At 41.3% G+C, this 144,179-nt stretch overlaps 2 protein-coding genes and 4 long non-coding RNA genes across 19 annotated transcripts; 3 read left to right on the forward strand and 3 right to left on the reverse strand.

Annotated features, from left to right (window-relative positions):
- Positions 1 to 2,711: 2,711 nt before the first annotated feature.
- Positions 2,712 to 82,874, reverse strand: PLCXD3 (phosphatidylinositol specific phospholipase C X domain containing 3). 2 transcript variants are annotated; one of them, XM_064403313.1, is made up of 4 exons: positions 82,678 to 82,874; positions 34,760 to 35,468; positions 9,959 to 10,095; positions 2,712 to 4,542 (listed from the first exon to the last, which is right to left on the reverse strand). In XM_064403313.1, exons 1-4 carry the CDS (start codon positions 82,778 to 82,780, stop codon positions 4,520 to 4,522), a joined length of 972 nt encoding a protein of 323 aa, XP_064259383.1. In that variant the 5' UTR covers positions 82,781 to 82,874; the 3' UTR covers positions 2,712 to 4,519. The 2 variants fall into 2 exon arrangements, with proteins under 2 accessions (XP_064259383.1, XP_064259384.1); XM_064403314.1 differs by having other exon boundaries at positions 2,712 to 10,095.
- Positions 46,555 to 63,880, forward strand: LOC135289594 (uncharacterized). Of its 4 annotated transcripts, none has more exons than XR_010352352.1 (4): positions 46,555 to 46,940; positions 52,095 to 52,266; positions 53,915 to 54,030; positions 55,150 to 55,736. It is a non-coding gene; the product is annotated as an uncharacterized LOC135289594 (long non-coding RNA). The 4 variants fall into 4 exon arrangements; XR_010352354.1 differs by lacking the exon at positions 55,150 to 55,736 and adding an exon at positions 62,485 to 63,880 and having other exon boundaries at positions 46,556 to 46,940; positions 52,099 to 52,266; XR_010352353.1 differs by lacking the exon at positions 55,150 to 55,736 and adding an exon at positions 61,304 to 61,428 and having other exon boundaries at positions 46,556 to 46,940; positions 52,099 to 52,266.
- A 5,120-nt stretch (positions 82,875 to 87,994) lies between the features above and the next one.
- LOC135290271 (uncharacterized) lies at positions 87,995 to 109,968 on the reverse strand. Its single transcript, XR_010353014.1, has 3 exons — positions 109,860 to 109,968; positions 91,392 to 91,550; positions 87,995 to 89,236 (listed from the first exon to the last, which is right to left on the reverse strand). It is a non-coding gene; the product is annotated as an uncharacterized LOC135290271 (long non-coding RNA).
- On the forward strand, positions 93,765 to 108,735 carry LOC135290270 (uncharacterized). Its single transcript, XR_010353013.1, has 3 exons — positions 93,765 to 94,630; positions 103,931 to 104,126; positions 107,353 to 108,735. It is a non-coding gene; the product is annotated as an uncharacterized LOC135290270 (long non-coding RNA).
- On the reverse strand, positions 96,556 to 99,736 carry LOC135290267 (uncharacterized). 8 transcript variants are annotated; one of them, XR_010353007.1, is made up of 4 exons: positions 99,512 to 99,736; positions 97,649 to 99,325; positions 97,352 to 97,420; positions 96,556 to 97,128 (listed from the first exon to the last, which is right to left on the reverse strand). XR_010353007.1 is itself a non-coding variant. In XM_064404169.1 (3 exons), the coding sequence occupies exons 2-3, from the start codon at positions 97,412 to 97,414 to the stop codon at positions 96,664 to 96,666; spliced, it is 528 nt and encodes a 175-aa protein (XP_064260239.1). In that variant the 5' UTR covers positions 97,415 to 97,420; positions 97,649 to 97,922; the 3' UTR covers positions 96,556 to 96,663. The 8 variants fall into 8 exon arrangements, 2 of the variants coding, with proteins under 2 accessions (XP_064260239.1, XP_064260238.1); XR_010353005.1 differs by having other exon boundaries at positions 97,352 to 97,456; XR_010353009.1 differs by having other exon boundaries at positions 96,556 to 97,456; positions 97,649 to 99,230.
- Positions 97,991 to 100,828, forward strand: LOC135290269 (uncharacterized). 3 transcript variants are annotated; one of them, XR_010353011.1, is made up of 4 exons: positions 97,991 to 98,020; positions 98,406 to 98,541; positions 98,693 to 99,902; positions 99,983 to 100,828. It is a non-coding gene; the product is annotated as an uncharacterized LOC135290269 (long non-coding RNA). The 3 variants fall into 3 exon arrangements; XR_010353012.1 differs by lacking the exon at positions 97,991 to 98,020 and adding an exon at positions 98,027 to 98,295; XR_010353010.1 differs by lacking the exon at positions 97,991 to 98,020 and having other exon boundaries at positions 98,027 to 98,541.
- Positions 109,969 to 144,179: the final 34,211 nt, after the last annotated feature.

The following is a 144,179-nucleotide window of genomic DNA, read 5'->3' on the forward strand; positions in this document are numbered from 1 at the left end:
ATAACCTGATATCAGTATAACCTAAATCATGACTTTTTATATCTCTATATAACCTGATACTTATATAACCTTAATCACAGCTTTTTATACCTATATAACTTGAATCATAACTTTTATACTTATCTAACCTGATATAAATAACTTTTTATACAATGTAATGGCTAGTATAAAGTTTACTAGTTGCTTAATGCTGAATAGGCAAAAAATAATAAAAAACTCACCAGGTGAATAGCTTTAGAGATAGATAAGTGTGGTATTCACATGCCTTCTGAACAGAGAGAAGTTGTGAGAGAAGCAGAGAAGAAGGAAAACATATCTCTCTTGCTGTGCCAGAGTGGAATGTGGAGATTATTTACCTGAAGTGAGGATGTTTTGTTCACTTGGCCTATCAGAGCCAAGAAGTGTGTGTGTGTTGGACTGTCATGAGACAGTCACGGAGAATCAGAGATGAGTGCAGTTCTGTGCAGTTGTGAACAAGGGTGAGTGCAAGGCAGATTCATTTTAGACTCAATGTGTATAGTATAGAATAATGAAGTAATTTTTTAGCCTTCTGATAAGACAGAGTCCTCCTCATCATCATTTTCTCTCTCCCTCACACATGCCGAGGAGTCACCTTTGATTTACAATAGATAGGTATAGTACTAATGAGAAATTGGCAAGTGCAAAGCTAATTAGCCACAAAACAATGAATTTGGTTAGGACCAGACAGACCAAGGAACACCATAACTGCACATGCTCTGAAGGCAAAGTTGAAAAGTTCAGATACGAAGATGACCTTGGAAGCCTTCATCAAAGACCCCCGACACCCCCTGAAGTGGGGAGGTGCAAGTGCAGTGCAAAAGACCTATTTATAACCATGAGATTATACTATGTAAATTAGTTCTGGCATGTATGTGATGATGTTGTAGTGACATAGTGACACTTAGCAGTACTTAATGTATACATAAACTACAGCGCTTGACAAAGGTGGGTGAGTTAGGAGGAGAAATCCCCCTCACCACCAGCGCTGCAATAAACAAATACCTGCTCTACAGACATCGGTCTGTGGGGATTTATTTCCATCCTTTCGGGCATCAAGAGTATGAAATGTTGCTGGAGACTGGAACAACTGGGTCTTCCAAGATTGCAGACAGGTTTTGTGGGCATTTCCTCTGCCAACCCCACCCCCACATCCCCCTGCCCCTTGCCAGCACAGGTGCCCGTAGAGTTCGTCCCGACTGAACGCTTGCTATTGGATGTGTGAGTGAAAGCATAAGAGCCATCACGCTAAACTCAACCCCGTGTTTGATGTCCCTTCCAGCTCCCCTTGCAATTTGTGCCACGCCCCACATGCTCTAGTCCAGTAGCACTACACTGCCAAGAGCTGCAGATTTTTATTCCTCTGTCTGCACTTTGGCTAGCTTTTAGTAACCATATGAAAATTTGGTATAATTTCCAACATTTTTAAGATGAGATAGAAGCTTTGTTGATTGATACTGATCCAAAGTAAAGGCTACATTTACTGTTTAGTAATCACTTTAGCAATGGTGAAAATTTATACTGTGTCCTGACCAATTAACATGCTCCTGTTGGTAAGACAGTACCTGTGGGGTAGGAAGAAGTAGGAAGACATTTAAAGCAGCAGGCAAATTGAATTCATGGGTTTCTGCAGGGAGACACTGAGAGACTTGCTCATCTTTCATGGCCTCTTCTACTGCAAACCTGCAGTCTTCACCTGGGCCAAGTAAGAGGTCACAAAGAGTAGGAGGGCACTGTACTTGGGCTGGGTTTGCCTGTGACACAGTAGGAGAACTGAGCAACAGAAGTCTGTCCTGGAAAACAAAATTTCTGTACTTGTTAGGAAGAAAAAGTAACCCAAACCTTAAATTTCAAGCTTTGCCATGCAGAAAGTCTTTAAGCTTTTAACATGCCACATCCAACTTTGGCTGGAAGCTGAGTTGCTGATCCTGCTCCTGTGTACAGAGCACTCTTGCTGGAAAGTTGCCTGTGCCCAGTTCTGAGGGGTGTCCCTGCACTCCACAGGAAACACCAGGGAGAAGTTGGAGGGACTCCCCTCCTCACTGGTGTATCCTGGAGCCAGACTTGGGGCAGCAGCCAGTCTGCTCCATTGCACCTGCAGGCAAGCGGGGTTTGGTTTTCCTCCATGTGGGCTGTGCTGAGCGCAGGCAGCACTGTGGGATGGCCCAGGGAACAACGAGACAGCCTGGCACTTCACAAGGCCAGTCCCCTGAGTTCCACACACCACCAGCAGCATGAGCCAGCAGGCTGCACTGCCACCTGGAGAGCCCCACTGGGGAAAAGAGGTAACCAAGAGCCTGCTGTGTCCCTGGCAGCATGGACACTGACAGCATGGACAGCTTGGACACACCATGGACAGCAGGGACACATCACAGCATGGACATTCACAGCATGGACACACCATGGACAGCTTGGACACACCATGGATAGCATGGATACTCACAGCATGGACACTCACAGCATGGACACACCATGGACACTCACAGCATCCTGTGGTATTGAAGGGTACCTGTAACAGCCAAGTAAAAAGGACACTCCCAGTGCAATGCCCTCATGGGGCAGTCCATGTACACCCCTGACATAACAGCAAGCCTGTGTCTAATATATGGCTCCACCGCATAACCCCAGACTGTGCTTAAAAAACCTCCCACATGAAAAGCCTTAAATGAAGCAATGAAGCCATAAAACAAGAATACAGGTATCAGAGCTTTATTAGATGTTTCACTGGATACAAAGAAACTGGATTTTATATTACTTTTTTTTTACTCTAAATACACATTCTTGTCATAAAAATTCACATTTGCTATACAGAACTGTAGGCATTTTTAACACAACATTTATTAAAGTACCATTAAACAGATCCTAAAACGAGAAGGTGCAGCTCTGTGAACCTTTGTGGGCACAACACACAGGGAGCTCTATGTTCTCAGTGTTACACAATCTTCCTTCCCACCAAAACAGAGACAAGTCATTCAAATGCATTAATGCTCACTGGGAATAATAAGGCTTCTGTACAGAGACCCTGAACAGTGTCAGGAGGCAGTGTGGCAATAACATGCTAAAAATCATCACCTAGATGATACTAAACTACTGATGACTGAGGCAGTCAAAAACTTAACTGTCCTGGCAAGCCCATATAATTTTTCTTTTTAAAATTGTGGTTTGAACCACGTATTTTTATTTTCAGTAATTACAAATTAGTAATTAATAGTAATTACAAATAACTCCAGGATTCTGCTTTAAGGATCCCCGCTTCACAGCAAAAGTAATTGCAGCTACTTGAGGAATTTTTTCCAATCAAACTGACTTTTGTAGGACCAAAGGCTGCAGGAAGAGGTTAGTACATGCACTCTTACTGCACCAACAAAAACCCCTAAGTACACCTCCCTTTGAGGAGATACTCATTGGCCATGGTGATGCCTCTTCAAGAGGATGTGTGTGTATAACTTGGAGTGTGTAGATAAACCATACTGGGACATCAGATGAGGCCTACTTCCAGCTTTTAGCCCCACACACGTAACATCTTATACAACCATGTGGACTTCTGTGGTGTACTGAGGCTGACAAATATATAATATTCACAGCTGGCAGGCAAAGGGATGTGTATGCACAAGTCCAGAAAAGCAGCACTGAGCAGAGGCAAAGGAAAGAAGTGGGAAGATGCTGCATTTTAACTGGACAACTGACTCCGATTTTCAGAGGCTCTGAAATCACACTTGTGCCTTCCCTCAGTCACTGTTCAGGTGAATCTGACTGAAGATGACCTCATGCCAAATGTGCTGCTGGAGAGCAGGCACCCTACTCCGACCAGCCAGGCACAAGGTGAATACTCCCTGTGTTTAGTTAATACCTCTATCCTAATTACTCTTGGCATCAGGCATTTTAAATATAAACCATGAAGGGAGGGCTAGACCTGGCTCTGGGAATAGTGCATGAGTTGTACCTGTAGGCAATGTAGAGATTCCTAAGTAGGTCCTGCAGGAACAGGGAATTATTATAGTTTTTTTATTTAAAGCTGCCACAATTCCTGAAAGCAGAATGCTGTACATGGGCAGGCCAGGCCATGCTGATCAGCCTATGGCATTCACAATTTTTACATAAGGATTTTTTCTTTTATAGGTCCAACCTACACTGGAGCAAAGTTCACAGCTCTTCCTGCAAATATAAAGCTATGTTCCAACACAGGACATGAGCAGTATTGCATAGCATCCAGGCACTTCCTTAAAGCCAGGATATCCCCATCCTCCTATCATGACTATGTTCCAGAAGATGAATTTGAGGCCACTCAATTGCATGATCACAATTCCTGCTGCCATCAGCAGGAGCTGTGTGTGCGCAGAAGTGATTTGATCTGTAACACACTGGAAACCACATCTTTGCCACCTTGTACAGTCAAGGCAGTTATCAGGCAAACATCCTATTCTGTATTTACAAATCTGTAAGTGAGCTCCAAGTAACTTCAAGTTTAACTCCTTCGTGCCAGAAAGTGAGGGAGTCAGCTCTACAGACAACCCCTGGTAACATCTGAAACAGAACCGATAATTATGAGATTTAACAATATTATCCTAATGCATTAAGGCAGGTCACATAACTGCCCTTTTCCTTTAGGATTAATTATTATTTCGTTGTACACTGTAGACAATCCATAATCCCATTTACACACATATCTATAAAACAGCAGCACAGTAAAAACTAAATAGACCACTGAACTCCAAATACTTGTAATCAATACGTTACACATACTATACAGCATATTTTAACCTCATCATTGGGTAAACATATACAGAACAACATTGACTGTATGTAACACAGAAGCTACCATTGAGATATGGCAAATACATCATACACTATTAGCTTTTACTTCACCAAAAAGGAATTTAGAACTTTGAAACAGTGTTACCTGAACTCTTGAAATCACCAAATGGCCTAATCAGTTGCTAATAACTAGTGCTTCATATACTAAATTGAGGATAAACAGCACTGGAACTGTGTTTTCAGGGCACTCTGCTTTCTTTTTTATTTTGTGGAATTAAGCTCCACAATTTTAAATTTCATTTGCAACACAGCCTATAATTACTACACAGTGACTCTCTGCTCACTCTCATCTCAGGGTAAAGGCTTGGTAACTACTTTGAAGTTAGTAGAAACTGTCTAGATTTGTATCAGTATGACAGAAAGATTGAGCCCAGCATACAGGATCATACATTCCCTCTCAGCCATGCATGCATATATATTTATATACACATACATGGCACATTTAAAATAATGTTTTGAAATAGCAGGACCTACAAAACCAGTAATGTTTTTGTCCAACAGCAAAAGAATGAAAATAACCCACTAATTCTAAAACCACACTCCTGTGGTCTGATTCCGATTCACCCCTCACCATACAAGGCAGGAATTGCACTCCAAGAACCACCTCCTGTTTGGACTGGATTTCTGCAGGTTAGATCAGTATGGAACGAAGATATCTCAGCATGTGTAAACTGAAAAATGGAGCTAGGTGGGTTTGCACTGCTGAGACATTCCGTTTGCGCAGCACAGTTGCCAATTTTCAAGTGTGGGTAAAAAGAAAAGATCAAGTAATCACATGAAACTGCCAGAAAACAGCAGAACTCAGTGTATACACAATAAACATAGTGAGGGGGAAAATAAGCAGAAGAAGGAAAAAAATGTTTTGGCAGTGAATGACATGACATTTTGAGTAAGTAGATGCTTATACAGATCAGTAGTGTAGACAGGTATTTTTCCTTGATGGGCTGATTACAGTCAACTAATTTCCCATGCAAGATTCCTCACAATGCATGTGAGGAAACCTTCCAAGTTCATGGGATCAGAAAAACACATCTGACCCAACCCTGCAAGCGCATTTCTGGTTGAAATCAAAGACAATTTTTAGCTGCATATGGGTGGCAAAACTGGGCTGTTGAATGGTCCAGTTGTGCTGCATAGTACTTTCTGGCTTGTTCTTTTTTGGCAAGATCCCCAAACAACATCAACAGGGAGTGCATCTCTATCAGGACTTACAGTTTTAGGCCCTCACAGATGAAATCTTTAGAAGAGCATGGATAGTATATCCCCACATGCACTTTTTTCTTTTAGTAATTAAGGCAAGTTTGTTTACCTGTTCCTACCATAAAGTGCTGTGCTTCTCCAATAGAAAGATTGACAGCTAAATGAAAACATATTTTTTTCTGACCAAAATTTAAGATTTTGCTAGTATTTGTCCCCATTAATGGACAAATGTTACAATTTGTCTATTATTGTTTCTTGTCAGAGGATTTTTTTTGCTTTGCTTTTACTTTCTGTTTATTTCCAAATGAGAATTAGAATAAAACTGACACTAAGCAAACATTTCATAACAATACTAACAAACTCTAGATAGCTCTATACTTATTCATATATACAGGCACACACATACACTTTTTAAAATACAGCAAAGCATTTGCCTTGAGTATACCTCTGAGCAAGCAAAAAGCCTGGTGTGTCTGGTGTGTGTTTGAGCAGGGGTACCAGCAGAAACCTGGTGTTGATGCTCTCAGATGCAACAGAATTTCAGCCAGAATCCAAAAAAACCCCAAAACCAAAACCTAATTTTCACTCCACCCAAGGATTCAGATCACTTTACTGTAAAAGAATGATAGATTAATTCTTTTGGCTATATTTGAGCAGCTGAAGAATCACTCCAGGAGGAGTCTGGAAACAACCAACTCCAGCTAAATGGAAAAAAGAGTATTTTACACCTCACTGCCAATAAATAAGCAAACATTTTCACATTTTTATGTAGGACACCCATATAGGTGTGGGTTCTAAATTTATTTTCATGTTTCATTTTATACGTCTGTTACATAAATTTTACTTGGAGAGCCTGTGGAAACCAGAAACAAAGTCTATCATGACACTCTATAACTTGCTTAGTTGTGAGTGAAAGCATTAAAATCATACCCTTTGTTCAACAAAACCATGACTTGTGACTCTAGGTAAATTTTTGACATGGTCTGGATGAAGTTTAAATGTCATTAAAAACCTAACTAGCTTAGATCACAGATTTCATTGGGGATGACTTGTACAGTCATAACCCATACAGAAGAGAATGCTACTGAAAGAGCCATCATGACTTCATAACAGCTGCATGGTGTTTTTTAAAAATTTATAGTAGTCCTGTCCAGAACCCCAAAGATCATTATGCAAGTGTACAAGGATGTGTGTGTTATACACAAACATTTAAGTGTGTCATTATACTACACATACACTTAAATTATTCTTTATTCTACACTCACATATGCATACACTTTTTCCAAGGCACCCTCTCAGTACAAAACAGCAGGAAGTGTTCTTTTTATTTCACTCTCTAAACTAAAACAAAAAACCCCCCTATAATGCTTGTTACCCATCTGTTCAATATGGCCATCTCTGAGTTTCTAAACTCTGATGGGAGATGGTAGTCATTATCATCTGACAGAAAAGAGTAATGGACTGTATGATGCAATTCTCTCTTCTCACTCAACCAAAAGTTCTAGTAATATCAACAGAAATTTGACCTTAATTCTATCCCATAAATCCTTACAATATTTCAAAGAACATTTCTTTGTAAAACATTATAGCATCTATTGTTTTGTACAGATGAGATGTTTTATTTTCCAAAGTTGTGTACGTGTGTATTGATGTGTCCAAGAGATAAAACTGCCTGTATTTTATCCAGTTAGGTGTCATATAGTTTCAATGCTCTCATTTTATAAATTACTAAGTTTTCCTTTTACTTTTTATATATGTTTCTTTAAAGCTAGGATGATCAGTGATTTTGTTGCTGGAACAGTGCTATTCAGTAGATGTTCAATCTTGTGTTATGCAGTATTATATCCCACAGACAATTTAAGGACTACAGAGTACTGCTATTAGCTAGAATTGAACTACTACATTCTTTAGTACAGGAACTTTTCACTGATGAAATTGGCACTGATTTTTTGTAATCAGTGGAAAAGTGTTCTGCTCATAACTGCCTTAAAGAGAGGCTTAGACTGCACCTAGACTGCACCTATTTTTAAGTGCAATTTCAGTCTTGCAGAAATCAGGTTTCCACCATGGGACAAAATACTGCACATGTTAAGGTACGCACAACTCACCTTATGCTCAATCTATGCTAAACACAGTTATTTTCATATTCAGGATATGGGATGAGGCTCTTACATAAGATTAATCCTGGGAAGAAGTGAGGCTCAAAGCTGGCCTAACTGTGTTCCTGATAGAACCAGGGAAAATGTGGACCAGCAGCTGTCCCTTAAAGGTTCATATTGTGACCAGAATTTAATAACTTCATTAATGAAGCAGATGAAAGAATCAAGCGCACCCTCAGCAAATTTGCAGGTAACACCAAGCTTATTGGTGCTGTTGACACACCTGAAGGATGGGATACCATCTAGAGGGACCTGGACAAGCTTGAGAAGTGTGTCCATGGGAATCTCATATGGTTTAACAAAACTAAGTGCACAGGCAGCCCCTGGTACCAGGCTGGGCATGAACAGCTCCAGAGCAGCCCGGCCCAGAAGGGCTTGGGGGTGCTGTGGGTGAGAGGCTGCACATGCCCCGGCCATGGCACTGCCAGCCCAGAGAGCCAAACGTGTCCTGGGCTGCATCCAGAGCCCCATGGGCAGCAGGGCAGGGAGGGGATTCTGCCCCTCTGCTCTGCTCTGCTGAGACCCACCTGGAGCACTGCATCCAGAGCTGGGCTCCCAGCATGAAAAGGACATGGACCTTTTGGAGCAAGTCCAGAGGAGGCTGTGAAGTTGATTAGAGGGATGGAACACCTCTCCTATGAGGAAAGGCTAAGAGAATTGGGATTGTTCCATCTGGAAAAGAGAAGGCTTTGGGGTGACCTAATTCTGGCCATCCAGTACCTGATGGGAGTCTACATGAAAGGTGGAGAGAGACTTTTTACATGGGCATGTAGTGACAGACGACGGGGAATGGCTACTGAGAGTAGGTTTAGATTAGATATTAGGAAAAAATTCTTTGTTATGAGGGTTATGAGGCACTAGAACATGTTGCTGAGAGAAACTGTGGATGCCCCACGCCTGAAAGTGTGTAAAGCCAGGCTTTGGATGGGGCTTGGAGCAACCTGGTCTAGTGAAAAGTGTCCTGCCAATTGCCAGAGTGTTGGAACTAAATGATCTTTAAGCTTCCAGCCCAGGTCATTCTGTGATTACAGAGTTAGGCCAGTATCACATACCTGCTGGCTTGACCTGAGGCAGAGACATTGGAAAACCCCATTTTGAGAATGAAAAGCAAGCAAGATTTCATCTGTGCTTTGTGCAAGCTACACAGTACATGATGTTTACCACTGATTATGGTACATAACATGTCATGTTTACTGTCCACTGATTATGCATGTGTTAGAAGCATGACTTTGGATTTACATCACAAAGGCATTTAAAACTGCAGCTCATTAATAAATATGATCAGTTAAACCACCTAACAGATGAAATGTAGCAGCTTGAAATTTTTGTGCCAGATATACTGTCCTCAGTCTCCTGGTGCAATGCTCACACCATTGGGAATCCTGCTGTGAGCAGGAAGAGGACAATATATACATCCCCTTGCTCTGAAAACAACAAATTTCTTGGCACTGTTCATAACCACAGAAGACACGTGAATCACATTTGGTACCTCATGGAGAACCTGTAAATGGCCTTCTTTTATCAAACACTGTAAACATGTTTAGTTTTGCTCTTCACACTAAACACAAATATGAATAATGATCATAAATGATGAAAACATTTCCCTGATGCCCACCCACTAAAGCCCTAAACACCTCAGTGTGTTGCAAGAAGATGAGTGTTTTACAATATAATCCTTTTAGAATACAATCTTTCTTTTTTTTTTTAAATTCTGAATAATGCAACAACACACATATCACAGTACTATCAAGTAGTGTCATCTTCACCTTCATCCAGAGAATAGTTGAGCTTTATGACTGTGCTGATAAAGTCACCAAGTTCTACAAAATCTGCAGTGATAATATTCACACCACTCTCTCCTGCTTTTTGAGTTCGGACCCACTCCATCATTGCAGGAAGAGCCCTAAGGAGAAAAGAAGAACAATAGTTACTCATAAATCAGTGAGACAAATGCATCAAGGCAGGATTTACTGACAGTGTCTCCCATTGATCTTACTTGGTTCCTAAGGGAAAGAAACCATGTGAGACAGGACACAGGTTACTGCTCAAGCTTTTCAAAAACTCTTTTTAATTTTCATTATCTGGGAAAATAATATGTTGATACTATTATATATTGATATATATGTCAATAATATGTTGATTGCACTTCAGCTTCTCAGTGGAAAAGAATGGAAGGAAGATAAGCAGGCTTAGAGTAATTATTGATTTTGCCTAGGCACAAGGCAAAATTGGACCATGGGCCAGATACTTTTTGATATCATCTGGCCATACAACTCCAAGGGAATTGTTTATGGAAAAACCAGTAACAGAGAATTCAAGCCATTTGCAAAGCATGTATGATACACTCAAGGAAATGCCGAAAATTGTATTTTGAGGAACACAGAAACAACCGTGATTCCTACAGTATAAGTACAGCATATACCAAAATCCCTTTCTTCACCAGTACTGTTACCCAAGCCATTAATTAATTAGACTTAATCATAAACCAGTGGTTGGTAACTGAAATAGAAAACACCATAGTCATATCAACTCTTTTCTAAGATTCTAGATTTTAATTATGTCAGATCCTTAGCACAGGAATACTGGGGTCTAAAGGATATCTGCCTAAATGTGCTTCTGAATATAAAGAAATTTTTTTCTGACATTTTTTTGTGGAAATACAAACTAACAATCACAAGAAACATCTGTGAGAAAAATAAAAGGCTCCTTAGTCCTGCTGAGGCTGTAAAGCAGCAAAATCCAGTTTTTAGAAGAAAGAAGTTAACAGAGTTCCAAAAAAATAAGGTACACATTTTTCAGAGAAAGGGTATTTTTCAGAGAAAGGACATTTTTCAGAGAAAGGGTAATTGACCATTGGTACAAAATCCCAATGAATGTGACAAACTCTGCAGCAGTCTTTAAATCAAGCCTGGCTATCATTCCAAAATTATACTTCTGGTCAACCTCAAGCTGCTGAGTTAAATAAAAGAGCCTAAAGTCTGGGCAGGGCTGCAGTCAGTTTAGATGAACATTGTGTTCTCCCTTTGCTCTAAGATCTATAAATCTGTGATTTCCCCTAAAACAGCATATTGTGCAGTCTTTTTCACAGACACAAGTTACATGGAAAATTTTGGTCTGACAGTAATTTAAATGAAGGTGAACATGTTGAACCTATATATTTTCTCAAAAGCTTTGGGAAAGCAGATCTAAAGAAAGGAGAACTATTAGCAGACAGAGATTGTACATGTCAGTGGCTACTAGAATCTGTCAGTTTAAAAAATAATTTAATACAGAATAAAACCCAAACAGCTAAAATTATTCCTCTCTGTGATTTCACAGGAGAATACCAAGGTTTTATTTCACCAGAATATACTTGAATCTACTGTAAGATCCACATATCAGCAATACATTTTATTTCAGGCATTGATTCAGTATGACTGACGCACTTGTATGTATGCACACCAGCTCATAGAACCATTCTGCTGTTTATGAACCCAGCCAGCACCTTTAGATGTAAGTTTATGTAATCCTGGAAAGCTGCCCTCTGCAGAACTGCAACAGGGCACAGGTCAGGCGTTAAATACCTGGCAATGCCTGGACTGCTTGAAAAGATCTGCAAGCAATCAGAACCAGGACAGATCTCAGAAGAACAGCATAGACCACCAAGGTAACAAAAGGCAGCTCAGAACAGCTTTAAACTCCACTGCATCTTCACATGTGAAAGGTACTGCTGAACTCTGCACAAAGATACAAGGTTGAACCTGCAAGATGGCAGTATGTATTTAATACCATCCTATTTAAGCCAAAGAGATAGAAGTGTAAAGGTCAACTGATTCATTGTAGGCAGGCACAAATCCTTCCTTCCTTCCTTCCTCCCTCCCTCCCTTCCTTCCTCCCTCCCTTCCTTCCTTCCTTCCTTCCTTCCTTCCTTCCTTCCTTCCTTCCTTCCTTCCTTCCTTCCTTCCTTCCTTCCTTCCTTCCTTCCTTCCTTCCTCCCTCCCTCCCTCCCTCCCTCCCTCCCTCCCTCCCTCCCTCCCTCCCTCCCTCCCTCCCTCCCTCCCTCCCTCCCTCCCTCCCTTCCTTCCTTCCTTCCTTCCTTCCTTCCTTCCTTCCTTCCTTCCTTCCTTCCTTCCTTCCTTCCTTCCTTCCTTCCTTCCTTCCTTCCTTCCTTCCTTCCTTCCTTCCTTCCTTCCTTCCTTCCTCCCTCCCTCCCTCCCTCCCTCCCTCCCTCCCTCCCTCCCTCCCTCCCTCCCTCCCTCCCTCCCTCCCTCCCCCCCCCCCCCCTCCCTCCCTCCCTCCCTCCCTCCCTCCCTCCCTCCCTCCCTCCCCTCCCTCCCTCCCTCCCTCCTCTCCTTCCTTCCTTCCTTCCTTCCTTCCTTCCTTCCTTCCTTCCTTCCTTCCTTCCTTCCTTCCTTCCTTCCTTCCTTCCTTCCTTCCTTCCTTCCTTCCTTCCTTCCTTCCTTCCTTCCTTCCTTCCTTCCTTCCTTCCTTCCTTCCTTCCTTCCTTCCTTCCTTCCTTCCTTCCTTCCTTCCTTCCTTCCTTCCTTCCTTCCTTCCTTCCTTCCTTCCTTCCTTCCTTCCTTCCTTCCTTCCTTCCTTCCTTCCTTCCTTCCTTCCTTCCTTCCTTCCTTCCTTCCTTCCTTCCTTCCTTCCTTCCTTCCTTCCTTCCTTCCTTCCTTCCTTCCTTCCTTCCTTCCTTCCTCCCTCCCTCCCTCCCTCCCTCCCTCCCTCCCTCCCTCCCTCCCTCCCTCCCTCCCTCCCTCCCTCCCTCCCTCCCTCCCTCCCTCCCTCCCTCCCTCCCTCCCTCCCTCCCTCATAACCTTAATATTTTACTCCCCCTTGAGGCATAATTAACTCCTTTTGGTGTCTTTTACTTGTTCTGAAGCTTGTTCTGATGTCATACAGTTTGCTGTCCATACACTTCTCCATATTGACCAAAATACTATTTTCATTTTCCTAATGTGTTCCTAGTAAGTCAGACTCCACCAAAAAGTCACGCCTCCTTTTGATTAATGCTTTATCCTAAAGTCAGCCTGCCTTGCCATTTCATCCACAGTTGGCTTGGTTATTTGAATGGGTTATTTTTATTTTACTGATATTTCACACAGGACACAGTTGCATGACCCTCTGCTCATATGTAAATTGCTAGATAAAGTCACGGAAATCTTTTGTTCATAAGACTAGAAAGCATTTAAAGATAAGTCAGAAATGAATCACATTATCAAACAAAAAGCTTATTTGCATAGCAAAGCCAAATAACAGAATCATATAAAAAGAAAAAAAAAAAAGATAGTTGAAGAAAACATTCCACTGACCTTAAAGATTTGATGTAGGCTCAATAGCTCTCTTTATGACAAAAGTTAATACAAAAACCACACAGATGATCTCTTCCCCATGTGCCATCTTGAGAGTGGATTAAACCAATGACTCTAAAAACCACACGTTGCTCAGTTTCAGTGTTTATCTCAAATGCTCACAATAATTATTAGAATAAGCCTGCTTTAATATTCCTCAGGGTGCCTTTGTGGTAGCAGTACAAATCTTGTTCACCCTGCCTTGTAATTTCCAAATTGTGCCTCAAACTAGTGATTGTTCTCACCAAGGGTTTTACTCAGGCGAACAAACCACCTACATGACTGAGCTCACAAAAGACCAGTACGTACCACAGTCTTCGCAGATATTCTTATGTGGTTCTCTGTCAGACATGGGGGAAGCTTCTAGAAGCTTCTCACAGAAGCCACCCCTGTAGCACCCCCCTCTACTAAAACTATGCTACTCAAACCCAACCCATCTTGCTGGGTAGGTAAGAAATTATTTTATGCACGAGCATATAGGCAGGAGCATCTCACCCTGCAAACCCTTGGAGCATCACTGCCTCTGTGTTAAGCAGGTCCTGGCTCTCCTATGGAGGATATCTTTAGGGTGCCTCCCACAGCTGGTACAGTCCAGCCCATATGGCCACAATCCCAGCTCTCACAAGGAATCATTTCTAACCCCTACGAGTTCCAAAGCCACCACATTACCCAGAGCCACATGCACAGAGGGTGCTGCTTGTCTTTGCACAGAGCCAGGGAGCAGAGTAGGTGTGCTCCTCCACAAGAGCTGTGCCAGGAGAAAGAGAGGAGTCCTCTCCTCTTACCTCACTTCCTGGGGCACTGTTTTCTTTCTGCTGCAGTTCCTCTGACCTGGCTGGAGTTGGCCAGATCTGATCCTGCCAGGCCCGTGCACCACTGCCCCACAAACCAGCATCTGAAGTCAATTAGTTTTTCCACATCCCTGGTGGAAGCAGAAGGATTAATGGAAGCAGTAGTTTGGGAGGGCAAAGATACAAGACTGGGGAGCTTGAGTGCTGGCAGAGAAGGAGGTGAATGACACGCTACCTCAATTTGACCATGGATGAGATCAGTAATCTTGGTGATAAATTTTCTGACCTGAAGGAATGTGTAGAGTATCTCATTTCTTTTCACAAACTGGAAATGAGGAGGTGCCAGACAACTGCCCCTCACTGCCAGGATGGTGGGAGTAAAGCCATGTGTCTGACTGATGTGGAAGGACCTCATGGGAAGGGCTGTGGTCCAGCCCCAGACTCCACCACTGCACCTCTCCACAAGCAGACAGATCCTCCACCCATGACACCCAGCAGCCTTCTGGAGCAGCATTTCCACCTGTCAAAGACTGCATGAGAAGGCAGAGAGTAGAGGAGATCTGGGTGGTAGGGACCTACCTGTGCTGGACAATGTGAAGTCACACAGAGATACTTGATGTGCCTGTATTTCTTCTGAGATCTCAGTTTTCATCTCAGGTGGCACCTCACTAGGTTAGTCAGAGGTACTCACAACCTGGGCATAACCTGGGTATCAGGATGGTTTACACCATGACTGCAAGCATGCCTTACATCACCATTCTCGCCTTCTTTTTTTTTTTTTTTTTTTTTTTTTTTTTTTTTTTTTTTTTTTTTTGAGGAGCCATGCACTTTTTCATACAGCATTGCTACAGCAATTTTCACTTACAACACAGTAAAATCTAGGCTCAGCTTTGACACTTATTTTATTACCTCTATTTTCCCTGTTCTGCTTGCTTGCTTATATAAGCAGAAATGTGCACATATTTATTTTTAAGTTTTTCTCCTCTTTCAGGAACCATTTTCTGATGTATTAGAGATCTGCTGAGAAATACTGACCTCAACTGCAAAACAGTCGTAGCCCTTTTAAAAGTTACTGAATATTCAAGACCTTTTTCGTCTTTTTTTTAATCTATCAAAGCTCTCAAGTGACTTCAAAGGCATTAAATTTTATTAAAAATAATAATTAAGCATTCAATTTGCTTCAGTTCAAGCAGTAAAATCATGAGTCCTATTAAAAGCTTTCAGAAAGAAAATATGACCTAATTATTTGTATTAAGATTTGCTTTTTAAAAAACTGTTCCTAGGCTATTTTAGTTCAGAAAGAGGGTTGATTATTTGGTTTTTTTAATGCCTGAGTCATGAAAGCCCGACAGTGTGACAGAAGACTAATGACAGCAGTGCTGTAAGACAGGACCTCCCATGGTGGAACAGCCGCTCCTCTCTGCAGAGCTTTCACAGGAAAGGAGGAAAAGTAACTTTCACAAACACAAAACAGAATGGCTATTCACTACTTAATGAGAGTTTGATCACTAAAGGCAGAGAACACATTTTCTTCTGGAGTGCAGGGAACCAGTACAACCTAATCCACAGTGAGAAATTGGTCCCATTCTCAGGGTGTGATGCTGCCAAGCATTAAGTGCCCGTTCCCAGTAACACCAGTGATAACTGCAGCAGGTCTGCATGCTCAGGGCAAGGTGACATGCGGCATTTCTTCCCTCTCCAGTGAAGCACACATGCTGCTCCCTGCAGCCTTTTGCAAACAGGTCTTACGGCTGAACAAAACCAGTACCCCTTTGCATGAGACTGTGCTTACACAACTCTGATTCAGAGTCCCTATATTCCTTAATTTCCCAGCTCTCCATACAATTTCACCACTGCCTGCAAAACCACTAAATTTTAGAGCCATAATTCAGCATATGCTCACCTTGGCTTTTCAAGGATGCTCAGAATTCATCACTCCAATGGGAGCAGTGGATTTCCTACGTGTCACTGAAACATGAAAATCACGACTGGAAAGAACTTTGAAAAGTCATCCAAGTTCATCCAGCCCACCTTGAACAGGATCGACTGCACTAAGATCAGTGATACAAACCACTTCTGGTTCAGTTCAATCTATTTACAAGCCCCCAGTGAGGGAACTGTCACAACTTTTCTGTGTATTCAGAGTACCACTATACAGATACCCTTACACATCCTCATTTGCTTCACCTGGAGTACCCAGAAATAATAGCATTGTGGCATGCTGATCAAGAGTGCTCTCCATGCCCTCACTCTGCATCTATAAATAAGTTTCCCTGCAAAGGATGTGGCTGAGATACACCATTCTACCACAATTTTTTCCGTGGCAAAATGACTTTAAAAGGTCTGCCTCATTTATATGCTAGCCATTTGTTTCCACTCCCTGATCAAAATTTACAATTCTCTCAGTTGTGCTAATAGACCTGTAGAGACACAATTAACACAGTACATGGAAAAGGCTGAATTAACAGAAACAGAACAAGTGGTTTTACTCTCCCTCTGCCCCGGATTCATTGACAAGTTTTGGTTTGTAACAGGTCCTCACTAACTGTTGAAATGTGACAAACAAGGAGAAAACAAACTGGAGCACAGAGATTTACACGAGCTCAGCATAAAAGGGTTGGAACAGAACTCCTCATATGCACTTCCACAACTCTTAGATCCTCTTTAGGCAGCAGTAGCATTGTCTTAAAATTGGCACCACCAAGTCAGATTGACTCAAACCAGAAAATTTGGGCAACATTGAGTGGGAATTACTTTTCCTGGATCTTGAGTGGGTTATTGTACGTGAACTGCCATGTTGCAAGAACGACCTACATTCATATCTAACATTCTACAATCAATATCTAACAACAATATCAATCTACATTAATATCTATCTCGAATTTATTCTTCTGAAAAACTTATCTGTAATTTAGTCATCCTCAATTGCTTTATACAATTTGGAAATGCATCTATTCAAATGACACAGACAAGCATGCTGAGGTCAGATGCATCTTTTAACGTAATTATTTTAACAGCAGTATTTTAGCACACTCCTTACAATCGCCAAGGGCCAGATGTCTTCCTTCTCAGATTGAACCAGTGTTGGCTTTCTGGGTTTCATTTACAAAGGGAGGCAGAAATTAGCTCAAAAGGAATATTCCTACCCTCCCTTCAAAAAGTATTTCAGCTGAATTTCTTAAACCTACATCTTGTACGAAAATGTAATGGAATATTTAATAGCAGCAAATTATGTTTTCTGGAGGTAATTAATGTTCAACATCCCATTTTTTCCTTTTTCCCTGTTTTTAGCCATTGCACCTAGAGCATTAACTAATAGCATTAGGAATGCAGGCAGGAGGAAAAGGACTCAGTGGACACTGTAGTATAAGAGCTCTCTTTAAGGAGACAACTCTAGTATTTTGGCTACTCTCTTGTTTAATGCAGTAGGGAGCTGAAGTGGCAAAGACAGAGCTAAAAGTTTGAGCTGCTGCCATACAAACTATGGTGTTTAGCTTTCACATTATGACTGGAAAGGGCTTGTATAACATGTAGTTACCCTTGTATGGAAAATACACACTAGCCAAAGGATTTAAAGGAAAAGTACTACTTGCTATGCGGATGTCTCTGTTCAAAGGCTGGTTTTCCTCAGTGATTCAGCAGATCAAGCTAGACAATTTCATCAACTGCTTCTCTAACCTGGAGCTGTGCAAAGCATTTGACATGGTCATCATATCCTTGTCTCTAAATTGAAGAGGCATAGATTTGGTGGATGGATCATTTGGTAGATAAGGAATTGGCTGGATAGTCACACTTAAAGAGCTGTGATCAGTGGCTTAATGTCCAGGTGGAAAGCTGTGTCAAGTGGTGCTCCCCAAGGGTTGGTATTAGGACTGTTTCTGTTTAATATCTTTGCTGGTCACCTGGACAGTGGGATTGAGGATTCCCTCAGCAAGTTTGCTGATGACACTGAGCTGTGTGGGGCAATCAACACGCGGGAGGGAAGGGATGGCATCCAGGAGGACCTTGACAGGTCTGAGAGTCAGGTCTGTGCAAACCTCATAAAGTTCAAGGTCAAATGCAAGGTTCTGCACATGGGTCAGAGCAACCCCCAGGCTGGGGGCTGATGGGATTGAGAGAAGTCCTGTAGGGATGCACTTTGAGTTGTTGATGGATTAGAAGCTCAACATGACTCAGCAATGTGCACTTGCAACCCAGAAAGCCAACCTGGGCTGCACCCAGAGCAGTGTGGCCAGGAGGCTGGAGTAGGGGATTCTGCCCCTCAGCCCCACTGGGGTGAAACCCCACCTGGGCTGCTGCATCCAGGTCTGGAGCCCCCAAAGAAAGAAGGAAATGGACCTTGCAGTAAGTCCAGAGGAGGCCATGAAGATGATGGGCTGAAGCAGAAGGCTGGAGTACCTCTCCTGTGAACACAGTCTGAGAGAATTGGGATTGTTCAGCATGAAGAGAAGGCTTCAGGGAGACCATAGAGCACATTCCAGTACCTAAATGAGGCCTATAGGAGAGCTGAAAAGGGATTCTTCACAAGGGCATGGAGTGATGAGACAAGAGGAATGGCTTCAAACTGAAAAAGAGCGGGTTTAGATTAGGTGTTAGAAAGCAATTTTTTGCCATGACGGTGGTGAGGCAGAGAAGTCACAGGTGCCCCATACCTGGAAGCATTCAAGTCCAGCTTGGACAAGGCTTTGAGCAACCAAATCTAGTGGAAGGTGTCTTTGCCCATGGCAGGGGCTGGCATAGGATGACCTTTAAAAGGTCTCTTACAACACAAACCATTCTATGATTCTATATTAATCAGTTGTCTCTTGGAGATCACAGAGTGGTGATCAGGGAGGTCAGAGCAATGTTCAGTCATTAGCCCTTTTAACCTCCTGTAGCACAAAAACAAAGCTTGAACACTCATTAACACAGGTAGAGGATGAGGCATTTTTTATCTATATGAGACAGCTGGTCCTGCTCCCAGTTCCACATAGAAATCTGAGTGTTCAAAAAACATTAAAAAAATTCTCATAAATGACAATATGCCTGGAATATGGAAACTGGAAGTGGAACTTATTCCACTGTTTGTGAAACAGAAAACCTCTGCTTTACAGAAGAAAATATCTGTCACCAATCAAAGGAACAGCTACAGGTGTGGGGTTTTTTTCCTCCACCATCTTCTTGATCTTTAAAAAAAGAGTTATGATTTATTCATACACCCATTACACTTGAATCCCTGTATTAAAGCATCCAAATCAGGTGTTAGAATCTGACAGGAGACCTGGAATTCCTTTGACACAGATGTATGTTGTAGCCAGTACCAGACCATTCACAGCCAAGGTTTCCTCCACCAGACTCAGCCAAGGGCTTTGTTTTCTGCAGGAGCTGCCACCATGTCTTATCTGCGATCTTTCAAAGAGCTGTCCTGCTGAGGAACTTATTTGGGTAGTCGAAGTATAAAACTGTTCAGCTCCCCCCTGTTTTGGAGTTTCATTTGCTGCTGCTGGCTCATCTCCTTGTTACAAAACTCACATTCTTGAAAATGTAAAATTTGAATGATTCAAGAAAGAAGTCAGAGATTTAGAGGGGGAAAAAAGTAGAAGGTAGTGCATGGAGGAAATACTCTGAAATTTAATATGGAGAGCAATGAAAGAGAATCTACCACATCAAAGTAGAAGAGATGATTTTTACAAGCATTCAGCCCTGCCCAGAACCTTGATACACAGATGAATTAGCAGAGTGATTATGAGAATCCCGCTTCTGAGTATCAGGAAAAGTTAGTAAAAAGCTAGGTAATATTAGCAGAGAAAGCAGAGCAGTTAGGTGGAGGGCAAGGTTTATTTAAGAAACTTCTGACTGCCAGCACAATTTCTATGCTGTATGACTTGTAACAGAATTTCATACATCATTGCAGTTTCCACTGACATCGTTGCTACAATAAATCTAAATTACTTAAGTAAATAGAGAAAACAAGGATTTTTTTCAGACTGATAGTGTAGCCTGAAAAAAAGTTTCTTCCTGCAGATACCTTAAATGAAAATGAATCTCAGCAATATTTTAATTCTTTGCTATTGAATACAGAGACAACGTAAAAGTAAAAATCTGCAGGTGACTGTTTGCTACAGTACCTTATTCAGTATATTCCACAATATGTTATTCAGAAGGACATATGCAGAATAATTAATATGTAAGGCAAAGTTGAAAAATGCAAGGAAAATAACCATATTCAAATAAGAGATGGTTACAGTAAAGAGATGCATCTTGTGGTGTTCCCAGAAATTTAATACTTCCTTACAGTTTAGAATAAAGGTGAAAATGTGCTTTGTTCATGAAACATTCGGCAAACAGATTATGATGAAGCAATCCACCTAATAAAGTTGAAACGGAAAATTATAAGAGAAATAATTACCTCCAAAGAAGGGAAATAGTTTTTCATACCTACTGCTATTTGGACAGCAAGAAGCAAAGAATATAGTACGGGTTTCAGGCAGCACATCCAAGTAACAGAAATTGGGCATAATTACAGCTCTGATTTGAATGATGTTGTGATTAAAACAAGTCAGAAAATTAGATGGTGGAAACAAAATGACATAGGAACACACAGTTTTTCAGTTAATTAAAAATATATTAAATGTGTAGCTCATGTTCAGCGTAGCCAATTAAACATTATTTTCTCACTCTTTGGTTCTCTTAAAACTGTCAAAACACTTCAATATTTCTAAAACACTTAGGCTGAAAATATCACATGTAAATGTTTTCTTACATATTTTTCTTATATACAACTAGTGTTCAAGTTTGTCCCCATTTCACAAATAGAATCAATAACATTCACAATTCTGCTTTCCCAGTACATTTCATTTAGCCCACAAACTCTTCTCTGCTGTACCTCTCTACACCTGAGGCATCACTTCTGCTTCCTGACGTCTCTTTATTTTTCTTCACCAAGCCTTCATCTGCAAGGTTGGCTTTATCATTTCCATTGCAAGGCATGCACCAAATGGATTCACAGCACATATAATAAGGATGCTTATTTCACTGCTGTCATGACCACCTCTAGTGCTGCGGTGCCCCAAAACCCCAGCCTGGTGCCTGGACTACAGGCACACACCTATTACCTCCTCCACAAAAACTGCTTCACCTCATCACAGAGAAGGATCAAGCTGCTTATTATAATTTATACATCTTCTGGCTTCTAGCTCTGGACTCCTACAGCTAAACCATCTTTGTTAATCAGCTGGATCCCAGAGGCACTATCCTCCTAAATAGCGTCCTGGGCATTGCTGTGAATCATTTACAGGAGCAGCCTTCCCAGAGCTATTCCTCATTCCTTCTACTTAACTTTCTTCACAACCTAGAATTAACAAGCCCAAACCATTCATATGATGGTTTTACTATGCCAATTATAATTATCCAAAATATAGTACCCAGGAGATATTACGAAATAGTCACTGCTCTTTTACAGTGAGAAATGTTTGTCCGGGATACAGCTGGTGGAGACAGGCTCACCAGGTTATCTTTCTGCCGACGTGGGAACTGTGCCCCATACTGACTTCTCAATAATCAGTGGGATCATGAATGAATACTGCAAGAGTACCTGTCTCCCCACCTCCATGCGGGAGCTCCCATCCCATGTCTCAGTCAGGACCAGAGTTCTCCCAGGGCTCCCACAAGCAGATCAGGGGAGAGCACAGCACAGTGAGGTCCTGTCCTCCCATCTTCAGTGACAAAGCAAGTGCCATGGTAAGGTGCTTTGGTAAGACAGGTTAGCAGCCATGACATTCTCTTGTAGAATGGAGTCTGGGAGGAACTTGTGATCCTGCTCTTCTTTCAAAAGTTGGTGAAGCTCATCTTAAAAGCAGTCAGTTTTCTCACTCTCACTTTTCCAGCTGGAAAACTTCACTGTAGGGAGCCCTTTTCTCACTTCCAGATTAAATTTATTTAGTCAGTGTTGCTCTTCTAAGAATGCTGGCCCTTAGCCTAAACTGTTTTCCCTCACTGGTATTTATTCCCATGATATTTACAGTGAGTAGGTAATCACAGAATCTCTCAGGATTCACTGCGCCAGGATAAACAAAACAAGTTTTCTCAGTGTCTTCAGCAATCCACTCCCTGTTTATCCTAGTTAGTAGTCCCTCTCTGCAGCTATGCCAGTATTATCTACTCAGAACATGGATGACCAAAATTGCATTGAAAATCCAAAAAGATATCCTAGTCTTTCTGTGCAGGCTGTAAATGTTTAGGTGCATAACACAAGGATATCACCCTTTCTTCTACACAGTTTCCACCAAGGGGTAACATTTAGCCAACCACGGGAGACACTATAGCAGCTACCTTGCCTGGCAATTCCAGCTGATGAGATCCTGCCTTATGAGAGCATGCTCCCATCATCATGACCTTACATTTTATACCACCGAATTTCATCTCACTTCTTCTGCAGATATCCAAGTCTTGCTATATGTTACCCCTCAGCTTTCCTCAGTTACAATGACAGACTCTTTGTGTTAGCAGCAAACTCCCGTATTTACAGCAGAATTCAAGGTCATGATCAAAGTTAAAATGGATATTGAGAATGAGACATAAAGATTGTCACTTGATCAACTGTGATACCAAGGACCAGGTGAAGGCTGGATGCTTCAGTGCTAGACATCCACTCTGGTACTAAATAGTTGTGAAACCAAGATTCTGAAACCAAGAACTGCTGTTCCGTGAAACTCCAGCACTTCAAAATGTGATTTTGTTTCATATCAGAAAGCAAACAAAAAATTTTGGCCTTTCCACAAAATAAAATCCAAGACCTATTTCTGAATAAAAAATGAAAAGCTGTGAATATAGAAACAGCATTAAATATTTCAATTAAGAGTGTAACATAAATCTAAAGACAAGACAGAATTAATAGGAGTGAAAATCAAAATATTTTGACGTAAAGTATTTTGCTAAAATAGATTTTCCCTGGGGAAAAACATGGAAAGGAACATTCTTGGGGGGGCGGGGGGGGAAGAGTAGACTTTAAAATACCGACAGTTGTCAATAAAAAAATAGTGTTAATGGGAAAAAGAAAAAATGGCTTTGTAATTTCTGGGTTGAAAAAAGTCACAGAAACATGCACTTGATGTCACATCTAAAAAACTAACAACTGTAGACCAAACTCTTAACAAAGGAAATAAAATATTAAACAATGTACCACTGATGTGATCTCAAATTAGCTTTAAAAACAAAAAAACTATTTGGTGACTTGGAGCACTCTTACTGGTTCTGATCAGCACTAAAAATAGGCAGACATTGTGAGAAGTCTTATGTTTCCAGTAATACTGATAACTTTTGAATTGATCTCATATTTTATTTAACAAGAACTCCACAGCAATGAACCATGGTTACCAACCACAGGGAAAGGTAGACTAAAAAATACATTATATATCTTGTAAAAATTTACCGAGGGACTAAAGAGGATGCATCAGCAATAAAGTAAAATCCCCATGGAGAGAAGAAAAGAGAGGCACTTGGCTGAGAAACACTTTAGCAAAGAGGTCATGAAATAACTGAACAGTTTGTTTTAAAATGGATGTTTAAAAGTCATCTGAGGGACACAACTTGTCACTGATGTCCATCAGGAGGACTCTGAGCTGTTAACAGTTATACTCTGGATATCTACCCAAGCCATTCCTCATTTACCAGTCTACTTATCAAATCCATCTCTGATTTAGAGAGAAAGATGTCGTGGGGGACCATGTCAAAGGTTTTACACAGCTCAAACAGCCAATTCCCACAGGACTTTAGGATGCATCTCATCAGGTACCATACACTTACATACTACCAAGTTCCTAAAAAGAATACAAATCTGATCTCCTCTTATAGTGGTTTTCCTCCCTGCTTTAATGCCAACTCACTTGAGATATCTGGGAAGAAAGGCTGCCAAGAGAAGTCATTCACTTCTCCATCATCCTGTGACTTGGAAGGAAGCCACAAGGATCATTGAAATCCAACTCCTGGCCTGCACAAGACAACCCCAATAGTCACACCATGTGCCTGAGAGCACTGTCCAAACTTTTGTTGAATTCCATTGCATTTGGTGCTGTGACCACTGCCCTGGGGAGCTGTTCCAGTGCCTGACCACCCTCCAGGTAAAGAACCTTGTCCTGATATCTAATCTAAACCTCCCCTGACACAGCTTCATGCCATTCCCATGGTCCTGTTACTGGTGAACAGAGAGATCAGTGTCTGCATCTCCATTTCCCCTTGTGATGAAGCTCCAGTCTGCTATGAAATCTCCTCTGAGACTCCTCCAGGCTGAACAAGCCAAGTGAACTCAGCGACTCTTCATACAGCATCTCCTCTAGATTCTGCAGCATCTTTGTAGCTCTCTTTTGGATACTTATACTTCCAGTTACCAAAGAAAAAAACAATGTCCTTCCAGAGCTGAGAAGTATTTTTCAAACAGTCCACTTGTATTTCTTATGAGAAATAGCTTGGAAGGAAAAAAAAAAAAAAACAAACAAAAAACCAAACAAACCAGGTGTTCATCATATGGATTAATACTTCCACAAATGTTCCTCAGACTGCTGAGCTCAAATGAGGGTGCTTTCCACCAAAATAAAACCATTCATCTGGATTTATGTTGCTCCTGCTCCAGCACAGCCAGACACTAACAGCAGTGAAACGCTGTCTGATGGAGAGAGGAAGCCAGCAGCAAATGCCACTAGGCAAGACAGATCATTATCAGCCAAATGTTCTGAGTTGCAATTAGCAACAGGCTCAGAAGAACTCGTTGTGCCTGGTGTGAAAACAGGGCAAAAGGCAAGGCACTACTCTTGTTTGCAGATCCACTGCAGGGACCTTGCTCACCTCTTTCAGCTGAGTCCTGTCTTTTACCCTTAGCAGAAGGATGCTTACCACACTGGGCACAGGCACCCCCCATGCCATGTGCTCCTACTCTTCATGGAAATGGCACCAGTCTTGGACAGCACACAAGTACCTTGATGACATTACAGCAATGAGCTTCAAGACCACGCGCCTGGCACCTGACAACAGCCTGAAACAGCATCCCTGGGTACAAAACATCCTTTCCTGAATCTTTACCATCTTTAAAGGCTAGTAACATTCTGGCTTCAGGTTTATATTTTCACCCTAATTACACTAACCAGCACCTCACTTGGGGCTGAAGTAGAAATGAAGTTTGCTGGGGTGACTACTTGCAATAGGTTAGAGGAGAAAAGCAAATCTAAGTAAAAAGAGTATGTGGGAGGAGAGAGGTGAAGAAAGGGGCTAAGAAAGGATGCAACAACAGTGCTCCTTTAGCAGAGGCAGATTCTCCTCCTGACATAGGGAGGTCATCTGAGAGACTATGAAAAGTTATGAGGAGCCAAGTCCTCACTCTTTCAGTGTTTTCCTCAGCCAAAAGCAGGGAACAGAGAAGTGGCCCTGTAGTTGCTCTTCTCTGGTAAGACATGCAAATCCAAGACAAATCATAATGAACATAGCTCTGAGAAAAAAAGTCTGCTCACAAGGAGGCAAGTTTCTTTTCAATATCCACTCAAACCTTGAGAAAAAGCAGTGAACACTAGACAAAATGATCACTTTCCCATTATTCAAGCAACACAGTGTGCTAGGATATCTGCAGGAATCATTTGGGATTATAGCCTTGCCTCAGAGCTGTAATTTGAACAGGTCTCACTGGAAAAGCAAAGCCAGTTTCAGACATCAGAGTATGTATATAAGCTGGGCTGGAGTGTTGATCTGCTGGAGGGCAGGAAGGCTCTGCAGAGGATCTGGACAGGCTGCATCGATGGGCTGAGGCCAGTGGGGTGAGGTTCAAGGCCCAGTGCTGGGTCCTGCCCTTGGGTCACAACAGCCTCAGGCAGTGTCACAGGCTGGGACAGAGAGGCTGGAAAGGACCTGGGGGTGCTGCTGACAGCAGCTGAACATGAGCCAGGGTGGGCCCAGGTGGCCAAGGGGGCCAATGGCATCCTGGCCTGGATCAGCCATGGCGTGCCAGCAGGGCCAAGGCAGGGATTGTCCCCTGTACTGGGCACTGCTGAGGCCACACCTCAAATCCTGCGCCCAGCTTTGGGCCCCTCATTCCACCAAAGTCATGGAGGTGCTGGAGTGAGTCCAGAGAAGGGCTTCAGAGCTGAGAAAGGGTCTAGAGAGTAAGTCAAATGAGGAGTAGCTGAGTGATTGGGGTAGTTTTGCCTGCAGAAAAAGAGGCTCAGTTGTCAACTTTTTGCTCTCTACAAAGCAGTACAGGTTGCAATATGGTGGGCTTGACCTGCTCTACCAGGCAACCAGTGACAGGACATGAGGAAATGACCCCAAGCTGCACCAGAGGAGGTTCAGATTGGACATCAGGAAGAATATCCTCGCTGATAGGGTGCTTAGGGATTGGAACTGGCTGCCCAAAGAGGTGCTGGAATCACCATCCTGGAAGTGTCCAGCAAACTACTGGCATGGATGTGGCACTTTGTGTTACAGTTTACTTGGTGTGATAGTATTTGGTCAAAGGTTGGACTCAATGATCTTCAAGGTCTCTTCCAAGCTTTTTGAGTCTTTGATTCTAAATCCAAGTAAGAAGAGAATAAAGATCCATGGCAGTCTCTCTTTGTTGTCCAGCAGCAAAATTAATATGTCCGTTACCCAAGATCAAATTTCCTACTTGATTTACTACACAACAGTGTCTGCTTACAGAACTGAGAGTGCAGGATGAAGGTTTCAATACCCCACCATAGAACAAATCATGGTAAGGTTCATCCTTTGTGCTATACCTCTGAAAACAAAAATGTTCAATAGGAAAGTGCTTGCATCTCACCATGGCTCCCCTTTCACTCAAACTACTTAGTCTCCTTCATATCTTAATACTCTTTTATGATATAATACATTCTGGATGACAGTTGCTTAGCTACAAAAACCCTCAGATCAACAGCTACAGTATTAAAATATTGCCAAAGGTCAAATCCCACTGTATGATCATTCAGCATCTTATAGATATGTCTTTTATTATTTTTCTTAGTGTCTGAAATAAATACTGAAAGACATTTTAATATAACAGGCTGTGTTCTCTAGGGCAACTGTACAACCCAGGACAATACATGCAATTACATAATTATAATTACAGTCAAATTCTTTTTATAATCTTTAACTACATCAAGTTTGTGTATAAGACCTAGCCCTCCCCTCCCCCAACCCCAAAAAATTATTATTAAAAATTTGCCTAAAAGTGAAGTTGTAAAGACAACATCAATAAAAGAAGGCTGGATTTTGAAGGATTTGTATTCATGAAACCTGCATCTTTCACAGTGAGAGTGGCTCCTTAAGAAAAAATTGCATTGCGACCCACAGACATTATCAAATTTCTAGGGAAAAAGCCGTATCACCTGTTCTTTAACAAAAAAACAGCATGGGCATTTTTACAGCTTATGCAAATTCTGCATCATACAGAAGGTATGATGCATCATACAGAAAGTATGATGCATCAACAAGACATTTGGCCTGCCTGTTTTCACTATTTCCAGCCCTGTCTTGCAGTGATCTCTTTGTACAGTTGTGGGAGCAGCGTGCCAGAATCCCTACTGCTTCCTCTGCGTGCTCTATCCAATACATCTCTGGCTGTAGCCTGCATGGCCAACTGCTCATTCAGCCCACAAAGTCTATTTGTTTGTAAGCACAGGGAAGCATTTAACTAAATTAATTGCAGGTTTGGTATATTTCCTGAAAATGGATTCAAGGGGTTTCTGTCGCTAAGGCTCCTTTAACACCCCTTCATGTCTTAAATCTTTGCTACCAGCCAAGTGGAGATACCCACTGCAGAAGCTGGAGATATGCAGGTGACTTCTTCAGGGACGGTGTGGATGCATTCTCTCCAGACTACATTTGAAAGCCCTCTAAGGTTTTAGAGGCTGCTGAGAATTGCTCAAACACATTAAAAAATGATACAGCATGTTCAACATGGTTTTACAAGCTGACAGGTTTTGTTTTGACATTTCTATTCACATCCTACCCCTCTAGGACTGTGGAGCAGCAACAGAAGGTTAAAAATGGAAATTTTTTTTTGGAAGTTTGATCCAAACATATAATGAGCATGTTAGTTCGTGCAGAACTGTCCAGTTCTCTGCCTAAACTTTGACAAGGATGTGCATATATATCTACTTCAATAGTCCTATAAGTAGACTAGCGTGGTTTGCAGCAGTGGTTTGCAGCATGCAAGAGCTAACAATGCAGAGACATGGACGTTGCCATATCTACTGAGTTTGTGTTTGCTTGTGTTTGAGTGAAAAATCTTTGCTTTACAGAACATTATTACCAACTTGAACGTCACCTTGTGAATACATCCGGAAAAGCATGTTTGTGTAAATCTCTGTGTGCTGTGGAGTGTTTTTGTTTTATTGGTAGGTTTATTGTTTGATTTGTAATTTTGTAGATCTTTATGCTGTTTCCTTTTTGTTCCTGCCCTTTTCCTTTCATCACTTTTTCTGTTATTAGACGCCAGCTTCTTTTTGAACCTGCCTTCTTTCGAGAAACTTCCCTGTCAGTTCTGTATTTCTCCAAACTCTATTAGTTGTCTCTGAAATTATTCTCCTCCCTTGGGATTCTTTATTGGTTTACACATTGCATTCCCTGCCTCGTTTTTTACTCCCAATTCTCCTGATTTGTTCAAGATTGTACCCTCCCTTGAGACCTGCTCCTGTATATAAGCTCCTGTCTGCCCCCAGTCTGGGGTCCTGGGACGCTGAAGAGGGGAAGTTTTACCATCAAATAAAGTTACCCCGGGACCCGTGGTGCTGCTCTTTGTTTATGCTGTGCTGTGACTGGTAGCTGGGATTCAACAGGGCTCAAGGGGGGATCTGCTGCCCCTCCTCCTGTCATCAGCTAGCTGCATCTGTTCTCATTTTTTACCTTACAAATGAATAGCAGAAATATCAACCCATCAAGGAACCATTTCCTTCACAATGAGGTAGAAGCAACTACACAGACCCAGGCCCAACATTAGCAAATGCATTTTCCCTGGGGTCAGCACTTGTTAGCATCTATTAGCTTTTGAGTTTCCTTAGTGATCTGAGTAATGCAGAAAGATCAAAGAAAACCCAAGCGACTTAATGAGACATTTGCAATTTCACTACAGCAGCCATAAAGAGTGAAGTGTGAAATCTTTGAGACAAGTAGATGTTAGAGACAGCTTACAGCAGTGGAGCTGAGAGAATGAACATTTCCTTTTTTGTGATGAAAAACATTTGCTGCTGTCTGTATGTGCAGGGTCACACTGTGCCCAGAGTGGAACAACAGGAAAACATAAAGTATATTTACAAGTAGTAAATATACTTTATGTTTTACACAGCACACACAGTAACTGTAAGCAGGTGTTTTGATGCCCAACATGATAAAACTCATAAGCACACCAAGCAGAGGGAAAAACTGTGAGACACCCATACCTGCCACAGGAAAACATCAGGACAACTACCCCAAACAAACACCCAAAAGCCAAGCCACTGATCACAGAGGTCACTGTGGTGGTCACCATGCCAATCTTCTTCCTCCACCAAATCCCACAGGCTACTACTGGGTATGTAGATAAATACTTTAGCAAAGCTATTAAAAACCTGTGCTCCTGTGTTTTGTGACAATTTAGTACTGTTTCAAGTTCAAACCAGAGCCATCAGACACAACCACAGAGCCCTTCCTGTGGGAATGCTATACTAAAATTCTTATGCAGACAGATGGTCTGATGATGAAATGCCACTACAAATACACAGCCCATTGGGGGTTTCATTGTGCAGGCCTGTTGACTTGGTAGATAGATTCTTCCAATGAAATCTCCCTGTGCTGTTCTGTGTGGAAACACAGTGACTGCCTGTTGTGTAGAAAGACTGGAAAAGTAATTAAGGATAGTTTGAGGAAGAACAGAAATACTAAGGATTTGTCTGGATTGCCCAGAGTTCTTTTGAATAGCCTGCTAATATACCAGAATTCCATTTTGTGCCTGCTGTGGTCAGGAAATAATAACTAAAAAAAAAAAGAAAAAAAGGAAAAGACAGCTGTGTCCCAAGGCAAACGTGTGGTCAGGCATGCTTGTACCGCACACATTAGTGAGGGACTGAGTCTCCCCTCACCTCTCAGCAGCTAAAGAGCTGACATATCAGCTTCTTGAGTCCTAAAATTGGAACCAGCTCACTGGAGCCTGCTGCTCTCCTGCAGCCTATAACAGAGACAGTCATCAAGGTTACAATCAGGTAGGATGCAGAAAATTAGGAAAACATAGTTGCCATTTCTGTTGTTTTTCTTTTTCATATAAAATAGTTTAAGAATGGCATCAGCCAATATGGAGTGTGAATTAAAACATGATCAATTACCTCTCTTCCTGTCACACAGAAACTCAAAAATTCAGCTGATGGAGGTGTGGTACCGTCAGTAACTGACTCAAAAAATCCTACTTCTTGCAACTTCAGGAATAATTTTCCATACAATATCCACCTAATCATCTAATATCCATACTCTAGCTAAATCTGACTCTGCTTAGTTCATGACTGTACTCAGAGATGGATTTTCTCCTGACAGTTTCTGTGGCCTACTTACCACCCCTTCTGTTAATAGCATGAATTGGATGCTTTGCCTCCATTTCAAAAGGTTTATTCTCATGTGCAGGACATTTTTTTATTAAATTTGGTTTGGTTGCTAAGGAGGAAGCTTTAGCATGGTAGGCAAGGATTTAGTCATATGTGAGCCACAGGGAACATTATCCTTAGAGATTAATTTGGAAATCAAGTGACAATTGGTGGGGTATGTGTTTACTTTTTATTTTTTGAAAGCTTTACAAGTACCACAGGATTTCTGCATCCTCTGAAGGAGATCTATTCTTCTGCTACATTAATAAACGACAGAGACAACAAAGAGCGTATCACACTTGTCTCAAGTGTCATAGATAAAATTAGTAATTTCACTGCAAATCAGAAAGCAAACTAGATTATTAGGAACAGCTCTACACTAATCAAAAGGCTGTCTCACAACCACCTTTCAGATATACTGATGGCAGCTGCCTCAGTGTGAAGTTAATTCAATGAGCACAGCAAATGTAATTCATTTGGCATATATTGTTTGCTAATCAAAGAAAATTTTTTGGCATCTAAATTGCATGTGTGACAGAATGTTAAGCCTGGAAACACATTGATAGTCCTCAAAGTTTTTCATCAAATCTAAGAAACATAATGTGCACACATGCAAGCAATTCTCCTCATTAAAGAAGTGAAGGTGAAATCTGTGTTACCAAGTTTTGTTACATTGAACTGTGGTCCTAGGAAGACCTTACAAGAAACAGCTTTGCCCTCATGTGTTTGTGCAGGACAGAAAGCTTCAAAAGCTTAAATTTCTCCTTCTTTCTAATTACCGTACCACAGAACACTACCAGTTATGACAGCCAATCCTGTGAGCAAACACTATCAGTAGGAAACTCCTGGTATATCTTCACTGAATCGAGTCTTAGGAGCATGAAAATGTTTTGCTGGTTTTTGGCATTGGGGTTATTTTGGGCCTCACAGCTTGCATATCTGCACTCTAGGGAACAGGTTAAGGAGTAACAGCCCTTCTCGTCTTGAAATAGATTGCCTTGGAAGGCTGCTTTACTGCAGTGTGCAGTGGACCTCCACCACCATAGGCAGTCATGATCAAAAGCCATTAAACCATCCATCTTGGCAAAGAGGAGTATTTCACTGTGGTCTTTCCCAAAGAAAGCTGCAAAACAGCAGAATGCAATGCGGATGAGATTGCTGTATGGAGTCTGCTCACGATTTTCCAGGCCAACAGATGCTGTGACTTAGAGAAACCATGCTCTCCCTCTAAGGCAGACACTGCTCTTCAAATCATAAACAATTTCATTATAAAGAACAACTTCAGAGACCAAAATCTGACAAGTTTCGTTGCATCTGAGAGGATCTAAATTTTGCCCTATTTTCAAAACTAAATCAATGCACAAAAGGTCACTGTGCAGGTGGAGAAACAAAAAAAAAGAAATTACTATATGTTTTATTCAAAATGCAAAAGGAACATTTCTTAAATGTAATACTTAATTTTGGGGAAAAAAACCCCAAACCAAACCAAACAACAAACCCCCACACCAGAATTATTTGAAAAATTCAACCTTATTCATTTGCATTCAGAACTTTTAAAATTCAATGAGAGGGAAGGACCCCATCCAAGTATGGTTACAAAACTGCTTCCAGAAGCAAGATAACTGCATTCTTAATGTAAGACTCTTCACCAGCATTTCTTAAAAAGGAGAAAACAGTATAATGTATAAGTCTATGCAGCAACTGGCAACAAAAGCACATATGTTATCTACCTGGACACAAAGATGGGAATTTATTTTGAAAAGGACAAAATAACATTTTTACTGAGTGGTGGTTTGAGGTGGCAAACACAGCACAACTGGAGCGTATATCTTGTTACCTTTGGTGTGGATTACATATTTTTAAGCTACTGAAACATTAAGGCAGGGAGATTGAAGACAACTGTGCAAATTCTACTGTGTAAATTGTACTTCATCTTTTAATCGCTTGCCTATTTATTTTTAACAGAATCATCATAAAATGAGGAGCACTTCTGAATATATTTGATGTTTACTTTTAGAGCAGTTAACTCAAAATACAGGCTCAGTTTCTATCAACATTATCATAAATTTCAAGCCTGTTCCTTCCTACAGTCTATTTTTGTATAAAAAATGCCATACTCGGAAGACTAAATATTGGCATTGGAGATTATTTTGAAGGTCTATTTTTCTCATAATGGCTAAAAGAATGATGCAAAAAAGGAAACCACTTTTCACGTAGAAATGTGACTACACACTTGGGGATCATGTGAAAAATCTCAGAAATCTGGCAAAACAACATTTCCAGGTTTTTTAGCCAAATTATATATTGACTTTTGAAGGTAGTTACAATTTCAAGATTTGCTGTTGGGAAAGGCATACTAAGAGTTCAACAGCCCTGGACATTCAAAATTCAGTCAAACATATTCACCATCTATTTCAAGTCTTTACTTTACAAACAGCTTCTAAAAAGCACATTACAAGCCAAAGATGAAGGAAATGGGGTTTGATTGATACAACAAGCTTTAAGAACAACCTCTTAGTTTCCTGATTGTTCTACTTCTTGTTCTAAAGAGCACTTAGGAAGACGTTTACCACAGGAAGAAGTTCCTTAACAACAAGGTGTTTAACATTAAAATCCATCAACAAAGCAGTGTTGTGGTATAGAGAAATACCCTTCAGACTCAGGAGAGAGGGACACTCCCCAGTCCAATGAAGCCCCTAAACACAGGTGAAGTTTTACCAACAGGGGCAAGTGCAGTCGCACAAGCCCTTCTAAATCACATTCTACTGCTCATAAAACCTTCCATGTCAGTGTTTCACCATGCCAGGTAAAATTTTTACCTATTTTTTCAAGTTAAGAGCCGCTTTGGAAAGCTGCCATACAAACTGCTCAACCTTTCTCAAGTATGAGGCATGTTTTCTTTGCAGACACTGCATCTTTCAATTAATAGAAGGGGATATGCTCCCAACAGACCTTCCTGTCATAGGAACATCCATGCAGAGAGCAAAACATCAGCAGGCCACTGACTCTCACTGTAATTTTTTTTTAACATTCTGCAACTGTTCTTTATTTTTAAGGAGAAGAAGAAAATAGCTCTTGTGTCTTGGCATTAAATTTCAGTTTTCCTACTAAGTTGTCAAGAACATAGTCACGTATATATGCCTTTAAGCTCAAAACTGGTTGTGATTTATCAAAGTCAGAATGGTATAAATAATGCATGTCTTGCACAGGTGGCTTTTTTTGTAATATAACAACTAATGGCCTGTCAACAAGCTATTCCATATACAGAAGCTGTACGATGGCCTGCCATCTCTTTCCTGTATGGTAAATGAAGAAAGACTTAAAGGAGTCAAATTCTCTCTAATGGTGTCCTGCTGTCTTTGATACAGTATGTGATGGTATAGAGACAGAGAGAAATCATGCATTTTTGAGGTATGTGACAGCAAATCCTGCAGCATCAGGCTTTGCTGATGAACCAGGACAATTTTTTTTAAAAATCAAATATCTGAAGCCTGATGCACAAAAAATTATCTAGATCATACAGATAGATTTGTCTAGATAATACAGATAAGATTTTCCAGTAAGGAAATCCTAGACATGATATTCAGTACTTATGGTAAGAAACCACATTTGGAAAACAAAGCAAATTAGTAAAACCTGCATTCAGAAAAAAGAGAAGGTTAAGCACTCATTATGCTTCAGTGGCAGATTTTCTTTCAAGATGCAAAAGCTTGTCCTTCAATGTGTTTCTCTTTAAATATTTTAGGATTATGCCATGTTCTGAGTAGTTCACAGTAGCATGGAAGAAATGCATCTGCTAGAGTGCCTTTAAAAGGAATTGGAAAAACTACCAACACACATCCAGCACAGTCAGTACACCTTACCAGCGACAAACTCACCTTTCTGTGATCGTTTCTCTGAGACCACTTGCAACTCCTTTCACCACCGTACTAGCCTTTGGTGTCAGCACTACTTGAGATATGAAAAAGGAGCCTTTCTTTCTTCTTTCAGTGATTGATGCCTGCAGGAACTGAATCAGCTTTTCTGTATCTGTTGTGTTTGCCCAGGGTGCTGGCATCATCTGGCCTGGCCACAGAAAAGCTACCTCGACAGCCACTGGACTGTGGTAGAACACTAGCACTTGGTGCTCCTTTTCCCACAGGTACTGGAGGCTGACTTCATGGGCAAATATAGCAGGACACATTTTGTTTCCGTATGTGTCTTTGAGCATCTGGACAAGCTTTTCATGATGGCATTTCTGCATCCCGTAGAAATGATTGAAGTCCAAGAAGACCACTTCTTTTGGGTGCTCAGTGAGAAACGCGTTGATCTCCTCCAGACCTTCCTTGACTTTGGCACTGAATAAACCATGAGCGAAGTATAGTTCATTGTCTGGGTCTCTGGGCTTGGTGGAAATTCTGAGATCAAAATACCGTATACCTGCCCCCAGCTGGCTGGTGAAGTTCATGGTCTGTGTAGCCAGCCATTTCCTCATCAGCTTTTTAGCCACAGTCCCAAAAACTGACACAAAATTCTGGACCGTCTCTGGCTGTTCAGGCCCAACTGGAGAGGCTTCATCAATGTAGAAGCTAAAAGAGTCATGAGATCCTAAAACACAAGAGAGAAAAATATAAAAAATATATTAAAAGCCTTTAGTGGGTTTTTCTCAATGAAAAGAATTTTCTGACCTGTACCAAAACCCAGCAACCACCTCCCCTGCCCTTTCCCTCAACAACAGTACATTTGTCTGGCAGCACTTGCCCCAACAACACATTGTAGGAACTTGAAAGAAAGTCTGTTTCACTGCTTGTCTGGATGCTCAGTCACTCTCTTCCAGCTCCTACTTATGCCTTTAGGCTTAATGAATCCAGTGGTTTCTGAAGATCAAAGCAATTCTGGTAGTAAAGCTAGTCCCACAATGAATCTATTGAGCCAAGGAGAAGAGTTTGGCCCTGAACAATGAATTGTGCACTGCCTAGTCTGTAGAACCAAAGGAAAAAACCAAAACAAACCAATATCATTCCACACACACCTTTATAGCCAAATAAAATAGGAGTTGGAAAAATGTCAAGGAACATAAATATCTTATTTTCTATCTTAAATCAAGTCTCATTTGGTCATACACACGGTTACTGAATGGTTTTCCTTCTAAAATTTGCTTCTAAAAATTCTTTACTTTCCTTTGCTAAATAAGTACAAGAGGTAGAGCCAAGAATAGCATTGTATTCCAGTGATAAAATTCAGAAACTCCAACAAAAGCCACAATTAAGAGTGCTCAGCATTCAGACATCGACAAGAAAGCAGTTATATGGAGAGATAAGCTGACCCTAGGAGATGCTTATCACCTTTGTCAACCATTACCCTGCTGAACACCTGGTGTTTGCACCTGGCAGTTTACACAGAAACACTGTCCAGCTGCTGTCAGAGCCACACTCCGGCCATTCCAGCTGTAGACGGTTCTGGTCAGACTCGAAGCAGCAAGCAGGTCTGCTGCTCAGCCTGAGATACACTGCTTGCAAAACTCCTTCAAAGTCAGCAGGACTTGTACTCTGGAAATGAATTGCAGTACTAGGCGCTCAGAGATCCAAATCCTACATCAAAATGAGTTCAGAGCACTGGTCTTATCTGTCACCCATGCTTTTGCAGGTGCTTTTCAAAATCGCTTTCCAAAGCACACATGCTGTAGCAAGTAACTATCACATTAATTAAATTTTGCTAGTCAGTCATTTCTGAGAATGATGCTACTTCACCTGAACTGCAGTAAACCCTATAAACTGAAGAAGCAGCTATAACATTTTCATCTTTAATAACAAATGGAGTTATGACAAGTTGTCCTAGACTCTGGCTTGGATTTGGCTTTGTTTAATATGAGAAATGTCTTTAAATGTTGTACAAACCTGCTTCTCATGGTTGTCTCATTGAACTACATTTTGCTTTAAATATTAAATAATTTTTACATTTTGATGAAGCTTTCTACTGCTAGGTGTCGAAGAGATAATATATTTCTTGCAGTGCCTGATTAGATCACACAGTATCTGGTTACACACTGATATCCTTGGGGACTAGATCTGCATACAGAATTCTAATGGTAAAACAAATTATTAGAGCAGTGACCTGTGTATCAACAGTATTATAGGGAAAATCAATGAGATGCATTAAATTTTCTGCTCAGTGTAACCTACACTAATCTAGAAATCAAAGCAAATCCAGTCTTGTTTAAAACAAGACACAACTACTGATATTAGGAAGGGATGGATTTTGCAAACCCCCGCTTTGTCCATTGAAGCACATTTTATTTTTGTAGGGTTTTATGCCAGATGAAGTACCTGTGTAAACCTGATCAACTGATTAGAGCATTAGGCTCAAAATGGTATTAAGACTAATTAAACCATTTCTCTTTTATCTTCTGATCTGCAGACATGGGCAACCTGAAGTTGCAGAAAAGGTAGTAGCTAAACTTGACCCCAGCACTGGCAGTTGGCACATATTGGTTTAAAATACTTTTTAAAACTGCTTCAGTCAAGAAAGGCAGCACAATTCTCACAGCAGAAAACTAATGTGAACAACCTGTCAACAGGTAGTTTTTAACTACCGGTAATGAAAAACACAGAGAAATGGGTGTGTGTGTGTGTGTGTGTGTGTGTGTGTGTGTGTGCGCAAACACCACAGTTAGAAATACCTGGACACTGCAAGTAGGATAGGGCAGAAAAATATTTTTTCCTCATTAAAGTCTTTATGCACATATTTGAGCCTAAAAATAGGTATTCCTATGTGGACAGTAATGAGAAAACTGCACAATTTAATATTAATTTTCATCATGCACTCATCTACATTTCCTTTTCCCTTAATCCTGCCCTGCTGTCTCAGACTATTTACTTGTGTAAATCACAGAAATTCAAAATCCTTACACTTAGGAGAGCAAATTAGGATATGATCTCTTCCACTGTCATGCCCAAAATCACTGTATTCTTGGTAATGAGGGAATCCTCAACATGGCAACCATGTTTCCTTCCAAATCTTTCTTTTGTGCATAGGGACATTCCCCTCCTACATTTTCACTGGAAAGTGTTCTTGCAGGTTCTCTGTATCACCAAACTTCAGCCTCCATGAAGAGAGGATGCAAGTCACATTTAGGAACACAAATCAATGATGCCTGCAATCTTTGGAAGGTGGCAGTGCTTGCCCGTCATCTATCTTATGGCAGGTCTATACCACAGAGATTTCACAGTCTGAGACCTGGAGAAGCAAAGAGGGGAAATTACTCATCCAAAGTCATTCAAGGAGCAAAAGATTATATTCCTCTTGTGTGCAAACATATTTTCCCACCGGTTTACTTGGTGTCTAAAATTTTCTTCAAATATTGCACACTGTTTTCCCACTATTTCAACAACCCAGCATATCCAAGAAGTCAAGGATGAAGGCTCATGTAGCAGCATGAGGAGGGTAGCAAACAAGGGGTTAGCATGGTGTGCACATACTATAGACTGCCCAGTCAAGAAGAGAAAGTGGATGTAGCCTTTAAACAACTGGAAGAAACTTCACAATTACATGCTTTCATGGAGGAATTTTAAGATATTTGCTGGCAGAGCAGAACAGCAGAGTGCAAGAAATTCAGAGAGCATCAGAGACTTATTTTTTCTGCAGGTACTCCTTTAAGTAATGAAGTTGCACTGCTGGATATTGTATGAATTAAGGAAGAAATTGATAGGGACCTAAAGGCTGGTGACAGCCTTAGACTGAGTGACTATGAGGAGAAATAAGAATTTGAAATACTCAGGAAAGCAATAAAGGCAAAAAGCAGAATAAAGATCCTGGATTTCAGAGCAACTGTCTTGGCTTGTTCAGGAAATTGGTAAGTGGTAGCCTGGAAGAACTCAATTACCTTAAATGCCAAGAGACTCAGCAGAAATGGCTGAACTTGAAAAACAACTTCTCTAAAGCACATGAATAGAGTGTGAAGAAACAAGGAGGTAAGGCAGGAGGCAAGTTTGTCTGAAGTGGCATCAAACTTAAAGAACCACTACAGAAGGTTTCAGCAAGGACACTTTCCCAGGGAGGAACAGAGGACAAAGACACAGAGGGAGATAGGAAGGGCTCAGCTGGGAAGGAAAATCTGCAAGGGATGGGAAAGGCAACAGAAGCTTCTGTTGATATATCAACAACAGAAAAAAAGCACAGAGAAAGCTGGTCCACTACAGACCAGGGCAGGAGACCTGAAGGATGGGATGCCATCCAGAGGGACCTGGACAAGCTCAAGAAGTAATCCATGAGAATCTGATGAGGGCAAGTGCTGGTGCTGCACCGGGGTAGGAACAACCCCTGGTACCAGTCCAGGCTGGGCATGAACAGCCCCAGAGCAGCCCTGCCCAGAAGGGCTTGGGGGTGCTGTGGCTGAGAGGCTGCACATGCCCCGGCCATGGCACTGCCAGCCCAGAGAGCCAAACATGTCCTGGGCTGCATCCAGAGCGCCGTGGGCAGCAGGGCAGGGAGGGGAATCTGCCCCTCTGCTCTGCTCTGCTGAGACCCACCTGGAGCACTGCATCCAGAGCTGGGCTCCCAGCACAGGAGGGACAGGGACCTGCTGGTTGAGTCCAGAGCAGTGCCTTTGATTACAAGGATGATGAAAGGGCTTCTCCTCTGAGGACAGGCTGAGAAAGCTGGGGTTGTTCAGCTTGGAGAACAGAAAGTTGCCAAATAGCAGCTTTCCAGTACCTAAAGGGGTCTTATTTAGAAGAGGGAGAGCAAGTTTTCACATGGACAGCCATAGGACAAGGAAGAACAATTTTAAATTAACAAGGAAAAATTTAGATTAGATGTCAAAAAGAGGGCAGTGTTACTCAGAGGGCAGTGAGGCACTGCATCAGGTTGCCCAAGGAAGTTTCACATCCCTGAAAGTGTTCAAGGCCAAGTGCTGCATAGCATTTATAATCTGGTCTAGTAAAACATGTGCCTGACCTCAGCAAAGGGGTTGCAACAAATGATCTTTAAGATTCTTTCCATTTCAAACCATTCCATTATTCCACAAGAAATTATCAAGAGACACTTAAAGTGTCTATACCAACCATGACTCAAAGAACAGAAGTGGCTAGTTTCAACCACCAAGATACTAAATTTTCATAAACTAGATATTAAAGAATAAATTATGCAGTATCACTTATATTGCTAGAAAACACCTGCTAGTATTTTTACTAGGGAGAACTGTCTACTGTTTTCTTTACTGGATTCCTGTAATAGGACAGTTGGGAATATTTAACCCACTACCACTCACTATGGGCATATTTATGGCTTCCCGGGAGGGCTAACCCCCCCCCATTATAAAAGTAATTTGGCTTGGTGCTGAAAGAACCTCCCTAAGGGAGAATACATTTTTGTTCAGAATTGTTTCTTCAGTCTCTTGGAGATTTACACAGAGGCATAGCAAATTTACTATTTTCGGTGGCTAAGCTTAAATATACAATTCACAAATTGTAGCTGAACTTTGCCATGCCTTTCCTTGCTTCCCTGTCATCTCTGGCCATCCCTTGGCAAACACAGCCTTGCAAACAGCACCTAGAATTGAACAGCACTGACCAATATGCTTCTGACAGCAGCTATCACACCCTGATGATCCACAGGTACCAGAAAAAAACCCACAAACAAATAGAAGCAACCGATCACAGGTTTTAGCTCTTCCTCCTCCTCCATTGATATCTTGTCTCTATGCTACGAGTTATCCAATAGCTTCTGGAAGTAGAATGTTTTACTGGTGCTTTGAGTAACATTAAAAGCTTTACCTGCTGTCTTTCTGTATTTAGGAGATGTCATCCCATTGTGACTATTGCTGAAATATCACATGCAGTGTCACCCAATTTCTTTAAAGACATCCTTATCAATGAAGGCTCTATAGTGACTGACAGCAGGTAACTTACATGTTTCTTGGATGGTGTAGAGAATAGCTAAGACAAAGCCCATGACCTCTGGTACACAGGAGTTCAACGCAAATGTTCTTGCAATCTCATTTGGTCTGTTCTCCCTGTCTTTTTTGACCTTAAAAATCAATCAGTCAAGTGAGAAGCCCTATGAATTGTCAGCTAGTTGCACTGCCACTTCATGGAACAGCAAAGACTAGTCATGAACACTAGAGTTAGTGTTTATACTGTGTTTTGCCTTCTTTTTGAGATGGCTGGGTGCTGTTCTCTTACCAAAGCCACAGCACATCTCAGGAAGTCAAAAGGTGCTGCCAAGAGCAATGTAATTCAGACTTAGCAGTCTAGTTCCCTTTAGCATGCAAACTGCTTGGGTGATACCAGCTTTGTTTGATAAAAACACCGAACAGGAAAACAAAACCAAAACTGGGAGAAACAGAGAGATTATAGATTGCCCAGTGTCCAAGTGTCCCCACAGGTAACTGCCTCCCTTTACAATTATTCTTCTAGTGTTCATCAATAGCTGTGTGCTCTTCACCCCAACTGAAGGTCACAGGGCTTAGTCACATTTTCACACTCAGGAGTCCACAATCTAAAGGCATGGGAAGAGAGGTACACACTACCTCTGATAAAGCAAAAATCCAGATACTGAACAAGTTCTGAGAACAGGAATACTTGCATGACATTAGAAATTTGCATACATGTACATGTATGTATGTATACAGCATATATAAATACATATCTATATCTATATACATATCTATACTCATATACTCCAAGAAATTGCACTCTTCTTGTACTTGTATCTCATCCTGCCTTGAATACATTGGTTACAATGTATGAAACAGTGAGGAAAGGAAGCATTTGCTTCCTTCTTGCCTGTAACTTCCCAGAAGTGATTGCGACACCACGCCCTGACCCTAATATTCTCTCCACCACCAGGTGAGTTCTGGACCAGCCACTGGAATTGCACAGAAACGTAACTTGGATGGTCCTATGCATGGGAATACATCACTGGGAGGCTGGACTGTGCTGCTTTATGGAGACTGTCCTGCAGACAAAAGGGATAATCTGAGAAACCAGGCAGGAGCACAGTAACCATTATGCAAACATTTTAATGCGGTTTGCTTGCAAGGGTGAGCAGAACTACTTTGTATTGTGTTTTGCAACCTCTGTCTGGGTTTCTAATGCTACTTCTGCCACTGGTGAAACTCAGCATTTCCCAGCCAAAGTATCTCAGATGGAGTCCCTCAGTCCACATCAAATGTCCGAGCACAACTTCAACAAACTCACCAGCTACTGGACGGATCTGGGACAGCCTAGAACAGCACATACAAAACATTCAAAACCCAGCGCAAATCACCTGCTTCTTGTTCAGTGTAATACAGAACAGGGAGCTTATTTTCAGGGATTCACAGAACAGCTGAGTTTGGAAGAGACCTCTGGAGACCATCTGGTCCAATCCTCCCTTCTCCTGAGCAAAATTAAAAAAAAAAAAAAAATGCAGACTTGACAACAGATCATTGAAGACTTCTCCAAAACACCTTGCTGAAGCAGCTCCTTAGCCAGGAAGAAAGCAGAACGGGTAGGCCATCAGTCTGGAAATGGCATTCCATATCAAATGACCAACTTTCAGACCTTGACTAATGACCAACAATGACTTTGTTTTGTCCTCTCTATAAAAAAAGAAAATTTTTGTGCAACGAGAGAGGATTTAAAGATATTACTTGCTCTTGTTCCTCTTACATGTCCTTACCACCTGTGAAATACTCTTGAGAATAATTTTGGTTTGTACTTTTGAACATGGCTATAATTGCATCCATGGAGAGACTTCTACTGTTGATATTGCCATGATGAACTGCTCCTCACTCAGGCCAAAGCTGTTACCATTTGAAGCTGTAAGAAACAGCTTATGGAATATGGCAGTGCCTGCACTGGGAAGTCTTTCTGGTCACTGGATTGAGCCAAGATCAGTGCCTTGACTAAGCACTGCTTCTTTCCTATAAAGAACTCCTAAAAAATAAAACAGGTTGGGAGGTGGGGAGTGATCTGCTTGGTATTAAGGCCCTGGGTAGCTAGTAATTATCACAGTATGAACGACAAGTTTGGCTACAAATCTGATTAGATTACTCATTATTCAATTCATACTAATATGTTTGGTGTATAGGAAAGTACCCACACGCAGTTTCTCAAAGTTCCCTCCTGCCAACTCAAAGACCAGCTCCCATTCCTTTTAGAACCCTGTATCAGTCAATTCCACTTTTCAAATTCTCAATACTGTGTTGAAAAGAAATAAAAAAAACAAGTTATAATTATATTTATAGCTCTCCAAACTGTGTGAGCACATTCACAAGCAGGGCCATCACAAGCTCAGTGTTGCTAAAGAAACTGTTCTTTAACAGGCACATGCTGCCCTCCTGAGAGTTTTCCCTCTTACTTACTCACTTCTTTACTGTCCTGTAATTCATTGTGTAGGATGAGATGAAGTAACTTTTTCTGAGACACTGCCAAGTACAGATAGCCTCCCACTTCTTCCCAGGTAAACTACCTCCTGATAGATTTCCTTGGAGGCTTCCTGCAGCCATCACTCAGAAGGCAGCATGGTGCAGCATCACATGGATGGCAGGGGCTTTCTAAGAGTCCCAGATTACCTATTCTAAAATCTCACCTTTAAGTGTGTAACTAGTTAATCAAATGCAGGTTCTAAACCAGGCAGATATTACATAGGCAAATGTAAGATTAACACAGCTAGAAACCAGAAAAAGGGCAGCAAGACCAGGACACAGGGTGGAGCAGGCTCCTCCTCCTGTTTGTCCAGCTCAGCAAACCCCTCTCCCAGTGCTGCAGGAGCAGTGGGGCAGGCTCAGGGCAGCAGCACTGCTCTCCATGCCCAGAACCATTCCCCACTGCTCATACAGAGCAAGTCAGGCCACCAGAACTCCTGCAGGCACTCAAAGGCAAACAGAAATGTGGGGAATATTTTTTTGCATTATAGATGTAAAGGTGGAAAGAATCATGCTGAGGACAGAGATTCAGCTGGTGTCCTCTCCACTGTTTTTTTCCAAATGTGGTCTAAACCTCTCATCTGTACATAGAAGAAAAGGTGAAGGAAGAAGGCAGTGATACTACTTGTGCATAGACCACATTCAAAAACACTGTTGAACATTTGGGCACTGCACTGAAAATTTTAAAAGGGGCAAAAGGCTTAAAACTTTAAAAACCTGTCCACAACAAGCCCCTAGAATAGTTATTTTTATTTATTCAGTCAACCAAAACTGTAAACATGATTTCACAGTGTTTTGTGAGCAGACACAAAGCACAAATTCTGTAATAGTAGAAGGCTCCCTTCACCTATCAGGCTGAAACACAGCAGAATTAATGGAGAAACTTCAACCCAAACTTACAAAAATTAGTAAATCAGCTCCTCATTTTTGGCAGGGCAAGAGTGAAAAAAAAAACCCAAAAACCTAACAGTTTTTAAAAATAATCTTTACATCAGTATTGACCAAGCACCTAAAAAATATGGTTTAAGATTATCAGAATTTATAACTTCAGCAGCAGACTGGACACACCACCACAGCCTGCATGGGGCAGGTCAAGTGCTGTAGTATGCAGAGTGGCATGGTCTTCTTGTTTATATGTTTGCATTTATGGAGATTGCATAGAATATTCTAGATCACATAAATTATCATTCCATATAACCTTGTATTTTATTTGTTTGAACACAAATTAGCTACCTAATCACTGGGAAATAAAATTCATTGAGGCACAGCTGTAGCTACTGTATTACCCAAACTCCAAAAATGAAAATTCTTTCAAGTTTTTGCCTTTTTGTGATCTGTGCAAACAAATCTAGTATTACACCTTTTCTTTTCACTCTGCAAGCTCACTGCTGTGTTCAGATGCATCAGAAATCTCTATCAGATCTCACACTTTAGTTAAAGACTAGTCTCAGAAGTACCATACTAGCTATTTTTCTTAATTTAGGGACTAGCAGACAAGAATGTGAAGGAAGAAAGGAAAGAAAAAGAGAGGAAAAAATAGCAAGAGGTATATCTGATTCTAAGCATAAAATTAATGTGCCAGGAATAGTTTGGGGCGTATTTTGTTCTAGCACCAGCTCAGTCTGTCTGAGTATGTCATCAGCATCCTAGTCATATCTCCTGGGGCAATCAGAAGCACTAGAATTGTAAGCCAATAGCTTTGGGACTAGTGAGAGGCTGTGATGATCCCAGGCAGCTTTGCTGAGCCTGCGAAATGGCATCTGCCAACAGTGAGCACCCTCCGACCATAATTCTGGTTCATAATCCAAATGCTATCATTGACAGAAAAGCCTTGAAGAACAGCATGCACCTGAGAAAGCTCCTAAAAGAAAGAGTGCTCATATATTTTTCCTCTCCATCCACACAAAGAGCACAGGTAATTCAATGTTCACATTCTAAAATAGCATCAAATCAGAAAACTTCTGCTTCTTGAGCTTTTATTTGATTTACTTTAATGAAAAACATTTTTAGTACTTTGAAACATGAGAAATTTCCCTTAAAATAATTGCCTCTGATTACACTGATATATTGCCTTCCACCTATTGTATCTTTTTGGCAACGCAGGAGGTTTTGGATACTTGATTTTGCCTTTCTTGATACTTGATACCTATTGCCTACGCCCTTTTCTTTGATTTTTTTTTTCTCTGAAATACACAGTGCAGCCCTTTCCTAACTCACATTGACACATCTACTCAGTATAGTTCTTATTTCATTAAGCTCTTCTTTCTATTTAAAAATCAGTAACAATAATCTTAAAAACCCAACAAAATGAAAAAGGTGCAATATTTTCTACTTAATCTGAACATCCCTTCTAAACAATTCTAGTGATCCTGTAGCTGACCTAAACTACTTGCACAGCATATATAGTTTCTGCATATGTTTACCCATATTTTAAGTCAAGAAAAGGACAACAAGAGGCGTATCTGGATAAAATGAAACCCCACTGCAAAGCCAGTGGGAAGAATGATCACTTCAATCAGGTTTCCTCTTAATTTTAAGATCCTTACAAGACAAGCACTGCCATCTAAGATGGATCATCACAAGAAATTTAAAGGCAAGATTTTTCAATTTTACAAATATCAAACTGTGCTGCAAGAACCTCTGCAATGCAAAGAAAAATTACTTCCTGTACTGTAGTGAGTGCACTGGCAGTCAGTTTACCAGAAGTCTAGAATGGGACAGGCTGCAGACAACATGGATAAAGTTTTCTATTACCACACAAGAAATCCAGGCTAGCTTTCTTTTCTTTTTCTCAGCTACTGAGTTTGAAAAAGCAAGGAAAATCTGAGCAGTTCACCTGATCCCTGGGGGTAAAAGCTGCAAAATATTATACCCCAGGATGGGAGAGTTATTATACTATTTTCTGAGTCAGCTTGCAAAGGCTTTCACAAAGAAACACTCTTAAAATATCATTTAAAAAACCTGTGCATAAAGACTTTGCTGACGGACCACACCATGCCTGAGAGATAACAAAAGGATGTAAAATACTGCAAAGTAAGAAGAGTTAAGATGGAAGCTTGTCAGGTGTTCTATATTTTGACCACTACCCTTGCTAGCCACCCTTCCTTATAATTTATAATTTGGTTGCCTCAAATGTTCACATTAGACATTGTTCTACTTCTGTGCACTGCTTGGCAGATTTGACAAAGACTTATAAACAAAATAATTCCCTAAGTGTCCTAGGGTGACATTATGATGCTTGTATGCCCAATCATGTGTTCTGTTAATGCTGGACATTATATTCTGTGCCTTCAAGACTGGCTCTGAGAGCGAAGGCGGGGAGAAGAAGACGCTCAGAGTTTGTTATCAAGAACTGGACTCACTCCTCCACAGTCTGCTGGAGCACAGAACTCCACTGTGTTGTCTGGGCAAGGACAGGGCAGAACAGGCCCTCCTTTGCTTTTTAGTTAGTTTAGCTGGCTGAGGCAGAGAAGCTCCCTGGACTGGTGCTCTTTCCCTTTTCTTGGAACCATTCAAACCTGCTCCAGACGGGGTCCCGGAGCACCAGAGCTCGCACTCTGTGGCCTCCAGGGCCTGCTCTGGGCAGGGCCTTTCCCAGCGCCCGAGGCCCTGATAACAGAGCGACCCCACAGGAGAGACTTTCTGAATTTCTCATCTCTTCCGAGCAGTGGGTGAGTTTTGTCATCTGGTATTGTTCATTTTGTGTGCTGGGGAGTGCTTGGCCTGCTAAATAAACAGGCTTCTTACACTTCTCTTTGAGGAAATTTTTCCTGAACCGGTTGTGGGGGGGCACCATGTAGGCTTGCTTTCTGGAGAGGCCCTCTTTTGGAGGTTTTCTCCCATATTTGCCCTAAACCAGGGCACAAAGCCATTCTGTTAAATGCAAGACTCATCCTTTGAGACCAGGTGCTCTAAAAAAAGTCTCTCAAACAAGATCTTCTCAGCTATAAGCAAAGACATTGTAATGTTCAACTTCACATGCCCTAGAGGAAAATACTGAAGCAATTTCCCTAGGAGCCTGAGATACAAATGGAAAACACTATGTCCTTTCTGTTAAAGCAATTTTTTCCTGTCAAACTGTAAAAAAAAAATCCTTAAACCCAAACTTTAGGAATTTACCAGCTACACATGCTCAAATGGAGCACCTCTCCTGCCCAGGGCTTCCCACGCAGTCAGGAACCATAACTCAAGCGACTGGGAAAAAGAATGGGCAAGTGGAGCAGTATAACCAGAAGAAAGCACACAGGCTCATTCTTCTGGCCATAAATACAGCCCTCTACCAAGTTACCATACCATGGTGTCACTGGCCTTCTCAAGCCCAGAGGTCTGCAAATAACAGCACGGCTTCTGCTTTGTTACATACATCACTGCTTTACAACATTACTGCCTCAGAAAGAAATACACAGAAAAAACCTTTCTAGGAGGCTTCACTCTCTCCTCCACATAATCAGTGGAGGATGTCTTTTACATCCAACTGCATAAGAAGGAAAACAGTCTCATCCAAAAATTTTTGTATGTGAGCATCCAAGTCATGGCTTTCCTAATTCATCAGCTGCAAGGCCTCATGAGCCATCAGGCAATGACACATTCTGAGCTCGCTGGCACCCAGAGCCCCTGGCAGATGTCAGAGCACATCCTCCTCTGACAGTGCTGCCCTCACACCTTTCAGTCCTGTCCTGCACCATGCTTCACTGCTCAGATTCTCACAGAAGTTCTCCAGTCATGTAGACTATCCTTTCTAGGAGCACATGCGGAAGATAAAAATGTGACTTGCTACACACTGAAGGAAGAAAACCAACTATAACACATGTAAAACACAGGATCAATGCCAGAAAACAGCCTCCTGCTGTGAGGTGGCACCAAAACTGGAAGACAATAAGCCAAGAGGCTTTATAAAAGGAAGCAGCAGAGAGATGCACCCAGCTGGAAAAGAAGAACCCAGAGAACACCTTTTAATAAAACTATTTATTTGGTCATTGCTAAATGGAAATATAAGCAAAGGTGAGCTGGTATTTTAGCCATGAAAATATATCAAAGAAACAGAAAACACAGGAAAACACCAGAGGTATCAATCTCAATCGACAGGAAACAGGACACACATGCATGCTATTTTAGCCTGTAGATGAAATAAAAAACAAACAATCAAAACAAACCACCACACTATGACACATGAAAGAATTACAAGTGCCACTCTTGGAAGAGTCTTAGCTAGGATTGCAAAATGTATCCATCTCCTCATCACCTGGTCTATATCCTTGCCAGCCCTGTAACATAAAAACACTTTTAATTTCATTTTGCAAACAGAATGAAGACAAGTAAAGACACATAGAATAGAGATATGTCAATACCTGTCTTCTACACATCTCTTCTAACATCACTAAAGAGACAGTTTAAAGGTCTGCGTGATCAATGCACCTAGATTCCTGTCAAACACCTTGTAACACGTAGAAATCCAATTTCAATCAGTTCTTCTTGCATTATTTGTTGCTAACATTATCCCTGCTCGATTCAACACAGCAATCAAATAAGCCACTACACAATACAGAGGGCTACAAGAAATGAATGAAACCAGTTATAAAACAGTATTGATGTTATTTCATCTTCTAAGTTTCCACACCAGATCCCCAGTTGGCATTTATCAGTATAGCTCTAATGACCCATTAGGCCAATTTAGACTGCTGCAGATCTGGCTGTTAGTGTTAGACTTTAGCATTAAGTCAATGAAAAAGCACAGGTGGTACTATTGATTAGATGAAAAAACAGACAGATGATCTGTCCTTTTTTCAGACTCAGGATACAACTAATTTACACTCTATATGCTTGCGTCTTCAAAAACAATTATTAGTTTAGCTGTTTCATGCTAACACTACGTAAAATACCATTATTTCATAGAATTTTCCTAACATGTAATTGCACACTATTGTCATCCTCTAACTAATTTCAGCTGTTTTCAAGGGTTCAAAAGCCAATTTAATTTAATAAAACTTAAAATTAGCAAATGCATTGGAAGGACACTTCAAGGCTCAAAATTGAATGTTTTCAGTCTTGCATATGCTCAAAAAAGAAGCCATGCCTCCTCTGGACATAATGGCAATGATAATAATGCAGTCCACCTAGACTAACAGTGCTTTGGCTTCAGTGTGACACACAGCTTAGAAGTCAAAATATTGTTATCTGCAGTAATTCCACAGCTGGTGATACTGGTAAAGCTAAGGGTATTAGTAAAGCTGACATTTACAGTGTGGTTATGATGCCAGCACATATTCTTCCATGCTTCTTTAAATTCTCAAAAAACAAAGGATGTGTCATCCTTTTCTTCTGTGTAGAGATTACCTTTAATACTTGGTCAGGAATATCACAGATCAAACTGCCTTAACATCCTCTTTCTCTCCACTTTTTAGCTCTATGTCATCCTGAATATTTTCAAGGTACTTGCAAGGACTTTCTAATTTCTGACCCAGTTGCGTGAGAATGTGAGTGTCCCGCATGGAAGGAGACCCTTTTCCTTAAATCATTAAGTAATTCAATAAAATGACACTGGCAGACAGCATCTCTGTTCAACGGTTGCACCTCATGGCCAAACACAATGGTAGCTGTTCCACAATGCTGCTAGTGCTGTGTTTCAAGGAGACTGTCAAAGCTGCACCATGATCAGTGGCCTTTTTTTAATCTCTCTACCTTTCCTTCAGACATATACATTAATTCAGCAATTTGAAAAATTTTGAGTAACTGAGATATTTTGAAAAATAAAGTCCTGTTTACTCATTTTAGGATCAGCTCTACTGGGTAAAATAACAACACAGCAAGCAACTTGCAGTTACCTTAAAGAGAACCATCTGGCAGGAGACCCAGATCTTCACATGTAACTGGTTAAAAAACTTTTCTATACCTTTAACCTCTCTCTTGGTTATAGAACTGCCCTCCTGCTGGGACACCACTGAAGCTGCGGGGCATGCAAAACCAAAGTTCCTAGAACGTTTCATTCCTCCAACTACAGCTGTGATCCAGAGGGGGGTGTGAAAGACAAATTCAGGACAGAGCTTTGGTGGAAATCTCTTAATTGCTCAATAGTAATTTCTGCAATACTGAGCTAATAATACACTCTCCCCCATTACAGTAATGTCCTAGTAAGAAGTGCCACATAGAAAAAAAGGTATTGATGGATTTTTAGTTGGGGCAGTGATTGGTGCAAATAGTCAATATTTTCACAACATTCTCATTAATGCCAATCACAGACCATAAGAATATCCACATTGCCCACAAATGCACTGCCACCCTTCAGCCTGCAAACCTGCACACCACAGGCAGCCAGGAGCCCTCAGCACTGCTGCCAGTTCATCAAACCAGCCACCATGGCAGCTGCAGAGCCTGTACTCTGCCTTTACAGGCATATGGTGCTCCAGATGGTGTTGCAAGGACATTGTCCACCCCTTCCGCCCTGGAAGCATCATGAGCTATCAGACAGATCCAACATACAACAGAGAAGGCCTTTTCGCTGAAGTTCAGTTTTGTGTGGTGCTAATGGCAGTAAACCTTGTGTATGGTTAAAATGTTTAGTGTTTTAAAGAAGTATAAAAATAATTGCATGGCAAATTGTTTCTCAGTTATGAAAACACCTAGTCTGTAAATCTTCTGTTATTAACAATATCATTGACATATAGCCAAAAAATGCATGCCTCTTATCAGAGTGCATGTTTTTAGATCTAAATATATTCATCAAAATTAAAATTTGTAGGAAGCTCCAAAATCTTTTCTACAACTGGCAATCAGCCATTTTTTACATTAGGTTACTGCCATACTTTAATTAGCTCCAATTCACAAGTTATAATCACTGTCTAGAAAAATTGTGACACATTTTTTATGAAGCAGTTGTGCATCTTTATCAACATGTAGTCACCTTATTCTTACAGAATTCACTAATGGAAAAAAAGGTTTCTTTTCCCATCATGAATTATGACATACCTCTCTTCTACTTAAGTACTCTGGTTTTCTGAAAATCATGTACTACTAGCTAAAAGCATTAAAATCTCTGTTCATTGGAAACAATCAAGCAAAAAGAAAAAAAAATCACTCCTTTGCTACAGTACTTTGCTCAAATACATTTCAAGAAGACGCAGAAACTAACCATCAGTTTTTTTACAAAAAAACTCTTGGGTGTATCATTCTATTTTTCTGTTCCCAAGGACCTTGAGACCCTGACTTGTGGGATTCTGTCTGTTGCTGTGAGTCAATGACGTCTAGGCTCTTCCAAATGAGACAGTTTTTAGCCTGGTGGTGTTTAACTAAACGTGCAGTAATACTCCTATTGAGGAAACACAATTTTAAAACTGAAATTAAAGATTTCAACCCTTTATAATAGTGATATATCTGTTGGTGTTACTGAAGTTCAGATCTTATACAATTCTTCAACATCCACAGTTGATTTCCAAGCATTATTCCAGGCAGTTTTATTTGACCTCACTTTTCAAGTGCAGAGTTTTATTCATTTGCTGGATCTGCTGGGTGAAATCTAATCTTCCTGAAGAACTAATCACGAAAACCAAACATGGTGCAGGTAAGTGCAAGCCAAAGGAATAATCAGTGCAAAATCTTGAGAAGAAAGGCTTTCAGATTGCAAACTCTATTGTCTGAAAAGAGACTAGCAATACAATGCCTTCTATATTTGCTGAAGTGCACTTGAAGCACAGGAACTTCTTGCTCCATGAGCTTAGCTACCCAGAAAATCAGAAGATACATTCCACCTTTTGCCTTATTTCATCTTCCATACCCATCTGTGACAAGGTACAAATCTACATTAAACACTAATTGTTTCCTTTTTTCACAAGTCAGCATCCTTTGAAGAACTCCAGAAACAAGAAAGTTCAATTATTTGCGTATAAAGAGGCAAATTTCGTGGCACTGACTGATTTTCACCATCCAAGCAGAAGAGAGGCTCAAAAGGGCACTACACTTTGGACAGTTAATGACATATTCAAGGATGACAAGCCAAGTGTGAATGTAAGTGCTAGACATGGGTTTGTGTATGATGCCACATATCAACAGCCCATAAGGAGGGATAGGAGGCAATCTGTGCTGAAATCCACCCCTGCTGCATGCTCCTTTCAGTGGCTGCACACAGGCACATCACCCAAAAGGCTCCCCCATCCTGTGCAGCAAGAGCAGCTGCAATGGAGGTATAATCTGGCCCTCAGTGTAGGAGGAAAAGGAACAGTGAGCAGAACAGCAGTTCCCACCCTCATGGCACCATTTCACAGTTTTGCTGGTATGTGACCTTTTGTTTGCCATCAAATCAATCTCCCTAGCATTCAGATCATATGTTTGTCTATTCATCAAATCCCCTGAACATTCAAGCCACATACACAAAGGCTGTTTGGATCCTTCCTGCCTCTATTGTGGCAGCTCAATAACTAAGACAGGGAGCTCCCAGCTGGGTATCAGCAGCAGAGAAACACTGCACAGCCAGAGGGGAAAGACATGTCAGCAGATCACACTTATATAGGGAGAAAATTAGAGTCTGGAAAATCACCAAAAAGTCATCCCTTTTCTTCTGAGTGTCATAAAAAAGATGCTCAAAATAATTACTACACTAGCAGTGTTTAAATGTTAATTTGTACAGTACTCTGTGGAGCATACAGTTCTGATTGGCATTTTGGCTAGAAAAGGAACCTTACTTAGCAATCTCTGCTGAATTAAAGCATTAATAGAGGCAGTTTGATAAAAATTATGTCACCCTGTTTGAAACTAAGCCAAAGGAAAGATATGTTTTTATGATTTTGCCCCTGCAATTGTATGGTGATATTCAGACCTAGAGACTTTTAGGATGGATTTGAATCCGCACCATTAAAAATTAGGAATTCTGAAATAACTACAAAATTATAGCACTAAAACTGCCCTCAGCTGAAGAAGTTCTGTATGCAGAAGCAGCAATTTATTGGGTATTTAATTTCATCACACAGTAGCACATTCACTTAGCTGGCCCATGCTTATCACACCAACTATTTCAAGTTGCAACCACTTAAAAATGAAGCCTCTTATCTAAACTGATACTGGATATCTAAATTCCTTCTGAGGTGAAAGAGAAAGACCTCTGGTGTCTATTTACCTTGTTCACATATCTGTGACTAATGTAAGTTGGGATACTTCATTAGTGAAGGTGATTATTTTTCTCCGTCTTCAAATGAGGAAAAACAACTCACTTCAGTCAGCTAAAATTAGGTAAGATGTATCCCAGCATACATATCTCTGCTACTAATGAATGAGTCTTTAAGGGGAGGGAAATATTTCCCCATGGTTACTAATGGGCAAATTAGGGTCCTGAAAGGCTCTAAGTTGTACTTTCAAAGAATTTAAAGTCCATCTACACTGAATGTGGAAGTTTAAAGTCTAAAACTGTAACCCTGAAAACACCTCTGTGGCAGGTAATGAATAGAAAGTCTTACCTGTTTTCTGTCTCACTGAGGTCCAATTCCAGGAGTTACACCTGTACCAGGCAGCTTGAAGAAGTGTTCAACAAGAAGCATGTCTGTTTTGCTTTAGGTAGGAGCTGGAGAAACTTTGACAGAAACATAACACAGGGATTCTTTTGTTATTGCTAGGCAGGGCTTATGCAGAGCCAAGGGCTTTTCTGCTTTTCTGTTTCTCATAGTGCCATGCTAGCAAGGTCCCAGCATGGGAGGCTGGGAGAAGACACAGGTGGGACAGGTGACCCCAGCTGACCAAAGGGATATTCCAGACCATATGACATCATACTTAGGATATAAGGTAGGGAGAAAGAAGAAGAAAGTGTGGGAGATATTTGGAGTGATGGCATTTGTCTTCCAAAGTAAACATTCCATATGATAGACGCCTGCTTTCCTGGAGTTGGCTGAACACCTGACTGTCATGGGAAGTGGTAGATGAGTTCTTTATGTTGCTTTGTTTATACATGTGGATTTTTCTTTCTCTGTCAAACTGTCTTTATCTCTGAGTTTTCCAGCTTTTATTCTTCCAATTCTCTCCCTGATTCTGCTAGTGGGGCAATGAGGGAACAGCTGCATGGTATTTAGTGGCTGCCTGGAGTTAAACCATGACAGACTAGAATAAGACTCACAGTCTGAAACAGTGTTTCTCCACCACAGTAATACACATAAAAGATAAAAGATGATGGTGTTTTGTGGGAAATGCTGACTCAGTGTCAAGAGTAGAGGCCATTACTAAAGGGATGCAGGCAAGAACCAATTCTCCACAGCTACCAGGACTCACCAGATAGGCAGAAGAAAACTGAGCTCTGAAACCAGATGTGAGCACCTTGTGTTTGGTGGTGTGGGCAGGGAGGTGTGCACAAGGACAAACGCAGGGAGATCCTACAAGACGAGAGTTGCTGCTACAGATCCTGCAGAAACATCTGTAGGGAAACACATCCTTCTTCTACACATTTGCTGTACATGAATGGTGATGTACATGGTTTCACACAGCCCAGAGAAATCCACCACAACTCCCAAGTGTTCTCTGTAAGCTACAAGAGAGACAGAAGTCCTGTTGGGAGATACACAAAATCCCCTTAACACTTTCTGTTTGACAAACTAAAATTACATAAGCCAATTTTGTATTTCTCCTACCATGACACAAGAACAGTGCTCAGACAGTCGGTCCTTGTTGTACTGAGGGAAAGCATTTTTTGGAACAGTCAGCACAACCCAGGCTGGAATATACTCAATATCCAGACAGTAACACTTTCAAGTTTCACAGAGAGAGCTATTCAGACTGTGTATATTCTTAGATGGCACTAGTATTAGTGTCAGGTTGGATTTCTGTATATAGCTTGAAGTCTGTTGTTTCCATTTCAGGCCTCAAGAAAGCTTTCTACATCTAAAAGTTTATCAAATTTTTTTCCAATTATAGCTGCTGGTCGTCAAAAGTTATTACCTTTCCTATGTGCCTGGGACCATCATAGTCATAAGGAAACTACTGCAATATGGGAAGATACTGAATTTGGTATCTGAATGGAGATTGCCCAAAATGAAGAAAAATGAAGTCACATTACCACTTCGTTCTCAAATTTGCACGCTATGCCCAGAATACCTATACCCCCAAACCTCTAAGTATTACTCATTTTTAACTACTATATACAACTAAGTAGAGAACTTCAAATACTGAGAAATCATCTGTTTCACTCAGCAAACTCAACTCGGGACATAACAGAAACAAGAAAAGTGCTCCCAAACACTTAAACATTCATGCAACAAAACCAAGTACTACATAGCAAAACCTATTACACTGCCAAAATAATCTGGTAACAGACAAAACAAGGGGGAAAAAATCTCAAGATGAAAACATGCCAGTGCCAGCAACAAATTAACCTGGAAGCCCTACAAAGGCATCAAGAAGTAACAATGTCATAATCAATACCCTCGGACACAAAGTTAAGTCCTTAAAAATTTCTTCACTACAATAACACTAATAAAAACCCAAACCTCTTAAACCTTTAATATTTTTGTTAACTGTAAATTCTTCATTAAGAGAATCCCTTTAATGCCTGGTCAATAAACTCAACAGCCAGATCTTAACAATACAGGTAACAACACCCAGCAGTCTGTGCTAGAAGTTTACATTTTCCCTCTGCCAAGTACATAACCTCTGAACTAAGACTGATCTGATATCACAGGCTCCATTTTTCAGATGAGAAAGAAACGACAGAAGATGTGTGAACTGTCAGGGTACAGAGGTGGCACTTTTTGGGAGGTAGAGCCCTTAACCCCCAATCACCTCCACCAGCCCTCCCTACTAACATGCCTGACTTTTTGCATTGATATGCTGTCAACATCTGAGGGGAGACACAGCATAACAGGCAGCTCATGGTCCAACAGAAAAGAAATACATCTATAAATAAAAAGCATTACACATTGGCAAATGTGCTGATATTTCATCTGTGTGCATCTTCCCACCTGCACAGTTCTGGAAATTAACATTTTCTCAATTTGCTTGAAGAAACACACAGAAGGTCGGCTCAATCTTGTGATTTCTATGGATTATATTACCTGACTTGAATGCCAAACACAGTTTGGTATTTCCAAATATAGACCTTGTATTTTTCTGAACAGTCTCAGCAAAGGGCTGGACAAAATTTGATTTTCCTTCTTCCCAAAACTGATTATGCTCAGTGGCATATCCACTCCTATACACTCCCTCCCCATCTCTCTCAATTCTCTCAACCTTCTGTTTCCAGCAAAGAAACAAGAGGAAATTATAACCAACATCAGGTACTTTTCAAGTGAAGCCTGTAACAGCATTTTCCCATAAATCTATTGGTTATTTCCCATTAATTATTTATTTATGCATTTGTAGCCAAATAGACAATGGTTTGTATCACAAAGAATGCACAAAATGGACAGATAACTATACAATTTCTTAATCTGGCTGCACTCCTCCTGCAGAAGGTGGTTTTAGCTTTCAGAAAACATAATGCAAAGGTACAATGGTGAATTGAAAGGTCAATCTGACCTTCACTTTGACAGGTTTTAGACATTAAAGGTTAATACACCCAGAAGATGCTAGCTCTGTCTCAAAGCCCCTTTTCCAAGCACTCTTTTGTGTCCAGAAACAATGTTTCTATATAGAATCACAGAATCATTTGTGTTAGAAAATACTTTCAAGATCATAGAATCCAACCACATACATTGTTGGACCCCGAGCCCACCAAAGAGAGGCATGAGCACAAGCAAGACTTAAGGCATTTTAAGTGGCTTTAGATAAATTAATGCAAGCAAGAGGACACAACACTGATGGACACAGTTCAGACTGCGGGACTGCTGCAGGACACTGTGGCCACACACTGTGCTCTCATCCATCCACCCTGTGAGGGACTGGCATCCTACATTCACCTGCAGGGGATGCACCCAAGTGCCTCCCAACCCCTGCGGGTTCCCTCCGTGCCACAGAAATGGTTTCAGTAATGATACATCGTAACCTCATTTTTCCTGACTAGGGTTCATCTTCTTTTCATTACAGATGCAATAATTAGTCAATGAGGAGGATTTGCCATTGCTAAAAGACTAAGTTGTAACACAATAGCCCAATTGGCATGAACTACATTTCAAAACCTGAGTGGAGCCATATCATCTGTTGTTTAATGGGAGACTTTGCAGCTCTGTCACATTGAAATTTCTGCATTTGCATTTGATACTACAGATACACTTTCCACCCTGCACCTCCTCCCCAGAAATGTATACCTCTAAAGGAAAAGAGAAGAGAGCATCAACTCAAAGATAGATGGAAATTTAATTCCAACAAAACTGGAAAATTTTGAATAGAATATTTTTATCTAGGTAGTATTTGTGAGCCAGAACTCTGATAAGGACATATTGTGAACTCAAAAAAAAAAAAAAAAAAAAAAAAAAAAATCCTGTTCTAAAATAAAAGCAGTGCTATTTAATTACTTCACCATTTTCTCCTCTGGCAAAAGCATCAGCTAAGCAAATAAAATGTTTTAGTACAGAGCTGTGATTCCATATGGCTTTGGCCAGGTTGACAAATAAAACTAGCATAAACCTCAAAACCTGGGAGGGAAACAGTTATCTCATTAAAGTGCAGCACATTAACTTGCCATCAGCTCTGCTGCGTGCTGTGCTGTGAATAAATTAAACGTGAATTCAGAAGAATTCTGACTGTCTGTGTCTGACAAGCTTTATTACTGTGCATATACCAGCAATCATCTCCCCAGTTTTGCAGGGAAAAAAACCCACAAAAAAATCATTAAGGAGACAAGAGTGAAACAGTCAAGTTTGTCTTTTCGGCAGTGAAGGTTTATAAGCTAAACTTATAATGCCAGAGATGGCCTCACATAAATGCTTTGATGGTAAATGCATAAATGGAACTGATCTTTTGGCCAGCCACCAGTGAAGCAGATATTTTGGTGATGTACCCTTAGCAGCTTCTCCTTGTGGCCAAACCTACTGAGAGCCCATGATTCATGCAAATGCAATTGAAGTTCTCTCAAACAGAAATGCAATCTGGGCACTGACTCTGATGGGTTTTGGCTCAGTCAGGCACAGGGGAGGTCACTGAATGATATATTTTCCTCGGGCAGTAGGAAACATTTCCTTACCTTCCAAAGTTCTTTGTCCTTTTTTCTTGAACTGTTGCTTAATCTTGGAGCATGAAGAGGCTCCAATATGGTAACTGCATTTCATCCATTTCAAAGAGACAACATTTGACCATGAAAAGCAGATATTAGCATTTCTTTTTCATTATATTTTCTTAAGTTATATCTCACTAATAAAAATCAGGATTTGTGACCATCTTCATATATTTCAAAATACAAACATAATAAAAGTTAATGCATTTTAATCAGGCAAAACCATCAAACAACCAAAACACAAGTGAGGGCAGAAGTGAGACAACCATCACTCTAGCTGGCTCAGGTCTCCCAAGACACTACCAGAAAGGCAAGTATTCAAGACCAGAAACCATTGATCCGGCACAAAGAAGGAACTTGCAACTACATACGCTTTGCATCTATGCTTACATTATATTATTCTTCAGATATGCTCAATAATAGTGTATTAATATATGATTTCTGGCATGAGCTTTTGAAGATCTTATGACTGATTTAGCTCAATGGGTGCAGCATTACATGATGACCATCAGGATATGCAAGAGCAGAATTTGGGGCATGGGCACAACTATGAATAGTAGCACATGACAAAAAAAGACTTTGATGTCCTAGAGCATGTCCAGAGAAGGGCAACAAAGTGAATGGTGTGGAGCATAGGTCTTGTTAGAAGTGGCTGAGGTAGTGAAGTGGTTTAGCTTGGAGGAGGCTCGGGGGAGACTTCATTGCTCTCCACAACCCCCTGGAAGGAGGGTGTAGCCAGGTGGGGGTCCACCTCTTCCTCCAAGTAACAAAGTATACGAGAGGAGAAATGGCCTCAAATTGTGCCAGAGAAGGTTTAGATTGGGTATTGGGAAGAATTTCTTCACTGAAGGGATTGCAAGCATTTGGATCAGCTACCCAGGAAACAGCAGAGTCACCATCAGTGGAGCTATTTAAAAGATGGGCAGATGTGGCATTAAGGGACATGGCTTTCTGGTGAATCTGGCAGTTTTAGGTTAATGGTTGACTTGATAATTATAGAGGTCTTTTCCCACTGAAATGATTCTATGATTTTCTTCTATTGCACAAATCACCTTGGTCTTTGGCAAAATAAAATCCTGTAGCTTCATGCTCATTTAACTTGCAGATGCATTAAACAATATAATGTCAGCAAGTCTCTTGGACAGAACCACACTGAATTTCTAGCGGTTCAGATTGATGGGGAATTAAAAATTAACCTTTTACTCATCAATATTTCAATGCCCTATTAGGTTCCATTCAGTAGAGAATGTCCTTAGCACATGTCCTTACAAAACAATCACAGCAAAGCTGAAGAGGATGACAAGCATTTAAATGAAGAAATTAGAAGGGCAGAGAATTATGGCCTGTTTCATTGCTAAAAGTTACATTGCTTCAGATGACACAAGTTAGTCAACAGATAAAATCTGTGCATTCCTAGAAGGTTCCTTCTGCTGTTGGTCAGAAGTCCTGAAGGAGCTCACCCTGCTCTACTGACCACACAGAGACAGTACTTTCCCAGGGATGTTTTAACTACTAAGGAGGCTGGGAGGCAGAGAAATGGCATTTGATCTGTGGCCCTAAATCCTGCAGTTTTTTCACAACAGACAAAGCATCAATTCCAAGTCAATCATGGGGAACATGTCTCTGACATGTTACTGAGGGTTACTGAGATGAAGTGTAATCTTGCAAAAATGTAAATTCAAAGCATGGGGATGGTGTAAGTGCCTCGTACCCACCTGCAGCAGGAAACTGGGTTGTACCTCTCACACAAAGGACTTCTGGGGAATTAAAGCTCCCCCACAGCAAAACACAATTCCCCTATCTAGTTTTTTTTCCCCCAGATTTCTCCAGCCAAGTCAGACAGGTCATGTACAGGTGTTTGGGGAGAAAAATAAACTGAGAGAAAGGAAACAACTATAATGTACCTTTTAAATGAGAATTGTCTAGACACTATGTGATCTGGCGATTTAAATTTTCTCTGGCATTTACAAGTGGTAAAGGGGTCAAGATATTAAATACCTAGCAAATAATTTGCCTTGACAAATATGCTGTTTTTGTCTGGCAAACAGTACAGGAATCACCTGTACCTGGGCAGACACAACTTATACATGTTCTCTGAGAGGTTCTACATGGGTTCTTGCTATTCAGCTGCTTCTGCGCTACCTGGTGTAGGGCACCCATGTGTGCAACTGCCACACACACAGAAAACAGAGGAACAGAGAACTGCAGAAAACAGTGGCAATGTTCACTCTGGAAAAGGACTGCTGTACTTATCAGGGCTTCCTACAAAGACATAAAACTTTCTAAACAGGTCCTTCTTTTCTAAATTGATCATCTATCTCTTGATTTGTCCCATATTCTTTAAGTAGCTTGCAAAATAGAGTTTAATTTTATCCTTTATAAATTTTCAACAGAGAGTTGTCACCTGAAAGAAAAAAACACAAAAAATATATGTGCACATATGCAAACACACCCATACACACATACACATTGGATTCAACACAACGATTAAAACACATCCAAATTATTACACCGACTAAACAAGAGATTGCTTTACATCATGTGAAACCTTACTCTTTATAAGTTAACAGGGAAATCCACATTCCTGGAGAGGAAAAGTTTTCTCTTTTCTTCAAAAACACAGATTTTGAAACAACCAGGATTTTGCCCAGGAATAGTTTTTCACTTCCTGAGATCTCCACCCTCTCTCAGGCAATCCAAAAAAGCCCAGCAGCCAGTCCAACACCAAGTGTGGCTCGTTATCCTATTTGGTTTTGGAGTGGGGTTTTTCTCTTTGTTTGTGTTGTGGAGGTTTTGTGGGTTTGATTTGTTTTTGTGGTTTATTGGGGTTTTTACAAATAATTAAAAATTTTACTAAAATTACCCCGTGTAGAACTTAAGTTTGCTAAGCCACAGGCAGTATCTGCTCTGGATATCTTACAGTCTACAAGGAGAAGAGATGGACAGACAAAAAAAATGTAGAGGAAGAGAAAGAAAACTACTGGTGACAGTCAAAAATGAAGAGAAGTTTCAAATCCCTTCTCATGTTAATTTTGGTTTGGCCTCCCGCACAGGAAGAGGAACCCTCCTCAGCTCTCCTACAAGGAAGGATGGTTTAATGAGGACCTGGCTCAAAGTAAGACCATGCTCATCTCTGGCAGGTGTTTGCTTATGAAGATGTCCCTGTTTATTGCAGGGGGTTTGGTCAAGACCAACTTTCAAGGTCTCTTCCACATGAAACTATTCTGTGACTCTACAATCCTAAGCAGCTGCACAAATTCAATAAGACTTAAAATAGCATATAACTACTCCTTTCAGCACACAAGGCCTGTGCCCAAGTCCAGTGCAGATCTTTGATCTTCAAGCCCTCAAGTAGAACACCCAAGTGAGAACACTCAGGTTTGCACAGAGGGCAGAGGGGCAGGCTGGTCCTATAAGTCCATTTTTTACAATGTCTTTCAAAGAGCTGACTTCTATAATCAAAAAAGAAACCCCAGTGACTGAAGCATCTCTTTGTAGTAAAAGTGAGTGAGTTGTCTTGAAGGCCAGGCATGACTGATACTAGTCCTTTCTCTCAGATTCAAGGAGATAAGTTAGCTACAAAGCTCTGTGTTCAGCTGGTTACAATAGTTGAGGAAGAGAAGGTTAATCTTTCTGGTACTTTTACTAACCACCTCTCAAATCAGTGGCACAGCTGGTGTCTGACAAGGGTAAGGACATGAAATATTGCCAGCTCCAATGCATCAAGTAGTGATGAACTCTGAGAAGAAAAGCCATACTGTGTTTTAACCCTTTTACCCTGAAAAGCTATACACAGAGGATAATTAATTGAGCAGATCACTATAGGTGAAAGCCTACTCAACAGCTGTAAAAAGCCATGAATGAATTAATTACATAGACACACACATATGTAAATATATATAGATATATGCACACACATACATAACTTTAAAAAATTCTTCCTACATACATATTTATATATATATGAATTCAAAAGTTTGCAAGACTCCTTTGAATGTGTGCGTAAAGAGTACGCCTGCAACATGTACAGACACCTTCAAAAGGCTGGGATGGATCCTTGCAATCAGTTGTTACATTCTAATCCCACTCACTGTCCTTTCCAGGAATTAAAGAACACATGGTGAAATCAGCAAGACATCCAGACTGAGACAGAAAATAGTCAACCCCACATTAGGAAGAGAGAAGCACCCTGAACATGGTCACAGAATGGGGTTACTTTTAAAATGTCTTGAAAACATAAAAAATTCTGTCCACATGGGAGCCCATATGTATTTACTTAAGGTTCAAATGGGTCAGTTTAGGGCAACATGTACATGGACCTCAGCAGTGACCTAACTCTGACTTCTTGAGAGCATGGTTTCATTAATTCCAGATGCATTTAGAAATTAAAATTTGAACTTTTACCAGTTCCCATGAAAGAAAAATCATATATCCATGTCACCTGAGCAAGTTAGCCAAAATGAACACTTGTTAAATACATCAAGTATCACAGAAAAATATTTGCGTTTTGTTAACCTTCACTTGATATTAAACATGGATGTGTTTAATGTGGAAGCCTGAAAAATATACAGATATTTGTTTCTTCTGACGCCAGTGCTAGTCATAAACAAGGAATTAAAAATGTTTTCATTAACTTTACTCTTATGCTGATCACCTATGAAAAAGGTTCTCTGTCTTTATATGGCTTGTATGTTTTTATTCATTATGTTAAAGCTCAGCTGTTCACACTTCAGGCGTAGGATTCTCTGTTCATATTATGTATCTTAGTCCACAGTTTGCTTTGAAACAGTGAATTTGGCTGGGACTAATAGTACTGTCTGAACTTTGCAGCCTATTTATCAGTCAGATTCATCAATTTATTCTCCTATGAGCAGTGGTAGGTAAACTTCCACTAATTGTTGTCCCACACATAATTGCTTTGTGTAAGAAATGTTAGGCAAGTATTCAGGGAAGTTCACTTGGTCAGTGCATTCAAGAAGGACCTTTTTGTAATTTTAATTTAGTACCTCCCAAATGCTTTAAGCTACTGAACCAGGGTCACAGCCACACTGCACCCTATTCACATTCTGACTTTCCCTGTTTTGAGCATATGGGTGAGCATTTAGAATTTAAGCTTCTGTAAAACATTTTGAGAACAAAGCCGTACTTAAGCAATTCTGATGACAAAAGGATTATACTTTAGATAGAAAAACTGAATACAAAGTATTGCTGACAACAATGAGTTTCCTCATTGCTATACCTTGTTCCGTCTAACCCAATCTACCCCACTGTGGTATATGTTTATAATTTCCTTCTAAACAGTCCATATTTGACATATGACTCTGCTGCAGGGAATGTAAAAATCCAAATAAAAATCCTTAACAAACATTACTTCTTTCTTCCAAAAAAGGATTGGAAGATAAAGTACCTAATTCCAATGCTACAAAATAAAAGTTTGATTTTTAAAATATTGAAGAATAAAAATATCACAACTAAGGTGAAAGACAGTAAGAGTAAGGAAAACAAAAGTTCTACAAGTAAATGTGATTACACTATCTGTTATGTAAAGCAAATAATTAAGTCTAATAACTATGTAGAGAAGAAATAAAGTAAAAAAAAAAAAACCCTAGTTACAAGAAATCATTGAAGCCATGATTAAATGTCCTTGATTAACTGTTCCACAACTACTGTTCCTTTTTCAATCTGGAGAGCAATATTGTCCCAGCCTACTTATTCTATATAATGTCTAAGTGAATATTTTCAGGTAACACTGCCTGGCTCCTAAAAACCCAATTTCTGCTCCTAAAAGCCAAAAAATGATTCAGTGCTTCAGGGCACGTACAGGTGAAGCAATTATTTAGTCATCCAGGTGATACTCTTCCTGAAGCAGACAGCAGAATTGGCATTACAGTGAAATATCCTTTCACAACCTTGCCAGAAGTAGCCTGTCTCTTGAAGAATTTTTAAAACTTTTATTTATTTAATAAAAAGTAGTGATAATGGTTTGGTTTCCAACAGAAATCTCTGCAAAATTGTGAGATTACCATACTTACCATATTTTCCAGGACATGTAGGTAACAGAAAAAGCTTAGTTTTGTTAGACCTAAATTAATATGACACATCCATTTCATAAAATATTTCCTACATTGTTTAACTCACTGAGAAATAACATTAATTTTTTATGTGTATTCAACTATCAATCTACACTTACACATTCTATTGTTCAAGAGTGCCTGAAAGGTAGTATTTTACAGGAAAGTAATTTTACATGGCTGTTTTACAGAACAGAAAAACCCAAGGGGATTAACAGACAATATCAATAGATCCAGACCAAAATCATATTAGAATAGGTTGTTCAACAAACACAGATTGCAACAACTAGCTCCACAAGAGAAGTAGCTTTAAGACACTGGAAGCTGGAATATACTTTAAATCTTGGGTATTTCCAGCTCACCTTGGCTCTTTGCCAAGAGCTTCCATCCCACAACTCCTGTTTCTGATCGAAGTCCTTACTCACAAAAAATTGAAATATGTAACATAAGCAGTTAAAAACAAAATTAAAAAAAAAATCTGCATTTCAGACATCACAAAAAGGTAAGCTTTCAACAAGAAACTTTAATATGTGCAGTTTCAGTAAAGTACAGAATTCTGTACAGAAGCATTCAGCTCCCTGCAAATGATTCCTTTACAAGAAATACACTATTCATAAAATGACCCAGACACAAGTTAGAAAATCCTCAAGGTATGGAAAAACTCACAGAATAAAAATCCTTAGAGGCTGACCTGAGAGGCTTTCTGAACAAAACTAGATGGACATTTCTCATTGTCCTGAAAAAAGCATGCATCTCTCCATTCAGCAGCACCAAAATACTTAGAAGTGTTTCAGTAAAAGAAAAGCAAAGTTTATGTCAGTTTTCATAGCTGACATAACTGCAAGAGTATACAAAACAGGTAGCACATCTGTTCCTGCTCTTCCCTGTAACTCTGAATATGGTCACTTCTGGAGAGCAGGACAATGGGGAGATGGCAGTACTGCTATTTACATATCACTTTAAACATAACATCTCAGTTTGAAATAAATATTTAGGTTTGATACAGCTTGCAATTACTGAAATAATGCACTTTTAATGACTGTAGTAAAATTTTTCATTTTTGAATGAGAGACTGCCTACAATCCATTCCTTTTTTTGCTGTCTTTCAGCAACTGCAGATGAAGAAACACATTTGTTACTTTCCAAGTTCTTTTCCTCATAATACAGCATTTGCTGGAAAATGGACAACAAAAGTAAGGGCATTTCAGATCAAGGTTGCTTTACCTCTAAGGCCACAATAGGTAATGGCTATTGATGCTGGACTGCTGCCTTGCATGGAAGAATCAGTTCGAGCCATGGAATAATTCAATTCAATAGACTCTACAGCAACTCTGAAACCTTATACTAAGATGGAGTGCTTTTTCTGGAAAGAACTCTGATCTCACTTTTAACAGACTTCTCAATCTATCAGTTGTTCTAGCAGTCTCATCAGTAAAAACATTCAGTTTAATTTCAAGCTGAATATATATGGAGAAAAATGACATTTATATTTCACTTCTTGACTACCCCCAGAGTATGCTGTGATAGTTATAATCCTACCAGAAAGCCATTCTGAAAAATCATTGCTCATATTCTTTAATCAGACTCAGAAACATTTTCATACCCTGTAAGAAAAGACAGCTCCATCAAAAATATGACTCTCACAGGGTCTCTAACACCAACTTTCTTCATGGTCTTGATGTAGCAAATGGTCTCTTCAGGATTTCATAATTTCTAGTATTGGAATAAAATATGTCATTAAGAGCTTTAAAAGGACAGCTCATGGAACAACTTACAGGACATCATCTTCAACTGACACTCAAGGATACAGAGACTGAAATGCACAGGCAGGGCAAAGATCTCAACATCTTCTGAACATCTTGCAGCTTCCTTCTCTTCCCTGTAGCTGAGATAAGCAATTCCTCATCATTTGCTCTTCTTGAGGCTTTGAAATTTGGCTTTGACATACTAACAGCAATACCCTCTTCCTAGGCAACCAGAGAACTATGTCTATGGAGCACAGTATAGGCAGAAAACATACTTTTATGCAGAATGACACTGTCACATACCTGGACCTCAAACACACTTTGAAAGCCATAATGCCTTTATGAGGGCAAAAAAAGGATTGCATTAAGGGTGAACAGGCTGTTCAAGCAGAATGAACAGAGCAACAAATATTGTGGGGATTGTTGGGGTTTGGCTTGGTTCTTTCTTTCATTTGCAAATACAGGGACAGCTCAGAAAGTCAGCACCACTGCCTAAAAAAGAAGATGATAATTTGGCATCAAGTGGACTCCTCAGAAGGTACCCCAACATTTTAACACACATATTCAGAAACTGTTCAAATTTAAAGTAATAGGAATTCTTTTTCAGTGCATATTACAAGAAAAGCTTCAGAGAGGGAGACACTAGTCATTTTTTCCACATCACCAGACCTTTCCTTCATCTTATGGAAGTATTTCTACAACACAAGATGTGACTAGCACCCCAAACAACTCATGAAGAGATCAAATTTTCTGTCCAGATCTTGCAGATGTTAAGGATGAAATGATGCCAGAGAAAAACAGCAGTTTAGGCAGCGCCCAAAAATAATAGTTTAGCCAGCCTAGCTGAGATCTGATGGGAAGTAAGCTACAGACAACAGCTAGAGAACCGCCTGATACAGTATGTGTTCAGGTGTGTCTCATGGGTCAGGGATAGATAACCTCAAAGTATATCTGCATATTGAAAAGTAGCATTATTTTTAATTATTAATATATTTCCTTGCATCTTCCCTGCTTTAAATTTTCTTCTAGGATGGAATGTGCTTTGACTCCAGCAAAAAACTAAAATATAAATTAACTTATCACTGAGTTACAGCAACAACTAATTAAGGCCTGACTGGTGGCTGTCATCCTCCAGTTAAGGAGGGGTTTGTTATAGTATAATCAGTCCTATCAGCAGGCTGGTTCATGTAAAACACCTCAATGGTAAAAGGAAAAGAATCCAAAATTTGCTGCTTGTTAAGTAGTGACTTCGGTATAATCATGAGGCTGTAATTCAATTGGTTCAGATTCTGCCACACACACAACAACCACATAGGCACAGGCTCCAAGGTCACAGATGCTGGCTCTTTACCAGACAGAGATACTCATCACAAAATTTCACTATAGAAGAGTACTGCGTTTTGACAGAGGTTCAGATGCCCCCTGCAGAGAAGAACTCAGGGAAAAAATCAAGTCATGTACAAAAATTTGCTCTTCCAGTGCCTGCCCAGGCTTCTCATATGTTATCGGAAATCTATTTACCAATGCATTCACAGCATCAACTTCTATACAGCAACAGTTGTGGTAAATCACTCATAGTCTGGATTAGCAGCAAAGTGTCTAAATTTACAATATCCTTCCAAACTTGTCCCTGATGAAGAAATATAAATGCATCCTAATTGCTACTCTCTAAACTACTTCTAAAATGCTTTCTGCCAGAAAGTAATCTCAATTCAAGAGAAATCAACAAGGCATGGATGAACACTTTTCATCCCTTAAGAAGTTTCTGGAAGTGTTTTGTAGAGAGCTCCCTCATGACTAAACTTTACCTACATGCTGACTACCTGCAGCAGACAGGTACATCAGCTGCAACAGATGACAACCAGCACTCCTGGGATCCATCTGACGTTATCCACATGCAGCACAATGTGTGATTCTTAGGGATAGACCTGTGCAGGGCCTTGCCAGTCCCTCCCAACTCAGCTTGTTCTGTGAATACTGCATCTCATTTGCAGCCACACCAGATCCACCTCCTCTTCATTAACCATCACAGTTCTGAGCACATGGCTGTCTTAGGTTGCAAATGCAAGATATAGCCAGGGGTGCGTATTCTATCGCCATCTGTTAGAGGTGGGGCAGTTTTCTTTATCTCTTCCACAACCATTCCTCCTCCAGGAGATCTCTTCTGTTAAAGGGCCATTGAGTGTCGCTGCATGACTGATAAACTTACATCATCCCACTGGGAGACACTCCACCCAGGGGGAGGAGCCAAGCATTCCTACCTGGATATAATCCAGCCTTTTCACACTGGATTCCCAGAGGAGCAGCTTTCTTTTTCACTGGATTCCTTGAGGAAAACCATACCCATCTACACCACTCCTGGACCTTCAGAGGAAAACTGCATCCTTCTACAGGATCACTGCTTCAACAGAACCACATCTGTTACTGCAAGAGGGCTGCAGCCACCATTTAATGGGACTGCAACAACACCCTGACCAGCAGGGTGTCAGGTTGTATTCTGACTCTGTCTGTGTTGTTTCATATTACTGCATTTTTATTTTTCTAATAAAGAACTGTTATTCCTACTCCCATATCTTTGCCTGAGAGCCCCTTAACTTCAAAATTGTAATAATTCAGAGGGAGGGAGTTTTCATTTTCCATTTCAAGCGAGGCTCCTGCCTTCCTTAGCAGACACCTGTGTTTTCAAACCCCAAAAGTGGCTAACAACAGCAGTGGTGATTTCTTCCCAGCTGCCTCACCTGCTAATCCCAGCTTCTGTCACCCTCCAAATCTCTTCCTGAATTTAACATGTTTTAAATCCTCTTTAAAAAAAAGAAACCCTAACTTTTAGTTTATTTTTATCCAAATCAAGTTCATTTCTCTGTGATGCAATACAGGCTACTTTTTTCATGTGCTTCTTTACATTGCTATTCCTTGTATATTTCAATAATGAGCTTGTTATCAGCTAGGTTGTTAGTGAAAAAAAAAAAATTAAATTAAAACAGGACCCAAACATTGCAGCAATGAAGAAGCACCATGTTCAGTATTCAGTTTTACCAGTTCAGTGCTGCCTTAATCAGCAAGCCATTCAGACTAACCGGATACAAACACTGCTGCCAAAATTTATTTTGGATTTTTTAGGAAGTATCACACACAACAGGACAACTGTAAAGAAATTTTAACCTGTTGCTTTGACAAAGTCATTAATCAGCCACACTCTTCTTCCCCAGAGAAATTCCTTGAAGCTTATTTTTCTGAAATCATGAATTCACTGCCAAGAAGAGCAGCAGGAAGTGTGTAACAGTAGGCATAGGCCTACTGGCAAACATCCTTTTAGGGCTTCAGTAATTTGATATTCTGATTGAAATTAAAGCTGTAAAAAATTTAAAGCTATAAAAAATTTTGTCAACAGTTTTCACTTTAAACTTCCTACCTTGGCATTCACAAAGTATTTAAATACCACAACATTGCTTGATCATAGCACTAAATTGTCAGAACACAGCCCTGTTCTGCTGTGAACTTGCAAAAACTTTTTACCTGCATAGTTTATCTCTCACTTTACTCAAACTTCACAGCAAATTCTCTCACACAGATTTTTTTAAAGTAAGGCCTGGTGGGCTGCAATGGTACACAGTAAGATGGGCCGCAATGGTATATAGACAGTTGTCTCCAAACAGGGGTCCTGAGTACAGAATTTATTAGATAGGGGTATCTCAGCAATGTGTATTTTCAGAACACACATAAGAACAACAGAAGTAAAATAGTCTTTTCAGAGCCCACAAAAAACTTATCAGCTGGTGAAATGCCTGGGTATATCCTGCTATTTAGCAGTAAAATGTGGGCCTTGTTACTGTAAATTTCACTTATTTTCCCCAACAGCCATGTAATTAATACCTGTGTCCCTCTTTCTGAGCACATATTTTCCTTAACCTATGCTGAAGTCTTCAAAGCAAAATTAGCCAACAAAAGATTCCTGGGCTATGCTCTAGATGCTTTATGAAACAATGCTCTGCAAAGAGATGGAGCTAAATCTGGCAGTGCTCTCCAGGCAAAGATTTAGGGTAGTAACCTAAATGGCTCTTCTGCATCCCTTCAGCCTTCAGAATATTTATTTCTTTTTTTCACTTTATTCTCTCTCTTGCATCATTTTGGGAGCATGGATGAAACTACTGGTGCCTTCATGCCTTCAGACAATGCTTATCAGGCTTCCAAGTGCTTACACCTTGCCTCTCTCCCCGCTAGAATACATTAAAGATTACAGCAATATGCAACTTGCTTAACAACCTTCACATCAGAAAACAATCCCACACTTTGGTTATTTGCACGGGTGACTGAAAGTCGCAGATAAAACCACCTGTCTGTGGTTCCCAGACTGAAAGGGGAAGAAGTGCTCCCAGATGCCACTAGGGAACATCCAGTGCAGGGTCAAGGCAGTGCTTGCACATAAGTCTAAGACAGCAACCCCTAATGCAACTCAGAATGTGCTAACTGGCCTCCCTTGCTCTGCAGAGCTTGCAAACCTCACATTTAGCTGGAGCTGCTGTAACCCTTTATTTGATTCTCAAGTGAGGCCAGAAACCTTATCTCCTGCAGCTCACCCTCTAATCCATGGAGATCTGCCAAACCACTTACAGCCTGGTTTCACCTCTGACTGGTCCTTCTTTTCAGAGACCACTTCAGAGGTGGGTGATGCAAGGCAGTGCTCTGTATGCCATCACATTTGATACACATGTTGCTTTCCCGTGAAAAATGTTTATTTTCCTTGCTGGTATGACATAGTGCAAAGCACACAAATCTCATGTACAAGACATAAAAAACCTGATGCATCTGCTGTCACAAGAAGCTTTGTATACCCTCTTTCTCTTCTGTGTTTGGGAAAATGCATGGCTTAAAGGTCAAGTCACTAAATTAAGATCTATAAAGCACAGGTTCATTTTCTATTCCTGCCTCAGCATCCCTTATTTTAATCAAGTAATTTAGTTTTCCTGTCAACAAAACATGGAAAACATCCTGTCAAGATAGAGAAAATGAATCCTTTATAATTTGTGTTTAATATGAAGGCTATGGAGATGGATAAAACATGCACACACTTTCCATGTTCTGACCATTTCTTTCAGACAAGCTTTAAGCCTATGTCTTTGGCTCAAGCATCAGCAAAAGGCAGAAGTCAGCCCCACCACCAGTCACAGTGTTTTCACATGCTGGTATAAAGCTGTATCTACTTGGCAGGACTAATGTCAAAGTCACCATGTCTGATCACTTGCACCATGATGTCTCAAGGATCTTCAGCTCTACTACTCTTCTCAGTGCCCAGTCCAGGCATCAAAATTTCCATAAATCCTTATCTGCAATGCAATACAGAAATCCATGCAGTGTTTTTGACAGCTACTCTTCTATTCTCCCCACCGTAATTTAAACTATCTATTTTCAAGCCATCACACAGCAATGCAACACGAAAATCCAGCCTAGATCAGAGACCAAATGAAGAGGATTGGCCTTTTGGAAGAAGCTGTTCAAAAGAGGTATGATGAGCCTTGGTGTTCTGGTCTTCAGAACACAGAGCAATACTGCTGTTATGAAAGAACCATATGCAGCCTTAAATAACCCAAATTTTAAAGCTCTTTCTTGAAGAGTATTTTCTGTTTCAGTGCCTATCTCAATTCCATAGGAATTGAATCACTACATCTTTTCCACAGGAAAAGAATCACTACATCTGCATTGGGAGACAAAACCCACAAATTTCAACTTTTACTTACTCTTTTTCCAAGAGTTCTCCAGACTTCAACTACATCAACACCTTGAAAGATATGTTGAGACTTTGAAAATAAGCTAGCTTGTCTTTGAAATACTTTGGTCTAAATATTAAAGCATATTATTACAAATAAATGTTAATACATCATATTTTCTACAGTAAAAAGGAGCAAGTCTGTGAAAGGCCTGCCACCTCAAACACCATTTCAATACAGATAAAATGCAAAATATTACTTAGTGGTATTTCAGCTTCAAAATAATCAATTAGACTATATGCTATTTCCTCCTTTTCTGTACATAAAGGTTTGATCTAGCACCATTAGTCATCACAGTGTATGTGTCAGCTTTGTAATGCAATAGGTAAAATCCCCAAACCTGCTTTTCTCTTGTTGTTCCCTCATTTATATTTAGGTCATAAGCAAAGACAATGGAATTTTTGGACAAAGCTGAACTGTAAATCTTGAAACTTTTTCATTCTGAAGTTAGATTATTTTTTCTTTAATGTAGCTATTTAATAATGATTCATTTAAAGACTATAAGCAACATAAGCTGGTACTTTTCTTTCTGACAAATGCATTACAGTGGGTATTTTAGAGGGCCATATTTAAGTTCATAATCTAGTCAACATTGCTTTCTTCAGCTGTTCAGAGCAATTTATTCATCAAGAGCTAACTGAAGCAGACTCAGTTCCACCCTGCCTAGTGCACAAAGTAAAAATACAGTTACTGCTCTAATTTAGTGACATTTCATACAGATCTGCATTTACACATGGTATAAGGCAGTGGAAAACCAGACTCAGTTAGATTCATGTTAAAATTTTGCCTCTTCATGAGTGAATCCTGTTATCCAATAAACTGATGAAAATTAATCCAAAGGGAAAAAAAGCACCCGAACCATGAACTGAGTAGAACTTATGAAAAAAAAGTTCACTTTAAACACAGCAGTTCCCTTCTTTCATCCTGGATCTTTCCTGGCTTGCCTGTAAGTTGGTGCGAATTTTTAAAACACATTATTTTGTCTTATACAGTAACTTTTAAGCACTGTTTTAATCTAGCAGGCTGAAAAACAGGCATGTTATCCTATCCCCACTTACTTTCAAGTGTCATTTCCAATTAGAATACTTCTCCATATCTCTATTGGTTTTACATATTCTCTAACTATTTCTGGCCTGTATCCCACTCTTAAGACAGAGCTGAAGTAATACCTGATGGAAAGTGAGATGTAAAAGGGATTGCATTTTGCTTCTTGGCTTCTGCATTGCAAGAATAGCATGCTCTTGTAGACAATAGCAATTTCAAAATGAAAAGACATTATCTCTCACTTGACTTGGAGAAGCTGCTTTCAGGGAATTTAATTTGTTTATCAGCACTTCTGAATACCTTTTGAAATACAAAACCAATTAATAAACCCTAAAAATTACAACAAAACACCATCATCTTCCTTCTCTATGGGAAAATTCAAGGTAATTCACAGCCTAAGATAGATGGCTTGAAGATTAAGAAACCTTATCTCTCTTAGCATATCTGGGAGAGCCATGCTGAAAAAAGGTAAAATCCAGTTCTGAAGAGTACACAGGCCAGAAGAGTAAAGGGATATGTGTAGAGGGGAATACCTCTTTTTTCTCACCTTGTCCTTGAGTCTTTTCTATGATATAGATCAGAGAGGACACCAGAGCCAAGGCACTGAACTTACTTCACCTTTGATCTCTCTTTAGCACAGCACTTCTCCTTGGTCCTAGACCTTCACCTTACCCAGTTTAACCCTGTTTCAATCCAGATACAAACAGGGCTCTACTGCAAAACTGAAGTCACTTTCCAATAGCAGAGATTACTCTTGGTTTTGTGAAGGATGCAGCCTCAAAGGCAACAGTAAGAATTTTGTGGTGTACAAAGCATATTAATAAGCAGCTAGGAACTGAAATCCCAACATGGACCAGATCACCCAACCTTACAGTGACTTGTTCTGACCTCTGCAGGGCAGGAGGATGTGACAGGGCCAAATACATAATGGCACAAAAGCCAACCATTTCTTTGTGGCATCACCACCACCACATCATCCCAAGCTCTCAGAGAATTCAGTGTTATTTTATTGGTTCATACACTGTTTTCATTAAGAAGACTCTGAAACATTGCTGGCCAGTTCATTAAAACTGGTCTTAGAAATCCCAGTTTTCTCCATACTCCACATTGTGATTTCTAAAGGAAATCCTGCCTCATGCACACCAGAAGCAATAGCATTCATTTGTACATGTGCTGTTCATGCCCTCACAGTGTCCCTTGGCTTGTTTCCCCTATTATACAGCTACATCCAAAAATTACTGAAGCTGGCTTGTTTTCTCCTTATGTATTGTCAACTTATAAAGTGTTTCTCAAAACACTCACTCGGCAAATGCACTAAATAACACTTGGCTAGCGGCATGAGTCCAGCTCCCACTCACAGCAAGAGCCTGCACTCCTAGATAAGCCTTGAGGCACGTCTAGACATGTGTTCCCCATTCCCATCCTGGACAGCACCTGTTTCGAGGTGATCTCTCCTATTTGAAAGGAGAACGGCTGTCAATTTTGCACCAGAAGCAGAGGAAGGCAGAACTACAACTGAGCAATGCCTCGCAGATTACAGTTCATCAAAACTGAGTATTTCCATACCACTGGCAAAGTTTCACTTCAACCATGGAAATGGTGAGATAACTGTACAAGGTGGAGGAGAAGTTAAAGCATTAAAAACAAAACAAACCAAACAAACTAACACAACAGACATGGCGCAAAATAGACAATTCCAGGTTTGGATTCACATGGTCTAAGTGTCCTGAATTTAAACATACCAAAATATATACCAAATATATACCAATGTACTAAAAAAATATACTGATGCAACTCCTTAAAAGTGATTTTTTTTTTAGTGCAATGAGAATGCAGATGAATACAGACAAAGACAGAATCTGCTACTCAGTGTCCAAGCTAGATCTTTGCCTCTTCCAATTAATATCCTCCCACTTTCTGTGGCCTAGTTTTACTTGGGAATTTCTGTCCAAAACCAGCTTCATCTAGCCTGTCTACCCCTGAATGAATTACTCCAACCATCATGCCATGCAGAGTGCCAACACAATTTTCATTGCTTTCCAGCAATGGAAAAAGTAACTGGCAACTGCCTTCTGCAGCATCTTCAAAGTGATATCCTGATCTGCCCACCACACACAGATGAGCCCCTTTGGAGATGCCAGCACTTCAAGTCCAAGGGAACCCATCCAAGTGTCTCCCATTTTTGATCACATGATGGGAATATGCATCCTCACAGGTGAAATACAAGAGACAACACTACCCCAGCTTGCATGGCTTCTGATACAGTATTCATGAACATGATCTACACAATTAGAACAGTCTCACAAAATTTGAGAGTTTCAACAGAAAGAAAGAAGATTAATCCTAAAATAGCAAATCTCATGGGATTCCTGTGCTAGCACCTAGAATGAGAACCTGCTCAAACTTCCCCATTGACAAAGCAACTTTTGGGTAGCATGCACAACGGATGGAAAGCAGCACTCCACCAAAAGCTTTTGTGAGCTTTGCAGTATAAAACAAACACCTTTTCTTCCAAAGTGCAGCCTAGGGGTCAGTGAAATTTTCCATAACCCACTGAGCAGACTTCCTAAGACAGCTCTCCTCCTAAGAGGCCAGCCTCCATATCCATGGTCTCCTTGAGATTACAGCAGGATTTAGCAAAGCTAACAAACCTTTGAGACTCTAAAGCATCAAATTGATTGCACAGCACTACATGTAACTCATCTTTTCTACATTTTTCTTACTCTCACTTAAATCCCAGTTTAGCAACCTTTGATAATTATAAAACCAAGCTGCATGGCTGCCTATGTATACATGAAAGCCAAGTGTTTAATAGGATTAAAAAAAATTTCTATGCAAACACAATACTACGGACGACAGCATGACAACAAGGTAAAACATGAAGTAGACTATTCATCTCACTAGAGTTTGTTCTGTTAAAAATTTTGCTACAGAATTTATTAAAGGCTTGATTAGTTCAGTGCCCTTTATCCTGGCTTTTTTTAATTACAAGCAAAACTCATAATGCTGTAGATTTCATGGATGGGTTTTTGCCTCGATGGCAGCAGCACATGTCATGTATCTCCAATCATCTGAAACATCCTAAGTGACATATACAGAAGGGAGAAAAGCCTGGAACCAAAACAAAGGAAATACATTTCTTTTTTACATCCTCTATCTTTTTTCAGTATTCTGCAACATTTTTTTTTCACAGTTGAAACACTAAGTATTAAATCATGAGGTATGTGAGCTAACCAGTTAAGAGATTGGAAGAGCGAAAGCTTAACTGTTTTTAATATGAAGAGAGACACCATTTCAAAAGATGGCAAAGCATCTGAAAACTGTTTTAGCAATTGGTTTTAAATTAGATTATGGTGAAAACTGAGATGGTGTTAAAATAGAAATATAGAAACCTTGGCTTTCTAAAATGAAATTATACATTTTGGCCTTTATGTATCACTGTTAGCTGACACTATATAGCTGCTCAAAGTAATGGAAAAGATTAAACCAAGGTTTGCTACAGTAGGTCAAATGAAAAACCATTCAACTTTGCAAAAAATTTAGATTAAAATCCAAACCTTCAGATTTTGAACCACATTCTTCCCAATCATATTTTTTTTGTTTGTAGTGTCCAAGGGCTATACTGTAGGGGCTGCACAAGGAGATTTGTTCAGAAATTAAGCACCTATAATTTGAACCTACTTTGAAGAAAGGAAAAGATGGAAATGAAAGTTATTCTCCCTGGAACTGGCTGCTCTTTGAAGAGAAGAGCAGTCAAACACAAATCTGTCTACTAAATCTGAATGCTATTTATAAATTATATACAATTAATTTCTAAAAAGTAGTGAGCATTTTAATTATTATATCTATGCAGAACAGTAGAAGAGATTGCACAGCACTCTTAGGGGGTTCAAAGTTACAGTCTGCAAAACTTTGTCTACCTAGGATCTGCATTTTAAACTACTTACACAGTTGAGAGTGTGTCACAGTTGAGCATCTTCAAAGCAAGATCCATTTTGCATGAAAAACAAGAGTTCAAGTTGCAGTATAATAAGAACCACAGGAAATTACCAAACATAAAACACACATCAAACACAAAGTTAAAGACTGTCAGAAGGTAAGGGCAGTTTGGATACACAGAGCAGTCAAGAAATTTTCAGACAAGAGATTAAAAACCCCAGCAGTTCATTGAGTTGGAAAGACAGAAATAATTCCAGATGGCAACAAAGCTGTTCCCTCTGCCACACCTGTCACAGTAGCAGGATGTGAGGCAGGTTGGAGAAGGCAGTTCTGCTGGAACTGAGCCGCAGGAGACACAGTGGACAGAGATTGCTGGATTAATAAACAGCCCCTGTTGGGAAACCAAGCAAAGGCAGTTTCGAATTACCTCTGGTAGCAGATGGGCAAGTAACCGAAGGGTTTGAACTGTTTGATTTTTACGGCAGTGTGAGTAAACAAACAGCTTTATTTTGTATGTGCTGGAAACATGTCACAGCAGGAGAAATTAATGGTGAATGCCACAGGAAACTGTATCACACAGAAATATTTCTGAAACAGTTGGGTATGACACATTAGCACGTGCAAGGCCAGTGAGAAACTGTTTTGTGGAAAAAGTGATTGATGTAAAAAGATCATCAACAAATTAAAAAAGAGCTATCATAAAGAAAAGTTATAAGGATATTTGCTCATTTTCTGATCAGAAAAAAATAAAGCATAAGGTACTTACTTCTGGTAGAAAACCCCTGAAAATGGAGTGCAAGGCACAGCAGAAAAGAAAGAACTCTCCTAGGTACATATACATGTCAAAAGCTAATGGGTGACTTCACATTACAGTTTTATTTATAGGTTTACCTGCATCATCATTTTACAGTTCTAGGCAAAGCTAATTTTGTACAGAATTGGACCAGGCAAGTGAAGCAGAGGTATTCTGCTGACCGAGAGCAGACAGACAAGGGTGAAACAGATCCCACATCTCAATCACCCTTCACCCTTAAGCCAAATCCAAATCATTGGCTATTCAAGATCAAACTTAAAGAGTTTCCTTATAACAGTTAAACAGTGAAAACGCTGTGTGTCTACAAAACCAAAAGGAAGAAGTTCTAGCCTTTTTTAAGATGAAAGAATTTCCACAGGAGGCTGAGAATAGGGAATGTCTGTCCAAGAAACAAAATATCACTTGAACATTTGGAAGCTATTACAATGGAAGTTAAAATATTTGAAACAGAGCTGTTACGTTAACAGAGCAGTGCTATCCTTCACAAAAAAGGCTAAAATATTCCAGTTGCACTAACTTTCTTCTCCCAAGTCTCCGCATACCATCTTCAATATCCCAATACATCTTTGACATTTGACACTACCACACATCCTCCTCTTTGTAAAATAACTCCCTATGATGTCTTGCTATTTCTTTGCTAAGTATGATGATAGTGAGATATAGAAATTTCAAGTCTCAGAGCCTTTTTCTAAAGATGGGTAGTACTAAAAAATTCCACCTGACAACTTGCTTCTTATTTGAGGTGAGCCAAACTAGCTCTGCTGTGTCTAGCAATTGCTTTCCAGTTGATGGACAAAGAAATTTATATGTCAAAATAAAATAAAAAAAATATCCCATCTGAAAAACCACAGAAGCCAATGAGGTCCTGGGAAAATACTTTTCACAAGAATTGTACTGTTCACATTGCATCTTTGAGCAACAAGTACACATGCTGAGGTCAGAGGTTTCATCTACACAAGGAAATCAGAAACAAAATCCTGAAAAATCACAGCTCCAGAAAGTTATGCAGTCAAGAGATATTCTGGGTCTCAAATTCATTCAGAAGATTTTACCCATACAGACATGGACCTAGCATGCATCATGACTGCTCGTAGGGCAGAATCCTGGGCTAGTACCAGTTGGAGGGATGAGTTACTTATGGAAGAAAATACTCTTTTCAATCATAAATTATTCTTATGGATTTCTCAGAGTCTTGGAATATTAGCACCAGGGGGAAAGGCAACAATGATTGCACAAATTATTTGTATAAAGACTCTGATATTAAACTAGACACATATTTAAAGACTGTCAGTGACAAAGTTTATTGATCAGTAAGTGGAACAATTCATAAGGAAATGCTGCCTACTGATGTCTATTTACTGCACTGCATGTAACTGATGATCAGCTCAGATTAAGGAAGGTGCATTGACACAGCAGAATACACAAGCTCTCCATACCTCACCTTTCAGCCTCAGCTTGGGAGCATGAAGATTTCAGTCCTATAAACATGCAGTGCCTCCAAAAACCTATTTTTTATCCTGGTCAAAGAGGCACAGGCACTGAAAAAGCCACATTTTATCTATTATTGAAAGATACCCTTCCCTCAAAGACCAGAATCCACAGTCCTCCAAACTGTTGAGAGTTTAGCCAGGCAGATCCTTTAACACAAGAGGCAGTCTGCAAGCAGTAGAAGACGTACACCTTGACCCAAAGTCCTAAGAATACATCCTTTCATTATTCTGATTGTCATAGCAATAGAAGATTAAATTTGTGTGGCATTTTCTGGAAACTAACAGATCATTTTATTTCCAAAGAGTGTATACTGTTATATGCTACCATTATCACTTGAGGAAAATCTGCCACTTGCAGCATAAGAGAACACAGACATAGTCAGCTCAAAGAAAGATGAAACCTCATAGAAAATGCATCATCCTCGTATGTGGAAGAAATTAAAATAGAAAAGTTTCTGACGGACAAAGCTGGCACAAGATATATTAGAAATTTCTGTCTCATCTTGAGGTTTCCTGCAGTTGGGAAAACAAAAGGAGCTAGCTTGAACTGTGGAGAACGAAATGAGTAGAAGAACTTACTGAATACTAGAAAAACCCAGCAAAGATTTGTTATTTACAAAAATGTAAAGGGTGGTAAATAGTATAAATTTGTACCTGCATAAGCTTAGCAACTGAGCAATAAAGGAGTGTGAGCAATATTTTTAAACATATTATGAACAAAAAATTCCTTCAACAATACAGTTTAAAAACAACCATGACAGAGTATTATGGGACTTGTTCTTCTCTTTGCAACAGCTAATGTGATATATCCATGTCTGTGCAAAGACAACTGAGTGTATCACCTCAGTTCCAAGCATTCCTTGGAGACGAGAAATGTACTGGTGATTTCTAAAACAACACTTCTCCCTTAATACAGTGGAACACCCTTTGTAATGGAAAATTCACTCTAACATTTTCAAGCTAATAGTTTGTTTTCTTCAACATTAGCATTGTTGGACTCTGGCTCCAGAACTGAATTTCATCCAGCTGAAATAATGTCAAAATCAGAATTCCTACTGTGCAAGGGAAGTTTAAATCCTGCTGAGGGGAAAAAAAAAAAAAAAAGAAAAAAAAAAGTACTGTTAACTTTTTCTGGTAGGGAGGAAAAAAAGACAATGTAAACAAAATGCTATGAAAACTTTAGCTCTTAAACACTAACTTCAAAAACAGTGAAAAATTCACAACTTAACACTACCTTGACACATGAAGGTTTGGATTACACACATTCCTTGCATTTACTACTTGAATACTAGTTATATGCTAACAGCTATTATGCACATGTTATTAATGCTCAGCTGTAGACATATGGGAGAAAACATTTATATAAATACTATGAATGTCTGAAAGGCTATTTCTTCTTAAAGGATGAAACCAATCCCATGTTAGCCCTTTTCCTTAATATTGTGCATATCTACATTGTATGTTGAATGTAATAATAAATCTACTGTTAAACGATAGTGCTTAAGCTACACTGATACCTATAGTCTGTGTGCCATGCTCCCTAGCTGACAAATTTACATGAACTATATTGCCACCCTCCTCATAAGACTCTATTTGCCACACCTGGCATTTTAAAAGTGAGACAGGCAGATAAGAGGTCTGTGTCAATTTACACTAACAGAAGGACAAATTTCAAAGGTCTTAACACTATGTCACTTAAATAGTTTAAGTTTTTCTGCTAATTTCACAAAAAAAAGCAAGTCTGTGTGCATTGCTGTTACATGAACAAAATAGTTCTGCCAGTGTAAGGGCTCAGTCTCTGCACTTTGAGCCTGCATAACTGCCCACTGCTAAATGCTATATTGGGATTAACCGGCACAGCCCACCATAAATTGGTTTGTTTGCTTGTTTTTAATTTAAACATATTAACAAGGTGTGAAAGCTTGTATTATTAGTGCCAAAGCTCTGAGAAATGTCCACTTCGAAAAACTGTGGACAGTTTTTAGAAAGAGGCTGTAAGAAAGTAACAGAGATCTTGCTGAGATAGATGTACCAGTATCAGCCTCATGATGCTTCTTTCGGTAAAGGAAGTCACTTCATGGTGATGCATAACAAAGGCAATTTTTTGCATCTGGAAGCAACTTAAGTTTCATCATATCTCCTCAAACCAGGAAAAAGTCTCTAAAACAATACGTTTAACCTGAAAAACCACCATGCATCCAAAAGAGAATAATTTCTCATCATGCCAATATTCCATAAGAGCGTTCCACAGTTTGTGGGATTTTTTTAATGAAAAGTTTTTACACTGGAAGATTTTTACGGCTCCAACAGAATTTGATGGAACAATTGCAGATGCTGAGTTCCCATGCCTTGGAGGGACACAATTTTATACAAGATATACTCAACCCACAGCAACACTCAGCAAGTAAAATGCTAGATATAGCTTGTGTAAACCATAAGAAACTAAAAGACACTTAATTTTAGAAGGGCACACCTGTGTCTAAATGAAACTATAGAAAACACATTATTGCAAATATCAGCTGCTATTACGTTGTCCTAAAGTATCTTTAGTACTATAAAAACTGGTGTAACACAGCACCTACTACACAAAACTTGCAAGAAGTGAACGTTTCTCATAAGAAGCTTAAAAGACATTAGAGCTTCAGCATCTCTAAAACCTCATTCCAGTTAGACACCTTAAAGAGGAAGGATGCTGGTAAAGAGGTCTTGCAAAACCTTGAGGTGCTCCTTCAAACCAGAGATCATATGAAACAACTACTGGTTTGCATTTGAACATGTATTTTGCCTAAGTCTACAATCATACTTAATATCTTACAAAAAAAAAAAATACTGAGGCAGGACAGGAAAGAGTTCGTAGTCAAAACACCGTCACCTGTCATCCCTCATCTTATTTAAAATTGTGTTGAGATCGAGCCTTTTCTGACAGCGACATGACATGAAGCCGCACACTGCCGCAGCCTGCCTCCCCTCCCGCAGCCGCAGCCCTGCGTCCGTCCCCGCTCCGACCGACCTCGCCGCACAAGTTTACGGGGAAAGGGGCAGTATGTGGCATTTAGGTCCTAGAAGAGATTTACTGCTCGGGCTGTCACGCCAGTCCGGCGGTAGAGGAACAGGCTCCCTTCCCTCCCCGACACCAGGTAGAGCCGCGCACTCCGCGCCCGTCGCCCCACGGCCGCTGACAGCGCGGGGCCGCCGGAGCCGCGTCCCGCCGCGCCTCTGCCCGCGCCTGCCCCGCTCGCTCCCACCCACCGGCGCGGGCAGTGCGAGGCAGCGCGGCAAGGGACGGGCGCGGAGCCCCGCGGCAGCGCGGTGAGGGATCTCCGCGGAGCCCCGCGGCGGCACGGCCGCCTCCCCAGCGGCGGGGAGCGCTGAACCGCGCCGAGCGCTTCGCCTTCCCGGCGAAGGGGCGGGCAGCCGGGAGCACCCACCGGGGATGGCCAGGTTGGTGAGCGGGGTGCTGTGGAGGCTGCCGGGCAGCGCTGCCATCCAGTCGGCGAAGAGCAGCTCGTTCTTCCCCTGCGACGAAGCCATGCTGCCGCCGCAGCCGTACCGCCGCCGCCGCTCGCTCCAACTCGCCCAGTCCCGGCCACGGCCACCGCCACCGCCACAGCCCCGCCGAGCCCGGGCCCCGCCCGCCTGGCACCGCCTCCCCCCGCCCCGCCGAGCCCCCGCCGCCTCTCCGCGGCGCGGCGTGAGCGCCCTCGGGGCCGGCTCCGAGCGCGGCGCGGCCGGACGGCACCGCGGGGCTCGGCCCGGACACTCGGTGCGCGATTCCGCCCCAAGTACCGCGGGGGTCCGGGCAGGGAGCGGCGTCACGGCCCGGTCCTGGCGGGGCCGCACCGCCCCGGGCCCCAGCGCCCCGGGCCGGGCCGGGAGCGGCCGGCAGAGCCCGCCCCGGGAGCGCGGGGTGCCGCCGGCCGGGCGGCTGTGCCTGGGATGGCGCTCGGGGCCCCGGCTGGCGGCTGGTGGCCCTGGGCCTCAGCAGAACCTCCCTGACCTTGGCGATGGTTCGGCTGAATGTCCCGCGCCGGGACCCGACATCCCTGGCAGCCGGCTCCCGGCCGGCTTCATCTGCCCCTGATACGAACGTCTCTTGTTGCAATGGGTTGTTCACACGAAAAAAAAAAAAATCGGTGCACCCTAGTTGAGCATGCCGTGAAGATTTAATTTTTTGGCAATAATTTTTTCATCTTCTTTGAGCATGATCCACAGTAATATCTTTTATTATCATCTCTAGCCTGTCTTTGGAGAAACATCTTAGCGTTGCCAGTAAGGAAGCATTTGCTTGGCTGCCTCGGGATGGATGGATGAATGAATGAACCTTATAAAGCTCTGTGAGCCATTTTGAACTGTTAGAACAAGCAGTGGCCTTTTCACCTTCAGCATTACCCATTTTTGTGAAAGCTGTTTATATATGTGTAGAAGTTCATATGGTGGAGCTGTCAAAAACAATGCCTAGAGAGAGTAATGATTGAGGCAGGTTCACTTTATCAGTCCACTTTGAATTCTTATGAGGGTCAGCTCTGGTTCTGCAGCTTGTGTTCTTACTCAAACCCTTCTATAACAGCTGGGTTTGAAAATAAAACTTCAGGGAACAACTAATAATAGCCCTCCCTTCTCTTTCTGTCTAAAGTTTCCAGAGCAAGTATCATGAGAAACTCATCCTTTGGCCACAATTTCATGAAAAGTGAGTGATTATTTCTGAGGTATTTAAATAAAGGAAAGTTTGCTGACTCACTTTTTGCAATAGAAATAGCTCTTGAGGAAGGGTTTGACTAGGGAAATGTGATCATATGGTTGACCTTGGGGGAGATGTTGAGTCTGATTTGAACAATACATAAAAAGGGGGAAGGAGAAAGCAAACAGCCACCAAGGCCTGTCAAGTTTTTGCAGTCCTGCATCCTGTATATGAAGATGCTAATCTGCCCCTTCCAAAATCCCTGGTACTAGCAAGCATGAAAAAAAATACAAATCCACATTCTGGATATGAAGACATAAACCTCACTAAAAACATGGAAGGTATTACATAAAGGTGGAAGATGTTACATTACATCATCTTCAAAGAATGGACGAAACTTTAGTAAAAATTTCAAGATTTTTAAAGAGCATTGCAGAAAGGTGCAATTAATGGTTCTATCAATATGATTAAATCAAATCAGATTTTTTATTTAAGGGGCAAAATTGTTCATTAATTGCACTGGTCACCTGGAAAATTGCTGATGAACTTTCATCCATTTCACTATGTGGCCTACCTTTTCTAAGAGAAAACTGAAGTATACATCTTTTTCAAAAATTAAACATGTTAGTGCTGCTGTTGATCTCTTATGGTCTCTGAGGCTTTGGGGATAGCTCAGAGCAAAATCAAATACCACCAAACTCATCGCTTTAAAATGTATTAATATGTAAAATAATGTCTAAAACTGCCTTCCAGTAGTTCTTTCTGCTCTGATGAAGACCTGTAAATATCCATCTCTGTACGGACTAGAAACCTGTTGGCATTTGCTTCTGCAAGTAATTAAGGTTTTTTTGGGTTTTTTTTTGGTTTTTTTTTTTTTTTTTTAACATCCAGAGTAAGATTCTTCATAGTCTGGATTTTAAAACCATGGATACTCCGCTTCATGAATACTGGCCCACTCTAATGCGTCTCACACAAATCATGCTTGAAGAGGTCTGCCTCTGTTTCTAGCGCAAAGTAACTGCTAAGATAGCAGGCTTAAAATATGTCATTGGGTCTCTATGAAGTTGAGAATCACAGGCTTAAATCACACGCTTAATTTGAAGGGAGGTGGGATAGGAAAGGAGACTTTTATGGGACAGAAAGTGAGAAACATTTATACAGCAAACCAAGAAACTGACTTGGAAACTTTGACTTCAAATAAAATGGTATTTTTTTTTAGCCTTTCAGTGGTATGAAAAGCATTTGTCTGTGTATCTGCTTGGGAGGTGTTTAATAATAAAAAAGGCAAACCATTTATCTTGATTAAAGAATAGCTTATTGTGGTTTAGTTTGAACCTGTTATTTGACTAATTTTTACTGATTTATAAACAATGATAGCCTGTAAATCAAAGCTTTTCATAAATCAAAGCTTATCCATACAAGCTTTTATCCCTATTTATCCCAGTAAGAAACAAAAAAAATCACATTTTTGGCTATATTATTGAAATTCTTACACATAACAAATCTGAACTGTTAAAGAAAGTAGATTCCAGGAATGAAATAACTTAAAAGCTTAAAAATATCAGGTAAAATGAGAATTAAAATCAAGATACAAGAAAATACCATCTTTGCTCTTTTATTCACAGCTATGCTGAGCTCACTGAAGATGCCATGAAGAGGTGGAAAATTGAAATTGTGCTATCTGTTCATCATGTACTGTGTTCTCTCTCAGTGTGTATGAATAGAGACACCTCTGCTTCTGTGGAATGGCAAAACAGAGTAATTTAGCCAACAGGAATGATGCTTCAGCATTCAAAACTAATTACACTATTTAAAAAGACTTACTGTTGGTTTTATTCTCCTAAAAAAATAACATTTTAACCGTATACATTTACTGTTACACTTTTTTAATTTTAGCAATCACATAATTTGCTTTTTCATATGTCCTTGGCGTCTATTTTAATCATGTGAATAACAAAGGACTAACAGGATCTTTTTCTGTAAGTTACATAAAGTACATTCCACTCTGAAAGGTAAAGAAAAAATTACTTAATGGGGCATTGTATTTCTGTGACTATCCTACTATATAGAAAATTTATTTAGTTATTTTAAATATATTGTTAATGAATTCAAAATTAGTCTTGGAGCTGAAGAATTTGTATTGTTTTAATACTTGAACTTTTTCAGTGGATTCTGCTTCTGAGGTTATTTTCTTCCTCGTTCTTACTACCCAATTCTATTATTAGAAGTTTTTCAGAACAAATCCTGGCTGCTATCCCATGTTTGCATCTCTCGTGACTCTATCAGTAACATTTGGGCAGGAAAGCCCTTCCAGTTGCTTGCAGCTGAGTTGCTAATTATATTTTTGTTACTTGGGAAGAGAGTAGATCCACAGTATTCTCAATTTTGCTACTTCTCATGGCTAACAGGTATAACAAGTGGGACAAGTACATAAAATCTCAACGAGTCAAAGCAGATTGACTGAATGAGATAATTTATTCAATAGCTCTATGGGTGAATAGAAGTTGTGGCAGTTATTTTGTTGTCATTTTATATTTTGTGTGGCTACTTTGAGAATCTCATCCTGCATTCATTAAGCAAACTCTGTTTAGCAGTATTTGTCCTGTCAAAACAGATTACAAAATTTCGCACTAGTCAGAAACCTTTTCAAACAGGAAAACAGTATTTTCTTCATTTTATGTGAAAGAATAAATCTGTTTCTGATTTTCAAACAGAAGAAAATATGGTTTATTCTGTACTCTGATTCGTTATTGTCTACTAAGAAAACTGGAGCATCCTTGCTTGTGCTAGTAATGAATCTAAGAAGAAACAATATTTGTTCCAAGCAGCTGACAAATGTCAGCTGGGAAGATGATGGGTTAATATAAAGGTGAGACATACTTTTTTACTTGCATCCTTTATAACCAAAGCAAAGACATTACAAAAATATACAAAAACTTAAATAATCAAAGTGTATAACAAGACAGTTTGTGGTTAACCAAATTCTGGAAGCTTGAAATAAACAGGATAAAAGGCAAATTGGAGTCTTTGTATCCAGTCCTCAGGTGGAAATCTGTTTAACCTTAGCTACTTTTTCTGAAGAGTGTTTATCATGTTTTTGGAAGAGGGTTTGTTTTGTCTTTTTTTTTTTTTGACTTTGTCAAGTAGAATCTTGCTGTCTCACCTAGCATCAAAGCACACCACTGGCTTTTTTACCTGGTTAAAAACAAAGAAGTTTGGTTGTGTCAGCATTACTGAAAGGGCTGCAATGGCATCATCTAGAACAGCAGTGGCAGAACAGAACCCTATTTTCTCAGAAGCAGTGCTATCAGATCACAGCAAAGTATGCAAATTTGGTGCAGGGAAGGGTGAGAAAAAGATTGCTTTTTATTTCTAGACTAACCTGACCATGTCTGAAGGGTTTCTGTAGAAGCTCATGAACATTTTGTCATGAATAAATGTTTCTGAGACTTGACAAGTTTGGCATGGTTAGGAATTTGCAGAGAAAGCTTGATTCAAGCATTTGAATATGAGCTCATCCTCTAGGTAGAAAACTATTATTTTATTGAAAACAAAAGCAAAATGAGATAGTTTAGTAGTGGCCTTACCACAGGCAATGCAGAAGGAAGTATCAGTGCTGGTCATAATCCTTGTAGCCTCCCAGCGCGGTGCTGACATGGTTGTAAAAGACCTTATCAACATGAAAATATCTACTTTTAGTTAAAAAAAAAAGCTTGAAAGACCCAAAACAACCTCTCCTCTGCTATGTTTCCCAGTCCTGTCAAAAAGGAATGAGAAGTTTTTGAGGTAGTCAGATACTCCATGACTCTACTTAGTTTTGTCAGAAAACACATAAATACAAAATTGTGAACAGTCTAACTAAAATCTTCACTAAAAATTAATAATAGACAAAACATTCCAGAAGATTGTTTGGATGATATCAGGTCTGCTTGGGCATTGTCACTAGCACAGACAAATTAGTAATGTTCAAGGCAGGGTAAAGATGGTTAAAAATGCAAGACCAAACCAAGTGAAATAAAAAATTTATTTTCATTGACTATATATTGTGTTGTCACATAGTAGTAAATAAAAACAAGTCCATACACAGAAAAATCAGTGAAAGTTGCAGGAATTAAATGGATGAGATAATCAGAAGTAGATAATTCTTGCAGGATTTTACAGTGGACCACCAGAAACAGAAGATGCAATCTGCTTGTATGTGTAAACCATTTAGGAGGTAGTTCAGAACTACCATGCATAGTACTTAGAAAGGAGAGAAAATAGCAAAATAGTATTTCTAAATAGATATTAAAATACTTTTTGATTTGTCAAGGTATGGAAATTAATTGCTATAAAAAGAAACACTCTGTGTTTTACAACTGTTTCTTTACCATCAAGATATTTAGAGTGGCATTTTGTAATTGATCCTGGATTTGACTAGAAGCAAATATGTGCTATTACATAGTTCCCATTTCTTTGCTGTATGATTACTTTTAAAAGAGTAGACATCTGTCAAACAGTTAATGATCTGTAGTAAATGTTTTTTAAAACTTTCTAAAACAAATGGAAACTTCTTAAATTAATTTAAGATAAATTAATTATTTTACTTCTTAAAAAATAAACTTCTTAAATCAAATGAAAAAATAGCGAAAGCAAATAAATGTATAATGACTGCTTAAGCAATGTGTATCAGGCAATAATTAAGGGGGTTTTTTCTGTGCCTGTTGGAGAATAGTCCAAAATTAGTGAGATGATTAAAATACTCCACCGAATTTGGATCTCCTGGATGTAAAACTAGTATCAGTTGGATAATAGCTGATGCACCTACTGTGCTTACATCCTAAGCCCCTGGAGATGAAAAGTATTTTCTGTTTTTAAATAGAAAAGATGATGGATGACACAGAAGACTTTTCAACAGGAGCTGCAGTTTGTTAACAGTGGTCACTTCTACTCTTGGCAACTGGAGTCATGTTTCATGAAAGATGCATGTCTGCATCCCAGATGAGGCTTTCCAAACAAGCTCTTGCTGTTTGCACAGTAATGAAGCGCTTCCAAAAGGTGTTGAAAATAGTCAGCAGGACTGATAAGGTTTTCAGCACGTGACTCAAATCAGTATGCCAGGCACATTTCACAGGCTGCAGTTGGTGCCTGCTGAGTGGATGAGAGGTCGTGTTCCTTTTTAAATACACGTACCCCATGATTGGTGAGATGTGCTGTTGTTTCAGGCTGGCATTTGCAGGTTGGGTAGTACAGGATGCAGGGCAGTGTCTCAACCCCAAAGAAAAGGGTGGTGCATCAGACTTCTCTAGGGAAACAGGTTAGCACAAAGGCTAGAGAAAGAGAGGAGACAATTACATGTAAGAAGAAAGCTTTTCCATGGTCTGCTCTTCCCCACTCTGTGATGTGATGGAACACTATGTGGCCATTAATCAAGATGCAAGAACATAAAACTTCTTACCTGAAGCCAGGGATTTTAATTTTTCTAGTGTAAGAAAATAGGGTGAGAGAGAATAGGAGATAGAACAGCAGAATGGAAAATGTGGGTGATAACAAAGAAAGGAAGTTCCTTTCCTTTCCCCCATAAGCATGGAGAAAGTTGATATCCAAAAGTGGTGGTATGACCAAGAGCTTAGAAATCAAGTAATCAAGTTCTGGGATTTATGTCTGCCCCTGGATATTCATTCTCAGGGACAAGGGAGTGGAGGAGCTGGTCTTGCTTTTCCTTTACAGAGTGTCTGTTCTGCTGCTGTCTAACTCCTGTTTTTTCTGGATTCATCTCCACATCTCACTGCTTTGAATTGCTGCCTCACCCTTGGACTTCATGGCAAATTAAAATACACACCTAAGACCTTAATTTCATGACTGCACTGTACCTTGTGAGCCATTCCAAAAATCTGTAACTATTTCTAGCTAGAGACTGGAAATCAGACATCAGTTTCTGAAAGAATTCTCTGCCTTCAGGACTGGGCTCTAATTGCTGTTCATCGCGACTTTCTGCTTGTTAAAAACAGTTTCATTAAATGCAGCGCAGCTCACGATTATCAAGATAATTAAGTTTGCAATGATCCATATGACACTGAGTGAATAAAAGCTATCAGGAATTCCTAATATGAGTACAATCCCCTTAAGACTAAAATTCATTATTCTTTGCAATATAAACTCAAACATTTTAATGTCTAGGCCACAAAGTATTTTCCCAATGTTCTTGGGGGAAAAATTGAGATTACATAGACCGAGAGATTAAATAGGATCAGAGTCTTTTCCCCAGGTAACCAACAGGCACCATAAACCAATGTAAAGGACAGAAGGTGCAGTCTTGTTCTGGCCAGCTTCCTTCATCTGCTCATTAGCAGGAGGGAGAGCCTGCAATTCACCCTCCAATGTGCTACATATGCTGCATGATTCTAGCAGCTCATAAAGGTTGCAGCTTTAATACATGGCTTCTGACAACCTGACAGTATTTTAGCAGTGTTCTCCCATTTTAACCGTTTTTACTCTTTTTCATTTCATGCAGTAGCTTAGTGATCAGAATAATGCCTTTATCCGCTGAAGCACCTACTATGGTTATAGACTAAAAAAGAGAGTTTCAGCACCATCTTTTTGGAATTCAAAATCATAAAGTCTGGTTGTGTTTTCTTGACGTTCTGAGTCCTGTTGAAATATACACATTGGTCAAATTAAAAGCCTTTGGACATGAACTAAGTCAAATAGGGCCCAGTGAAGATGGATCTTAGCAGCACACCAGAGGGAGGGATGGGGCCTTTTGAGATGAACAGGTGGAGGAAACAACAGTGCTTGCACCCTTGCCAGCAGGAGTAGCATGGAGTTGGGAGCGTGGCTGTTTCTGCCTTATCCCAAGAACAACCACGGCAAGCACTATGGGTCATCCACTGTATTTATTTAAGGGAGGAGGATTACTCATCAAAAGTGGAATCTAAATTCTGAGGCTCACTTGCAAATCGAGAGCATCACCCCAATGATCAAAAAAAGCCCCCGTGCTTCCCACAATAGCACTGGGCAGATCCTTTCCTTGACATATAGACTGAACTCAGCACACCATCACTTTGCCTTAATATATGTCTGAGTTGTTGTGAGGTTTTTTTTCAGATACTCAATTTTCTATTTACAGGTTTTAAGGGCAATGGAGAAAGGCAATTCTTTATAGAAATAGATATTCCCTGTCCTATCCACAAACCAGCTGCTTTAACATATGCTTTGCAAGGGCTGGACAGGTCAGAACATGACTGTGCTATAATGTGAAGTGTCTGATCTTCTTCACGTTGGCTCCAGGCCCTGTGGAGATTAGTGGGGGCTCAGCCAGACAAGACAATGAAAAACAAAAGAATTCTGCACGAATCTGCACACAGACATACAGACCTTACTGAAATATTCTTTCTTGTGTGTGTGAAGCAATGGATTTCCAATTTCTGCTGCAATGGAAAACAGAAACTTAATTCAACGAGTGAACATGCTGTTTTCATTCACCTGTGGGAGATCCAAGGTATTTTCCTCATGGTGATTAACAGCTTTGCAACCCACCAGTGCCTGCAAAGGCACTGTGAAACAAAGAAAGCTTAGATGGACTTGGAGGAGTGGAAGAAGCTGGAGATGAAAGCTCAGTGTTCAGTTTCGTTACTCTGCAGACTAAAAAAAACAATCTTTTGAGCAAAGCACAGTGGCAGAACATAAAAAAGTATTTATTATTGAATTTAATTAGTGCTAGGTTCAAGTTGAAGATTGTTAAGTAGCTTTTTGTTTTCACAGGATTCTTTTTCAGTTGAAGTGTGGTGCAGCTCTGTGTAAATCAACAGATTTTTGCTAGTGTACATATGTTATTGTGTCAAAATCAGAAAGAACATATTTATGAGCAGTAGAAAATGTACATTTATTCTAGGCATAAGTATTCTGTTTGAAATCTCTGTGTGGAAATGATTCAGCAGCAGCTGAATTGTAAAGGTAGAATGCTGAAGTCTCCTCACTGTTGTGTTAAGATTATACTGTCTGAGAAACATGAAACACTGATGTGCTATTCCATAAGCCATGTGAAGGGAGAGAAACACCAAAACTGTGTCCCATTTTTAGAATTCAGTTTTTGGAAGAATTTTCCACTGCTGAAAGGGAAGTAGCAGTGGGAGTTTTGTGAATGATGATAAATAGATGATAAATAACTTGAATCACATACAGACTGAGGAGTCACAGTGGTTCAAATCCTCCCCCCTCTGAAGCTGATGGGAGACAGCCAACCTGCAAAAGTGCTGTTTTGGCTTTCCCTGCAATGTTGCAAGTTTTGTACATAATTTTGTTTCCTAAACAGACCAAGTGTTGTGGAAGGAGAAGGAAAAGCAGGGGCTACTTTTTCTATTGCAAATGACAGTCAGAAATACTCACTGATCTGCATCAGTTTTATTCCCTGGAACCAGACTTAGGATCTCAGGCTGAAAATTTTCTTGCATGTGGGGAGACAGATGTCCTTAAGACATTAAACTAAAAAAAAGCTTTGAAACCAAGCTGCCCCCAGGAAGAGCAAAGTCAGGAAGAGCATTCTGAGAAACATGGCTCAAGCACACACACATGCAGTTGGGAGCCCATCTGAATGTGGTTCACCACTCACACTGAAGGGGTTTCAACACTCTGAGAAAATAACACCTGTTAGTCACCACCAAAACTCTCTTTTCCAATACTTCTTTCTGTAAAATATTCTAGAAGTTCTTCTTATAGGGAGAAGGTGTTTGAGCAACTTTTAGTAAATTAGAGAAGTTTAGCTGAGATTGGCTTGAAGTGCCACCTTCTTTCTGCTGCACGCTGAAAAACTGTAGGACAAAGAAGGAGGATAATTAAGAAAAATATGAGAGCAAAGGATTTCAGAAGTTGTGTGTGTTCCAGCAGTGGGTAAATGGTATGCTGATTGAAGTATAATGCCTTTGGGAAAAAAAAAATCCTCACAAAAGTACATTGGTATAATCTGAATGCCCTTTTACTGTGCACCCAATACATGAAAAAAAACGAAGTCTTACTAAATGCAGAAGGAAATTCTGGCATTTCATTTACACACATAAAAAAAATGTTTGAAAACATTAGTATGAAAAGGCAATGAATCTCTCTCCTAAAACTGTCTGTGTCTGTAAGAGATAAGAGGGCAGGAGGAAGGAAAAAGAACAGTAATTTCTTTTAAATTATTCTTGTAATCCATTTACTTACAGCACAGCACCTACAAAACACCTTGCAATGACTGGGCAGATGCTCTGGCAAAAATAAGTACTCTCACCGTTCCCTCACTTTTCCATTTCCTTGCAATTCACTTTTTTTTCTAAAGTAGAGAATTCTTCAGTTCAGGTATTGTTCACAGTGACGTGCTAATAGGGACCTCTACTCATCAATGCAATAGAAATTATTAACATGAAGGAATTATTAGCATACTACTATTCATGTGGTTAAACATGCATGTAAAGTCTTTAGTGGGCTTTTGCTTTGCAATCTCTACAGCTTAACTTGGTGTCTCCCACAGCTTCAAAGTCCTCTGTGGGGGGGAAACCTGCAAAACTTCTGCCAGTCATCAAAAGGACTGACCATTCAAGGCCTTGCCATGCAGTAAAGGGGAGGAGTTGCTTGGGAAGATTTGTCTTGTTTAACATTTTTGTTTTGCCCAAAGGAAGATATTCTGGTCAAGCCTATGAAGCCCGGCTCCGTTCCAGAATTTTGAAGGAAAAACTTCTCAGAAGGATGAACAATGGGCATTTAAGTGCCCATCTAGTGTCTTTAAATGATTTGTAAGATTTAATAAGTATTGCTTGTGCTATGTCTGATAAAGCTTGGGAAGTAAAGTATATCTGAAAAGTTATGAGGAAGGCTTAAGGACAGTCAGTGAGGCACAAACAGCAGCAGGGACAGCAGTAGCAGCTACAGTAAGTTCTGGGGACAGCATGAGGATGAGCGGAGCAGGAACACCCAAGTAAGGGCCTAAAGAAGTCATACAAAGAGCTGCTGAGTTCACTTGACTTGTTCAGCCTGGTGGAGAGAAGACCTCATAGCTGCCTGCAGATTCCTCACAAACAGAAGCGGAGGGGCTGGCACCAATCTCTGCTCAGTTACAGAACCCAAGGGAACAGCAGGAAGCTGTATCAGGGAATGTTCAGGCAGGGTGTCGGGAAATGGTTCTTCACCTGGAGGCTGGTTGGGTACTGGAACAGGTTCCCAGGGGAAGTGGTCACAGCACCAAGGCTGACAGAATTCAAGAAGCATTTGAACATTCTCAGGCACAATCCTTTGGATAGGGCTGTGTGATATACACAATGATCCTGAAAAGTCCCTTCCAACTCAGGAGATTCTGTGGTTCACTGAAGAGACCTGGAGGCAGCTCTCTTAAGCAGGGTGATATGTCAAGGGTGTTGCCACAGGCAACCACAGCATATTTCAGTGGCACAGGAATCTTCTGTTGGTGAGGATAGCAGTAACAGGGGTGGGTAACACTGGGGTGAACAGGAGAAGAAGCTGGGCAGGGAGACCATGAAAGGACACCGGGCGGTCGAGGTCACATGCAGGCCGCTGATCTGGAGCAGCCTGTTGATGAGGCCTTCTTGGTCTGGCTGCAGGGAACATCATCCTCACCACCTCTCATCCTGATGGGGGAGTCCAGCCATCCAGACATCATCTGGGAGAGCAATACAGCCAGCTGTAAGCAATTCAGCACATTCCTGGAGTGTGCAGAGGACAACTTCGTGGTCCAGGTATTGGCCAGACCAACCGAGGAGAAGCATGGCCGGGCCTGGTGCTCACTGATGCGGATGAGCTCACTTGAGGGGTTAGGTCTGGAAGCAGCCTGGGCTGTAGTGACCATGCCCTGGTGAAATTTGTGATCTCATGGATCATGGGCCTGGCAAGGAGAATGGTCAGGACCCTGAAGGTTAGAAAACTTCGATCTCTTCAAGGACTTGGTGAATGAGATCCCTTGGGAAACTGTCTTTAAGGACACAAGGGCTGACTCAAGCTGGCAGCACTTTAAGGCCACTTTCCTTAGAGCACAAGAGCTCACCATCACGATGTGTAGAAAATCTTGCCAGGCAGGCAAGAAAATGGCATGGCTGAGCAAAGATCTGCTCCTCAAATTGAGAAGCAAGAAGAAAATGCACAGCCAGTAGAGGAGGGACAGGTGACTTGGGGAGAGTACAGGGATATGGTTCAGATGTGTAGGGACAGCATGATGAAAGCCAAGGCACAGATGGAGCTGGGCTTGGCAAGACATGTGAAGAGTAACAAGAAGGAATTCTATTAAGGATATAGGTAAGAAGGGAAAGGCCAAGGAAGTAATGGTCCCTTATAAGTGAGAATGGAAAACTGATAGCAACAGATACAGAGAAAACTGAATTACTCAATGAGTTCCTCCCCTCAGTCTTTGCTGGCTTGTAGTTTACCACATCTCTTAAGTTCTTGAACTTTAATTCGGTGCTGGGGGACTCAATCTGTGAGCAGCGAGCAGGTTCTGGACCACTTGATGAAACTAAATAACCACAAGTTTATGGAATCTGACAACATGCATCCCAGGGATATCCCATTCCTGAGGGGAACTGAATGCTGCTGTTGGCTAACATTTGTCATCGTATTTGAAAAGTGATGGCAGTGAGGGCAAGTACCTGGTGACCAAAAAGGAAACATTGCTCTATTTTTAAGAAGAGAAGTAAGGAAGGTGTGGGGAATTACAAGCCTGTTAGCCTGACCACTGTGCCTGGGAATTTAATGTTGCAGATCCTCATGGAAGCACTGTTAAATCACATACAAGACAGGTGATCAAGGAGGTGATCTGAGACAAAATAGCATGCCTTACAAAGGGCAGATCATGCCTGACCACTCTGCTGACCCTCTATGATGGAGTGGCTGCAAGAGTCAACATCTCCCAGCTAGTACAATTTGATGCACGTCAGTGCTGTGAGTGAGCCAGTAGGCAGCTTGGTCCTGACCTGAATTCCTAACTCTTCTGCACTGTGGCAGTCATAGTCACGGAGTGTACAGAGTAGAAGAAAACTGTAGTTCAATTCAAAAATTGAATACAGTTTGTCTTGGCCCAATAATTAATTTTTTTAATCACCTCTGTCTTACTTAGTAAAATTATTCTGGATCCACCATTGTTTTTTAGTGATTTTGGTAGTCTTTGGATGTCAGCTGGGGTCTACAGCCTGTACTGCCATTAAGGCATTAAAGGTGAGGCTCTGCACAGAGCATACCACACATTACACTTTTGTGATACAGAAGAGTAGTTGTAAACCAGCTTCCCTTTTCACTGTCACCTTGTGAGAATACTGGTAAAAAGAGAAGATATTCTAGGTAATATTGGGGGCAAAGTGAAAAAAATGGGTGATATGAAAGGACAAGATGCTTTCCTATAAGACATTGGTGTTGTTGGCACCAGGGCAGAAAGGATTTTTTCTCCTTTTATTTTCAGCTGGCCATAGTATGGAAATACAATATAATGAGAAATGGCATAGTCATAGGAAATACTCAGTATGAGCTCTTATAGGTAAGTGTAATATAGAACAGGATGAGAAAAGCAGCAGGCAAGCTTCTAGCCTGTTACCCTCATAGCCTTCAGCAAAATTGCAAGGGTCTCTTTAGATTTTCCAGTGCATTTTGTAACAGACATTAGATGCCTGAGCCCAAATTTGATGGTTGGAATTAACTTTATTTTAGGAATTGTTATTAGGACCAACTTTGGTATAAAGTAGTATAATTTGTGACACTAGTAGCAGGACATACAGTAGTACCCTTCTTAGTAGGGTGTCCTACCTGTCCCTGTGCTGCTCAGAGGTGTGGGATGTCCGCCGGAATCTATGAGATTGGCTCCTTGTTGCCTGGGATTCCCTGGAGAGATCCCATTGTGCCCGCTGACGGTGCTCACTCCTCCCCAGGCGGACTGGGACATCCCGTTCATGCCTTGCACCTTGGTTCCCACCATGAGACGTTTCAGAAACTGTGTCCTGAGCCCTGCCATGCTGCCATCTCCTGCTGCTTGAGGGGTCAAAACTCCGGGCCTGCTGACGCCTGCTGTGGCCATCATGGTTCCGCCTCCGGGACCTGCTTCGGTGCCTTTCCCGGTCTCTGGCACGGTTATTGTCATGCTCCCCACCGGAAGATCGGCGGTGTGAGTGGTCTGCGGAATGATGCCTCCTCCTGTCTGCAGAGTGGCGACGATGTCTCCTTCCTCGATTACGTCTGATGGAGCTGATGTAGTGCCCTATCGAGTACACCTCATAGTTATTGTCTCCCACTTTGCGGAGGAGGTATCGGAAAGGCTCCCGGCAGATTGGACAAACAGGTCTATTGCGGGACCATTCCAGTATGCAAGGAAAGCAGAAAGCATGGCTGCACCAGCTCACTGAGACTTGGTTGTTAATGGTGTCCAAGCAAATTGGGCACATTTGGTTCTCTGAGTTGTGTGGAGGTTCAGCCTGGAGCACCTGGTTGTTGCTGGCAATAGAGGAAGAGGTGCCATCTTCTGCCAAGCCCTTCTGCAACGCCATCTGGTACTGCAAACCAAAGAGATGCAAGGCTCCTGGCCTGCCCTGGAGACACAATCCAGAGATACAGTCTGCAGACAGCAGCCAAGCTGTCCACACCAAGCACTGAAGAGCTGCCCCTTCTACCTCAAGGCTCTGCTTGAGCTGCCACGAGGGCCAGGGACTATCCTGGGGAAGACAAGTGACACCAGAAGTGTCTCTGCATGTGATAGCTCTCAGGGCAGGGCAGTGACTGACCTCTCTGACATGTGCAAGCAAGAATTGCAAAGATGTAAAAGCAGTTTCTGGCCTCTCAGCAACAACAGTTGAAGCCTGGGAATGTGGCAAATTGGGACCAGCTCCCCAGGTCCTGCTGCTATTACTGCACAGGAAATTCTCTCTATGCTCTCAGAAGGCAGCCAGCGGGATGGGGGTCCATCCTTCCCCCATCTGCCAGTGTCTGTCCTCTTTGGAGGAGGGCAGGCATTCTGGCCCTTCAGGGCTGCCCCACACTGCAAAAAGGGATTGATGTCACACATGTCACAATGGCTTTGTGGTGACACCACAGGGCTTTCAGGAACTACACACAGAAGACATGAGCTCTGGCCCTGGGGAACAACAGCTTCCCAGGTAGTTTTTCTCACGAGGCTGCCTTGCTATCAAGGAGTTTTCCCTTTCTGTATTTTATATCAAGTCACAGGTTTTACCATTCATACCCAGCACTACATTCTAGTTTAGGAATAAACCAGCTTAAGGTGTTTTTCTAGCTTCTACCTACTAGCTTGTTATCCTCTTAACCTTGGTCACCCTTACGTAGGTCTCTAGATTTTTGGATGTGTTTTTTGATGGAGAAGAGATTCTATGATCCAAGCTTGATGGTGGGAATTGACTTTATTTTGGGAAATGTTAGTAGGACCAGTTTTGGTGTAAAGTGGTAAAATTTGTGACACAAGTAGTAGGATATACAGTAGTACCCTTCTTGGTAGGGTGTGCTACCTTTCCCTGTGCCACTCAGGGCTCTGGGATGTCCGTCAGGATCAAGAAGATTGACTCCTTGTTGCCAGGGGTTCCCTGGAGGAAACCGATTGTGCTGGCTGAAGGTGCTCACTCCAACCCCAGGGAGTCAGGGACATCCTGTTCAGGCCTTGCAGGTTGTCACTCATTGTGATCCCTCCTCCTTTGCTCTTCTCTTTGTGTTTGTCGCCAAACACTGTGGGGCCTCCTCCAAGATCGGCTCCTTGTTGCCTGGGATTCCCTGGAGAGGTCCCATTGTGCCCGCCGACGGTGCTCACTCCTCCCCAGGCGGACTGGGACATCCCGTTCATGCCTTGCACCTTGGTTCCCACCATGAGACATTTCAGAAACTGTGTCCTGAGCCCTGCCATGCTGCCATCTCCTGCTGCTTGAGGGGTCAAAACTCCGGGCCTGCTGACGCCTGCTGTGGCCATCATGGTTCCGCCTCCGGGACCTGCTTCGGTGCCTTTCCCGGTCTCTGGCACGGTTATTGTCATGCTCCCCACCGGAAGATCTGCGGTATGCATGGTCTGCGGAATGATGCCTCCTCCTGTCTGCAGAGTGGCGACGATGTCTCCTTCCTCGATTACGTCTGATGGAGTTGATGTAGTACACCTCATAGTTATTGTCTCCCACTTTGCGGAAGAGGTATCGGAAATGCTCCTGGCAGACCGGGCAAAGAGGTCTGATGCGGGACCATTCCAGTATGCAAGAAAAGCAGAAAGCATGTCTACACCAGCTCACGGAGGTTTCCTCCTCAATGGTGTCCAGGCAGATTGGGCAGTTAAAAGCTCTTCGAGGGATAGCCAGGGGCACCTGGTTGTTGCTGACAGTAGAGGAAGAGGAGTCACCTTCTGAGAAACCCTCCTCCAATGCCATTTGGTACTGCAAACCAAAGAGATGCAAGGCTCCTGGCCTGCCCTGGAGACACAATCCAGAGATACAGTCTGCAGACAGCAGCCAAGCTGTCCACACCAAGCACTGAAGAGCTGCCCCCTCTACCTCAAGGCTCTGCTTGAGCTACCATGAGGGCCTGGGGCAGACAAGTGACACCAGAAGTGTCTCTGCATGTGACAGCTCTCAGGGCAGGGCAGGGCAGTGACTGACCTCTCTGACATGTGGAAGCAGGAATTGTGAAAATGTATAAGCAGTTTCTGGCCTCTCAGCACCAGCAGCTGAAGCCTGGGAGTTCATCAGATTGACACCAGCTCCCCAGGTCCTGCCCTTATCACTGCAGAACAAATCCTCTCTTATCACTGCATAACAAATCCTCCTGTGGAGGAGGGCAGGCATTCTGGCCCTTCAGGGCTGCCCCACACTGCAAAAGGGATTGATGTCACACATGTCACAATGGCTTTGTGGTGACACCACAGGGCTTTCAGGAACTACACACAGAACACATAAGCTCTGGCCTTGGGGAAGGAAAGGTTCCTACATTCACTAGGCTGCCTTGCTATCAAGCAGTATCCTCTTTCTGTATTTTTTTATAAAGTCACAGGTATTACCATTCATACCCAGTACTATGTTTTGTTAGAAATAAACCATATTGAAGCATTTCTTACTCTGCTGGCTTTGCAGGTCTGATTCAACTCCTCCTGGTCAGCACTGAGGAGGCCACACCTGGAGTACTGTGTCCTTTGCAGGACTCATCCTCATGAGAGAGGGCTGGACATATGGGAGACTACTAGAAAAAATTCTCAAGGGTAATTAAGGAACTAGAGCATCTCCCCTGTTAGGAAGTGCTGAAAGTTCTGCCTACAGACTCTTCAACCTGAAGGAGACTCTGAATAGGGTAATATTTCAAGGTATTTCCATACCTGATGGGAGGGTGCAGAGAAGACTGAGACAGGCTCTTTTAAGAGATGCCCAGTGACAGCAGGCACAAAGCAAAATACTGCAAAGCAAAAACCTTCCTTCTGAACATCAGAAAGATGGTTTTTTGCTGTCACAGTGACTGAGCAGTGACAGATCTAGCCCAGGGTGCTCGTGGGATCTCCTTCCTTAGAGAAACTCAGAAGCTGTGTGGCTGTGGTCCCTGGCCACCAGCTTTCAGTGGCTCTGCTTGAGCAGGGGAGCTGCCTGGTCCTTTTTCACCTCAGTCATATTGAGGTGATTCTGTGACTCAAAGCACACTTGAGCAAGCTAACAAAGCATGTTGAGGTTGCCTGATGTGGGAAAATTTCATGCTCATGAAGAGTCAGGTTTGCCTCATACAACTTAATCATCCATGAATCTACGACTTTTTACCCCCTGGGCTTTATTAGTGACTGCACAGAAAACTAACAAGCAGATTGAAAGCATGAGGGCTCCATAAGGTTAAATGTCTCCTTAAAGGTATTGGTATGTTTTCATAGCATGCACTGCACATGACCATAGTTTTCCCAGGTGCTTGTCAAGTCACAGTTTACAACTAAATCAACTTGCTGTATGTCAGTGCTGTGTAGGAAAGTGGGCAACTTGATCCTGATGTGAATTCCTTGATGGCAGCATCCTAATCCTTCTGCTCTGTGACAGTCCTAGCCATGGAGTGACACAAAGAGAGTACAGAGTCAAGGATGACTGTAGTTCAATACAAAAATCAAATAAAATTTTTATTCAGAGTTTGGATCACCTCTATCTTTTGACAAAGCTCCTCTTCATACCAGTCTTACTGAAAAGTAAAAATTTTCAAGACTTCCAGTAAGGCTGTTGAAACCTTATCTCCACACACTTCGAAACTGAGCCCCATGTATCAAAGATATAGGCCAAAAAAAGTACTATTTAGGCCTTCATTGTCCCTCAAACAAATGGAATTAGCAGCATGGATTAGTATCTGCAATTAAACCTGCCTACTCATCAATCCTGAGCACATCTTCCACGGGATGGTTTTCATTGTTCTGTGTATTGACCTCTCCAAAATGATCAAGGAGAGATGTGGCTGGTATCCTGGGGACTGCATTAGCATTATTATAGAGCTGAATGCTGAAGTTCTAGTAAACAAAATAAACTCAGTACCAAGTGTTTTATACTAACTGAAACCAATTGCTCTTATCAGGTATATTACCTCAATGGGAAAGGATTGATGGAAAGGATTGCCAGCTTATTTGATGACTATTCTAGGTACTGCCTGGACCAATACCTATTAGTTGTATCCAAACTCAGTTGTGGATACAACTTCCTACAGCAGCAGTTGTAAGGGAAGGCAATGTACCTTGCCCACTGAAATTAATAAAGTAATCTGGGATAAGGCAAATACATTTCAAAGAGACTTTCCATTTTAGTGGCATCTAGTTAATTCCATCTATGACCCTGCCAGCTAGTAAAGATTTTACTGAAATACACAATGCTTTAGCATATATCACATACCCAATCATTACACTGGGGTTAAATAATTGTGGAATTATTCCCTATCTGATATGGCACAGAGTATGGTCCAGCAAAATGGGAACAAATAACAAACCATTCATGTTGATGCATGCATTGTAAGGGAACAACAAGGACTTATTGGTGGAAGTAACATCATTAAGGCCCATCAAGGCATTTGTCTTGATACTGAAGAAAATGTTTGTCAGTTTGAAATCCATCCTGATGAAAGCCTTGGAACTGTGCTTATAAAATTGGAAAGGGATGTGTTTGTATGAGAATTATTCCTGATTCCATGTTGAGATACGACATCTCTACAGAAATAAGCAAACATCTGCGTTCATAATTTTACCTAAATTAGATGATTCTGTCACAACCTGTGAATCCTGTCAAGATTTGTTGCCCAACCCCACTGGAATGAACCTTGCACTGGTGAAAAATCTACTGCAGCGCAATGTGTGTTGGCTGCTGGAATACATCTGAAACAATGCACAATGAACACAGAATTTAAACATCCTTCATACTGGTTTAGAAGAGGTACACCATGTCTTGGAAAGAATGAAGAAAGATGGATAACATCGCTAGTGGGATACTTTGTTTAGCCGGTCACCACTGTCTTAGGTTGCAAGGTGTGGCTGGGGGTGTGTATTCTATTGCCATCTGTTAGAGGTGGGGAAGTTGTCTTCTGTTAATTGGGCCACCTGTTAAAACTAGGTGGGGCAGTTTTCTTTATCCATTCCACAACCAATCCTCTCTCCACGAGATCTCTTCTGAGGGCCATTGAGAGTCGCTGCATGACTGATAAACTTACATCATCCCACTGGGAGATGCTCCACCCAGGGGGAGGAGCCAAGCATTCCTACCTGGATATAATCTGAGCCTTGGAACACCACAGGCAGCCTTTTCACACTGGCTTCCCAGAGAAGCAGCTTTCTTTTCCACTGGATTCCCAGAGGAAGACCAGGCCCATCTACACCACCATTGGACCTCCAGGGGAAAACTGCACCCTTCTACAGGATCACTGCTTCAACAGAACCACATCTGTCACTCCATGAGCATTGCAGCCACCATTTCAATTGACCAACACTCTGGCCAAGAGGGTGTCAGGTCATATTCTGACTCTGTCAGTGTTGTTTTGCATTACTGGTTTGTTGGGGTTTTTTTCCTAATAAAGAACTGTTATTCTTACTCCTGTAAATTTGCCTGAGAGCCCCTTAATTTCAAAATTATAGTAATTTGGAAGGAGGAGGTTTACATTTTCCATTTTAAGAGAGGCTCCTGCCTTCCTTAGCAGACACCTGTCTTTTCAAACCAAGACAATCACCAACAGAAGGAATTCTAAATCTAATGTTGCACACTATCTATAATGTTGTTGTTTTCTGTCATGTTAAGCTTATTGTTAAATATTGTTATATATGTTAGAGTTTGCCTGCTCACACTATTGCATGCATCTCCTCACATAATATTGTTCTAGTATGTTCCACAAGGTCTTAAAAAAATTAAATCTGGTAACCTGATCAAAATTTTCCTTCAGTTTATAATTGAAGCATAATATACCTCTGTTTACAACTACAGAGGCAAGAGGGTGACTGTGCCATCATTCACTGAAGCAAGAGAGAGATTGACTTTATTCATGGATTGTGCTGGTGCTGGGGACAAGCAGAGTGACAGACAATCCCTTCCAGCCTTCCTTGCCTTCCAAGGTGCATTAAAACACTTGGTATAAGGCTCTGAAACTTGAAGGGCAGGCAAATGACACAGTAGATGAAGACCCATCCAGGGAGCTAGTCAGTGAACCCAAAAAATTACAACTGTTTCAAGTTCAATTTTGCCAAATTCAAGTTTTGAGTAGCAAAAACTGCTTTCTTCCTTCCTTTGAAACTCCATGAACAGGGTGAGCAGCAGGCACTGATCTGCAATTTTAAAAGCCTTCCAAAAAAGTTTATGGAGTTTTTATGCCCCAAATCCAGATTGTGTCTAATTATTTTCCTCTACCACACAACCTGTTCAAATGCTATGCTTTCGGTGATCACCTCCAGAAGAATGAAAATTCTGTATTTTTTTCCCCAGGAAAGCTGTTACAGATTGCATTACATTGTTTCCTTTTTTTCCTTTTGTTAAATTACAGCAATATTTTAAATATCCTGAATATAAATTTCTTTCTCTTTCCTCACTTACTACTAGGTCTGAAGAAAAAATAAGAGATGGTCTTATTTCCTTAGCAACAAGAGTCAGGTGTGATTTATGCCACTGTGTGTTCCTGCAGCTGTCTCCAAGCAACAAAACAAACTGCAAAGCCAACTCATGTAAGCACAGTGTGTGGAGGGGGTTGAGGGAAAAGTTTGGAGCATATATACCTATCCCTGGCATCAAACAGGAGGTAAGACTAAACAGACATGTAATTTTCCTAGAAAAAAGTAAATCAAATATTCTAAACATATCAGTTCAGCCTGACAAATGCTCAGTATAGAAAGAGTAGCCTCTTTTAAAACAGTTTGTGTTTAGAAGGCAGCTGTGGATGTGTCTTAACACTTTACCAAGGTTTTGCCTTAGCTTATGAAAGTGGTACCATTGTGTTTGCTGTCTCTGAGCTCAGAGGAGGCTTTTCAGAGTCTGCATAGCAAGAGCTCTTGTGAAAAACACGAGTAATTGCATGGGAAAAAAATCAGTAATAATTCACTGTTAAAGTAGTTGCCAAAATTTGCCAAATTTAATTTGCCGTTTCAAAGCTGTTTCCTCTTTGAAGTCAAGAGGCTTGCATCTACAATTATATGATGTTGGCAAACACTGTGTCCCTAAATAGCAACTTTAAAGCTAGTGAGCCTTGCCAAATGTAATCATGACAGATAACACTATTTCCCTGAAAAAAAATATAGTTCTTGTTAAGGTGAAATTTGCTTTGAAATCTGAGGTTTTATGAGCAAAAGCTGCAGTTTGTGCATCAGTCTCTGCAAGCCAATAACTTTTAGATGCTTATCAGGTGCAGAGCTGGGACCTGGGTGTGAAAGCAAGCAAACAAGCAACCCTCCCTTCTGTAAACATTTCATCCCCACTGCTATCTTACTCATACTGGAAATCCATAAAACTTCTGAAATGCTGGGCTTTCCCTGGTGCTGGAGTCAGTGCATCCATGTCTCACACCTCTGAGCACATTCTGTCCATGCCAGCCTGAATGCAGAGGAAGAGTGGGCATCACCCCTCCCTGGAGTTTCCCTGCCATGTCAGTGTGAACTTACTGTGCTCCTTCAGCCTTTGAGAAATGGAAAATACCCACAGGCCAGGGCCTTCCACTCATTGTTGGCAGCAACACTGGCATCCATGGCTTGCAATACCGGCAAGCAAGAGGGGAAAGGCTTTGTAAAGACCACTAGACCAGCCCTCATTTTTAGGGGCCAGCTTCAAAATGGCATGAAGATCTCTTAAGAACTGGATTGCTGGGGCCAGGTTTGTATCACTTCTGGCAGTGCTGGTCAGGGTTCATCCCAGCCTGGCAACCAATTAACTGCAGTTTCTGCCCTTCCCAGGCAGAAATCAATTTACCATCATCCTTTCAAACTTTTGAGTTTTCAACTCCTGGGCTTCTACCTAAGCAGTTGTGCTCTGAACCCAACCTGCCTAATTACAGCACATTAGGCAATAGCCACCTTGCCTTGTATTTGTGAAAATTGCTTGGGGATTTTTTTTAATATGTTTGTGCTAAATGGTTTTCACCTCCTTTTTCTCTTTTTCTTTTTTTTTGTTTTTTTTTTGTTTTGTTTTGCTTTCATTTTGTTTAGTTTTATTGTTTGTTTGTTTTTTGGTGGGTATTTTTTGTTTTGGTTTGGGGGGGTTGGGTTTTTTCGGGTTTTTTTGTTGTTGTTTTTGTTTTGGTTTGTGTTTCTTTTTTTCTTTTTTTGGCTTATCTTTGGGCCTCATCCTTTAGGAAAAGGAACAGCAGTCTTACAGAAGAACATTTAAAGCATTTCCTCCATTTTTGACCATCTCCCTTTACTTCATATATTTGTCCTGAATTTAAATGTCATGTTTCTGTAGACATTCTATAGAAGAGCTCTCACTGAAACATTTTTCTGATACTCTACCAAAATTCTCATCAGCTGGTAGCTGTTCCTTAATTTAAAAAGAGCATAAAGCTGTAATGCATAATGTAGATTTTTTTTTTAAATAACATTATGACCCGAATTGATAGATTGTACAAGCCTGGATTGATGATGAATATTGGATTAAAAAAAAACCTTAAGGATTTGCTAGCTGTCTGCACATACACACTCCAACTGACACTGCTTCTGTAGATCAGGTCTCACTGCAAGTTTCAATATTTAAAAAGAAAATGTGCTACATCTTTGAGACATGATGCACTACCAAAATCAGGCTTGCTCTCCCATTCCCTTTTTTAACCCAATGTAATCAAACACAAAATTTTACATCAAAAAGCAATCCTTAGGAGCTTCATGAAATGCTACCTGACCTATCTCTGAAAAAAATAAACATGAGTCTAATTTCTTTTGTGAGCTACAAAAAATTTTAATCATATGAATAGTATCACCAAATCTGTGGGACTACCTCCACAACTGGTGCTGTCAAAAAGCTCAAATAAATTTTTCTTTAATTTGAGACAGAAATTCTGACTCCGTTTTATAGCATGCACCTGTCTCCTACTCTCTGTGGTGAGGCAGGCTGCTTCCCATTGTAAAATGGCCCAAGATGAAAGAATTGACAAGCCAATTCTCTCTAAAACACAAGGGAAAACTACCTGTGTCTCCCAAATGGTTCTCAAAGTGTCTTTAAGTCCTTAAGTGAAAAATGTGAATGTCCTTCTTGAATGTATAAATACATGGACATTAATAAGGTTTTTTTATATAAAACTTTTTAGTATAAAACCTTTCTGAAAGGAGAACCAGACCTGTAGAAAATACAAACCCATTTCTAATATTTTAATACTTATCTGCTTATTATTTGTATAAACCTATTTTTACAAAATGTTATATACTTTTAATATGAAGCGTGAAAGTATCAAAATGGAAACAAAACTGTTTTACGCTTTCTCTGGATTGCAGTTTCTTATACATAAAGGAATGAAAAAAGTGCCTCAAGACACCTGATTTTTGGTTTGGATGGCTGGGGCTTTTTATGCTTTGATAATCCCTCCTGCAAGGGTATTCAAAGGATGACTTAGAAGTGTCAAAATTTTTATTATTTGTCAGCAGGCTATCCTTTTCATTAGCTATTATGTCTCGTGAACTTGTTTGCTTCTAGGAAGCTCATTTTAAATGGCATATCTTTGTATTTGTTCATTATTTTAATTAAAATAAGCACTCTGCAATTGTTAGAACTAAGTTTTTATCTTAATCTTTTACCTTTTCATTTGTTCATAAATACCAATTTCTTCAGTGTCCTAGTGAGGCTTTTCAGTCTATGTTTAGTGTTGCATATCCAGAAGTCTGACTATGGGATATTAAAAGACTGACTTCTACACTGCCTTATACCAGTCCTTGTAGAACTAATTAAATTTAGAGATGAAACAGGTTGTCAGCAAGTCTGCAGGCTGAAGTTCTCTTAGAAAAGTAAGAGGTAGTCTTTTTCATCAGAATGCTGCAATATCACCTCAGTTCTAGGAGCAAGTTGGTGCAAAAGAGTCATGACTGAATCTGAGAAGCCTGGGAAGAAGATGGGTTTAAAGCAACCCAGACACAGCCACGAGGTCTGTATGGAAATTGTGGCCCACAAGTCTGGACAGCAGCATCTGGGGACCCAAGCTCCCTCCAGCACCTCCAGAATGGTGGATGGCCACTCTAAGATACACATTCTCCACATCCCTCCCTCTCCTCTCCTCTCCTCAAAGCTTGTGAAGCAGACTTAAGGTCCACCAGGCACCTCCCCTTCCCGTAAATCCACAAAGCTATGGTTTGTCATCAGGGGAGAGGTCAAGAGAAGAGCACTGTTGTATGTCCCCTCTCTTTGTTGGATGAAAAAGGTCAGATGGGATGATGGCAGACAAGCACTCCTCCTCGAAAAGTGACCCAGTGCACTCAGGAAAGAAACAGTACAGAGACTGTGCTTCTGAACCCTTCAAGGCAGCTCAACACTGGACTCTTTATGTCCCAAAATCTACACTTTTTGCCTTTCCTTCCTTTCCCATTGTTGTAGACCTGAAAAAGCATCTGTGAGATGTCTGTTCTTGACATTGCTGAGATGAGTTTCCAGCTCTTGTAGTAGCAGTTAAGTGTGTATCTGGCAGTTTGGAACAGGGCAGGGGGGAAGGTTTGGGATTGGTTTGGTTTGGTTTTTTTCTTTTTCTTTAACTTCCAGTGAACTGTGCTCAGATTTGCAAATTTCTCTCAATGACATACACATTCTTTCCTGAACATTTTTCTCCAGTATGTGTGACTTGAAAAAGTGCCTAATGAAATGATCTTCTGTGCTTGCACCATAAACACACGTTAGCCCTAGAGGTACCAATTCCCAGCTGATACACAAAACCCATCTTCAAGCTCTTGCTTCTTTACTCACTGTCTAAAAGAGTCATTTCTCATTCCCTGATGAAGCTTTAACCAGTAAAGGATCGCAATGGCTCCATTTAAAATTTCCCTGAACAGCAATAAAACATTATTAATCCCTGCTCCCTCTCTTGTCCCAGATCAACTAACAGCCATCATAAACACAGCAAACTGGGCTATTTGTCTGTGCTTCAGCTCATGTAGGAATAATTTTCTGTTTGATTCTTCAATCAGATCTGCAGTCTTTCCATCAGCTGCCTCTTTTATTCTCAGCCCACACAAGACAGAAAAATTGTCATCTTTTAAAAGCAAATATTGTACCTTCCCAGTTACATTTTCATTTAAAAAATAAATCAATAGAGTTTGTAACTGATAACCAGATTGTGATTGCTTTTAAGATTATTCTATCTTTCCCATGAGATAATCAGACAGCACAACAAAATACATCTATTTATTATGAGGAAAACTCACATATTCAATCAGCCTGTTTTAAAAGGGGCCATAAATGAGATTTAGACTTTTAAACAGCCTGGGTAACTTTCCGTCCTCTTAATTTCCAGTAACTTCCAGTTAAGTCCTTCTTCCCCGATAAAGGTTTCTAAGAATGTTTCAAGACTTTTATTTATGTACTTACTTATGGATATGCATACCCCCTACTCATATAATTAAGAAACTTCTTTTAGTGTTTATTTTACAGAAACTAAAAAGAGGTGAGCCACTTTTTTCTCTACACCATGTGCCTAAACGCAAGCACTGATCCCTGCCTTAAAACACCTGTTCTGCAATCGACCCAAAAGGAGAAGCAAAGAGCTTCTCTAAAATAATTACCTCAAATAATGTCCTAGCATACTTTGTCTTGCAGCATCGGGCTGCTGTGCTTTCATAATACAGGGGAAATATTTTCACTCTGGGTTTGGAAACAAAAATGGATAAAAAGGAAGACAGAAGATACATGCAAATATATTTTTCATAGGTTTCTGTAACACTTTAAAACACTGTTCATTGGATGTTTCTACTTAAGTCTGAACAGATTCACTGCGGATTTTTGTCGCTAGAGTTGGGTTGGAATTGTGATATTCTCATGCTTTAATGCTACAGCATTTCATCAAAAATACTCAGGTGTAGACATCCTACCTGTGATTATCTCCAGCTGAGGACATGAAGAGGCTGAGTGAAGGCATTTGCCATCTCCCAGCATGTGACCCATGATTACTCTCATTTCTTGAACTCTCTGGCAAAGAGAGTCGTGATGCAACAGTGAACTGCCCTACAGCATGCCACAGCCCTCAGTGCCAGCAACAAAACTGAGTGCCAAACTCCTCCTTTCACGTGGTAACCTTGCTGGAAAGCCATAGTGCTTTAAATGAATAAAGATAGGAAAAACCTAGTGGTAGGAACGCTGGTAGGTTTTCTTTCTTTTCCTTTTCTCCTCTACATTGTGTTCTGTTTTCTTGACTGCCGATATTACTATAGTCACCTAATCAGAATCAGGCTAATCCCATTGCAATGGGAGCAGTGCTGTAATGTTAGAAAAGGCTAGAAAGCCACCCTTCTGAAAGCAGGAGCTCTCCCTAGGGTAAGAGCTCTACTGCCAGAGACCCCAGAGGTAAGCCACTTACATCCAAGTCCTCAGATTGAACAAAAGCAGTCAGAGTACGCTCTCTGTTAGAAACATTGCAAGCTCTACATGTTAGAGCATTCCTGGTGCTGCTCCCTGGTCGAAGTCAGTCCTGCAGCATTAAAACTCAAAGGCAGGAGAGGGGAGTGCTGCTGGCTCATCCCCTGCATCACTGCTTGGGGGCTGCATGGACTCTGGCTACACTCAGGGTTACAGCTACTTTCACATTCATACTTTCTTAGAATCGGCTTAATCAGAGACGCAGGTTAAATTTTATTCAATTTTAGAACTGCTTGTTCCTAGCAATTTGATATCATTGTGGGCTCCGACCTGCAGTGGTTTCCAGCACAGCCGGTAACCCAGCGCTGCTCAGGAGCTGTGCGCGCTGTCCCACTGCTGCACGCTGCGCCGCGCAGGGAGGAGCAGATCCCTGGTGTGGGACGTCCTGGGGAAAATAGACATGCACTCAAACTCCATTCGCACCTTTCTTCTCGCAACTTCCAATGTCTGTTTCTCCTGCGGCGCTCTGGCTGCTGAGGAGTGTTAAGTGCGGTTCGCTGCTGCTTAGCGAAGGCAAAGACGCACCCCGCCGTGCCAGTGTTATTGTATACAACACTCCGTAATGCTCAAATTACACCAGACGAGTCAAAAGCCTGATCTATATGGTATGTTCAGGATGAATTGATATAATATACCATACCAGCACCACAAAATAACTATTCATTGGTGTTGTTATGCATTTTATTCTTGTTCTCTTTTTGTTTTGCTAATGAAAAGTTGACTTGTGTTGTGAAGCTATAATTATTTGTGGATTTTCATCTGCTATAAGTCTTTCACGTCTCATGTTCCCTCACTAGATTTTATAATTCTTGATAACACAGGGATATATACAATGTCTTTACAAGATTAAATAAGGCCACTTAACTGTGCTAAGATAGTTCAATAGCTGCCTGCACAAACGTAAACACCATATAATAAGAATAAGAAACTTCATTTTTTTTTTACATCACAACAACATTTAAATGGAAATGTGAAATCAGATAAATTACATGTAGAAGAATTTAAGAGTAGTTTTATTTGATAAATTACCTTGAATTTGCTGGGTACAAAGAAAAAATAGCTTTTCAAATAATATTCCACATCAAAAACTGATTTATTATGAAATACTATGAACCGAACAGATTGTTCCTGGTGACTGTGTCTTCCAAAAGTTTAGAACCAATAAGTTTCTCTGAGTTCCCCTCATTCAGCTTGGTGGTGACAGGGTAGGAGATCCATTGCTTCTTGAGATGCAGGTGGTGGGTTTGCCTGTCTAGGGGATGGTGCAGTACGGCTCCACCAGCCAGTCTCCTTCTCAAGGCTCCCTTTTAAAACTCTTTGGCCTTTCGACTTCTCCTCTCAGCTCTGCCACCAGCCCGAGCAGCGCCAGGCTCTGGCACTCCCTGCACCGAGTCCTGGAGCCCCGCACACTTTCGCGGGCGCTCGCTCTGGATCGCCGCGTCCTTTCTGGTGCACGCAGGGGATGTGATTTTTGGAAAACTGACCAATTTGGACTCGTGGAGTTTTAACGAGCGGAAACCAAGCCTGAGCTCCTTGGGCGGTGCTCGACCACCATCCGAGCTCAGTGCCGGGGCCCTGCGGCTCCTCCAGCCGCGGCAGCCCGCGCTGTTCCGCGCCCCGGGCTGTTGGTGTGGCTGGGGATGGCGCGGCCCCTGCGCGGCCCCTGGGCCGTCAGAGCTCCTCTGGGCCACGGCTCCACCGCGTCCCGCGGGGGCACCTCTCTCTGCTCCAGTGTGGAGGGCTCGCCAGGTAGGAAAGCTCCACTTGCTCGGTGCCCTGAGACACAGGGATGTGACTCACTCCGGCTTTGAGGTCCAGGAGGGACCCCAGACTGGGCAGAGGCTGCTTTGTGATCTGTTTCTAAGCAAGCACCTGAGGAAATCTTCACACCAGCATTTGCAGATAAGCTTCAAGCTCTCTTCAGAAAATTTCTGTACCTTTCCCCCCTCCTCTCCTCTTCTTTCTTCTTGTCCCTCTCCTCTCATCTTTCCTCCACTTTCCCCAAACACTTTTGGGAACTTTGAATCTGGCAGAACAGCAGCATAGCTCAAGAAGATGATGCTGAGTTTAGAGTAGGTACAGCACCAAGAGTATATGCTCCCTTCCCTTATGTGAAAGGAGATGCAGCCTATCACTCAAAATACGTGACACAGGCTTGCACATTTGACATGTAACTTCACAGTGTAGTTCTGGGCTCTTCCTGTTTTATACTCATTTGTGCTCTATTCTGTCCCTTTCACTTCTCTGCTGCTCAAGGCGGCACCTCACAAATAGTTCTGCAACATCACCATTTGCTTGCAAAATAATCATGGTTCCAGCCTTTCCTCATAAACTCAGAATTCAATGAAGGTGTCATCAGATTAACTAAAATCAAAATTGCCATGCATGGATCTTAAAAGTAGTTATTGAAGTCCCTTCATCTGAAGGAAGTAATTTCTCTAAAGGTTATTTAGCAATCATTGTCCAAATATAGGAACTCACAACATTTCTTATGCCTTTTATTGCAGTTGTTTATCCCCTGTCAAGGGCGATAAAATATTAGGAACAAAATATCACTATAGCATCTTATGATTTGATTTTTAACTCTGCTAGCATCTCTGTGTTTGCTTATGCATAAATAACAAAAATGTTCTCTGCAGTTTCATGTCAGAACCCCCACTGGCACCTTATGTTTCTCAAGCTGTAGGAAAAAATTGTGACCTTCTTGTCCTCAACCATACAACCAAGGGAGCTGCAGCTAAGACCTTTATTGGTCTTAAAGAATCCTTCACGTTACAAAGCTAGGCAGATGGCAATGTTGGTCCAGATCAAATAACCCTTTCAAAAACCAACAATTAAATGTCAGAATAAAGTCACTTCAAGTTCTTGGTGATATTCAAAAATTTCCACAAGACTGGGTGAAAACCACCCTATTCTCTGACATGCCCCAGTACTTGTAGTCATGTACAGTCCAGACCAGAGACTCCTAGAAAAGATGAGAAGTACAAACAGTTTGCAATGTAGCTGGAAAAATCATTTGATTACCAGGCTGGTGGTAAGCCAACTGCCAAGAAGCATGTCTGTGAGGAAGTAAAACTCAGTTAACAACTCAGGACATTATCTAATGGGCATCCTTTCCTCTAGGTGGCTCAAGAATAGAACAGTGTGTGCAGGAAAGCACAAATGGTGACTCTTACTTGAGCTCCAGGAACTAGACAGTATTATGAAGACATCTAGAAAAACACTACTAGTGATGGTCCTCTCTGGGACCAATTCAATATCAAACCAAACTAGCCAGATAGGAGGAAAAACTTGGCTCCATATTTTCTGTCCCCAAGAGTCAGACAGCAACATTATAAAAATAATAGAGACACATCATTAGTCATATTAATAGAGTGAAATGCATTTTCCCAGAGTCCTAAACAGAAGGATTTTTTTAAAGACTGGATAAACAGTATTTCCTGTGCTGCAGCACTAATTATTGGGACTGGAGGGAAGTGGAGTACTAAGGAAGGAAATGGATTGAAAATAGGAATATGCAAATGAGACAAATATAATACAGATATTAACTCAGCAAATTACAAACAAATTGACCTACAATGACAGAAAAAGTGCAAAGAAATAGCTTTCCAATTGACAGAAATCTCAGCAAGAAGCAAAAAGAATTGGAAATTTCTTATTTTAGAGAAAATGCTTAATTGACATTGCAGACAACTAGTGGGAGAAATTGCATGTCTAGAATGTTAAAAGCATTATTTTTAACCTGGTTAAGAGAAATAAAACAGGTATAACAAAAGTGGAACAATTACAGCATGTGTCACAGGAAGCATTGCTCCCCTTAGAGACTAAACTACAGTCCAGAGTGCACACACTCACACACACACACACACACACACACACACACACACACACATACAGAGACTGAACATTAGTTATATAACCTATGAATTGGTTTGATTTTCCTTTTTTAGCTATTTTTTTCCATGTTTGACACATACGAGAGGATTGAATGTTGTAAACCAATGAGAAGAGCACCTGTATAGACAGAAAGACTTGTTTTAGGTTGCTATTCTGAAATTGGCATCTTCAGCTTTTATGCTACCTGATGCTGCTGGATCCTGTTCTGTTCCTATCCCATCTGTTCATCCTTTCAGACTGCTAAGTGGTATTTCTCTGGGTTTGTTTGGGTTTCGGTTTGAGTTTTGTTTGGGTTTTTTTGGTGGGGGAGTGGTGGTGTTAAGCTTTCTGTAAATATTCACACACTTTATTTTGTGTTAAAAGGTAACTGAGAAAAATTTGGGTTTTTTCTCCCTAAAGTTTCATTGTGTACATTCCCACTTGGGAGTCTTCAGGGTCAAACAGTTTTAACTGTTCTAGCTCTTTCTGAATCTTGTAAAATAAGATTCAGGGATTAGTGACAGTGATAAAAAGGAGACAGTTCTTCTGCTGCATATGAGGATGGTTTTAAGCAGCTTCATTTGAAAAAAGAAGACCAGCCAAAAGAGGAGAAACAAGAATGGATATTGTCATTCTTTGAGAAAAGGTTTATATGGACAAAAAACTACAATTAAGGCAGAGAAATTTTTTTGGTCAAGTGTTCCTGTTAAATAAATACAGACCAAATAGAAGTTATATGTACAAAAAGGAGACAAGGAGGAATAGGTACAATTAATGTGTTGTCTAGCTCAGGGTATAGGAAGGTGTGATGGGAGAAGTTAATATGTTACATAAAGGTTTATGTCAGGTTTGACAAAAACCAAAACATCTTCCATTTAAGAAAAACAAAACAAAACATCTTCAATTTTAAGAAAAAATAAATTAAATAAAGATGGACACCTGTTTAATGAATGCCTCTTTCTATTTCATTAGGAGCAATCTTTATAAAATAATTTACTACTTTGTGTCTGGAAAAAGGCAAGATGAGATACTTGAAGTATTTTCCTGACTAAGATGAAAAGGCCAGCACAAGAGGAAGCACACTAATCTTATAGCAGATAAACACTTGAGACAACAGGGCCAGGTAACTTTTTCCCAAGTCATGAAGTGAATTTTCTGTGGAATGTTCTAGACAGTTGATTTTATATAGAAAATAAGTTCTAGCAGAGGCCAGAGAAAATGTCTGATGCCTGGAAGATCTGCAACATTGTCCACACTTCAGCTGGAGCAAACAGAATGACAGATGGTGGCTTAATTTGATGGCAATCTCAGGCAAAATAGTGGAAAATCAAATAATCAATTGTAGGAGATTCAGCCGACAGAAAATGAGCCATCTTGCATCTACCATGGCAACACATCTGTCACTGCTGTTCTTTAATCTGCCCAAATGCTCAATGAAGGTTTTTTGCTTTGTGGACAAGAAGAAGATAGAGCTAATCTCAAAGGCTAAGGTCTTTGTGGTGTTACCCCCAGCTTTCTGTATTCTCCATGTTCCTTTCTCCCTTTCTTCCATTTTCCAGCATCAATGCTCTTTAGATGTAGCTAGAGAAACAGCTTATCCATTGAACTTGGAAAACAAGTTTTGCCAGACTGTGGATTTAATTAGTAGGTGGCAGAAGGTAAAGATAACTTGAAGTCTTGAATGGTGGTGGTAAATTGTGCTTGGCTTCTCTATGTAAAGTCACAATTGAAAAATGAGTGTTCTAAAATATCTTCAAAGTGCTGACTATGTGTTGGAGTATTTATTCTAAGATTATAGGAAAAAAGGTTGCCTGAAGTCTAAAAAATCATCATCAGTTGCAGTTGCTAGAGCTCCAGTGCACAGCAGCTTGCTTGTTACCTAAGCAATGAACTAAAACATGAAATAGACTCAATTACAGAGTAAGTTTGCATGATAGCAGCAGATGACTGTTAACAAGATACAGTGCATTTGAGAAATCAGCAGAAAGCAGAAATGTGCAGCAGAATTCTCACTGAGGTAATCCCCAAGCTGTGAAAATTCAATCATAGAACAAACACTCTTTTGTCCTAACTACAAATTCAAATACATACAGCACCAATCTTACAGTATGACCTCTGTGGCATCCAAGGATCCAGTTGAGTTTTGAAGACCAGTCATTCTGATCAGATAAAAGAAAGCAGAACATGTTGTTAGTCAGAGGGGTGCATGTATATGCATGTGTGTGTGTGTGTGTGTGTATGTGTATGTAAAAGAAAGACTGTTTGCAGTACCTGATGGAACATCTTGAGCTTCTTAGCTTTTGAGAGAGAACTATTTCTTCAGGAAGTTTCGAGATACCGAAAAGTATGACATGAGTGTGTCACAGCATGAGTCAGATGTTGAGTGGAAAATGGGCTACCAAGGTTTTTCAAACTATAAATTGGTTTAAAAAACAGAGTGAATAAATAGAAAAGAATCTTACATGGATAGGACTGGAAGAAACTGCACTGGTTTTAAGCAAATAATCATGTCACAGAGGTGTTCCTGGTCTCTTTTCTAGAGAGTTTTTGAGTTAACCCAGTCTGGAAGAGATGACTGTACCCAGTGCAGCCATCTGCTCAAAACAGCAGCAGCAAGGAGGTCAGATCATGTGGCCTGGGGCTTTCTCCAGACCAATCCTGCAAGCTCCAAGAACACATATCCCACTGCCTCTCTTAGCAACCTGCTCTACACTGGATTGTCCCTACAGGGAAAAAGGTTTCCCTTTGTATATAATGTGGACTCCTCCTGTTTCCGCTTAGACAAACACTCTCTCATCCTGCTGCCTTGCACTGTTGCAGAAAGCATGGCTTCATCTTCTCAGTGACCTGCCCAGAGGCAGAAGGGGGCTCTCAGGTGCCCTCCCTTCTCCAGTGGGAAGCAGTCCTCTCAGTTAGGCTCCCCTTGCCTGTTTCACTCTACCTACTCAACCTCTTCTTCAGGTTTTGTTATTCCATAAAAAGGCCAAAAAGGTGCTCCCATTAATTTCAGAGATTTATAATTTAAAATGGACTGTTGTTGATCTGATAGTATTAGGAGAGAGATATTTTGTTCATATGAACCTGTAACAGCTCCATTGGTCAGGCAATATCAGTAAGGAAGTAATCATTTCCCTTTCAGCATGCTGACAGTTGTTCGTCTTGGTATCTTGTAAAAGACCCTTTTAATAATGAAAAAGGTTGGGCTGCTACTAGTTATGGATAGAGGCAATTTTGGCTGGACAGGATATAAATTCGTCAAACTTTTTCAGAGTAATGAGTAAGATTTGTTTTGTAATTTGGGAAGTTGATCAGTTAATCTGGGTCAAGTACTGCTGAGCAAAAGAAAACCCCAGTAAAACAAAACAAACAACCAAAACCAACCACCATCAGCACCAGCCTATGTGTGAATATTCGTTTAAGATTGTACAATAATTTCCCCTGATCACAATGGGGTCTCATTGTATTCATAAATACAATATTTGTGAGTATTCTGTTCATTTACTCTGTTAATTTACTCTATTATTCATTCATTTACTCTATGGTCTGACAAGAAAAGCACTGATGTTAAGGTGCTTGGAGTTGCAAAACCCTTGGCCTGGCAACTTAGACTTAAATGCTGTGCAACATATGCATTATATTAAAACAACTCAAGAAAATAGCTTTTTAGGACTACCTACTCATCAAAGCAATTATTTCAAAAATGCATTTAATAGTAAATAAGAATTTAATAGTAGATACTAAATCAAATAGATCTTCATTTCTGGACAACAGAAAGTGAAAATACATTGTTCTGAATATGAGTAATTTTCTCCAAGCCCCACATGAAATCTCTTACTCTGAAATATCAATTTCCTCCTTCACCTCTCCTTTTTTATGCCCAAGCCAAAACACTGGGCCCAATGTAGGTTGCTTCTTGAAAATTTGCTTCAGATTAAAGTAATTGATAATTGTCACTATCTTTTATTTTTGACATGTTGGAAACACAGAAACATTACAATAGAGATATTACATTCCCAGAATACATCTTAAATGGGAATCAGATTCACCCAGAATGAATACCCATGATAGATGCAGTGCACATTGTGCTCAGAGAAAGCATCTCTCTTCCCCTTTGAAAGGGGCCTTATTAACTAATTACACAGTAATAATCAGAACATGCTGATCCCAGCAAGTAATGACCAGAAGGGTGTGATTTTGTCTCTGCACACCTTGACCCAGCAAGCCCTGAGTCATTCATCTGCTGGAAACGACATTATTCTTATTGGCAAATTAAACTGCGTATGAGACCAGAGCCTGCAGGTGTATGAGCATCTTCATTTTATTGGCTACTGTGGAAAAAGCTGCGTGTACAGCAAAGGGAATGAATGCCATGTATGTCAAATGTTATGTATGTCAGATTAATTGAGAACAATCCCCAGACATTCTAGTTGCTTGATAATCACAACAGATTTTCCAGTAGCAACACGACTGATTTCATTTCACACCACTGTACTTATTGCAGTCTTTTTTTTTTTAATAAAAGTGATCTATATGAAACCTGAAATCTTTGGTCCTTGCTGATTTCAAAATAGTAATTGTAGTCATTCACAAAATTACAAAAACTTTGAAGAGGGAAAGAGCAAAAAAGGAATTAGCTGAATTTTTCCTGCTGCCAGCAGGACTTGCTTTCACAGAGAGGAGCGTCTCCCATTAATTAACAGCAATTAGAACAATGATCCCAAAGTTCCTGGAGAGCTGTGGAATGGCAAGTCCTTACAGTCAACAGCCTCTTTCCTGAGGGAAACCACCATTAGGAAAGGGCACAGCCTCTTTCCTGCTGAATATGTTTTTCCTTCAACATGATTTGCTGCAACACAAAATATAATAGAACTGCTTTGTTAAATCTCAGCTAGACTAAGTAATTTCTTTCAACATGGTTTTCCAAGACAAAATAAAAGGAGCTGAAAACCAGAACTAATGACTTGTTTTGTGACAAGTAGTTTTAGGATGTGGTTTCTTCAACCCTGCAGTTATTACTGGAGGTTTAACCAAAGCATGGACTGCTACTGGCAGCAATGGCTTGGTCACATTTGTCAGCACAGTGGGACACCATTGTGGTAACCTTTCAGACAAACACAAGAGGAACATATGCTCTGGACTTGTGCCATTTTTAGAAACAATAGTCTTGTCATTTATGAAAGAAACAGTATCAAAGCACTGAACGTGCCTTCTTGAAAGACAGGCTGAATGAGAAAAATGGGAAACCTACTACACCCCGATCTAGCATAGAAATAGGAGAATGAACAATTCTATTGTGATATTCAGCCAAGGTGCTCCAAGGGGTTTAATTAAACATATCTTGAATTTTTTACTTGCCCAGCATTTGTAATGTTAGAAAACAATATTTTATATTCACGCATTAAGTTTGATTTTATCTGAGTAGACTGTACATTCAAAAGCTAGTAGTATTTTCCCATCATTATGTTATCCCAGTCCCTAACAATCATTCACTAGCATAATTTAATTTCCTGTGAATAAAAGACAAAAGCAATATTTCAAGCCATAATTTTACAAATGAGATAGCGAAGTCCAGAAAGAATTAAAAAATGGACAAGAAATGCCTGGGGACAGCAACTTGATCGCAAGATCTGCTTCCTGCTCTCCTGGCCTGTTTCCTTGCCTACTGCAGGGTGTGAACATACATAGAAAGAGGTTTGGTGTCTCGGTTTTGGTTTGGTTTGGTTTTTTGTTTTTTGGTGGGGTTTTTTTGGTATGTGTTATAACTACAGAATAGTTTGGGTTGGAAGCAGCCTTAGAGATTGTGTCCTTCCAATCCCTCTGCCACGGTGTTGGTTTTAATACCAATCCCTGGCCTTAAAGAAAAATGAAATTGAATTTCTCATCTTGGATGTAATTGTTTTTGAGACACATTAGCTGCATGCTATACAATCACAGTCTTCTCACAGCATTCATGTTAGGACAGAGGAAAAAGGAGTTGTGAGAACCTATACTAGACATGGCAGAAATAAGGATCAATAGAGGTGTCTCTTTGCTGAAAAAACAAAATAAAAACAAAGTTTCTGGACTACCTGAAAACCTCCTGACCAAAACATGAACACAATGCTATACTTACTTTGCTAGCCTCTTTTGAGCTGCTCAAAATACTGGTGAGACAAAAAGATGAATTTGGATCCCTAAGTGTTTTCTAACACTGGTACGAAACTACTAATGCTTATGTAGATCTTGTCTAGGTAAAAGCTCAACCAACTGGTCTCTGCCCATAGGTTTTGAATTTCCAAGATCTTTGGTTTCTGCCCAAAGGAAAGGATGGGAAACTATTTGTCATCTCTACAGAAGCATGGCATAAATGTCTTGCCTCACATCCTAAGGGATGCACAGTGGGAGGGAGGGAACAAAGTGGGCAAAATAGAGCCTGAGTGACTCACTAATATACAGACCTACATAAACAGAAGTGTCTGTCTAACCAGGATCAAGAAAGCTTTTTCTCTGTGCATAGAGATTTTCAAGTCGTTGCTTATGGCCTATTACACACTTTGATATTACAGGATGGCAGAAGGTGGGTCAGGCACAGCATTCCACAGAGGTGCAGGTACTCTTTATCTCCCATGCTATGGACAGAGATTCAGCCTTCTGCATTTCTTGTGGGAAAGGGCAGATCTAAGCTTCAGTAAGGCCATTTCTTGAGTTTCTTACGCCTAAACAAAAATCACTATAATTTTGCCTTAGAAACAAGAAGAGAACCCTCACAGCATAGCTGTCAGGCAGGACTAATCACTCTGTGTGTGCCACACAGAGCTGTTAGAGTAGTTAGGATTTGCCTGATACAGTTGTGCCTGAGAGAGAGATTATTTATATACCTGTTGCAATGGCAACACAGAAAGACATAAAGAGTTATCAGCTGTGCTTATTTTGAGTCAGAATGACTTTTCTTCAGGGATGCTGATCTCCGATGTTTTTTGCCCCCTGCTTTTAATATATTTATGAAAAAACAATGAAGAATTATGGGGCCATTGAAGTGTAGTGGATTAACCTGGGCAGATGCCAGGCCTCCACCAAAGCTGCTCACTTTCTCCCCTCTTCAGCTGGACAGGGGAGAGAAAATTTAATGAAGGGTGCATGGATTGATATAAGGACTGGGAGAGATCGCTCACCAAATGCCATCAGAGGCAAAACAGGCTCAACTTAGAGGTATGAAGTGAATTTGTTACTAACAAAGTCAGAGCAAGATAATCAGAAGTAAAATAAACCCTTAAAAACAGCTTCCCCCACCCTATTTCCTCCCTCCCAGCTCTACCTCCTATCCCAGCAGTGCAAGGAGACAGGGAATGGGGGCTGTGGTCAGTTCATCACCCAGGGCTTCTCGCTGCTGAGGGAGAGGAGTCATTCCCTTGTGCACTGTAGAGTTCTCCATGAAATATTCCAACATGAGTCCATCCCACAGACAACAGCACCTCTCAAACTGCTGCACAGAGTCACTCTTCCATAGGTGCAGTCCTTCAGGGACAGGCTGCTCCAAAACGGGAGCTGGGCTTGTCTCTCCACAGGTCTCCCACAGGCTCACAGCCTCCTCTGGGTATCCAACTTGGTGTGGGTCTCCTCTAAGGCCTGCAAGTGGATCTCTGCATCCCCAGGACCCTGGACATCTCATCACCCAGACCAGCACAGCTGGATCAGTGCCGGAACCAGGATAAACATCCTATCAGCTGGATCAGCACTGGAACCAGGATTGGCAAAGGCTTCCCCGTGGATGAAGGAGTGTGGAAGGGGCTGACAGCTGGTCTGTAAACCAGAAAGAGTTAGCTGAAGAAGAGAGGCTGATAAGAGTTGCCTTTGCCCCTAAAAGGAGTTCTACCTAGGCCATTGATATGGAAACCGAGAGGAAGGAAAGATAAATGGGGGTCTTGCAGTGGCATGTTGGTGGAGACCACCCTGCACAAATGAACATCATGTTGATTTATTTCACCCAATAAATAGGTATAAACTTGGTGAAAAGTTATAAAAAGACAGCATGCTGTTAAAATAAACAGAAAGAAGCCTTCTGAAATACATGGTGTTCCTCTTTGTGTTGCGACTGTCTCAACAGTGACAGAGGAGCTGGAAGAGTTCATCAAGGATCTGCTCCAAGTGCTGAGATCTGGTGGGGCTGAGGACCTACCTGCTGGGCTGCAGCCTTGAGAGCCTGGAGCAGATAAAAATGCAGCAGCTGGAGATACAGGAAAAGGCCCAGGGCATCATCAAGGGCCTGGATGAGGTCAAAGTCAAGGTGGATGGAGCTGTCAGGAACTGTAGGAAAGGTGGGAATGGGACAAGGAGCACAAGGATGACACCCATCCAGCAGCGTTTCACTATGGCCCAAACATTTCAGTACAGCCCCAAAATCACAGTGCCCTTGGACTTAGATGAGGCTCAGAACTTGCAGGTCTTTATCAGCAACTTCCTTTGGAATTCTTGTGGCTACAAAATGGGGACCCCAGGATCCCTGGAGACCACCATGGACCCCCCCATCAGCATCAAACCCCTCTAGAACCCACAAAATGGTGACCCTGGTGAGCCCCTGTAGCCCCTGCCCACTGCCAAAACCAGCCCATGCAAAGCCAATACGTTCCACCCCTCACCTCTGTGAGTAATTAAAATCCACATTGATCACATAAGCTTAAACAACACTTAAAACAACAAAAACAGCCAAACTAAACAAAAGGAAAAAATCCTGACACCAAAACCAAAATAACATCACAACACAGAAAAAAAATGAACAATTTACACGAAATCCATCCCTTGACCCTTCACTACAATAGCAACAAAAATTCCCCACTATAATTCTACTTTATAACTCTATTCAGTACTTGTTCTGTTAGTTCTCCTAGTTAGTATCCTTATCTTAAAATCCTCATGCTTGCCTGCATTCTCCACCAAAGAAACTGTTGTGGGTTGTTGGTTTTGCATGGCCTGCTTTTGGTAGAGGGAGGACCACAGAGGTCGCTTTTGTGAGAAGTTGCCAGAGCTTCCACCATGCCTAGCAGAGCCAGTCCCTGGTGGCTCTGAAGATGGATGTGCCACTGGCCAAGGCTGGGCTAGTTAGAGATGGTGGTTACACCTCTGTGATAACATATTTAAGAAGAAATCAAAACAAAGTTCGTGGCATAGTTTGAATTCTAGAAGCCAGAGAAGAGGAAGAGGTGAGAACATGTGAGGAGAATAACATGGAGACACCAAAGTCAATGGAGAAGTAGAGGAAGGAGGAGCTTCAGGTGCCGGAGCCAAGATTCTTCTGCAGGCCATGGTGATGACCATGGCGAAGCAGCTGAGCCCATGCAGCCTTTGGAGTCTCTTGGAGTGCAAAGACCCATCTGCAGCCCATGGAGGAGGTGCCCACGCTGGAGCGGGTGGATGCCTGGAGGAGGCTGCGAGTGGCAGAAAAGTTTGGGTGACAAACTGACCAAAATCCCCACCCTGTGTCCCTGAGCTGTTGGTGAGATGGAGGGAGGGTCTGGGGAGAAAAAGGTGATTTTTAAGGGCTTATTTTACTTCTCATTATTCTGTTCTGATTTTCTTATTAATAAATTCACTTTTAAGTCATGCCTGTTTTCCCTTGGAGTGTTTTCTCCCAGTCCTTATCTCAACTCATGAACCCTTCATTAAACTTTCTATGCTCTGCCCAGCTATAACAGGAGAGGGTGAGTGAGCAGCTTTCATGGGTGCCTGGCATTTGGCCAGTGTCAAACCATGGCAACTGGGGAGATGTCAGGCCTCCACGAAAGCCACTCTCTCACTCCCTGCTGCAGTTGGACAGGGGAGAGAAAATTTAAAGAAGAGTTCATGAGTTGAGATAAGGACCAAGAGAGTTCATCAAATACCATCACAAAACAGTCTCAGTTTAGAGATATGAAGTGAATTTCCTACGAACAAAATCAGAGCAGGATAATGAGAAGTAAAATAAACCCTTAAAAACAGCTTCTCCCTCCTTCCCAGCTCTACTTCCTACCCCAGTTGTGCAAGGAGACAGGGAATGGGGGCTGTGGTCAGCTCATCACCCAGGGCTTCTCTCACTGTTGGCCTGCTGCTCTGCGAGGTCCCTCCCATAGACTTCTCCAGCCTGAGTCCCTCCCATGGGCAACAGCACCCCTCAGACTGCTGCAGCAGTGGGTCACTATTCCATGGGGTGCAGTCCTTGACGGACAGGCTGCTTCTCCTGGGAGCAGGGCCCCTCTCTCCATGCATTTCTCACAGGCTCCTCTCAGGCACATCCACCTGCTCTGCGTGGGCTCCTCCAGGGGCTGCAGATGATCTCTGTGTTCCTGTGCACCTCCCTGTGCTGCAGGGGCACAGCTGCCTCCCCAAGGGCTGCTCCCCAGGCTGCCAGGGAATCTCGGTTCTGGCTCCTGGAGCAGCTCCTGCCCCTCCTCCTTCACTGACCCTGTGTCTGCAGGGCTTTTCTCCTCACGCCTTCTCACCCTGCTCTGCTCTCGCTGAAATTAAAACTCTGCAACATTTTTTGTTTGATTTCTTCTTAAATACATTCTCAGAGGCATTACCAGTATACCACTATTTCTAATTGGCCCAGCCTTGGCCAGTGGCACATCCATCTTTGGACCCACCATGGATTGGCTCTGCTGGACATGGTGGAAGCTTCTGGAAACTTCTCACAGAAGGCACCTCTGCTTCCCCCTTCCTCCCCACCCCAAAACAAAGCTGTACAAAATCAATACATGAAGAAATGCAGCTGGGTTTGATCTGACATGGTCAGGTTCTGTGGTATTTCCTCAGTGTATCAACACGTTAATCTCTCTGGTAGTGAATTTTCTTCTGCATTATTGGAAAACTCTCCGATTATGTTTTTCCTGCAAAGTACTGTCTCAAGACATTCAAGTAAAAGGCCAACTATCTGATTTATCCTTTACTAGATGATAGATCTGCTACTGAGGTTTAATTTTCAGCCAAAAATAAGGGGCAAACATCTGATCACAGCTAGATTGTCTTAGCATAATATATTAATTATATAATTTTAAAATTGCTATGTATTTTTGGGCTAGATCAAACAGTGTAGGGTTTGATAGAACTATAAAGCTCAGAAGGTGCCTAAGGGCTCCCTTTGCCACCTGCTGAAATACAATCATTGGTGAAGACAAGCCATCTCTGTCACAGACAAGAGTAAAACAAGAATGGTTGGCAGACAACTCCACCTTAGATAGATGAGGACAACAAGCCTGGCAAGTGAGGATGCCACCAGCTGGAACAAAGCTCCAAGAGACACTGATGTTCAGCTATCACTTGGCCTGTCTAAATCAAGACTGGGTATTTTTCTGGAAGATAAATCATACATAGATCAATGAGTCAGGGTGATGCTTTACAGCATGTGGCATATGGGTCAGACTAAGTAACTAAAGGTGTCTTCCAGCATTTATGTTGATTAATCAGCTGACCAGAGGAGTGAATGACAGGTCAGGTATTCAGTGAGAACTAGAGGCAGGGACAAAGGCAGGCAGGGCACATGTTCCTCACCTTCCACTGTGCAAATCACTGCTCCTTAAATAATATTTGTATAGGAAGGTACACAAGATCCTGTTTTCGCCCCTGTGTGGTAGGGCTTTTTTCCTTTGGAAACTCTGTTTCTCTCCATGCTTGTTGTTTATTTGTTTTATTATGAGACAAAGGATAGGAACAGTACACGACTTTCTTTTGTAGCTCATGATTTTATATCCTACATCTGAAAATGAAATGTAGCATGAAATTTACTTTTTGTAGTAATGTGAAATTGGATCAAGTAAAAGCAATTTCTGTACTCTTAGCAGGGAGAGCCCCTTAAAAAAGGTTGAAAAAGCCTCCATTCTGTTTAAAAAAATAACCATCAGATTTGGACCTTGTCTCACAGTGATTTTATTACCATCTGATATATGACTGATATTGAATTACAGATGGATCACCATATCAAGCCACAAAACTATTGTATTTTCCTTTTGCTCTAATGTATTGTTCAAATTCTTTCTCTCTCTGACTCAATAAAAAGCATCAGACTCTACGCAGCTGCAGCTAAAAGAACTTCTACCATAAAACATTGGCTCTGTTTGCAGCAACTAGGACAATGGTTTTTATTTTAATAACAGCTTTCAGTGATTCATGTTAATAAAAAATTCCTCAAAAACTATAGGCCTTCAATGCTTGGATTTTATTTTTTTTATTAATTATTCTCCCATTTTATTATGATAGTGTAGTTCAGAAATCTCTAGAAAAAGTGTCAAATTATGGCAATTACTGTTATTCACCCTCAGGCTAGCAGAGCAGATCAGCTGCCTCGGAAGTTGAAGCAAAGTAAGGAGGAGATATCATAGCATCTTACCCAGTGGCTTCCCTTTGCTCTTGGTCCTGCTGTGCGAGCTGGGTGACACAACAGGAGCTGTCACAGCACTGCCCAGCTCCCCCCACACATCCGCCTGGCAGCACCATGCAGCAGCATATGCTCTGCCACAGCCCACAAGGCACAAAACAGCCCCGGGGTACAAGAAGAGAAGCTCTTGAAAGAGCTTCTGATAAGATGCTATTTACCAAGCCCATCAAAAAACCCCACAACAAACCAGACCTCATCAAATAAAACAGCTCTGAGACTAAACTGATCCCTAGAAGTCCTCCAAAATACCCTCCTCACAGTGAATATTAAATAGCACTAATACACACAAGTTGGCAGAATAAGTGAAATGTGGGTTCCGCCATGCATCCATAATGCTGGCAGCCTGTGCATGGGGAAAACAAGCCCACTCAGAGAGCAACTCTCTTCTTTGCATTTCACATTGCCATGCAGAGTACCTAGCAATACTGCTGAGCCCCTGTGGTTTGAGTAAATAAACTGTTCCACTTTGTAATTAGTATGAAGCAGAATGATAAAATATAATGAGAAATGAGACCTTCACCAGGCCATAAATAATTGTTTCTGACACAGCACTGGAGAGTGATTTGTCCATGTACAAGAACAAACAGCAAACTATGAGAGCTTTTATACATGAATAAATTAAAATTATCTAGTTGGAAATTACACACACACTCATAGTATACACAGAGATTTCACTGACAAAATTGCTGCTCCTCTGAAGCCATAGTGGTGGAATTACCAAACTCAGACAAGCAGGTGCTTGGCTTTACCTGCTCAGGCAGCCTTACCACAGGAAAGGGATTAGCAACCAGTAGCAGCTTAAGCAGGTGCAGAATGAGCTCCCAGACAGCAAAACTGCTGTTAATTTTGAGGAAGTCTGTTTCCATGGTTTCTACAAAAATATTCCAGGTAAGATCAAACCACTTGCTCGTCCTGTTTCAGTGATATTCCCTCTCTGATGGCCATGGTGCAACAAAAATCCTTGCCCTAGTATTCATGCCTTTCAACTGGAGTTTGTCCATTCCGTGTCACAGAGCCACAGGCTGAGCTCCTTGCACTCTGCTATTTGCAGAAGAGGTGGGTGATGGTGACCAGGTCACTATGGCTTGCCTGGTGTCCACAAGCCCCAGGAATGGCTCAAGGCATCACCACATCACTGGAGCTCTAAAACTTCCCAGTCTCCACTCCAGGATGCACATTTCCTCCTCACCTGCCGTATTTGGACAACAGCACTTTGTATCCCTGCTGTCAGATGTAAAGACCCCGTGGACACCAAGGGCCTGCCCAGATCCCCATAGCACTAAGAAATCTCACCTAGAAGGGTGTGAGCACACAGCACCTGCCTGAGTGCCCAAGCCACCAGCTGCGGCTCCCCTGGAACACCACTTTGTAAAGGATAATAAGACATTCCTGAGAGTGGGAAGAAGGTGAGTGCAGCCATGCTTAGAAGTGTGGTTGGAGCTCACATCTGTTGGGTTGTGGTCTTACCTCATCCAGGAGCTAACATTAAACAATATTATTACAAAATAGAAAAACATAATCTGAATTTAACTGTTTTGGGTTTTTTTGTTTTGTTTTGCTTTGCTTTGCTTTGCTTTGCTTTGCTTTGCTTTGCTTTGCTTTGCTTTGCTTTGCTTTGCTTTGTTTTGTTTTGCTTTGTTTTGTTTTTTTATTTTGTTTACAATGAAAGCAATTTCTCCACAGAATAAATTAGTGTGGAATTAATGTGGATTACAGTAAGCACACATCAAAATGGGTGGCTGGTCCCTGTGAGAGCATGAAGCATCCTGGAGCATTTAGCCATTGGAAATGATTGGCAAACAGCAGTGGAATTTTTCTCTTGAAATACAGTATGGATAAACTAAACAACAGAAAGAAGAATTTTCAAGGCTAGGAGGTGTGTGTTTGGTACTACAGCCAAAGGTGCAAACTGACAATAATTGTGTCAGGCTGGAAGTGGGAGGACAGTGGAAAGCCACAAGAGTCTCTGGAGAAGTCCCTCAGCCTGGACAGCAGGCAAGATGACATGCAGAAGTGGGCTTGGTAGACATGTGAATAGGAAAACAAGAAGTGACAGACAGGGATAGTGGGAGACTATATTTGATGGCTCGGGAAGGTTTGATTTCCATTTGCGCATCTGCAGGCAGACAGAGTTCCGTCTGAAGTTTGCTCTGTTTTTCATGGTGCTGATGCTGGGTGGCATGAAAGAATGGTGCTTTTATCCTTGTTGTCTCTGCAAGAGGTTCCTTCTCATCATCACATGTGACTCAGCCTCAGTTTCACAGCTTTTTATTAAGGCCACCAGAACTGTAGCCATTAATAGAACCCAAAACTCAAAATGGTTCAAGTCTAAATGAAGTAAAATGTTTTTCTGCAACTACATTTTTGTCTCTGATGACATACTACAGAATGATCCATACCTGGCTGAAGCACCACAGAAACCAGATAGTATGCTGATGGGGGTTCTGTAGAAGCCTGTATAAAATCTGTACCATTCTGATTAGGAATGCAAACATGGAAGTGAGATATATAATACTACGCATTAGAGCCTCTGCAGGGGCACACTGTGAATTGCTTTATGTAGTTCCTTCTGAAGTTTATTCTTTGGTGTAAATCAAAATTTAGTGAAAGAAAAAATAATCTCTGTTCAGATCATATGGGAAAATATTGTTTAATGTCATTAATATTATAAAATAATTATTTACAAGCCTGCTGTTTCTTGTACAAAGCAGTCCAACTCGGTAGACTCAGGGGCCTTTTGAAATATCCTTGCAGCCAGATCACTGGAAGAGCCTGCTTGTGTCTCACAGCACTGTCCCCACAGCCTGTTTTGGCCCAGCACTGGGCACTACGTGTCTTTTGCTATGTTGGTGTCCACAAAGAGCTGCGGTGTTCAACGGGACCAGCAAAACCCGGGTCTTTGCAATAAGGCAGAAAGCTGTTGCTGAGCCATGGTCTCTAGGGCTTAAAAGCATCAGCAGCAGAGAGTACATGCATTCATGCATGACTAGTGTGTGAGAGACTAAACATCCATGAACAATGCATTATTTTGAAGAATAAACAAGTAACACTGGGTGTATTCACTGCCTGGATAGTCCAGAGAAGGCTTTGTTTTCCGCTTTGAGTAACGGCACTGCTCATGTTCCTCACCACAAGCATGACTGCTGTTCTGAGTAGAAAGAAGGAATTACATGTTAGGGGTTACTAGCATACATCCCTTAGCTCCTGTGTAATGAAAGGCTGCCCTCAAAGAACAAGGAAATTATTCCTCTTGCAGGGAGCAAATGTGCAGGATTTCGGCAAACTGGGAAGAGTGACAAAAAAGTTCCTAACAATTCAGACTGGTTTGATTTTGTGTGTGGACGATGACAAAGCTGTCCAGAAAACCTCATTTAACACAGCAACTCCTGCTGTTTCAAGACACAAGAGTCACACACATACATGGAAGCATGGTGCACCCCTGCAGAAGATTGTGACATTACAGATCCACATGCTTCATGTTTAGGGAGGTGGCAGGTTGTGAAATGGGCAGCTTTTAATAATCCTTGGTCACAATTTCTATGCACTCTTTCTAAAGGATCCCTAAATAATGGGCCAGACTTCCATGGCTAACATTAGCAATGGTCCTATGGACACCTGTGATTATTGATAATTATTTCCCATAGTTATGAACAATTTATTGACCTTTTGGATTTCTGTATTAAGTTAGCCATGATTATTTTGCTAGCTTACCATGGTAAAGTGCTTAAAACCAAAAATGTAATGTAAAGTAAATACATTTATTTCTGAACTGTGTTTTTCAAACAAAAATTCCCTACTGAAAGATAAAAATGTCAGTAGGAAGTACTGTTCTGAAAAAAGGACAACTGCTGCCACTGACACATCACATCTACCTGCCTGCACATACACAGACATGTCTATTCAGTTCCAGGCTTTGGAATTGCCCAGAGACTTGTCTCCTTGCTGGGCCATTGCTCTCACTTTCTGTCTGACCTTGCTGGCATTTCCAAAAGAAATCTCCCTGACAGATGAACTAGTTTGGTCTTTCATCTTCTATTAACCAAAACTGATCACTAGAATACCCTGCTGCAACAGAGGAGGAAAGAGCTAGGCAGTGAGGAGCTGGAGACCTACTGAATGACCTGAGATTCAGATACTGAATCAATGCTTTTGCAATATTTTTCCTCACAGCTAAGCTTTTCTTTTCATCCTCCTACCATGGACAAAAAACCAAAACAAAACAAAACAAAACAAAAAAAAAAAAATACAAACAAACAAAAAAATTAAATCAAATCAAACCAAAACAAAAAACAGAAGAAAAAAGCAGGGTTACATGCTGCTGATGCCACATGGGAAGCTTCACAGCTTTCTTGTGTCTCCTTTCCATGCAGAGCAAACAAAGCATACACAGCAGCAGCATGAGTAGTAAGAAAATGTACACACTGCCTCATTTACCTTCCTTCATAGTCCTAGAAGTTGTAGGTGCTGCACCCCAGTTGAGATTTTACTCTCAGTCTCTAGTGGGTTATTAATGAAGTTTTCAGAAGACATTCAAACAGTTAGTGCAGAAACAAACTCAAAGAACATGCTTTTTTAGAACAGACCATACTCTTAGCCAATGTTGCATGACACTCTCCCAGAAACCCTTAATTCTCAAAAAATCCAGCATTGTTTCATTGTGTATATCATCCTGTCAAAACTACCAATTTTTTTTGTTTGTTTATTCAATGTCATTTGCCTACCGTTGAAGAATACAACAGAAGAAGATAGCTAAAATTAGTTTTTCTGTTCCCAAGGACTGAGCTTCTACAGGTAATGCTACACACACTGCATCCAGCAGGTCCTATGACTTACTGTGGGAGAAGACTAAAATCCAGAATTCTGTTCCAGGCAAAGACAACACACTGCTGGACATCAGAGAGACAGTTAAACAAAAAGCATTTTTTGCAAAAAAAATTCCCACTTGGTGGATGTTATATTTTGATCTGTCACAGGCACAGTTGATGAGAGCTAGCATGTTTGAAGAGAAGGTTTTTTCTAAGCAAAAAAAGGTCACTTAAAATCACTTCATGGTTTCATGAAGGAAGGCTGGAAAAACATGTGCAACAGGTGGATATAGGAGGGTAATTTCAGTGATGATAATTTTGTGAAGACTCAGCCTGGAATAAAACCTTACAAAATAGCATCCCCTGCTTTTCAGGGGTATTGGCAGGGCAATGGACAGTGGTACTCAGTGCAGGCAGGAATGCCAAGCCAGGGGCACTGTCATGATGACCAAGTGCCAAGCAGCAAGTGTCAAATTTAGAGGGACCCCAGGACATCCACCTTCTGCCAAGATATTCTCAGGCCACAAACTCGGCAAACTCAGAGCCTATGATGATAAACCAAGATTCATCCATAGGAACAGAACAGGAGAGACTGGAGACATCAGGGGCTCTCCAGTAATTGCAAACTGATGTGCTATTGCAGCTGTTACTGTTTCCTGCTGTTGTCTAAACCACCACAGAGGTTTAAGCAGAGCAAGACAAGGAAACGTGCACTGAGACTCCTCTGAATGCCCCAGCAGCAGCAGTGCATGTTGCCACTGCCCTGGCTCACCAGTCACTCTCTTGGGTAAAGCCAAAGAGAAACGTCCTTCCCAGAACTCCAGAGAGCTCAAACACGAGAAATGACAGTCCAAAAACTGTCAGCAGAGGCACAAACATCATCCCTTTTTTCTGAGTTCCTCCCTTCACTTGTTCTGCCCCTCACACAGGGCCGTGATGCTCCACCTGAAAACAAACCCAAACCCTCCACTTCTGTGACCAAATGATCTCTTCACAACTTGCCTCTTCAGACACCCATAAATTCTCTTCCATATGAAAGCATAAATTTATCCATAACCAACACATTTGATCCTGAGCTAATAATATCTTTCAGCTCAAAAACCTTTTTCCTCTCCTTAGCATTTACCATCCAGCATATTTATTATGAGATATTATATCTCCCCTGACCTTTGTTCGACCTGGCTGAAGGAGCTAAGCTCATCAGAGGAAATGTTGTAATTATTTTAAAATACAATTACCAGTTCTGCTAACAAGAGAGAATAGAGAGACTACAAAGTCAGGGGACTTCAGTTGTAACAATTAAAATGGAAAAGTGCCTTAGAGGTTTTAGCTGGAGACAATCATTAATTTCCCAAATACATGTTTCCCATGAGACACAGAAATGAACAAGTCTTCTACTAATGATAAGGATAATTCACTTTACACTCCACAATATGAAACGTGTCCAGTATCCAGCCAGTCTCCAGCTGGAACAGCTCTTTGCACATCTTCTGGTCTTTGCCAGCATGGATCTCAGGAGACGTCTCCAGCCACAGCACAGGCATTGCATGCATGAGATGTAGCAAGAGGCAGAATACTGGCTGTGCCAAGGAACACTTTTCCATAGGTTATTAGTGAATTAATTTTCCACTGACACAGACTGTTAAACCCACTTGGCTTTATGTCAATCAAGTCTCTTTTCAATCTTTTTTGAAAGAAAAAACAACCCTCGATTTCTTTTCTTTATTCAAGTTGTGATTTTAAGACACATATGTTTTTACTTTGACGTGTGAGAAGTTGTATGGCAGCTAAAAATTAACTGGGAAATCTGACCCCACCCTGGGGAAGATGCCTGTCATTAACCTAGCAGCAGTCCACATGCCAAACATTCAATTTCCAAGAAAGAACAGAAAAAAGTTCCTGATTTAAATGGCAATCTCCTCCAAGAAGTCAGTGGCTGAACTAACTGGAGATGAAGCTATGCCTGGGACATGGCACTGGCCAACACCTGGGAGGAGGCACCCTGGAAGGGCACTCTGGAGGCATTTGCCTCCTTGTTCAAAGTAGAGTCCTGCAGAGGTGATGGGCACATCACTAATACAAACCTACTCCAGCAAGAAGAATTAATCAGCTGCTGAATCCTCTGCTCACTCTGTCTCACTGTGCTTCAATCATGATGAGTCTTAGAACATCTCTAAGTGTTCAAGAAATGTATTATATGCAGATAGATAATATGTGTCTGTGGGAATTCCTGTGGTGGGTTAAGCCCACCTGGCAACTGAGCACCACACAGCTACTCCCTGGCAGAATGGGAAGGAGAATCAAAAGTAAAACTTGTAAACTGAGATAACTGAAAAGGAGCAAAATATAACAACAATAATAATACGATTAAATAAAACTCAAGAAGAAAACAAGTGATGCACAATAATTTGCTCACCACCTGCTGGCCGATGCCAAACCCTGTCCCCAATACCTGATTGACCACTTTTCAGGTAATTCCCAGTATTTTTGTGCTGGCCATGTTGTTCTGTGCATGGAACATCCCTTTGGCCAGGTCGGGTCAGCTCTCCTGGCCATGCTCCCCCAACCTCTGGGGCACCTGATTGCTGCAGAGCACAGGACACTGAAATGTCCTTGACACAGGGTAAGCATTAATTAGCAACAATCAAAACACCACCTCCAATGTGATTCTCATACTGAATCCAAAAGACAGCACAATACCAACTATAAAGAAAAATTATCCCAGTAAAAGCCAGGACAGTTTCTTCTATAACTGCTAGAGAAACCGCTTCCATTTGCATAGAGGAAGAAAAATATCTTTGCCCTGCAGTCTGATAAAGCTCATAAAAGCTGTAAATTACTTCTCCTCCTCATCTGTAGTTAGTTTTTCCTAAACTGTTACATTTTCATCCATGAGCAAAAGCATGCTAATGGAATATAACAGCTGTTTGATGGCAAACCAGAGTTTACATCCTCCACATGGCCTTATGGGCCTTTGGCCCAGTCCTGGTACACCTCAGGGAGGTTATAAGAGAGGACACAGCTTAAAGCTCCTGGCAGAAGCTGGATGTGAGTAAATGGCTCCAGATGAAATTAGTCTGTCTGCAGGAAGAGCTGAGCCACTTGAATCACATAAGAGCCTAGGGCATCACCACAGAGCTGCTTCATTGATTACCTGCCCCACTGCCTGCCCAGGCTGCACTCCAGAAAAGGGAGATAGGGAAAAAAAAAAAAAGGCTTGTGTACTCATGGATACTGTCTGCATTCTTCTGTATTGCAAGTGCTTCTCCCATTCCTCAGGATGATTTAAGCCTGGTCTTTCCTAGCTTTCCAGAAACCATGATTCTTGTGATTTACGGTAGCTGATCTATGAAGGAGATGCATATGTGCTCAGGAATTGTGCCTCTTCCAGTGCTGGAGTTTCTGGACACAGCCTTGATGCCAGCCAGAACTGAGGACACGGGTTTGCTCTGAAGGAGCACTTTGCTGCATGCCAAGGCACTGTGCAGGGCTTGAGGGAATCTGCAGGGACGTGGTGCCCATCTCCATGGCATCATCTGCCTCCTTCATTGCAACTGCAATAGAATCAGAAATTCAAGCAACTTCATTACTTTCCTACCTGCTTCAGCCATGTAGTGACAGCTTTAATTAGTGTAGATAATGTCACAAGAATAAAACCCTGACATAATGCAATGTCTCTTGGTGGAATATAAATGTCAAGACAATCATGGAAAAGAAGTGTTTCAGCAAAACAAATGCTGTATTTTCATTTACTGACTGATAGATGAGGATGCAAGTGTCACCATGTGGCTGAAGGGTGCTGTGCAGATAAGTGGAGGTAGCTCACTGTAGCATGATGCCCATGCAGCATCGTCCCTGGGAAGGCAATTTGTACTAGAGCTGCCCAGAAGAACATGCCAGGACAAGGCTTTGGTCATTCATCATACACTCACTGAAGAGTTTGGTTGGTAGGTGGCCTTAAAGATTAACTAATTTTAACCCTCTTGCCATGGGCAGGGAACCTTCTGCCTGGCCAGGTTTTTCAGAGCCCCATCCAGCGTGATCTGGACATTTAGAGGGATGGAGCACCCATAGCTCCTCTGGAAAACCTGTTCCAGTGACTCACCAACCCCATAGTGAAGGATTTCTTCCTAATATCTAATCAAAACTTAGCTTCTTTGAGTTTAAAGCCATTCCCTTGAGTCCTGTCACTACATTTCCTTGTAAAAAGTCCCTCTCCAGCTTTCTTGTAGACGATCCCCACAGATATGGGAAGGTGTTCTACAGTCTCCCCAGAGCCTTTTCTTCTCCAGGTTGGAAACCCACAACTCCTTCAGCCTCTTTGGCCTATATGTTGTGGGACACATGCCTGCAGCTCTTTTCTCACTGGATTAGTCCTGCCTCCAGCTGATGTGATATCTGTCTTGCCCATAAATCATGCATTAGCAAAAGAAAACACAGGTCCTTGAGGAAGAGATGAGGAGAGAGAGCCGCAGAAGACCATTTTCCCAAAGTCCTTCACTCCATGAGGATTTGGGCTCCAAGGCACCTTGACAGGATAAGCAATGAATTACTACTCATAGTAGGATATAACCTGGACACAGGATTTCAGTTTGAATATTATATGACTTTAAATTAAATTAGCCTTTATGTTCTGTTCAAATCATAATCTAATTTCACTGACATTTTCAGAAGTCTCCAACAATATACAGAGCACAATTAATGCATTAAAAATGCAAATGGCAAGTCAGGGATAAGCTAATAAATGAAGAACAGAAATTGTTTTCTAAAAGGGAACAAACTCTTTCTTCCTTTTGCCTCATTTTTATGGTTGGCATTGAATTACATTTTCCATTTCAGGATTTTTTAATGCAGACCCAGGTTTCATCAGCATGTGTAGCTCCAACCACTGAACACCACCAGGTCCCCAGGTCATGATCACAGCTCTGTGCAGCCTCCCAGCGCCTCATCACAACAGGAGAAGTCCAAGTCTGCCAGACAAAGCACAAGAACTTGTGCAAGGGTTTCATATGTACCATTTACTGTGTGGCTGAAGATGATTCTCATCCCCTTCACTCCTGCTGAAAAAGAACCTAAGAGCAGTAGGAAACACCAACCAAGACCTTGCAGTTGGAGGAGCTTGTAATTTTATGCAGCTCCTGAATCCCTGAGGAAATATCCTGAAGTAGCAAAAAGATTATCTGCCTTTTTATTCAGCCACAAAGGGATTTATCTGAGAGGAATTCCCTCATGTGATGATGCCAAGAAAAATTTTGATATATTATTTAGAGAAAACAGGCTAAAGCTCCATGTTATTCAAAGCGATTTCCTGCTAAAAGCAGAGTTTTCATAAGCAGGCAGCTTAGGCAAAAAATCAATGATTAAAAATGTCAGTTGATGGTCGTCATCTAAGAAATGGCAGAAACTACCAGAAAACACTGCAATTTAGATATGTTTAAACAAGCTTTAGAAAAAAAATCAATCAAACTGTTTTCTCTGTACACATTAATGACATCCTTTTCTTCAGCAATGAATTTTTCCAGCAGTGCCCCACATTGTGAGGAAATTGCAATACATTAATTTATTTTCCAAGTAGGTGATTTAAAACTAGATTAAAGCAGGACAGAGCCAAACAGTTCCATTTCTTTTCTCTGATAGACTGAAGGTCAGTCTTCCCTACTGTCAATATTTTAGTCCTTAATGCATTTATTTTCTTAAGATTTTTGTTTTCTTTTTAAATCACATAAACCCTTTGATAGGATAGCCTGATTTTTGCAGCTAATGCTGTTCCAGAAGTCAGATGTCCTTTGCCCCTTTCCCTGTTTTTGTAGGTTTCCTGTCATGAGAACCCTTCTGCAGCACCAGCCCATGAGCATGCCTGCAAGCTGTGGGTGAGAGACAGAAAAGTGATTAATGGAAACAGCTTCCCCATAGCCCATGTGCAAAGGCAGACACCTTGACAGACAGGAACACTGCTGCGGTTTTACCCACTTCCAAAAAACTGAGTTTATCTGCAGACAGTCCTGTCCTCAGTAGAAAAGTTCTTGTCAAGGTGATCACATCCCATCGAAGGGAGGGCAGGCCACATTTGGGGGATGTGGCCATCACTCAGGAGCACGAGAGGTTGTGGAAAACCAGTAAAGCCACTAGAGAGTGAGCAGAACCTTGGAAGGAAGGACTGGACCGCAGGGTGCAGCTGGGACTGCAGGGATTTTGGTGGAGGTTTTGTTTGTTTGTTTTTTCTTTTAAACCCTCATTTCTATTCTGTCTCACTTTGAGGTTTTTCATCAGTCTTTCATTTTGCCGCTCAGGCTCTGGGGTTTGAAGCCTTTTGGTGTCCTTGGCAACTGTGGCAAGAGAGTGGTGTTGCAGCTGGCCTCAGAGCTGACACTGCCTGGAGGCCCAGCAAGAAAGGGGGATCTATCCACAGACCATTCCATTTTCATTCAAAGGCAATATGAATGACCTTAAGAAATAGAAAGAATGCAAAAGGTTCTAAAAGCTCGTGATTTATAATGTTACAGGCTGTGTGACTTGGAAAGGCATCTCTGGAGGTCTTTTCTAAACCCCCTGCTCAAGCAGGCCACCCAGGCCAGGCTGCTTGGAGCAGCGTCCACTCAAGTTTTGAATCTCCTCAGCGATGGAGACTGCTCACCCTCTCTGGGCTGCCCAAGGCGTGAGGAAGGAGCTGATGGGCATAAGTATTGCAGTTTCAGCTTTTCTAACATGTTCAATGCAGAAAGTAGTTTCTCTCTTTCAGCTCATGCTTAGCACAACTATAAAAGTCAGTTTCCACCAATTTCAGATGTGTCCAGTCAAATATATTTCCCATTAAACTAGTGAATCAGAGAAACGTCTAACTTGGAAAAGATCTTTAAGATCATTGAGTCCATGTGTGAGAAGCATGGATGAAAGACTACACAGAACTAGAAAGTGCCTGTTTCTGTGAGCAATCCACAATTCCTCTGGTGTGAAGGCACTTTCAGCAGCATTTGACACCTGTGCCAGGCTCCAGAGCAAGAAGGGAAGCTGCCTTTGTCTGTGCAGGCCCTGCAGTGCCTGAGCACGTCATCCTGAGATTCTGGTTGTAGGTTTATTTGCAGACTATACACACAACACCTTGTGTTTTGCACAGGCTTGCTCTTTCCAAATATAAACGCTCCTGAGAATTATCTTACAACGAGACTTCAGTGCCAGCAAACACTTGTCATGATACCAAGCACGGAGAACCAACCAACCAGCTGACCTCCACTGTAGGGTGTCTTTCCAGCCCGGGGGCTAGCAGGGACACAAGCACTGTTCCATTCCATTGCCATTGCTGGCAGTGTGCTTGATGGCTGCAGCCTCATTGTCCTCCCCAATAAACCTGTGCCAGTGGTGGAACAAAGCCTGTGAGCTTCCCCACAGCACCCCACTGTCCCTTGTGCCACACAAAGCAGCCCCATGGGGAACCACTGGCTGAGATTTCAGAATTTGCTGCAGCAGCATTCTCCCAAACACTGGGAAAGGCATCCAACACTGCTCCCAGCAGGTGCCTGCCTTTGTGCCCCATTCCTACCAGTCAGCTCAGCCCTTGGGAGCAGCTGCTTGGATGGTGCAGTCTGGGAAGTTTGCAGCCTGGATGTCAGTGCACAGTCTGGGCATGGCCCTGGCAACGTGTGCTGTGCAGTGAAGGCAAGCCCCCCAGATGGTGACTTGAGGTTAGTCTGCTTCCCTTTCCTTGGCTTTTTCAGCTGCAGGGGAAGGAATGTTTGCAGGAAGTACAGCAGGGCTTGACCCATCTATCTTTCACCTCCCTCGGGGCCATTCCTAATCAGCCCTACTGCACCCACTCAGTGTCATCACTACCCTCATGTTTCACAGCTGGTCTGCTTGAAATCCCCTTCGGGGTTCCTTTGTTTCACTGATAACACTGTCTAACTGCCTGGTGCACCTGTGAGCCCCTTTAGGAGTGCACCAGGGACAGCACCATCTCCTTGCTGTTTCCCCACTCCTGGATGTGCAGGAGTATGCAACTCCTGATTTGAATAATAAAGTTGATGAGGTTTAGGTCTAAATTTAAAGAGGGATCTTTTTTCTGCCTGACACAGAGGACAGCATATGTCTTCTGCAAGGGACCCCTGCAAGACCTGGAAATACCCTGGGGCAGTTCCTGCTGTTTTGGTGTGCCAGGCAATCCCTTCCAGGGACTGGGGGGTAGAGGCTGGTGGGAAGCAGTAAAATCTGGGACAGTTTGCCTCTCTCTTGACAGGCCACTGAGGCTGAGGCAAGCCCAGCACCTCCCTTAGATCCCAGTTCAGCCTCCAGCTGACGCCTTAAACTTTGCTGTGGTTTTACTTGCTCTGCTGATGTTCCAGGGGTGTTTCAATTCTTTACCAGGTGGGATGAAAAGTGTCAGGGGGTGACACAAAAAGAGACAAGGGACAGAAAGAATTTGTGTCGCTTAATCTGAATATACCAGAACAATGCTTGGTACCTGACCCTCAAGTTATTAATGTACCTCTCCTGTTTACCTCAGGGATGTTCTGTGACATCCCTTTGAAAAGGCTATTTGGTTATATTAAAATAAAGGAAGCATTTGCCCAGTCCCTCCTGCTCTTACACATCCAGCAATTACAGGCTGACATCCAGAGCTGGCTTGTGTTCCCCTAGGATCTAAAACTTATGGTTTCAGTTTCCACATTTGCAAATCTGGCTCCACAAGGTTCTTACTGTGCAGTAACTCATCTTGTGGATCTTTATGAGTCCATATTTCTGTGATGAAAAATAAGAAAAAATTTTTTTTCTTGTTGCTGCAGATATGTAACACCACAACATTAGCTAGACTCTCTTAGAAACATTTCTGAGCATGTGAAGAGAGTGAAACCACAGATATCTCTTCCAACTGCTGGCTTTTATGAACTGAAAAGCAAGTAGTAAAAATCACCCATCACCCCAGAGATAAATAAAGATTGAGAATTTAAAGAAGGGTATGAGTCTCCCTTAGCAAATATTCAGAGAGAAGCAGCCAGTTACCTTCAACAGGTGCCTGGTATGTTGTACCCTGGGGCTGGGATCACTGCCCAGCTGTGGAGTCAGAGAGAGAAGAGCAGGTGAAATTCAGCAGTGAGAACAGGAAAGAAGTGAAACCAACACTGCATAATTAGCCCTGTGCATCAGGAGATCACTTCAAGGTATAAAGGAAGCAGCATTAATATTCCATGAAACTCTGGGCTTCTTCCATCAGTCATTGCTACAGTGGATGCCATCCTACACGTCACCAGATGACTTTTGTGCTCTGTCTGTAACATGTGTTACTGCAGGACAGTGCCTATCACCGTGAGGGTCTGATAACCCATATACCTTCACATGAGTAATGAGAACAGTGTTTTGCAGAGTTTTACATCTCATGGTGCCCATCAGCACCTACATCCCTCCCAAGTCTTTCCCTCCCTACATCCCTCCCAAGTGTTTCCCCAAGTCTTAAGCTGTGCTGCTTTGATCTTGTGAAAGTGCCCTAAACTTCAGTGCTGACAGTGCTCCCAGGAAAGAAAAACTCAAGATGACATATCAAGTGTGTAAGAAAAGGCAACAACTTGCCTGTGGGGTGTTTCCTGGTGTCCAGGCAATGATGTGATGTTGACCCCTTTGGGCATTTAAACACCATCCAAGGTATTTAAACTGTTTCAGAGTGTTCAGCCATGACCTCAAACCTCTGAACACATGACTTTTGGAGATGTTATACTGAGTAAGATGCACCCTTGAAGGAGAGTCCAGGCAAAGGAGGCAGGAGGGCAAGGGGCCAGCAGGCACCCAAGCAGTTTGTCTGTCCTGCCATCTCCTCCACTGTCCAGCACAGGCTGTCCATCTGGAAAGCCCCTTTGTCCAAAACTAAGCTGCTCTTCAAGCTTCAAAACCTCAGCTACTGAATCATTGCTTTCAAAACCCCAAAAATCTGGCTCTTTGTTAACATGGAAAGAAACTTTTGAAAAGCGTTTGTTCCCCTACCTTGTAGGAGTTGCTCAAAACCTTGCCAGCACTGGGGATGGAAAACTTCAGCATTTTTTCCTCAGTTATCTGCAGCTTGAAAGCTGCTGTCTGGTCAGCCTTGAAAACAACTTCCCAGAGAACATCTAGAAGCTGCTTGTTTTATTTTGCAAATGAATTGAAAATAAATGCTTCTGTTGCACTAAGAAGGAATATTTTTATATTTTTCTTTTTAAGTGGATTTTTATTCTGAACTGTTTTATTTTGCATTTCATTGAAACAAAATGTTCTAAATAGTGAATTTGAAATTAATATTTATCTCATTTTGTAAAGGAAATTTCACGCTTTGGGCTTCCTTTTCATTTTGCTGTGAAAACAAATAGCAACAATCTGTGGCTTTCCCATGAAAAGGAGTATTGAATTTCAACCAGATCTGGTTAAAAAAATCTCAATTTTTATGGTTTCAAGCATACGAATTGTGGAGTTTTCTCAGTATCTTTACAAACAGTGATTTCCCCCCCACCCCATTTTTCCTGAAGTTAACAAAGATTAGTGAGCTAGCAGAAGAGGCTAGGGAAGAGTCTAATTTGTTGCTTCTTAATGGTACAGATGTAAAACATTATCTAGATCCCTATTTACAGCTAATAGCAAGATAACATACCCGAGAGACAAATCATAGGCTCTGTAAAGTGCATGATAGCTCCGAAACACAGCACCCCACAGCATTCAGCAAATAACAAAGGCTTGCAAAGGCATTATTAAGTTTATTGTTAGAGAGTAATGATGATGTGAATGGACACAGGACTATAAATAATATAATTTCATGAAAGGCTGCCAAGAGCAAAAACTGAAACCAGCACCATTGTGGCACGACGGCGGAAGTGAACAGGGGTGAAGCCCTGCTGAGGGTGATGGAGGAGGGTCCTGGACCAGCTGCTCTGAATGCTGGTGGGAGGGTGCTCAGCCACTCCAGTGACCCTTGCTTAAAGTGAAAAAAACCCAGTCTGAAATCCCATTTATTTGCCTTCAGTTCTTGTTCCCAGGCTTTTGCCAGGGTTGCAGTGTCCCTGAGGGGGAACGTTTCTTTTGCTGAAGTGTTTGCTGGAGTGGATATGCCAGGGTGGAGGGGCCCCAGGCATACAGCGGTGGGTGGGTACCCAAAACCAGGCAACACAGCTTCAGCAACAATGCTTTCAGCTTAGATAAAAGAAAAAAATCGTTATTTTTTTTTGCATTTCCTGCTGAGAGCAGTCTCATTTGCCAGACTAAAGCACTTTTCTCTTGTGTTATCTTGTGGCAGAGCAGGAAACCTGCCCTGCTGATAATTCAGGAACACGCGCCTCTCCCCATGTTCCATGCAGCACTTCCCCCTGGTCCCACAATACTCTACATAGCATGATAGATCCCAATAAATAGTCATGTAATATCCTCATCTTTTTCTAGGGTTACTTGAGGACTTCCACTGTGAGCAGCCTGGGAAACTGCCTTGAACAACAGTATCCTGTAAGTCCCTTTAGCCACAAACATCAGAGAAATGACCCCGTTGTAGGGGTGGATGTTGCACTGTCCCTTGTGCCTGCTCTCTTGGAGCAGGTTCACCCTCAACAAAAGAATATTTGCATTGGCATACACCATTTTTGCCAGATTTTCCACCCTGGGAGAGTCACTGTATAATTAATTATGAAAAGGGCATTTAACAGGGGGAATGTACAGATGGTCAAACCTGCTTTAAACTCAGTAACAGCTAACGTGAAGGTTAAAGGAAAGGATGAGCTTCTAATGATGCTGTCAGATGGCAGGAAAAATGATAACTTTTCTGGTAAGAGGAAAACTACCACTATTGGCCAAAAGTTTCTGTTGAAAACAAGTTTTTCAAGACTTTTCCCAGCCATGGGCATGGACAAGGAATAAACTATTCTCCTGGGCTTGGGAGGACAGCAACTGCTCCTCTCCAAAACTTGTTAATTTTAAAACAAGCTGGTTCTTCTAGATAGTCTTATCTTTTCCATTGTCTTTCATTCTACCAAGATCCTCTGGGGATTATTCCAGGGCCTGATTAAAAGCCAGAGTCCAAACTGAACATACACTGAGCCTTGGCCCCCAGCAGATCCTTGCCTGGAGGCTCAGCTGCCCCAAGGGCAGCAGTGGCCTCAGGCTCACATCAGTACCCTGGCTCTGGATCACACACATTTCCCATTTTGTAATCAGAGAGATTTGTTTCCATCTGTCCAAGAATAATCCATGGGAAGTAATACCCATCTCCATTACTGAGGTCAGATCTTGCCCTTCCAGCACTTCATGAGCTTTGTCAGTTCTAACACTGTCCAAAACACAAATTGGTAAACTTTATGCTCTTCAGTGATCTAAAAAGCTCTCTGATTCTGAAACTTTCACCTCCTTGCTATCTCACTCTTCTCTCATTTTAAGTGGCCACAGAATTTTCAGGCACTACAGCTTTTAATAAGATGCACAGTGGTTTTTCCAGGACAGGCAAAAAGATGGTGACTTGGCCAAAGAGGTTTTAGATTATCCTTAAATGATCCTGTGGTATTTCTAGTCCCATGCCACTTAATATCACTGTAACATGTTTGCCTGCCATCTTCTTCCCCTTTGTCTTACACTCACACAGATACGCACATGCTGAGGATCCTGTTAGGATCATGTGGTAGAAATTTTAAAAACCTCTTGTTATAAGAAAAAAATTTAATTTTTTCCCCCACACAAGGAAAAGGGTGAAAAAATACTGTGTTTGTACATGACTGGGGGGAAAGAAAAGCAGTGGAGGAACAACGTGGGAGAGAAAACCCTGCCTGTGCTTTCTGGAGATGGTTCTTAGCTGCAGGGATTTTTTGTTTACTAGGGTTACCAAATACCTCTGCAATCTTACTGTGAACATTTAAATAGCATTAAGAACTCTCTTCTTTGAATAATATCTCAGCCACAGCTCCATGTCATTCTTAAGGACCTCTAATGTCTGGTGATGCCTTAAAAATTAGTAACAGCAACAAAGCTGGCAGAAGGTGCTAGTGGGGGCTGGCTGGCACCCTGCCACCCAGAGCCTCACAGCTGAGACAGCAATCAAACGCTGGGGCTCCCACCACCCCAGCAAATCATGCTTTGGGGAGGAATTAATGCTCATGCTAGACCACCGGCTCAACTCACCTAAGAGAACATAGCAGCTTTCCTTCTCTGCAGTCCTCTGCAGTTTAGTGCCAGAAACCAGTTAAGAATTGACCTTTCCTCCTGTAATTTC

This window comes from Passer domesticus, chromosome Z (genome assembly GCF_036417665.1).
Source record: "Passer domesticus isolate bPasDom1 chromosome Z, bPasDom1.hap1, whole genome shotgun sequence".
Classification (NCBI taxonomy): domain Eukaryota; kingdom Metazoa; phylum Chordata; class Aves; order Passeriformes; family Passeridae; genus Passer; species Passer domesticus.

What these genes read in the sequence shown, in the direction of transcription:
- PLCXD3 (XM_064403313.1), bottom strand. Translation starts at nt 82,780, where the DNA reads ATGGCTTCGTCGCAGGGGAAGAACGAGCTGCTCTTCGCCGACTGGATG. An exon ending in CACCAACCTGGCCATCCCCG is followed by an intron (nt 35,469 to 82,677) that starts GTGGGTGCTCCC and finishes CTTGTGTTTTAG; the next exon opens with GATCTCATGACTCTTTTAGC. An exon ending in AGAGAAACGATCACAGAAAG is followed by an intron (nt 10,096 to 34,759) that starts GTGAGTTTGTCG and finishes TTTTCTCCTTAG; the next exon opens with GGCTCTTCCTGCAATGATGG.
- LOC135290267 (XM_064404169.1), bottom strand. Translation starts at nt 97,414, where the DNA reads ATGGCGTTGCAGAAGGGCTTGGCAGAAGATGGCACCTCTTCCTCTATT. An exon ending in CTATTGCCAGCAACAACCAG is followed by an intron (nt 97,129 to 97,351) that starts GTGCTCCAGGCT and finishes TGTACTCGATAG; the next exon opens with GGCACTACATCAGCTCCATC.